Below are 144,179 nucleotides of genomic sequence, written 5' to 3'. Positions count from 1 at the left end.
TCAGTCATCAACTGTGCTCTCAAACATCTGGATGTGGACAGTCTTTCCCTCAGGACAAGAGCACTTTTCAGTTTTCGCATAGACCCTCACCCTGAGGGGGGCTCTTCTACCCGGCCCAGCCTTGGCCGCTCAGTCTATTTTACCACCAGAGGATCCACTGAGGAATCTCCCTCAACTACATCCCCTCTCCATTTCTTTATTTCTCCGTCTATCTCTCCCTGCGTTGGAGCTCCTCCACAATAACCTACCTCCCATGGGTTGTTTTTTTTTTCCCTCGCCCGCCTCTTCAATAGTTTGCTGTCTTCACCTACACACACTGACAGTAACAAAAATGTCACCATAAAAGTACACCTCTTCAAAAAGGTGCTGTTTGTCATACATGATCTATTTACAGGCGCATCTTCAGCCTGAGGCACGTTATGTACGACCTCCCGTAAGAATTCCTAAAGTGTAATAATGCAACCTGGTATCAGGGAAAGCGTGAGATAGCCACGCTTTGCGCTGGCGAGGCGTACAACGTACACGTTTTCCCGTAGTGGGCGAAAATAAAAACCTACTGCATACTTAGAGATGTGATTTACAGGAAAATGAAACTTTGACCAAAAACACATGGTTGTGGTTACACAATAAGCACATGGTTGGGGTTAGGAAAAATTTAAAACATGATTTGGGTTCGGGGAAAAAGAACATGGTTGGGGTTTGGAAACAAAAAACAATTCAAGAAAAACATTGTCACCTCCTGGATATGAACCTTGTCCCGCATGGCAGTGTGTGACTAACGCCACCAAACAACCAACCAATCAACCAACCCCTCCTCCCTCCTAATACCACCAAAATATGTCCTTTGTACTTGGTCTCAAAACCTCTGTTGTGAGACCTTGGTGACATGATTCCTCGTCACATGACATTTACTTGCGTGTAAGTTTCACGCTTACAAAATGTGTAACTTTCATGCCTAGCCAGCGCAAAGCGTGGCAATGTCACATTTTCCTGTGTCTATTTTCCGCTTTGCCGTGATACTGGGTTGAATACTGCCGCGATGCTACCGTAGCCCTGCTGTCCCCAGCATGGCCTTCACCCTCTGCAGAGCACAACCTTTAAGAATCCCCCTACAGCCAGCACCTCCTTGTTAGTGCACATTCACCATCTGAGGGCTGCTTTATTAGTTATCCTAATGCATGTCTTGTTATCCATATAGATGAGAGATGGAATAGACCAACAGATGGCCAGGGAGAGAGGCAGTCGCAAAAAAAAAAAAAAAAAAAAAAAAGTGATTCCCCTCCAGGAATGTGCGGATCACATTCATTGCCTGCCTGCACACACCTAGAGACTCACAGACAACAACTCTCCACCACCAAACGTTTCAGCACTCTCCATTTCTGCTCAATTCTTTGCGACATCTTGGCGACGGGCCAGTCAGCCGATTGTGTGTAAAAGTTGCACGGGGACTGTCAGCCCAGACTGAATCTCTGGCTCTCTTTCCAGGATTTTCCTGCCGGATACGTTATCTCCACGCGTGAGAGATATTAAAAAGAGTACCAACAATACGGTTATTTCACGGATACAAATCTTCCAAAAATTTGAATTTGTACGTGAGTATGCCCTGCAGGCTTTTAAAACCATGGTACATTTCATGAACTATTGGCAAACACAGCTATAGCTGCCATCTCTGGAGGAATTCCACATCCGATTTCAGAGCATTTATCTTCTAATAGAAAAAACCTGCTGAGCTAATTGCTGATATGTTTGTAAATGGGACACCACTTGGTGATTCACATCTGAGTAACAAGATAGATATGCGCACAAATGAAATTCTTGTTAGATAATGGAACACAACTGGAAAGGAATTGCAAACATTTATAGACATATTTAGCCTCTTACACATACAAATAGATTTTCATGATTTTATCCAAGGCCAAACACACACACACACACACACAAAGAAGACATTTCTGCGCTCACATCCTGTACAAAAACCTGCCTATCACTTTTTTTTTTTTTTTTTTTTAAGACTGATAGTCATAAATAGTTTATTAATCCTGTATAGGACATTAGGTAGGATATGCTCTTAGCTGGAAAATAGACCCATTAGTGTGTGGCTGCATGCAAAGAGAAAGAGAGTCAGGGAGACAGAGATACAGAGGAGTAAAAAAAAGCCTTAAAAGGTTTTTCTATTGCATCGGATAGCTTATATTTGTCAGAGCTGCCTGGCGAGAGAGGCATGACAACAGCAAGAACAAACAAGACGGCTTTACTGTTGGTAAAATCTGGGCTGTATATACATTATTCTTTAGATTTTTCTTTTCTCTCTGTTGTCCACATGACCCCTGCTCCATGTTTGTGCCGTGGCCCGGTGGCCTGCTCTTCCCATCTGACACAATGAAGACAGACGAGCTGCTGTGAGATGTGCTCTCTGTGCTCTGGTTTGTCCATTTTTTCCTCTCTCCGAGGGTTTCTTGTGACTGACGCACACCTGCATGGGCTACATTATGTTTCGGTTCCAGGGCACTCTCTTATGCGTCCCTGCATCACCGTGCATGTAAAGATAGATAAATACAACCACGCACTGTAATGCATGTAAAGAAGAATTCAACCATGCACTACCGTGAATGTCAAGACAAATACATCCAGTCATCCGCATGGTCAACATGCATGAACAGTAGTTGATCAAGTTATGCGCACAACTGCAATTAATTCCTTTTGGTCCATCTGCATGAATGAATCAAACAGTTCCAATCATAAGAATGCCATTTTAATATTTGTGTGTGAAGAGCAAATTATGAGGAATAACTGGTTTCTCATGCTTGATCAATCATATTTAACTTGGATCAAGCTCCATGTGTTATTAATGCCTCAGATAATCAACCTGTAATGTAGGCTACATAATGAATGAATGTAACTTATTGGTTTTGAGTAATGAAGTGAGGATGTACTTCAGACTCCGGGGGAGTAGCCGGGCACCAAGTATAGCGTTTGATTCATGTGTTTGGCCTACTCCAAACCCATCGGGACTGACTACGGAGGACCATTAGTTCTGTTGTCATTGCTAACTGCATCACACAGGAGACTATGCTACATAGTGAGAATATTGCTTTTCCAATTTCATTCTCTTTTAGATGTATAGACTCCTGATGTACAATGAGTTTATTGATTTTCACTCAAACCTTTAAAATAATCCGGAAAACCCTGCAAGTAGGGACAAATTTCAAACAGAGCATCAACGGATGTTTAGTTTTCTCTCGCTGCTCCTCCACGTCTGCCCATCAGTGGCTCATTTCACCCACTCCATCTCATCACTTGTCAAAACATTTTGCTGACTCCAGTGGTCCAAGTAATAACCATTGTGGTGTGATGCAGTTAATAATATCAAGTGGACTTGAGAAGTCCTGCCACCCCCTCTTCATCTGCACTGCACGTATTGAAAATCAATGTCTACAATAATGAAAACCTATTGCAAGGCTGCTCCTAGTGGATTCTGTATAGAGCAGAATAAATGAACTGACCCAGTGTCAAACATATCAGTAATTCTTTGTGACACCTGATGGGACTTTTACACTCATTTATTGTTTACTGAAGCTTTGGAAAAAAGGATCAACAACACAAATTCTGCAAATATGAAAGCAGCGCTCACTTTTTTTTTTTTTTTTTTTAAAATTTAAATCTGAAAGAGTTTTCAAGTTTCAGTGAAGTCTCAACTTTTAAAATAGGGGGAAAAAAATAAAAACATTAAACTTGCACGCAAACATACTTTTATTAACAAGAGTGCTGAATTTTTTTTTTAAATTTCAACTTCCTTGTCACGTAAGGCCAAGTTTCACAGGCTCTTGAACAGCAAAATCTTTGTAGCAAATTTTGTGACATAAAACTGGAATAAAATCACTATCCAAGTGAAAATTAGAGATGGCAGTACTCTCTGACTGGCTTATAATAGGGATTTTATGTGCAGCAGCATAAAAAAGAAACGTAGTGATCTGTGAAAAAGGGAAGAAAAATTACAAAGTGCCTCCAAGGGCCTGTCTCGTTATTATTAGTTTTAGATGAAAAACACAAGCGCTACCCGAGAGGCAGCGCCATGCAGCAGGCAGACATTCTCTGACATTTGAAGGGGTGGCGAATTTGGAGTAAGAGAGCTGGAGAAGTAGAAAAAAAAAAAACTGAAGCACCCCATGAATGACAGAAGTTTGGAAATCATGGCTGAGGTAACATTTTCTCATGCAAGAGACTGACCCAGTGACCAGAACTTTTCCTAAAGTCACTGCTTTCAATTTGTAAACCACAGTGAATACACAGTAATATGTACTCATTCTGTAAGGAACTTTACTTTTCTATTTTTCTAAATACAAACAAATCTCAATTAAGCAATATTACACGAGAGCGTGTGCTTCAATCTTGTGTACCTCTCGTGTACTGTTGCAATTATACAACAAGATACCAATTAAATGAAATATGTAATCAAAGTGTTTTCACATTGTGGGGCAATTCGCTCTTAAAATATAAAACTTTTAGTTAGTGTGATCTCCGTTTCCGTGGCAATACATGGTATATGACTAGTAACTGGAAAACAATCAGTCACGTCAGTAGACTTTTTTGTAATGTATGCAATGTTAAGTATTGCAGGAAGTAGGCCGAGCCTTGGCAACGCCCCCAGCAACAGAGGCGAGTTCCAGTCGGTCTTAATGGTCTCTAGAGATCGTTTCTCAAACTGAATCACTACATCACAAAGAAACACAAAACTGCTTGTTGTAAGTAAGATATCCGCTGAAAAATTATAGGGAAGGACTTATGTATTTTTAAGATTTTAGCACCGTGTCATGTGTTAAAACCAAACTGGTCAAGCTCGCTGCCGCTAGGATTTTAAGTGCGTGACTATCCGTGGCGTTACGATACGGGTGCGCGGAGAGACAAAAAGGACCAAAAGAGACCCTATTTTGCCAAATAGGTCACATTTAATAGGCCTTACATTATATTGCATATTATACGAAATTCAACTCGAATTAATATATCGCCATTGAGAAGGCGGAGCGATGTTTTCTCGTGATGAGCAGAGTGTGCTGTCATTCTGATTTGAGCACCTTCCAAATGTACAGCTGACCAATCAGATCTCCGGGATCGGAACTACCTGTTCCGGAATTCTGAATCAGACACGTGCATCGAATCCATCCACAAGAGCTTGCATATGCATCTTATGCAGCACACTGTACATGTGATTGGTTTTTTGTGTGTGTGTTTTTTTTTTTAAGTTTCACAAAGTTCACAGGAGGTATTCAAAAGTTAACTGCTGAAAAAAAAAGAAAAGAAATATCTGCAGTCCTGAAAACTGAATGGCAAAAAGAGATGATGGAGGCTTGTGATATCTTGCCTGGAGACATACTTTGCCAAAGTCTGGAGAAGGCAGTTGCATCAGTCTTAACTCTACGTGGACCGGTGAAGAGAAGGAGTGCAGGTGGGTGAGAAACAGCTAGAAGGGTAGAAGAAGAGGTGGAAAAAGAAAAACAGTGCCAGGCTCGGTTGTCAACAATTTCACAAACAGAGGTCAGATATTTCAAAGCAGAGAAAACAGAAACTCCTTAACTGCAGTCAGTAAGGTTCTAGCTGTCAGTCAGCAGAGTTAATAACACAGAATTAGTCATGTACTTGATTTCACAGATATCCACAGTGTATTCACTAAAAAAAAACAGCACACAGTCCACTTACTCAGATCCCCGGTAGGTTGTTATGCTGAGTCCTGTGCAGCAAGCAGCTCCTCCTGCATGCTAAGTGGTCAGCAGATTGTTTTGGTAAGCACATATTGTTCCATCAGAATATCAGACAATCATAAAAGGCAGAGAAACGTCAAACTAATAGTTTGACTCTGCAAGACTGACAGCATTATACCCGCGCTTATCTGTACATGACAGTTATGTCGATAAGTGTTAAAACACAGCAGAGTGGGTAGCAGTGACTGTTGGCTGTCAGTCATTTTAACTGGCGACTAGCTTAAAAATAACACTTAACCATGGTAGAAAAGAGAGAAAAGAGAGTTACATTTTACGTTGATGGTAATCTTGACTTCACACTGCCACGTTATCATTTGACATGGAAATTATAATGCAGAATCTAACCGGAAGCAGAGGCCTTAAATGACTTAATGTGAAGTTTAGGGTAAATATGCTTATACTGAACTGTTTCACATTTCGACATCATTCGACTGACACGTTCTCCTCAAGCTGTGCTGTGTTAATTGTCTCGGAAGGATATCAGGATTGATCAGCTACCAGGAAATACATGGGAGGCATGAAAGTGCCGTCTTTAGAAAGCTCACATTAGGACATTTGTTTTCCAAGAGAACCAAATAACGAGCTCTCCCATCAAGTGCGGTTAGAAACATCACGGTAAAACTTCTATGTTTTACATTACAGATTGAAAAATAATCTATAAATGCCGGCAGTTTCACACCGAAAGGTCATAACGAAGCTTCAAGCTTTTGTGAGATTCTGTACGTTTGGTCCAGTTCGTTTTAGTTTCTTGTTGCAATTTTGCCAGCGCACTTAAGTAACTTTGCACAACGTGCCTGTGTTCCCATTACTTGACATTGATTGGTTTGTAGGCAGCGTGTTTTGGACGCCTGTGTGATGTCCCTTCAGCTGGTAGCCTTTTCCGTTTGAATGGAGAAAAATGAATGAACTGATCCATTTCATTGCCAAAATTATATTATTATCGTTAAGTTACGATCAGCACTTATTTTCCTCAGAAAATACGTTTCAAGTTGGGGCAGTTTTTAAAGCTGAGTTTTGATTTCTTTGTAGGACCAAGTTACGGTTAAATATTGTTCTACTGTGGCTTATTTTGACATCTTTTCCATATTTTTTCTTCTCTTGTTCAATGCGTGATGATGCGTTGCTTCAATTTCTGTAATTCGTCTGAAACTCCGACCCATCGAGAAAGGGTTTTTGCACTGCAAATGAACTGAACCAAGGTTCAATTTGATCCAGACCAGCACCACCTCTATTGGTTGGACCAAATGTTGGTCCTTTAGTCCGGACCGTGGTCCGAGGCACTTTTCACACGTGCCACTTTGGTTCGGACTGAACGGAAAAGTCCAAAGGTCTGGACCAAACAAAGTATGCACCCAGAGGTTTGTTTATGTCATGAATTCATCTAGTATTATACTGATTTCTAACTAATTCACAGCATGACCACTTTTACTGTATATGTAAATAAGTATTTGCTTGCTGACATTTCCCATGTCAAACCTGAAAGATGACAATATGTCTGTTTTGTGTTTCACCACACATGAGGGGCATGAAAACCAGTTATTACAGGTTTAAAGTGAGGTCAAGAGACAAAGCACCTACAGGCAAGGATTGATTTAACTTCTGTTTTGACAGCTATTGTCAGCTCCCTACAAAAACAAAACATCAGGTTCCATGCATATGTATTGGAAATGCAGATATAGCATCGGCCTTGGTGTTTCAGGATGTACTAACCCCCAGCATTCCCGGGCATTTGGTTCACCTTGTCTTGTGAAGTGAAGCATGCGTTCTTGTTAGGTGCAGAGGTAAAAGCTTTACTTAATTATATTCCATTGGAGAAAAAAAAAAAAAAGGAATAGTAAGTGGGATTGTAATGGGGAAACCCTGTGCTGTGCTGAGTTAGCTGTAGATGGATCAAGAAATGCAAAAGGGGATACAGAAAGCAAATGTTAGTGAAAGACTGGTTCCATAAGGGGCGTCCTGAGGGAATACCATTGTCACAGAGGCACAGATGAGTCAGATCTATATGCTGGAAGTGTGCAGTCACGTTGCACGAATATCATACATCATATTCAGTGAAAGAAGCATAACAAACGCTGCCTTCTTTCCCATTTAAATTCAGCAATAGCACATGTAAATGTAATCAAACAGATATGTGCGTCTTTCTCAGTGGGTCAGTTTAAAGTAGAGAAGCATGTGCTTATATAAGCCAGGCACAGCTCATTCAGAAATTATGTTTTTTTAAAATTGGAAATACAACAAAAGGAATGTTTTTCTTGCATTTAGGTTTAAACAACTATTTATATAATTTGGTTTTCGAAATATAATTTTTTTTAATCAGCCTGTATTTTGTGTTATTTTAGAGATTTATCTGCTTTCTTAGCAACATTATCTGAATCCTTGCTCCATATTTCTACAGTATGATTGCATTCGCGTTTTAGTGATTGAATATGTATGTCGACATTTTCCTTACAGCTGATTTTTCTTTACATTTAGTCTTACATTAATCTTTACATTTACAGAAAAGGTTGCAAGACATTTCTTTGGAAAGCCAATAAGTCAGAGTGACATTAAAATGATTGATGTCTGTATGTCTGATCATGAATTCATGGCTTTTTCTTCCTCCACACCGAAGTTCAGTCTACCTCAGAGATCTTGTACTTTAAATTGACTCTGCTAGTAGATGTTTTTGAAGAAGTAGGATGAATTTCAGCCAACCTGTCTTTGATAATGTGAACACTGGAATTTTGCAACTGTACATACTCATGTACAGTATATGTAAAAAACTAAAAAAAAAAAAAAAGAAAACTTTCTTTGTAGTAATGAAGCCAGAGAGAATTAGTACCTAATTCTGTAATTCCCTCAGGTCTACAGAGGACTTCACCATTTGTCAGCTCATTGTTTGGATATTATGGCCACCCACTTTAGTCTCTTGGACCACACTCGTCATCATTCTCATCAACCTCTTTTCCATCTGCTGAAGAAAGCTGTTTTTAGTGAGAGAGTTCTGATAAACAGGTAGCAACTTGCTGGTGAACATATATTTCGCCAGATATGTTGTATGAATTCCTACAGAAGGTTGCGGAGACCAAAAGAGAGGTAAAAAAAAATAATACATGTTTTGCCATGCAGTCCAGTATCATAGCAAAGTGTAAAATACAGCCACAAGTCCACTAGAGGGCGGTATGTCTTTGTAACGGCTGGCATCGTGAGAAGACCACGAGATGGGTCGTGTAATGGATGTCATGTGTGTTTTGTGTGGCTGGATCTTGTTTTTTTTTTGCTTTTCCAAATGTTGTTGTTGTTGTCCTAAACCACATGGTTTTCGACACCTTTCTTGACAAAGTCATGACACCGACAGGCTGCCCTCTAGTGGACTCTCTGGTGTGTTACACACGTTGTATTGATATCGGGTTCCGCTAAGTGTATGGCTATCCTGAATGCTAATGTTGCACAGTTATTAATTCATTAAGGTGATCAATTAATATGTCAACAAAGTGATTATATGATCAAGTCATGTCTTCAACATTTAAAATAACTATATTTCAGCAAATTGTAAAGGCTTTATTGTGAAGTTCATCTTTGAAATATTGTTTATGAAATCAGAGCTGAGAGTAAAGGTTACTAATGCCTTACTTTTGAAAATTAAACCATGATTTGTTAATTTTTTTTTTATAGTTTTAGATTCAAGCTGAGCTTTTTAATACAGTGGGTTATTGTAGTTAGTTGCATAATGTGATATTGAAAAAATAGGCATGTCGTTTCTCCGCTGACCCCGCAGCAGTTGTACCTTATCAACAGAATTCTGTCTAATTTTGTTGAAGTGGCCTCTTTTCTAAAATCATTTTTTGTGGGTGTAGCAGCGTGCATTGTATTCAATCACTTCAGACACTGCTAATGACAGATGGCTTGCCTGAATCTTTAAATTCCACACACAAGGCCTTTCAATAAATATTCCAATAAGGCAAACTTTTAGCAGCACTAAATCAGAACAAACATGCATTCATCAACATGACACTCTCTCCTGCGTTGGCACTGACTGTTGTTGCTGGTCCATGCGATGCAGAAAGTCCATCATGGATATTTTTTCCTGTCGAAGCAGGGCCGGTTCCTCTGTAACTCTTGGCTTTCTCAGATGTAGCAATGGCTTTGCTACTGAAGAGGAAAAGCAGGCAGCCAAACACCAACTGCCAGACACACAAAGTCTCAACTCTTGTTGTGACACGCTGGGGAATTGAGTTGTGCCAAAACGAGCACTGCTAAAAATTAACACAGTTTCTAATTTAATGGGGAAGCATCAAAAGAGACATGCAAAAATGATGCTCATCTTCATTTGTGCCATGGCACTGAAATTGTCTGGAGCGCCCCTAAAGACAGGAACAGAAGCAGGAGGGGAGAGTACAGCATGAGAAGTGTGAGGAAGAGGGAAAAAAAAGAGTGTAACCACAGAGAACTTGAGGACTTATTTGACTCTTTGCGCTGCTGTGATGCACTACAATGCAATGTGGACTTGTCTGAGAGTTACCTGCGTAGTCAGTTCAGTCTTGTACAAATCCCGTCAAATGAAAGACATTCATTTCTATATATAGAGTTGCATGTCTTCATATGAGAGGCAGAAACGGCAAATTTCTGGAGTGGAATATTCTGAAGTTAAACAAAACGGTGTGAAAGAGTTAGATATCGGGAGTTTATTTTCTCAGTTAGAATACAGCAGTTTAATTAAGACATAACGATACATAAAATGGGGCTATGATTTAAAACCATGAGTGTAGGAATGTGATATGTAAACCAATAAAAGTCGCAAATGGTCATTGGTCAGCTTTGTACCTTGTACAAGCAACGTATTTAAGCGGCATTAATTGTAGCACATTGCATGTTAGGAAAGAGAAAGTTGTGATGGATATGTTGGTGCTTTGTTGTCATTTGCATCTAAAACCTCTCTAGTGTGATGACATTGTAACTAATACAGATTATGGAGTTCACATAAAAACAACTCAAAGTAAAAGTTGAATTCGATTTTTTAAATTTTTTTTATGGGATTAGTGTTTTAACTGCCACTAGAGTTCAGGTTTAACTTCTGAAAAGGTTTAAAAGATCAACTCCTAGAAAAGAGTTACTGTCATTGTGCTTAAGAGTGTATTCAGTGGTCTCATATACAGTTGATTTGAACTCACAGAAAGTTTATTCCAAAGGCTAAGGGTTGTTATAATGTCTTATTGTTCTCACACCAACTCTCTGTGCTTCATATACAAACATGATTAGATGTTGGTGCACTCTGTAGTATATTAAAACACATCTGGGTTCTCCCACTTAGCTGAGTTTAAGTGTGAGAACCCTCCCTGTCATGCGTGTGAAGAAAACACTCGCAGCAGGTTCCTTCAGTGACTTGGATGGGGTGACATTTCTTCATGAGAATGAATCACCGGCATCAAAGCGTCATTTCAGGCTCATGCCTCTTCATTTACACGGCTGTCTATCATGAGCACGGCACACGTACGCGCATAATCAAGAGAGAGAGGCAGATGGAGAAACAGACCGGCAAAGCGTTATCTTTGAGCATTTGCATCTGCGGGAGCGGACATGTAATCCGCCGAGAAAAGATGGATGCCACACGGCAGCCAAAGACATAGATGAGGGAACATGAGTGAGGAAAAAAATAGTGCAACTGTGGAGGCGCACATGACGTGCCCTATCACACACATTGTGTGGGCACATTTAAAATATCTTTTGGGACATATAGTGGCAGACATATTTTGTTTGCGGTATGTTTTTCTGTTTCTAAAACTTAAGTGTATTCCGGTCAGTCGCTGTTTAAATTAATTTGGTTCTAGAGTGTAGATGTAAACACTGATACAAAGACAGACGATATACGCCATATGTGGCCATTTATCATTCTTCTCTGCTCTCAACTTTGATATCTGATTGTAGTCTTTATTTTTATGTAAATAAAAAGATGCCTGGAAATGTGGGAGTTGCCGGGAAGAGATTAAAAGAAAAAAATAGCAGCCTAGAGCTGCACAAAAGAGGCAGTGATTTATTCTCTCTTTTAGTTAAAGCGACTGTTGTAATAAAAATGACGATGTGTACTTTTTTTTGTTTGGACAATATGAAAGGGGTCGCTTGTAATCATGATCCCACAGAGAATTATAATCTCAAACTGCTGTTGCTCTCTGCTTGAAGGAGCTTTACAGAGAGTTTCAGCTCATTGTTCAGCTGTACGGCCTCAAACTGTTCTGTTTTGGTTCACTGTCACTGCTTTTAGAGTGTTGTTTTTCGGCCAAAGCTGACAATTTGCTACTAGCTGGGAAACCTTTCGGAGCATTTAGCAGCTGAAGATTAGCCCGGTGTTCCCAGACCGAAATTCACTGTGTGAATACATAGTTGTACGTCTGGCTACACTTCATAGGGAATTGTTTCCATTCATTGCATTGTACTGGGCGTAGACCTTGTGTTTATCATTGGAGCTAAAGCTATTGGAGCAGCCTTAACCAATTGGTATTGACCACCATGCGCGGTGAAAATCAACCACGGCTACAACCACATTTTGGATAAATGCTTTACTCAACATCATCACACTTCGCCACCGACACCGGTCACTGATTGGACCGCTATTCAGAGTGGCTGTGCCAACGTTAACGCAAACAGGGTTTCCAGACTAAAATCACAGCGAAGAAGACTGAAGCTGTGAGCAATAGTCTGGTAGATAGCTGAAGATATCCTTCAGGTGGTGGTAGGGGCCAAAAACAGACCAAAAAGGAGTAGAACTGCAAATAATTATTACTCAATGGCTGCAGCAGAAATAAACAAAGTTTTTCCAACAACTTTGCCATGTATACTAAAGGTGATGAGATGCGTGTCGTGTTCACTACTGGTTTCCCCTTTTTTTTTTTTTTTTTTTTTTTATATCAAAGTGGCAAAATAAAAAAGAAAGCCCCTGAACCCTATTATTCACACAATGCTACTTGGAGCAGACTTTCTCATGTAAACTTGTCTCTAAACCAAAATAAGCCGACACTGAGGGTTCTTTTCTCAGATTTGATACAGCTCCTCCAGAGCTACGGAAGTGTTCTTATGATTTGTAAACTGATCATCGTGGTGGAATGCTCCTTTTTAAAGCCAAGAAAATGCAGGAGAATCTTTTGTGTAACTACTTGAAATAAATCCAAATTTACATTAGTCCACGAACACTTCTGGATCTTGTCTGCCATCAGCCCTGATATTTGGATTAATACCGTGGAACAATTTAGTTGTGTGAGCTGGACAGATGAGACCGTGTTCGCAATCTTTTTCAGAGTGGCTGAGCAAAACACTATTGATTTCTCCTCTGCAGGTGGATTAAGAAACACGTTTGCTTTCCTCAGGAGAACAGTCTCGGGATGACTTCAGTGTAAATATGGAATACTTTGTGTGTGTGTGTGTGTGTGTGTCACAGACAGACGGACATATTGCAAGCTGAAATTTTGGCACTGACATTTGCGTGTTTTATGTCTGACATTTCTGCAGACAAACAAACAATGTCCAATCTGTCAAGAACAACAGAGCAACACACTGAGATACCTGACTAGATAAAACTAACACAAAAATAATCTATTCTATTCTAGTTGTAAATCGTTTATACTCAGAAAAGTTGGATTTTTAAGATACTGCCAAGTGGCCAATTATGTTAGAGGGTGGCTGACTGAATGTGAAATATTAAGTGTCTGTAAAATTTGATGGAAAGTTCTTCACACTTTCACCAAAGCACATCCAGTAACCTTAATTTTTCTTCTCTTGATTTATCTTTTTATGTTCCATTATTTCTTTCCTCGCTGTCCTTCATAATCAGATCTTGTCTTATACTTGACTGCCTTCACAATCCTTTCCATTCGAACTACTGCTACACCTGTGTAGATAATAATTGTATTCTTGACCTTTAGGTTGGCACATTGTGCAAGTTCACAGGAAATGTTGAAATGTACTAAAAATTGTTGTACAGGAAGGATGGATGGGTGTGTTACCCTCTAACCCCAAATATTGTTTCCACGCTTTGGCAGCAGAAATATTTTTGTTATAAAATATCTCTCCTTTTATGTCGTATAGTCTACACAGCGAGCTCATGACAGTGCAGATAGGTTCTAGTTGTCGGCCCGTATTTTCCTGCCTCTCTAATGCTGTCTTATTACCAGCTCCCAGAGACCCTTTTCTACCTGTGATCTTCCAGCGCTGACACTATCTGCTCAGTGTCTCTGCTGATGCCATGCAAAATGACAGCCCCAAGTCTTCTGTTCCACTGCCAGATAACAGTACAGGGGGGGCCCATATAGAAGAAAATACCAAATCACATACGGCCCTCAGTGGTGACAGACTCCGTCTTTGTGCACTTGAAATTCGCTGCAGCAGAAAAAAAAAAAAAAACAAGGGCTGTCCTACTCTGGTAGCTCTGCAAGTTTGTTGTAAAAAAAAAATATTTTATCGAGTTTGCATTCGGGCGAGCAATGGAACTGCCAAAGAAAGCATCAAAGCTGTAATGAGATACAAGAGGGTTGTATAAGAGGTGGCAGTCATATAGAAGCAGCAACTTTCAAATGTTTTTTGTTGTTGTTTCACTAACTGAAGCAGTTTCTTGTAAATCTGTTAGAGTATCTTTGATACTCAGAAGGAGCTTGGAGCAGAGTTGCAGTTCCTTCATGTTGGACGGAGATAGTTGGGGGTAGTTTGGGCAACTGATCAAGATGCCTAAAGAATGCTTCACCGTGGAGGTTTTTCTGGGAACATTCAACTGAGTGGAGACTCTTTTGGCGCAGGCTTGGAACATGCTGGAGGGATTGCATATCCTCTACGACCTGAGATTGTCTTGGCTTGTCAGTAAAAGAAGAGGAATGGGAATGTGGGTTGGGAGAAGGGATGCATGTCTGGAATCTTTTGATAATGTTGTGGGCCAAAAAGGGTGGAAAATGGATAGATGGGCAGTGGGGGACTTATAGGCTTAACCAATCTTCCTTGCATATCTGCGAGCTGATAATTTCCCATTTGTGTGCCGAGCCATTCGGATAAATCTTGCTCTCTTCCCGCTCAAAGCTTGGTCATCAAGGTTGACCCACACTGGGAGTGTTTCCAGTCAATCATTAGCAACACCGGCCGTCTGGGGGTGGCAAGATGCCAGCAGTGGTGGGAAGATTTCCAGCAATCTCATGTGGTGTGCTGTAATGACAGCGAGGCTGGGTTGTGGGTGGCAGCTTTGCCCTTGTGAAAGTTCCACTGGTCCTACTCCCACTATTTGGAGGACAACAAAGATGCAGCTCTGTGGCCCTGTCTTTGCTTATTGCCAGATCGAAATCACTTTCACTACCATGAAGGCCATTAACACAAACATGTTCTTTCAGTACTGGTTCCTCTTCAGGACTAATCTGATTAAAACGCTGTCAAAAGCAATGACACCACCAGCCACTACCATCTCTGGGTCTTTCCAACGTCCGAATAAATGGTCGGTCGATGGTGTGCAAACACATGCCCCTTGTCTAAAAATAGGTTTCCCCGCTGTCTATGCAATGGCATATCAAGCATACATTTTGGCATGCAAGGACCTGTTGGTGTCAACAGGCTAGTGGAACGTGAAGAGAGGACATATGTGCAGAATTCACCAGACCTGCCTTTGTTGGCTTCACTATCCTTCCACATTCTGCTGTGCAGGAAGGAGAGGTGGGGAGTGGAAATTTATTCCTGACTGTCTGGTGTTGTGCTCAGGTCTCTCAGCAGGTTCATGTTTGGAGCTAAGATGAGACCAGTGGGCATGAGAGACTTATCGTGTAGGAGGCGTACAGAGCTGATGCTTTAAGATCTGCATGTGTTGGCTGTGCTGTCTCTCACCTCCTGCTTAGTAGTTGGATTGGATGGAATGTGCCAGCTCTGTCCCAGACGACCTCGAGTATGATGCCCGCAGTCAGTGTAACACAGCTTTGGCTGCCCATGTATTTAGTTTTAAAAGGATTTGCTAAGCAGAGTAACAGGTTGCCTCACGGAATAGGTTCGTTTTTTGTTGTTGTTTCAAATCAATCTCAAAACACACACCTCAGCTGTGCTGAGTCATTGGTCCCCAGTGTTGGAAAGGTTACTTTTGATATGTAACAGGTTACAGATTATTGTCACCATGTTAAAAATACAATAAAGTCATGGAACTATTTTAGTTACTTCATCAAAGTAACTTAACCAGGTACATTTTACTATATTACTTAACACTACATTTTCATTTATATTGTAACTTTAATCCATTCCGTGTAACTCGTTCCTCCCCAACATAAGGAAAATAAGCTATATGTGTATTATAGTACGTCTGAACACAACTGCCCAGTGAGAAAAGAGTTAATGAATGTTGTGTTCAGCGAGAAACTACAGACTCATTAGAGGATGGACAGCCTACTGCCAACTACACGTGTGAATGCACCAGTTGTCGTGTTGTTGCCCATCAACATTTGTTCCTAATTTGTTTACAGAAAAGTAAACAACTGCGTTCTATATAAAAATAAAAACACCAATTTTGTTTCATTCTATTCCATCGTAACTGATTATTGTCAGTCCCTCAGCAACTGCCTGACTCTTTACCGCTGAGTTAACTACTATAGCTTAGTCAATCGACTGTGTATTGCATAAAGGGTTTCCAGGCTTCTCAAAGCTTTTTTTTTTTTTTTATGGACTTTTCTTTTTAATCACCGTTTCATCGGTGACAAACCACAGAATGTGTATGAATAGCTGCATTGAAAAAAAAAATGATTCGCCGACAATAGACTGTAGATTACAGTCAGTCCCCTCAACTGGAGTGTGTACAATGTGGATGTCAAAACACACAAAGGGATAAAAAAAAAAATTAAAAAAAAAAGATTTAGGGGCACAACCAAGCAGACAAACAAACACTCACACAGGCACAAACAATGCTGCAAATGCTGTCATCTTCACATGAGGACACATTCCGCACACTGTTTGGTATTTCTGGTGCAAAGCTCTCAAGACATTAATGAGTAAAATGTTAGCTCATGTTGGGCGGATGGATTTTCACACTAGGCAAATTCTGCCAGACAGGTTTCACACAGAGACATTGTTTTCTGATTCGCACATGTCAAAGGAATACACACACACACACACACACACACACACACACACACACACACACACACACACACACACACACACACACACACACACACACACACACACACACACACACACAGATTTAGAGGAACACTTTGTTCGCTGGAAGTTGCGTATTTGCAGGCACGGGGCTGCTGCTCTGTATTCAGTGGCTGCCCATGGTTTGGATATAACTCATTTCTGAAAGCGAAAGCCTGACATCCCACTGCGTCTCATATTGGCTTACTTTTGTTTTTGTTTTTCTGCTGCACTAATATTGCATTCCCTGGCTCGCTCGCTCGAGAACAATCTGCCTGAATTTACTGCAGCTGTAAAGCCATTTTCCCCAGGAAAGGTGACCTCCCCTCCAGGTGTGGTGAATCCGTCATGGATTCTCTGCCACCTCAGTTCCTGCTGCTAATGACAGCAATACTTTGCAGCGTATCTTCATGCTTGTTGATGGCTTTTTCTGGCTATAGGGATATTTCAAGCTGAAGTGTGTTACGGATGGGTATAAATACCTGGTTATACGCTGTGGGTTATTTATATTTTCACATCCAATATTTACTTAGTTGACACAATTCTAAAGCAAACATTCCTCAAATGTTCCTTTCTTTCTATTAGCTTTGTCATATCAAGAGGATATTAATGGGATGATAGAGATGAAAAGCCTTTTGCATGCTTATTAATGGGAATTTTTTTTTGAAGGCACTGATAAAAGAGTCTGTATAATCTTTTCATTTGATCACATTACCAAAAAACAAGTGTATCATAGTGTATGTTCTCCAGCAGAGAGGCATGTGGATATCTCATGACCCTGTACACTGAGCGCAGAGCATGTGTATTTATAATTCATGTTTTGTTTTTCTGTAAGACGGCAGAAAGAAAGAAAAAAAGAAGAAGTAATGAACCTGTATATCAAAACAAGACAAGACAGAAACTCATATTTATATTGCATTATAGATCAAAGAGTATGGAGTCTTGACAAAGCTGGGAGATAAAAGCCTCTGAAAATGTGACACATTTGAAAAAAAAAAAAAAAAGTTTTACTCAGTTGTTGTAAATATGTAATTTTTGTCCCAAAGCAACCCATTTTACTGAGAGTACACTATACGTTTTAAAGCCAGTCTTTTCAGCCTGATGAGGACCAACTTATCGTGTTAGCTGCAGGAGGAATGGCATCCGGTTTTGTGACGCTACTTGTCGGGTTGTGCAACTCCAGGTTGGACTGCTAGCATTAGCATCCTAACTACTTTCAGTGCATACAAATAGGGCGCGTTTAAAAAAAAAAATGCTGAAATTCTTGGTCTGGTTGTCATCGGTTTGAGGTCGAGGTTTGTCCGTTGATAGCTTGATTGTTGGCATTTATTGCGCCTTTTTTTTTTTCCAGTCACGTGACGGGTGTAGCTGTCATCAACTCGAGTAAAGCTCGCCTGTGTCCACCTTCTGTTTTGCTGCGTGTCTGTGTGAGCGACACACAGCAGAGCAGAGAAGCACACAAATGAACTTGACTTTTTGTGACAGAAAAATGTATGTGTGACTCTCACACCGAGCCGAAATGAAACGGGTGCGCAGGAAGTAAATAAATAGTAGTTACTGGACGTAACTGCAGTTCTATGAGTACAATCGTATTTTGTTTCTTTCAGAAAAAACAATTGTAGGGGAAACACTAGCAGGATGTGCGTCTTTACTGACTTCAAATCATTAAAAAAAAAAAAAAAAAAAAAAAAGTGTTTAATTAAGACAATCTCTACACTAAGATTATGAAAAAAAGAATTCAACAAATGTGTGAAAGTGGGGCGAGGAAAGGAACACCATTTGGGCTAAGAGGGCACGCCGGTCAAAGGTATTATTAAAACTCCTCGTGCTGCTGTTTACCTCAGCATGCTGTTTTCACACCTCTGCTGAAACACGCTCTCCTTAGTACCTTTCAGTAGTGACAGAAAACTTGAACTCCAGTAAACACAGGTAGGTTACTTTAACATTCCAGGCACAGAGCTGTCATGCACACCCCCTCTTAGATATAATTTACATCTGGAGGCACTGGGTCAGCATTACCATAGTGAGTTCAGAATGAGAATACTGAATAGTAACTCCCACACCCTAGCGACTAACCAGTAATTTGCTGACTAAGGTGCAGAGCACCAATGGAAATACTCCTCAGTCAGAGCCTAGAGATGTGTAATGACCACTGGTTACCATACATCTGATCCAAAAAGGGCTGCGGGGCCGTGCGATAAAAAAAAAAAAAAAAAAAAAAGGCCCACGCCATTAACATCACAGGGGCCGTAAAGCTGTCACTGCCACTCCATGCTCTTCCTACATAAAGCTGATTTGTGACGGCGCCAATCCGCCAGCCTTCAATCTCCCTAATGATGGCCAGATCCATCACACTCATTTAATCAGAGCTGTAAGGAAAGCAAAGGAGATGTATGAGGCCATTGTGCGCCTCAATGGGTGCTTCATAAAGACACTAACATACGCTGTCCCACACTGCCCCCAAATCTAAATGATTATATAATCAGTCATTTAGTGGAGTTGTTTCTTTTCTTTCTCTTCTTTGCACCCACTTGACACTAATGAGAAAGTAGCGCAAACAACTTCAACCCCCTTGAATTGATGGTTTAAGTTGATAGAATGCCCAAAAGCAGTGAAGTCGCCGCGGGAAAGAAAACAGACTGCCAACATAGAGAGACAGAAAATGTGACCAAGGTCCTGCAAAGTCGACAAAAACAAGTTGTTCGTCGCCTCCTTCGCAAACAATTTGGTGTGCTTTTTGATCAAACTCTTATACAATAAAGATCTGTCACCAATATCCCAATAATATAAAAGACAGTTTTAAGAAGCTTTTAAAAACCCACTTGATTCACGAGCTCTTTGCACCCCAGTGAATGCTGGCCTCCTGTGTAGTTTTATTGACTTTGCGTCTGATCCCGTGTTACCTGTTGTGTGTTTTATGGTTTTTATATCATTTGAATATTGTTTTATACTCGCTTGTGTTTTGGCTGTTGTTGTTTTTTACTTGTTGTACAGCACCTTGTAACCTTGGTTTTGAAAGGGGCTTTATAAATAAAGTTCATATTATTATTATCTCAGTAGGATTAGGCAATTAAAACATCTTTGTTATGTTTAGGGATGAAATTAATACAGCAGTTTCTCTTGTCAAAATCAAATTTCAACCTTCGGTACTCAAAATATCTCAGCCTCCATATTTTCCCCACAGACATTATCCATAGACACAAGAGGTTGCTTGTCATGGAAACTTGAAAAAAAAGAAAAAGAGTCTCTATTAAGTGTTTGAATAGAAAACCAATTGGAGAAGGATGGTTTTGACAGACAGACGAATACAAAGACATTAGGCGGAGGAAGAAGTCAAACAAGTAGTCCCTTAATTTGCAGCCAGTCTTTCACAGCTCATCTTTTATATATGTGTCATGAGTACTGCTTCTTTTTTTTTACATCAATGAAAAGGTGTCTGTAATCAACACCACTGTTCGTTCGTCCCCCCCCCCTCCCCCCTCCTCCCCACCTGTCGAGTATGATACCTGCACACAGGACGCATGCGCGGCAGCTGAGTGCCTGAGGAGGTGGTGGACCGGTGTCCCAGGAGTGCCAGGGAGTTCACCGTGCAGTCAGCTGTGCAGGATGAGGAAGTTGGTAGGGAGAGAGCGGGAGTGAAGTCAAGAAATATGGAAATCAGAATGAACAATCTGTCATGGGAACTTTTCTTTGCCCTCAGACACACTATGGTGAGATAGATATGGAGGTAGGCATTGGAATTAAAGAAAATCAAACACCTAAAAAACAACTTTTGACAGACAAGTGGATAAAATAGCTTCGGTTATTTATTCCTTTCAGTGATTTTGAAAAAAAATGTAAGTTATTTCTGTTTCTTTCTTTTGCATTCAGTCATAACTGTGTCAGAGGCTTTGCGGTAATTGTCCTTTACCTGTTCGTGACTGCAGCCAATTCCACAGCATCGGGCGCGACGGCTGGGCTCTTTGTGCAACTCAGCAGAAAGTTGACAATATTATTCTTTTGCCTAAAGCGATTGAACCAGATTGTGTGTGCAAACCATCTGTAGGTGTGTGTGTGTGTGTGTGTGTGTGTGTGTGTGTGTGTGTGCGTGTGCCTGTGCCTGTGCGTGCACTTGGAGGCGGTTGTTGGTTGATATATTGGGAAACAAACTGGTGGACAATTGTGTGGGTGGACGGTGGGGGGAAAAAAAAGAAAGAGGGGTACAGGGGTGTTGGAAGTGTGCAGGCAGCCAAACAAATAGCTGACTCTATACTCCTCCAGGCAAAAATGAGGTTACTTCTCCACCGAAGCTGCCCAATAAACTCTGCAATGACGTTAGGGTCGTAGACAGGACTCAGCTTATCACTTTATGTATGTGTAACGTAACGTGCCGTGTGTGTGTGTGTGTGTGTGTGTGTGTGTGTGTGTGTGTGTGTGTGTGTGTGTGTGTGTGTGTGTGTGTGTGTGTGTGTGTGTGTGTGTGTGTGCGCGTGTGCAAGCTTGCACGAGTGAATGTGTAAGCCCGATGTAAAGAAAAGGAGGGAGGAAGATGAAGATAGTGGAAAAGCAGAATATGAAAGGAGGAAAAAAAGAGGAGAGGCACTCAGAGTGAGACGCCTACCTTTGCTGTTTTAGTGAGCTATGCCCGGTGGGACAGTGCATGACACCATATTAGATCTTCTGCTTATTGCCTTGGCCAAACTTTCCCGCCCCGGGGTCACTTTGCTGTATAAGGGAGACGTGCATTACTCCAATCTCCTGGAAACCTTCCAGATATGTTGATCCAAGGCTTTAATATCAACCAGCTAACCTCTTAAGATCCACCCCAGGTTAATTCAATTCAAACAACTTTAACAGCGAACATGTCAATATTGAAAATATTCACTTCAGGATTACGCATGGGTATATCCAATTTCAACAGCAGTGTTGCTGGAGATCAGTAGGATCCATCTTAATGGGGAGCTGCATCAGCAACTGCATCCGTGCTCATTTAGTTAATAAAAGGTGAGTGCTACTGTGTGTAGCTAGAGACGCCTCCTTCACCTATTTTCTTTTTTTTTTGCGGCCACGGGGTGGACAGAGGCTATGCCAGTTGTGAAGGAGAGAAGCTATAACCTGCAGCTGAGTGATGGGATCTCAGTGCCCAAGGAGCAAGCAGTAAAATATCAATAGGAAAACATTCTGTTTCAAGTCACTTTATCACCGTTGCTATTTCGCTGTCTGCTGAACCTTGAATGATTAATGAAACATAATTCATTTGCACACACACACACACACACACACGCCTACAACCATGAACACGACATACCAAACACTGCGACACCCTTCGGAGCAGTCGCTTTAGATTAGCATCGAGGATAAGACTGACAAATTAAGTCACGGGTGTGAAAAGTAGATCCACCAAGTGCTGCATGCAAATCCTTTCAAGAAAAATATCTCCTCACAGAAACACAATACATTCAGTGGATAAAGCGTGTTCATCGTACACTCAAACTTATTCCTGGGATAACCTTGAACGCCACATTTGCAGGAAATTCTATGGACGAACTCCTGGCATTTATTAACCTTGTACAGTTGGGGGGAGAGGATAATAATTGTTGATGCCTTGGAAACAAATGAGGAAATCATGAACAAATACGTATCTGACTCATCCATCACATGCATCCGTGACATGGCTGAGCATGCCCTGGTGAGTCTCTCCTGCACGCAAATTCATATACTGAGCTGCACATTATTTGCAAAAGCCCGCGCCACATTGTTGTGTCCGTCACGACTTGTCAGTTTTGCTGCGCTAAGCTACCCCCCCCCCCAAAAAAAAGGACTTCCTGTTGTGTTTGAAGTCCATATCCTGAATGTTTACTTCAATGAACTCAAAAGATGACTAGGAAAAACGTACATAAAAAAACCCCACTCGCACAACAAGGTGTTCGAACAGCTGGATAGGCGGTAAAGAACTGGCTGAACTCTGCGTGGCATGATATGAAGAGAGTCTGAGGGGGACAAAGGAGGAGTGTGAAAGAGCGAAACATATTTCTGTTGCAAATTAAATAGATAAGTGCTCCCTCAAAACATAGAAAAGAAAAAGAGGTATTTGCCAGAAAAACTGTGCAGTCACTCCTGGGTCACGCAGAGAGAAGAAAAACAAGATGAGGCTTGCTGCTGAAGTTGTATCTGCTCTATTGTTATCAGTAACAAGCTTTTCCCTCTCATATACGTACAAATGGAGATGTCACTGAAGTCTGAACTCATGAGTGGCGTTTCCAGAAGAATGGCAGCTTTAATGACTTGAGATTCCAGTTTTTAATGAGAAAAGACTAAATTATGTAATTTAATTCTCTCTGCTACATTTAATATCCACTGGCCTTAATCTCAGTGCAGTACAGACAGCCGTCCAAGTTCTGTGACACCAGTCGAGTCCCATTAGTCTCGTGGTAGTTGTGATGGAGGAATGTGCAATAAAAGGACTATGCATCATCAACAAAGGCGATAATATCTCTTAATATTCAGCTGACCCTTGTCTCATATACTGCGGTGTCGCAGTGGCTGTCAGTGTAATCAGCAGAGTATTTAGAGAGGCATTAAAATATAAAGAGAATGTCAGAACATTCAGTGCCACACTTCTATAGTACAAAAAGAAAATAAGATTTGGATGGAATGAAATCTTTATGTAGCCTTAGATAACCATATACAGCAACTGCATGTTTATGGTGCATTCAGGCAGCTGGGAAATGGGAAAGTTCAGATTTGGTAACCTCTGACTTCCCAGTTGAGAACGTTCACATGACAACAACAAAGAGGCAACATGGCAGCCTGTCTGAATACAGAAAGGTAACAAACAACCTCATGTTCACAAAAGTAGACCATCACAGGTACGAAATTGAGTTCAAAAGATCATTAATATTCATAAACTTCATTTCCAAATGTTGTTTTTTAGCAGATAACATTTAAAAGAGCAGGCAAACTACAACGGCAACAAAGAAACAGCCGTGTGGGAGGGCCATTATCAGTATAGTAACTACTATTGTTTAACAGCACAACATCCTGCTCTAACTAGTATGACCTAAATTAAACATAAAGTGAATTATTTTTGCGCTGAGCAAAACATCTTCTTTTCACCACTAACGTTGCCATGTCCAGTGATGTCAGACCGACTTCTCTGAGCTCTCAAAAACCTTGACTTTCCTAGAAGTTCCCAGTTTGACAGGTGTTCAGGTGAATTCTCCCAATCAGAGGTCAGAAGTTTCCCACTTCCCAGTTGCTTATGAAAGAAAACATTATATTATTGATTAATCATTGAAGAAACAGAAATTGACATTATCACACGCTATAGTTACTTTGGCAAGCGATTTAAAAACCTATTACTGAACAAAAGGTAAACTCATCAATTTATCATGATTTTTATTAATTTATAAATTAATTACAGAGGAAATATATTTCCTGTAAATGATGTGTGAATCTCACAAGATTATAAGATATTGGAACTGATTCTTAGATAAAAAAGTTATAGGGCTGTATATATTTTATGGGTTGTTATTTCGGGCATTAATACAAGCAGCAAAGTGTTCCTCCTACTATTGTTTGAATGCACATTTAAAAAAAAAAAAAAAAGGAAAATCGAATCAAATTTTTCAATAATCCAGAAGGTGGCATCAAAAAGGAAAAATCATATTATCACACCTGACTGTGTGTTATTATTGGGCCAAAGACACTAAAGTTGCTTAAAGACACAGCTTTTACACAGCGGCTCCCTCTATGAGCCTCATAAAATCAGCGGGAGGATCTAACATATTTACTCCACACTGGATGCGTGTGCGCAGTAACTTTGGTCCCAGCTCCTCCAGAAACCTCCCTGGTGCTCTGAACCGAAAAGCTCTTAATTATGACAAAACTTGATTGAATTCTGAGTCGTGCTTGGACGGAAGACGTTGAGCTTTGATATATGAACGATGCAAAATAGTGAGGCAACTGCTGTAAACCTCTTCATGTGTAAACGATCCATCAGTGAGGTTCAGGAGACGTTACTTTGGAAGAAATCTAAGTCATTAAGCATATCTTAAACTAAAAGAAGGCTTGTCATTTTACCGAGTATCTTTTGCCTCCAAGCTGAAGAGCAAAATAAGTAAATAACATTCCCAACAACGAGCTTGCAAAGAGTCAACACAAGAAACTATTATTTTCTCTAACCTACTCTGGGTTAACAACAACAACAACAACAACAGAGTCAGCATGACTCTGAACTTCATGGACACCAAACGCTGTGTCAGGCCTGAAAAGCATTTCCCACAATAAACGGTTGAAAGAATTGTTAAAGATAATGCTTGAAAGATTTATTATAGCTTGGCAAAATGTGCAGGCTCTAAAACTGTATGGAAGTTTAATTTTGTAAAAACTCTTTGTCTTTTGTCATTTATGAGATTAAAATGGTCTAATACTGCATAAAAGAGATATATAAGTGTCACCAGCCTCTTGTTTAGATTCTGCTGACTCCAGATTTATGCAACACTTACGGGGTGTATAGAGTCAAGTGAAAAATGAGTCCCCTGTGGGTAACAATGAGACGACTATTAAATACCTCTGAGCTCAAAACCGGTAAAAAGGGGGGCAGTTTCAAATTCTTTTCAGCATTAGTCTGTCAGTAGCCAGCAGGAATATGAATTATAGGTTCATCAAAGATCTGGTAAAGAGGGCAACTACATGAGGACAAAAGACAGAAATCCAGCTGAAAGGGGCCATTGTGATTTTTGTATAACAGGCCAACATTTTTTTGGTGGTGTTAGATCAAATTAAATTTGATTGTATTCTCTTACTAAATGCAGTGTAGGATGCATGAGGCAAATCGTACCAATTTCCCTTTCCCCGCTCTGCACTCGGTGCAATATATGTAATTTCAGATGAGAACGAAGTGAAAGGGATGGGTTTGATTGGGTGCCATGCGTGTGTAGGCAGAGACCTCCCACGCATGACTGCCTCAGTTGTTTCAGCAAAAATCTAAAACTGGCTTTGGTAAAATTACAAAGTGCATGTATGTGCCACGCAAAATCCCTTTTTCGTGCTTCTGTTTTATTTCGCAGGGATGTCTAAATGCTCAGTTGCCTTTGTGAAGTTGACCATGTTATGTACAGTATGTGGAATCAAGTGGTACTTGGAAAGTCAGGCCATGCATGCTCCTGTATTCACAACGGAAGCTCATTCTGCATGTCTTTTGATAAGATATGACAGAACCTGGGTGGTACAAAGACGCACTTTTGCGGATCCATGCTTTTAAACGCGAGCTGCAAGAATTAGACCTTATCTCGTATTTTCCAGCTCCGAATATCTCATGTTTAACTTTTTGGGCTTTTATGAACATTTTGCACAGCTCTTCCAGTGAAAGATGGATGGCAAAAATCAGGAAAATGGACAGTACCTTGAACACTTCAAGATCTGCTGTAATGTTGAGAAATAGAGGGCAATATGCGAGAAGGAGTCTTGATGCTGAGAATCCACTGACAGATCCAAAAGCTTCTAAGGAGTCTAACAAGGGGTTAGCTGCCACCAAAAAAACAGCCATGCATACAGTATATCAGGGGACTCCAACTGAGAGCTACTCATGAACCACAACCCAATAAAGTGTTCTAATATAAGATTTAACAAGAAAAATCCAGTGTTTACCCCTCAATTGGGACCCCCTGTAAGAAACACTTTTCTGGGTGGGTCTAGGAAAATGGAGGGCTTTTAATATGTAAAGTTGCAGCATTCAGCTGAACTGTGGTGTAACTTTGATCTCTCCTTCACCCAGTGACAGACACTCGCTTTATAGCTCTGGCCCCGTTGTTGCGGTCCAGCCAAAAATATTGTATTTATGTCATTTGCCTAATTTATGAGCACCTGTTTTCTTTCGCTAGTTAACGTCCTCCGATCTCTGTGTGTCAGTCACCGTGTCAATGCAGCATAGTGCGAAGCAGACGCAGGTTTAGGAGAACGAGGTTAGGATTGTCGACTCATTAATCGCTCGCGTTGACAGCGTCTTTCTCTCGGACAGGTTAAAAAACAATCTTCCGCCGCGATCTACTCAGAACCGGGTCATGTTCTACTGTGATCTACGTGTTGGAAACCCCTGCAGAATGTACTGTATATAACTGAGAGACAAGAAAACCTCTCTTAACTGTTCTGAATGATTTGTTTTAGTTACCATTTTTTAAAAGTCTATAGATCATTTTTCCTCCCATTCAACAACATAACAATCAATTTTATCCTTATGCAACTGTCTCTTTGTTCACACATACATGCACACACAGCACTGACAGTACAAAGAGTAACCATAGGTCTGAGTGGAGAAAAAAAAAAAAAGCTCTTTAATTACTGCACATTGTTTTTGGTCCCATTTGTGTTTTTTGTCTTTCAGCAGGATATTTCAAAAACTACTGAATACATTTGAATGGAATTTTTTAAGGAAGTCTTTATAAAAAGTTGCATGAAATTAAAGACATTAAAAAAAGGTAGTTACATAATTTTGAAGATGTCTGCTGCAGAGCTACACAGCTGTCACTTTTTATTTGACTTCATTTTGTATTATGTAACAACTGCAAGAGGTAAATGTAAACTATCTTAGTTCTCTGACAAAATACAAGGATGTTGTAGTCAGATGTAGCCTCAAGCGTTTGCCCTTCCTTTCTGTACGCCATATGAAGGGAAATTTTGATAAAGGTAAAATCCTTCAAGATTTCAATGGGTTTTTATATAACCTCTGTAGAACTATTTGGCAGTAAAATTAAATCATTCTTCATCTTTACCTGTTGTCATAGAAGCAGTATGATGTTAGTTTTCTGTCTTTTTAATGGAAGCATAAAAGTGGTGTAGCATAAACAACATTTTTGAGGAAGCAAACCAAGGCAAGACCTCTAATCTGGTTTTTTTTTTTCCAGAAAAAAAAATCTGTTGCTTCTTTTTCAGCCAATACAATTCAACCAAATGATCACCTAGTAACAAGGTATAAGTCTGTAACAATGAGTCTCATCACCATATCAAGGTGTTTTTTGACCTGCTCATTGTGCTTCTTTGCACTAATGCTTCTTGCCAAGTCCAGAGCCCATCAATCTTGACACATCCCCCAAAAAAATTACATTTCATGGAACAGTCTATGTGACTTTTTGATCTACCGTGCCTCTTATCTGCCAGTGACAGGTTGGCCAAGTCAATAAATCCTGGTTCACGGGTTGTTAAATAAGCATGAATCCTTGTCAAAAAGAAGACCTGACCAGCAAAATAGCCACTGCAGACATAACTTTCCACATTAGAAGCCTAAATCTCTTTTTTTTTCCCTCTCTGTGCGCTGCTTTAGTTATGTTGTTGGCCTGTCGTCAGATACAATTTTAAATTGCTGTTCTAATGTTAGTTTAGTAAAACAGTTTAACGGCTAATGCTTATCTTCCGTCATACAGTGACGTTGATGACATGCTATGATTTGACTGGTGTGATGGGCACCTGGCTTCCCTTGACATAGTCCTGACGAATCACAGTTGGGCAGTGGCACGATGGTAGCCTCAAATATCCCTTACAGTTTTGTTGGTTTCAGTCAGACTGGATATAAAGCCCCTTTACTGTGTCATAAAAGGTTCTCATTGTGAATCAGGCCTCTTTCATTGCAATGAAATGTTTGCTTGCCACTAGAGATCGACCTGCCGCTGACTTGTATACTGATGACAATGACAACATGAAATATAAATGATAGAAACCATTACATAGAGAAAATGATCCTATTCTACAATCTAAAGGCATTTCAGAAGTAAAGAGTAATATAATGTCAAACTGACCTCCGTATAGCTCAACGCACAATCCTCTATTGTTGAGTGGTTGCAGAGGGAGCGAGGGAATTGTGTGTGTATAGCCAAGTCAAACCCACCATTAGAAACTATGGTCTCCTCCATCAGTGTGGGAAATTTGCTCTGAAAATGCTCGCATAAATAAAAAAAAAAATAATAAAAAAATAATAAAAAAAAAAATAACTTCACAATATTGTTCTCGCTCTTTTTTTAATTTTTTTTAAATTTTTAAATTTTATTTTTTTACCTTTCGATCATCACCAAAACCTGTTTGTGCATCTTTCAATCCACTTATCTGAGTTCTGACTCAGTGGCAGCCAACTAGTCAGAGCACATCAGGCATCCTTTTGCCAATCTATGTGCTCCAAGCTTCTTCGAGGGGAACCTGAGGCATTTCTAGACCAGTTGGAATACATAATCTCTCTTGAGTCTTCTGGGCTTCCTCCCAGTCAAACGTGCCCAGAATACCTCTACAGGGAGGTTTCAGGGAGACATCCTAATCAGATGCCCCCACCACCTCAGCAGGCTCCATTCAACATAAAATAGCAACTGTTGCGAGAAGAGGTTAGGAGCTTAGATAGGGTATCAGAGAATCTGAGCTCCCATTGCCATTCCTGCAAAGAAAAACTAATTTCAGCAACTTGTATCTGCAGTTTCATCCTTTTGGTCATGACCTAAAGCTTGTGACTAAAGGTGAGAGTTGGAACATAGATCGGCCGGTAAATCCCCGAGCCTTAAGCTTCAGGCTCCAAGGAAGGCCTGAAGATGGAACCTGTACAGGAAATTGAATACATGGAAAAAGAGAATCACTGAATTAGATGCATGCATACTGTTTAAACAGAAATACAGACCAAGCAAGAAAACATATCTGGGAGAGACAATGGCGATGGCATTAATGTCTCATTTAATATGGGCTGTAACACCGGTAAATGTTTCTCACTATCAATTGAGCACAATGTTAATCTGCAGTGCTGAATCTCTAATTAATCGTTTTATAGAGGCCTGAACTTATAATCGCTGTGAGTATAAATGAGACCGGCCATGCCGAGAGGAGAGACATTTTACTTACCAAACTGTGAACTAATTGAATTGTTCCGAGGGTTGCCAAAGTCACGCATTAGAGAAACTTGAAGTAGTCGTTGCAAAAAGAATCCGAAGAATAAACCTGCCGACAGCTGTGGTAAATGCCAGCAAAATGGGAGATTTTTCTATTTAAAAAAGAAAAGACATATAGTTGAGTATAATACTAAGTCAAGCACTTACAATATGTAACAAAGAGACCATCCAATAAACAAAGAAAAAGAAAATGTTCACATCCTCATTGTGTATTTGTATTTGGCTGCAAAAAAGAAGCTGGAAAGCTCACATCTAATTGTTTTAATTCTGTGAAGTAACAGCAGTGCGAAATACTTGAGAATAACACCTCGAAATATAAACTTGGTTGCTGCAGTGTGATTCTCTGCAGTATAAAAAAGAAGATCCCACCTCGGGTTTTCAGTCATTACGCCAACCAAGTGTTTCTGTGTTTGCACAGCGTGTCTGTGTGTCCGAGGACGTGTGAAAGAGGAAAAAGGTTGTGAATAAGAGACAAGAAGTGTGGGAAAAGTTGACAAAGGGACAGTTTAAATCGGATAATATGAGGTTAGAGTCCACAGAGGGTGAATCTGGTGAAATGTTATGCATATAACTTTCCATTTAATGGATAGGAACCATGTCATATATCTTATATGTGCTGTATATTCCATATATTAGGATACACTGAGGAGATAATCTTATGGCGGCAGACCACTTGAGAATGAGTAAAAGGGTTACGAGGTGCTGATGTACAGACTGAACAGCTTTTTTCTTTAAGCGTCGCCAAACATGGATATCTGTGCTGGGTTGCCAGCTCAGTTTTCTCCTTTTGTAATTCAGTCCAAACTGAAGTCGAGTCCCACGATCAATCTGTAATCAAAGGATGCAGAAACCTCTTATGTCAGGGGCCACATAACGAGTAAAGACAAAAAAAAAGGATAGTTGACACACTTTGTGCTGTATATTTAAATCTGGACCAAGCGATAATAAAAGGCTGGCTCACATGTAGAGCCAAGTAAACTGAACTTCCTTTTGGCACGGCACCTCATCTGGGGAAGTCTGGACCAATTCCAAGTCCGTGTAGAACTCTGACTGGAAGCTGCTGGCAGCAACTTCACAGAGTATCATAACATAGCTTTTCAATCGGCCCAAAAAGCATATCGTCCTGCAATTCTTCCACATCAACAGAGATTGGGAGCAGGTCACTGTCCTTTTCAAAGGCAGCAAAATCTGAAAAAGCGCTCGTTTAAATTCTGTGATCAGTGATGTGAAGACAGTCATATATCTCCCCATTTTCACAGAATTGTTTTGGGCATTTGGAAAAACTCGACATGAACTGTTACTGTTACTGTAACAACATGAAGACTTTCACAGTTAAATCAATCAACGCCACCATGTCTTAATTATCACACTGGATTTGGCCCTACTCATCAAAACTCAGTTCACTTTACCACAAACTGTACTGTGCTCTTCAAACTGGTTTCAGCGACTCTTCAGTTTGAACTTTATTTCAGGGAACAGAAAGAAGTTTCAGGGAGTCTAATTAGGTGAGCAGGGGTGATGATTATGTTGTTTCAAGTGACAAACTGTGAACACATTGTGTTGTCAGGTGCGAGAACCCAACTGCCATCGTGCCAAATGTTTTCCCTCAGACACCTCAGTATGTCACAGCAGAACTCAACGCTGACAGTCTGGCCCTGGGGGGACAAATTCACGGTGCACAACCCTGCAAATGTCAAAGAAAATCATCAGCATGCTGTTGGTTGCACTCCTGACCTGATGTGCCTTCTTCGGTCTTGAACAGCGACGTTCTTCCCCTCTTGAAACATAAATACCACGGAAAATACCTTGCTTGGCTCAATGCTCCTTTGCCGTAGGTTTTCCAAAGCATTTCTAGGGACTGCGTTGACGATTTCCTAAATTTCAGAGAAAAGTTGATGTACGCTCACTCTGCTTTGGTTTAAGGTCTGTGATGAAATTCCAAATGTTCACATCCCACTGGTAAAAAAAAAAAAACACATTTAAGACAGGTGCTACTGTTGATTTAGTGAAATAACTTGTAATGCTTACATATGAAAGTTATTGCTTCCCCTTGCACCATGCAGGTGCTGTTTGTGTTTTGGCTTTTCAAAATTCAAAACATTCTTCTGAATGTAATTAGGGCCCGAGCACCGAATGGTGCGAAAGCCCTATTGTAAAGGAGTTATTATTAGGGCCCGAGCACCGAATGGTACGTGAGAAGCCTTTGTGTAATTTGAATAAAAGCCTGTTAGCTGAAACCTCACATTCCTCCCACCAGCATCCTTCCATCAAAAGGTTCTCATGGGGTTTGCTTAGTTATTAGCCAGTGCTCCATATTTGTTAGGTGTCACCAGTAATAAGCAGGTTACAGGTTACCTCTGCCTGTTTCTGTCAGGCACAATATTGGATCCACAGCTCCCACAAGGCCCCAGTGGGACCTTCTTCCTGCCAGCACCATCAATTAGCCTATAACGTCACCTGCCACAGGGAAATTGGGACTAAGTAGAAGCTTGGAGACACGACTACCGGACTAGAATATTTTCACATATTCTAGAAGTCTGTAAGAGAAGAAGTGGAGCTGCATTATATAATTATTGCGTACATATGGAGCATGGCTGAATACATGCAGGGACAATTATTTCATACACAATGTATTGAATTTGAATCTTTGGCTTGAAAAAAACCTAACTCTGCACCATGGTGCGAGAAACAAAACAACCCTTAGAAGAAATGCAAAACAAACTCAAATGCAATGATTTTCAAAAATGAACTACAGAAGAAAGAAAGTATGTTGCAACTCTATGCAATTTGAACATTTCTCTAATTGAGTCAATAGAAAAATGTAAGATTTTAAGGATAAAACAAAACTTTCAAAGGGCTTGAAAACATATTTTCTCAATAAGCGTCTTATTATTAGATTTGTGGCATCCTACTTGAACACCAAAATTTATATCAAGGTTACAAAAGAGATTTCTGTGGGTGGATTTCTTTTTTCTTTTTCTTTTTTCAATCCTCTTCTCACTATAGGTCTGTAGCTGGCAGGGCTCATTTAGAAGAAGGGGATTCATGTTGTTTTGTGCACCAGTCAGGATTTAGGAACATCTGATGGAAAACGAAATGAAATAGAAGGCCTTTTTTGTCATGGCAACAAAATTAGGTGTGCTACTGCAGATGGATGGTGTTTTTTTTTTGTTTTTTTGCCTGTCACAAAAATCTGAAAAGACTCCTCCAATTCATTCCCAAAGATGCAAATTGAGAGTTTTTGAGAAGTAAACTCCTCATAGATAATACCTAAATATTTTTTTGATATGATCTTTTAATTATGTTTAGTGGGTCTACTGTAAAACCAGGAAAACAAAGTCAACAGTGACATTTTAAGTTGTTGCTTAGATTACAAATGACTTTGATAAATTGCAGTATTTCTGAAAGTGATTGCATATTTAAATTGACAACTTGCCATTTCATAGATAATACTTTTTATTCTTTTCAGTATCAGTGCATTAGAAGAAAACTCAGTTGTAAAACCTACTCATAGATATAGAAGGCAAAGACCTTTCCCAGTAGCACACCTTTGCTTCATTCGGCTGTCACTACACCGAGTCGCTCCTTAACTGAATCAAACTGAACTCAGCTCAACTTTCTGTCCTTCAAAAAAATGCTGAGATTCCTCCTTTTGCCATTGCCGTGTTCTTTTCTGTTGGTGTTCAGCTCTGAGCGCTCATTTGAAATGAATGACTACTGTTCAGTTTCTCTCTCTGTGTCACTCCTGGTTCGAGTGCTCAGTTATAGGGATTGTCACCGCTGTTGCTAAAGCTGAACCCTCAAAAAAGGCTTCCAGTTGTGGTTACATGTCTGATTGTCAGAGGCAGGCTCTCTGAGACTCTATTGTTCGGAGGGTTCAGCTGGATGTTGAGCAACTGGGTCAGGATGGCTTGCTCTTTCAGCTGCGGGGGCATTGAATGGACACAGGTGGAATGCACCTTTTGCAGAAAAATAAGTCTCTCATGAAGAAACAGGCTTTTTTCCCCAGAATATATAATGCTAATTTGGGTTAATATAAAAGCCACTTTTTTCTATACATATTTTCAAATGGTATGCAAAAAAACCCAAAAAAACTGAGTAGAACAAAAAAAAGAAAAGAAAAAAAAACAAAAACACATTTTGAAAACAACCCCATAGGTTATTTGAACAAGCAGCTTATCAGCACCCTCTAGTACCCAAATGGCAATTATGATAGGAGGCTTTGAGGTGACTTTTATATATGAAATTTATATAAAAAATACCTAAATCAAAGACTAATACATGGACACAACAGAACTTTTTATTCAATATGTTCAGGAAATGCCTGTACTGAACTGGACTCTAATGAACTGATTATAGTCGATGCATTTCAAGGATAAAATTTCACCTTTTAAATAGAATAGAATCTGCCTTAATTAATTCAATGATAAATTATGAAAATCTTTTGAATTTACTGAAAATCTAATTTCCCCACAAAAAAAAAAATCTTAGTGCTACTTAAAAGCTCAAGAAATGTAAAATAGCCAGTCGCAAAACAAATTCAAGGGTCCTGCTTTTATGATTCCATTTTATAAAGAAAGATGCCAGTCAGGTAAAGCAGCTTAAAACAGCCAGACTCACTATTGCCTCCGTATTTCATCAACCTATTCCTCGCCTTTACTTGCATTATTATTCTAATCAAGGTGCTGATATGTCAAGAGCTTTGCCAAAAAACACAGTGAATTCTGCAAAAGGGGAAAAAAAAAAAAAAAGGATCCGTATCTACAAATCCGAAGACCTGAGCGCTCATCAGAGCCAGCCACAGAAACATCAAGGCTGTGTGAAGAGGCCAAGGAAAGACTGCTATTTTCAAGCTAATCAGTACAGTAAGTCCTTGTCATTGTTCTATCATGCACATCTCCGAAGCGCTTCTTGTGATAATGTGATAAAAAGGCTCAAAAGGACTGCCGAATGATGAAATTTCTCTACTGCACTGTAAAGCAGAAAGTTCATTTATGGCTTGTTTATCATTCACGGGAATTTGGTGTAAGAAAATGACAACAAATTTCAACTGCCCAGTTTTCTTTTTCATTTTGAGTTCACCTTTATATCATATCAGGCAGTCTTATGGAGATTAAAATCTCTTTTCCAGCAAAAAAAAAAAAAAAGCACTAAACAATCAACAAGGAATTATTAAGTAGAATGATACAAACAACTGTCAAATACTAAAGTTTTAATCATCAACAACATGAAAATACATTCTATAGTGATGGTTGCTTGCAAATATGTTCACTTACATTTGCTGACAGCAAAGAAAAAAGGAGAAGGAGGCTTGAGCAGTTGCATTTGAAAAAACCCCGAAACAAATAAATAAACCAAAGGAAAGGGTAAGTTGTTTTTATTGCATTTAGTATTTTAACTAATTAGCTTTGACACATTGACAAAGTTTTGACCTTAAAGCGAAGGGAAAAACAACCATTATCACTTCTCGCATATGACTATACTACTGTTGGCCGACTGCTACCGGTTAGAAAAAGACACTGATGCTGACTAAAATGGTTTATTTTCATCCACGAAGGAAAGTGTGATTAGATCAACAAGTTTATATAAAGTTACCCTGAAGTTACGCTGAAGAACAACACTTTAATAAGTTGAAATAGCTATTCAAACTTACTCGCTTGCTTGGACTGCGAGGACTAGCAGAAAGCTTTAAAGCACAAACAACCACATCCACACTCTCTCTCTCTCTCTCTCTCTCTCTCTCTCTCTCTCTCTCTCTCTCTCTCTCTCTCTCTCTCTCACACACACACACACACACACACACACACACACACACACACACACACACACACACACACACACACACACACACACACACACACACACACACACACAAAAAGAAAATCAAAACATACACACAGTGCCCCCTCAGAAATCCAAAGTGCTCCATAGCCATTAATTGTCATTTGTCAAAAAAAATCAGCATGTTCCCTTTGCGAGGCCTTCTAATAGCGCGAAAGCAACCCCTGAGCGGTCATTACTCACTGTGTTGGCAATTCAGTTACTGATCACACATGAAGCAAAGAAGGAGAGCTGGCATGATGATCTGTCAACACTACATTGTGTTGAAAGTGCTTTGCAGTAAATTCATGGCCGCATGCTGTGGGAAAAATAAAAGAACATTAGTTTAACAGAAAGCATAACAGTTACATTTCTGATTCTAATCCCAAAAATAGTCATACTTTGCAATCATAATAATACAAAGTATGAGGGGAAGAACAGTCGTGCCAGGTTTTTTTTATGAATACCCAAATATGCTTCTTCTTTTTTTTTAACACCCTGTGTATTAATGCTGCAATTATGGACTCACGAGAAGAGTAGAGTGCATATGAATATCCCCCTCGTGGTATTCAAGGTGTCGGAACTCCGCATCTTCTATAAACCTCGAGTTCGCAAGTTGTGTTTGCCGATGTTCACAGAAATGGTCCTCGCGGTTCATTTCTCGTTGGTTGTTTAAGTTAATATATTTAAATTTTAGTCACGTAGAGTTTGTCTTCACAACTTATGTAACAGCCTACGTCTGAGGAAATTGTTGATCTTCCCGACGGCCTCGTCTCTTCCCTCTGCGCCTTTGCATTTCCCGCATTACATTATCCCCGTTAACTTGCTAAATTGTTAGCCTCCGTGGCTTGGAGATGCCGTCCGTGTTGCCGTTGCCGAGCAGCAGCGGTTTCACGCCTTAACCACTTTAACGCCAAGCGTACGGCGCACACGTCTTCCCACGTTGCAACCACGAGCTCGCGCGTTCGATTTGAACACAGCATTACTTCCTGCCCTCGTGTTGTTTCCCCGCTAATTATTTTCGTTATTATTTAGTTCCGCTTCTCCCTTTTTCTGTTGCCACATTTTCTGTGTACTTCATTGTGAGTTTTGTTTCTTGTTTAGCTTTCCTTAAGTATGTCTTTTGCCTGCTCCTGTTTTTTTTTTTTTTTGCACCTTGAGTTTCGGTTTGTTTGCCGACCTGCAGTTCGGCAAATCGCCCTTTTGCTTGGACTACCTGCCTCGGTATCGTTTGTATCCTCGTGACGCTGTGCCAAACGTAACATTATGCCAGAAAACTGAATGTATTGCACGTCATCTGCAAGCGGATATCATGACAGGACCGGCCGGAGACTTTTTCTTTTAGAGCCACGAAGAAGAGATGCCAGACCAGCCTGCTCATGCTGTAGTGATCAAAACCAAAGCCTGTAATTTGTTTTCGTCTTCACAATTTTCTCCGGTTGATAAAGGGAAATTTGATTTTGTTTGGAGGATACTGCCAGCCTCACTGCAGAGTTGTTTTTTTTTTTGGGGGGGGGGTGCACGACATGATACGAGGCACGGACGCTGCTTTCTCCCACCTTATTGCTATGCTTTATTGACCTGACAGCTTTGCATATGTTTCACACCATTGGACAACTATGCAGTTTCCCTATGCAGAGCCACTTGAATATCACCTCCTTATACGCACGAGCGCCAAAATGCAAAGTACCTCAAGTGTCTGTTTTATATATTTAGTCTACATTTCAATATGCAATTTGTTGACTGCAGGATGATTCGTTTTACAGTCAGTTTTTATGTTACGATACACTGTGACTAAAGGTGACCCGCAACTTGCATTTCATTCGGTGAGAAACACAAAGATAAACCCCTTTTATAGCAACAAATGGTAACCGATTTGCATTTGACATTCATTACCCTGCAGTAAGCTACCCCCCCCCCACCTGCCTTTTTTGAGACATGCCGAAGATATAGGTAGGCTGTAATGCAAATCCCCCCATGGGTGTTCAGAGAGTGAAGCCAGGGCAACAACAGCACTGTGTTATGTGTGTCAGAGCCACTGGATAGACTATATCAGATTTAAGGGTTGGGGATGTGGAGGTAAAGCTTTACCTTGCTGCATAATGAGTGCAGGAGCAACAGTCGGCGTACCAGTCATTTAAATACTCTGCTTTTCTTTTTTTTTTAACAATAGATGGAAATTTGTGCTTGTGTGTGTGTAGTGATGAGCTGATAGATTAGCAAAGCATGACATTTGTGCTCTGGCTGAACTAATAACAATGAACAATGCTCTCTTAGTCAAGTGTGCTTGTGTTAGGTTGTTGTTTCATGGCTCTGCAGTAATCTGTGTGTTCAGCCTGCTGGCATGTTAAGAAGAGATACAGGGAAGGAATGCTAATTCCTTCAAAACGTGACGTCGGTGAGTCTTTGAAAGATAGCAACAACTCCTCATCCAGACCGACAAAATTGTACAATTTCAAACCGACCCATGTAGATACATTATTTGGCCTATTGTTACCTGTCCTCTCTTTGCCTGCTTTGACTTTTACTGCTCTCTTGCCTTTTTTTTTTTTTTATGTCAGTCTGCACACTGACTTATATCGCCCTAAGACGATGTCACTGAGTGTTTTCTTCTAGAATCCCACCATGCAGCTCTTTGCAAATAGAATTCTCAATTAAAGCTGATGTGGACAAAAACACGGGCTCATTTAACCCTGTTTAGTTGAATCATTTAGTAAGATTAAAGATGAGACAGGACAACACAATAGTTCCACATGCCACAGTTGTTCAGTGTGACTAAAGCTCTTTGGGAAATGGACAAAAAGCATGCTACATCGACTCCAACTGGAGGAACACATTAAATTGCACAGGATAAGATATTTGCTCAAAATAGTCGACCAATGTTGTGTCAGCCTTCTCTGAGGGACCTCTGAATGAGGAGTTAAAATGGTATTTAAAACAACTTGACACAGCTCCACAAATAGGCAAACAACATTTGTGCTGCCAATTCTGCACTTTGAAGGGACTGAATAGACGGCAGAGCCAGCGAGCACACAGTGTCAAGACCAGACTTGAATGCCTCATGCATCTAGTGGCTCTCCAGAGATAGGAACCGAGTCGTCGACATCGTTTGCTCTCTTTTGAACTATGAATTGAAGAGCTAGATCACACGGCTGGCATCTTTCCTCTGTCTTTGTGCATTAACACACACACACACACACACACACACACACACACACACACACACACACACACACACACACACACACACACACACACACACACACACACACACACACACACACACACCCTTCTTATCATGACTCTCAGTCCTTCAAGGCAATTAGTAGGTGGACCACATTGGCCTCGCTTTTAGCCACACACAGACACTTAAAATTTGATCAGTGACAAGTTGCATTGTGCGGCACGGTTTTTAAAAACACTTGTGGGCTGTAGGAAAGATGCTCAACATTAGACAAATTTACTTTCCCCGCTACATTAATGGCACAAGATGTCGATTTTGCAACAGAACACAAAAGTTTCTTAGAAATCGAATACAGTACAGTGGTGATCCACGTGGATTGTTGGAGCTGCAGAAAGTAATATGTTTCAGTTGGACACAGAATGTAATGACACGACCAAAATATGTAAAGCAATAGACAGTAAACAGAAAGCAGCGAGGCAATAAAATCAGTCAGGCAAGAATAGAAAGCTAACCAGCTGTAGAATTATGGCATTTCATACATATACATAGGCAATACTCTGGATGTGGGTGTGGTAGAGAAATGGAAAACGAACATCATTATTGTTAATAGAGTGCCGATAATATAACATTTTAAAGTAATATTAAAGTTGAGCATCATTGTGGAAAAGCTACTTTCATGAAAACAAAGATGTATAGAAAAGAGCAGCTACCTTGAAAAACCTGCTAATTGAAAAAAAAAACGAGTGCTAACTGACGCCATGTGGACATACAGACATTATGGCACAGTAAATATACTACTTATACTCTAAAGTGTGATCTTATTCATATATTTTTATTTCAAAGTCTACATCGCTCTCCCATTTGGCTTCGTGTGAACTAATCACTGCTGGGAATTGTGAAGGAAGTGCAATTAACGTCCAACAGTTCATTTCATTTAACACGGTATCAATTATTGACATGCTGAGCTGTTTGGAATCCCTGTTTAAAGCTGAAAGGAGCAGGATTTGAAGTGTCTATTGCCTCAGATACGTTAGAGAAATTATCGAATGTAGAGATGCTCTGTCATTCAGAGTATGTCACGTTCCCAGCAGGTCCTCTTGCTGTTATTTCAGTTGTAGATCACAGTTCCTTAGGAGCTTTGATTCTGTTTAGATGGTATCTTGTAATACCATAAAGCATAACTCATCCCAGTTTTTTATTAACAACGGGTTAAATTAAAACACTGAGCCAAATTATATTTTAGCATCTTTCAGCTCATTGTTTTGGTTTGTCTCCTAAAACTTTTCTGTTCTGGTCTCAGCAAACTCGTTTTACAGCTGTTTTTGTTAAAAAAAACAAAACAACAACAACTAAACTTCCACGAAATGTTAACTGCACAATACCAGATAGGATAAGGGAAATGTAAAAAAACATTAGATTAAGAGTCAGATATTTTCCCTTAGGAGGTCGTGAAAACCAAACCAGCAAACAAGCAACTCCCTGCTATTGGTCACTATAATAACTGATCAAACCAAGTTAAAAAGAGGTTTAAGTGGCCGATCTGCTAAGCCGTGTTCAGACTGCCAGCCCAAATCCGTTTTTTTGTCATAATCAGATTGAATCCAGATTGATTTTTGAAAGTGGGAACAGCAAAAACCCACATGAAATGTAATTTTTGCAAACAGATCCAAACAGATCAGTCCGGATGCTCTGGTGACTCAGATTGGGTTTTCTGCATCACTCGCACCATGACACAAAGTGACGTCATTTTCAGAGGGAAAATACCAATGACCCCATTTTTAAATGCCTTCCCTTAGACTCACTTTTACTCAGACCGTTAATATGTTTAAGCTACATATAAATATGACTTGAAGCTTGGTCTCAAAAAAGCAGGAAACCACCCACATTTTATACGTCAGCTGAGCCAAAGCCAGTTATCTATGGAAATATTAAGATGGTACATAATTAAAGAGAAAACGAATTAAAAGCTAATTAATGTTCTCTGATATCTTCACTTGCCAACTTGTTTTTATTTTCATTCAAATCTTTTTACCAATTTCCAGGCATGTGATTATACAGTATAATCTTGTTCTGGGTGATAACTGCTCCACACAGGCAGACAGTGCTAAATCCTTTTAGTTGTCTTTAGAAACTTTTTGCAGTTCTGAGGAATATCTAGAATAACTGGGACATCATCTCAGAGCTCCACAAACAGAATTTAATTTACCTCCATTGCAATGAGTTTGCAGCAAAACTTATGTTATCCCAAACTCCAGCAAACAAAGGTAAAGCTATCTGGATGGCCCCAAAAGACCTATAGCTTTATTACATTCTGTGCCTGCTTCGGCTGCTTTTCAAAGCCAAGCGCATTCTGCATGCTACTTTATATTGCGGTTGATGTTCCAAAACATTAACGGGTTTCTTTTGATAGGTGGAAGTTCACTAAATGTTCACCGCTTGTTTCTATTCAGCTCGAACAAATCAGCATTTTTTTCAGATTAAAATAACAAACTCAAGAAATACCAGCCACACTCCTTATTAAGCATGCATGAAGGCGCTGAGTGTGTATGTGTGTGTGTGTGTGAGTGAGAAAACACACATTTCAAGGTGTTTCCCATTTATAAAATGTGAATGTTTATTAAATGTCGACAAGAACATTAAAACACAGTATCAAGATCCAGCAAAACAATCTATAGTACTTCACCAAAAAATTAAAGGAACGGAAAACAAAGTTAGTTCTGCGCTGGGTATGATGGAATGAGAGTACAGAGGGGAGAGGAGAGTGGGAACAGGAGTGGAGGGGGGGGGGAAAAAACAGAGCAATAAAGAGGATGGGAGTAAGGAGGCAGAAAGAGAAGAGAGGAGAATTTTGGAGCAGGGGACGGGGGAGGACAGGAGGGGGGTGGTGGCAGCAGAGGTTAAGGCAATTAAGGAGGTACACGGTAAGAAAGATAGAAGGTTTTGGAGACCTGGGGGATCGATCGGGAAGGTGCTGATGCTCTGTAATGAGCGGGATAACTGGGAACGATGAGAGCCTCTGATTTCACTCTTTTGTCATCTCTTCCATCAGGAGATGTCGCAAGCTGCAGCAGAGAGAGTGACTAGAAAAGGCATTCACTCATCAGAAAACACAGCGAGGGGGTTATGGCAAATAATACATGTCTCTACACTGAAAATAAAAGTGTGTGGGGGGGAGGGGGGGTGAGGTGGAGGGGGGGGGGGCAACATAGCATTAACAAATACAGTGAGCACAACGTTGTGTCGAGGTGAACGCAGAATTTGGGAGTGGGTTCTCAAGGTTCGAGGGTACAAGCGCAGTTCAACACAGTACCAGAGGGTGGTGTCCACTCTAATGGGTTTCACAATCACAATAAGTAATAGTTCATTATAATTATGTAAATCTCTCCGTTATCAACACAAATAGCAGGGGGGCGGGGGAGGCAAGTTGTACATAAGCATCACATGACTTCAAAAACACACTCAGCGTCCCGTCCTCTGGTCTGGCTCATGCACATGGGCATGTACACACACCAAAGCGTGTGCATATACGTGTACACACATAGACACTGTAGATGCACACTTGTGTACACACATACATATGCTCTGTCTGGCACAGAGACACAGAGAGAGACACGCACGCACGCACGCACGCACACACACACACACACACACACACACACACACACACACACACACACACACACACACACACACACACACACACACACACACGCACACACACACAGATTCCTTCTCTTTCATACAATTCGATTATTTCCAATGGGTCGCCATCCTCCGAGGTTGTCACACCTCATACTCTGTGCCGTAATAAACATCTGCAAGTGTTTGTAACACGTGTCTGTGCTTTGATGAGAAGAGGTGGCAGTGGTCCACCAGGACATGACATATGTACACGGCTGAGGTGCTGCAGAAACACACACACACACACAGCAAACTGGGGAGATCCTTTTTTTTTTTTTTTCCGAGCACCGGTGATGACAGGAAAAACTCACAGCTGTTCCAGTGTCAGAGGTATTCAGTGCAACATTGCTCGGCGCTACACATTAACTCACTGTCAGCTGGGGAGACACTCTTCAGCCCACATTCACAAACTGTTCCCCAAGTGCCGCAGGACTTCCCGAAAGCCAAGGAGTCAGAAAGATCGCGTATGTCCACGAAGGCAGCTCACGTGCCAAGAGGTTTCGAAATCCCTGTCATTATTGTGCCTCAGAAAAAAAATTTGTGCTGCGGATTTGAACGAGCATGTGCTTGAGGGATAATCACGCTCCTCCTCTTCACTCATCATTCAACCGTCGGAGCAGCTCAGGCCGCTCCCACCTGTCGGTCAGGTAGAGGAGAGGAAAGAGTTCTGTGAATACATATCGCTTCACGTCATTTCTTTTTTTTTTTTTTAAACCGGTGGATTTTTGTTAAGTCCATGTGCTTAAGTTCTCTTTGTGTTTAGCATAGTAAGAAACAGATTCACATGCTCTAAAATTCATACACACTGTACAATAAAATCTACAGATATTTTAAAGCTTTTATTACATCCCCCCAAAAAAAGTTGATTCACTGACTTTAAAAAAAGAAAGAAAAAAAGACGGAAAATCTGGAATTTTCCGCCCGTGTGTTGTCGTTGTGGTTTTTCTTAACATATTTCATTTTTTCCTCTCAGTTTTTTTTCGTTCTTTCTTTTTTATTTTTTTTTTGCTTGCTCTAGGCAATTTTGTCTTTGCCGTAACACACTGTAGAATTTCTACTCAAAAGAAAAAAAGACGGTAGTTGAGAGCGTCAAGTCTCTATTTTACAGCAACTTTTACTCTCTTTGCATGACAAGAGAAACTGTATCACACAAACAAATCCCATAATAATCACCCAGAAAGGAGAGAAGAATTACAAAACAGAGGACAAACAAGAGAGGCGGGAATGGGGGGGGGGGATGTAGCATTTCCTTGACGGGTCACACTGGACGGTTCCAACGGTCTATTTTAAAATGGTTGACTGTGGCTTTTCCTTTCTAAAACAGCACATACCCTTCTGGCTTTGTTTCAACTACTTAGATGGAGAGAGTGAAGGCATGCCAACCATGCATCATGTTTAGTCTGTCTGTGCTAAACATTGTAGTCAATCGAGAAGCTCAGTTGAACTCGAGACAGGAAATTGATAGTGTTGGAGAACTCTATCTGTCTGTCTGTCTGTCTGTCTGTCTGTCTGTCTCTCTCTGTCTGTAGACACACACACACACACACACACACACACACACACACACACACACACACACACACACACACACACACACACACACACACACACACACACACATATGCACATTCACACGTGCGCACCTACACACACACAAAGTGCTGGGTTACCATCTGCGAGTGCTCCATCAGTTGGCCAGTACTCAGCTGGCAGGCAGATCAGACAAAGTGCCCAATATGCTCCCTAATGGTCCAAGTCAGATGAATGAGATCCTCCATTGTCTCTTTTTCTTTTTTTCTTTTTTTTCCAATCTTTTCTGCACCTCCTCTTCTTCCACTTCCTCTCTCGCCTTTGAGTCACTCTGTCCCCCCCACCCCCTTTTTCCTTTCAACCAATTTAACTCTTGTCAAATTGTTTCCTCCGTCTCCATCTCATTACCTACGGGCCCGGCACTTCTTGCCCACTGCCCTGCTGGGTCTCATTCACACAGATCAAGGATGTAAATGTGACATAGTGCACCACTGCGCTGTCTCTTCTCACAGGTGAAACTTCCTTTGTACGGGGAGGGAGGGGGGTCTCCTGTTCATGTTTTCTGAAGGGTTTGTCTTTTTATATTATAAGCGGAGCAAACCCTCTCCAATTCATAGATTATACAGCAATGGGCAGTGAGACTGAACCCCAGTCTAAGTGCCGTGTCAGCACAGATGGGAGGTCAGAGTTTCATGTCGAGAGAAAATCACTGGTGTGTGATTCTGCAGGGGATGGTCGGACCACCATGTCAGACTGAATAAAGCTAGCGCAGTGGGCTCAGGGCTCTGGTATGCTGTTTTTGTGAAGTGAATGATACAAAAAAAAAAAAAAGATAAGGGCATCACGGTAACAGAATGGGACCACAGGACGGATTGTATTGGCCAGCATGACGGTGTATCTGAGTGATGGAGGAATAGGGGTGAAGAGGAAGAGAGACATCACGAGGCGAACAGCAGAGTCAACTAAACTCAAAGAGGTATGTTTTTTTTTTAGTGAACAAACAATGTCAAGACATGGAACTCCATTTAGCTGTCAGAAAATTGTGGTTTTGTAATGTTTCAAAAAATGTCTTCCTTTCCCTGTTTTGTCAGTTTCATTTATTCTCGGGGTCACGGGTGGGGCGGATCTTTATCTCGGAGAACTTGAGGGAATACTGCCAGCCAGTCCAGGAGGACCACTCGATGCCATCGGCGTAGGAGGTGTGCTGACCACGCAGGTACTGGCCGTTGAGGTTGGAGGTGTGGCAGTTTCGGTACCACCAGGCGCCATGGTAGAAGGAGGCGCAGTTATTCTCCGAGTGGTCATTATCCCGATCTTTGGTGGTGAACTTCATTCCATTGTGCTTGAGCAGAGAGTCACCTAAAATTTGGAAGGAAATATAAACGTGTCAGTACGTACAAAAAGTAGGATATATGCCAACCTGGTATGACACTAAAGCGTGTAAAACACTCACAAGTCCACTAGAGAGCAGCGAATCAGTGTCACTGCTTTAAGACAACAAAACCACGTGGAAAACCAAATCACATGTGGTTAGGGTTACGCACCAAAGTTACCTTGTTTTAAAGAAATCCATGTCGCCTTCTACCAGACACTAATACTGCGTTCATGGGGTCGTATTCGCTGTATACGTGTGAAGAATCCATAGAAACGGCGCCCTCTTGTGGTATTCACGAAGTCGGAACTAAACATTTTCCATAAGCCTCGAGTTAGCAAGTTGTGACGTCTTTGCTAACATTTACGGAAAGGGCAGACACCAAGGAAATTCATTATCTTTGGATGTTAAGCTAATATATTGTAATTTGTAAAGTTCATCTTCGTAACTTCGATATTAGCCTTCTCAAGAATCTTCCCAACGGCCTCATCTCTTCCCTCTGTGCCTTTGCATTTCCTGCATTACATGACCGCCCCCCTCGTTAGCTTGCAAAATTTTTAGCCTCTCTGGCTTCTAGACTCCGTCCACATTGCCGTTGCCTAGCAACAATGATATTACGACTCAAACACTTAAACGCCAAGCATACGGTGCACACAACTTCCCACGTTGTAACCACGAGCTCTCGAGTTCCATCTGAATGCAGCATTAGCCTGACCTCCGGGGTGACAGTCCGCAACGGATGCCAGTAGCCTGCCCCTCCTACGTCCTCGAAAGGACTGCACTGCTTTTCTACTTCGCTAGATAACCTCTGTCACATGACCTGTCTGATGTGACTTGTGTCTACTTTTCACGTCGCGGCGACAAATAGGCTACCTTCAAATAGACACACTGCCTTCGAGTGGACTGGCCGGTGTATTGCATACTTTGCTGTGATACTGGGATGTATATGGATGTCTGTTTATGATGTGTATTTGGCCATTAATTGAATGAAACAGGCTCTCATAAACAAGAGCAGCTGGAAGATTAAAAGAAAAAAATATATAAACAACAGCTTTTGCATTTCCTTTACATCGTCCACCAGAATAGCCTTAGATCTGAAAAGAGAAACCAGTTATCAGACATACTCACAAGTGATTAGCTTTAAAATAGCCCACAGCTTTTTAATTAATCATTTGAATAAACAAAGAGATGAAAGACAAAAAAAAAAAAAATTAAGCACCGCAGTTCTCCAGGGTATTTCTTTTCATTATCTTAAGCGGGACGTCAGATGGCTTTGTGGGCAATTCATCACAGGTTCTGTGGTGACCTTTTATACTTTACACTTTTCAATAACACCCATCAAAGATTTCATTAGGATGTCTATCAGCGAATGGACAAAAAAAAAAGTTTTAAGTATTTTTGTAACCGGCACAAAAAGCATTCAAAGTAATCCGTAATAACCAATGTGAGTGGAATTCTTTCCTGCGACCTGCGGTTGTGGATATGACAATGATGTAAGACCACTGCAGGGATGCGGCACAGCCAAGTTGCATCACCTAAGTGCTCTTAATCACGGCCTGGGCGGCAAGTCTGATCCCCACAATCAAACTGCTGAGCTGAAAATATCTCTGACTACATAAAGATTTCTCACTGGCAAATTCTCTCCCATCGATAACTGCTTTGCAAGCCTCCGCTCTAAGAGGCTCACGAGTAAAATGAAAGCAGTGTTTTGCAGATACTGCGGTAGACCCAAAGATTTTTTTTTAGCAAATGGATGTTCAAAGAGTGCATAATGTTCAATATACTCCCCATACCTTCCCTTCACTCTCTGCCCCTTCCTTTCTTTTTTTTAAATCAGGCTTCACACTGTGACCAGAGGTGGATAGAAGAAGAAAGCTGTGAGCTGAATGAGAGACTGCTCACCAGCCGTCAGGTGATGGCTATCAGCTCGTCGGGGCATCAAACAGCCTGTAATTGCCCAGGATGAGGCCGCCCAGCTCCTTACTCTCACTCTGTCCTACTCTACTCTCTATTTGGCACAACTGTGGTAACCACTCAGTGGGAAAAAATAATTTGACAGGCACGTCTGGTATTCATGTTGTGTGCCGCTTGACGTTAGGAGAAAATAAATAGCGGGGGAGGAGAAAGGGAAAGAAAAGAAAAAAAGAAACAGCTCAATGGTGTCAACAATGGGATGATGTCCAGAGGGTGTATAGAAAGGCAAGGGGGGGAAAAAAAACAAAAACAAGAGGCACTTAAAGGCTCATTTACAAGGCTCTGGATGTCACCTTGGTGGCTGGGGGCCGGCAGCCTCCTCTGATGCCCATTAAGATCCAGCTGCTCCCGGCCCAAATGAGCACCTGTCAGCTGATCGGAAAGCGGCCGCAGCAGAGCAAAAATACTACTAATAATAGTACCTGGAGGGAAGCTGACGTGGGAGCGTGAGCATCCTGAGAGAGTTTGAATACCCTTAATTTGACTGGGTTCAATACCCCAAGAGGCAAAATGAGTTCAAGGTCAGGCCACGAAGAGGACAGGCCAGGAGCATTACGGTTTTTTTTTTAGCAGACACCATATCTGGGCAAAAAAAGCTGTTATACACACAACACATTTTTCTTTCCCTGTTTATTTTTTTATTTTTATTTTTTTACTCTCTTTACCGCTGTGCCTCCTGTGTCCCTTAGATATCTCTATCCTCATTTTTATTTACCTCTCCCTCTCTCGCACCTGTCCCCTTCGTTCCTCCATCCTAGTTTCTTTCACCTCTCCTCCTTCCTCTCCGCATGTCTTCCACCGCTGCATCTCTCATATCTGTCCCCATTCTCTCCGTGTTCTCGACGCCACGCTCCCCAAAGGTTCTGTAAAGTGCTTCTTCATTTCAACGTCAGGTTTTATGTTTATGCTGCAGGTCAAGCAGTGCAATTAATTGGCAGTAATTTAATCAAGGTGACGGGTAGCTGGGTCGGATCTGATGGTTGGTGGGGTGGTGGTGGTGGTGGTGGGAGGGGGGGAGACGCACAGACGCAGACACTAGTAGTCCCTCACTGTCTGCACGGATTAACAAGTGGACACACCTACTGCACTGTAAAAATAACGCACTATTATTCTACTCAGCGGGCAGAATGCAGGAGGAAGGTGGCTCGAGGTTCACACGCTGCTGTTCGCAATTAGGTAGGATGAAAAATATGTGCAAAACCAAAATAGATACTAATCAAGAGTGCAAGCACAGTACGTCTTGCAAGAAAAGTCTAACGAGTTCCTTTTGTGCAAAGTACATACCTGCATTGCCGGAATAGTCTCCCACAGTCAAAGGGTATCCATCATCATCAGGGTCCACGGAAAAGAGGCCAACTCCAAAGGTACCGTACTGAGCAAATGCTGTGCTATTTTCAAAGTCCTCCAAGTCGATACGCATCTCATAGTTCCCCTGGATGGACAGGGCATGGATCTGCTTCAGCCCTGCAGGGGGGGAAAAAAAGAGCAAGATGAGGACCAAAACAATCCATTACGAAGTACTACCGTCGTTCTCAGCAAACAATATGAAGCTATTTCAGCAACCTCTCAACGCCTCACATTTTCCTGGAAGTAAAATGTAACATGGTTTTTGTCCCACTTAGAGTCTCCCCCCTCACCCTCCTACTGCTTATGTGGGGATTCTTTCCAGAACAAGATTAAGAGTTTCTTTTCAAGTGTGCAGAGTGCATTACTGCTCCCAAAGCTGGAGAGACCAGCTGAATGAATCCATCAACGTATGTGATCTTAAATTAAGTAATTACACTCACTACTAACGATTCTTCACAACGGCATGCAGCTGAAACACAAAGCCTCACTTCAAGCAGCAGTGACGTCACCAGTTGGTTTGTGAACGGCCGTTATGAAGCCTCGAGTTCGGAATTTGGCCGTCGCCATCTTGCTAGCGTGGAGCGGTTTGGAGAAATTTTATTGACTGAGAATTTTATGAGACGTTGAATGGGAGTCTATGGAGCCGGAGGCTTTTTGGAGCCAAGCTCTAGTGGCACCCGGTGGTATTACAGCTTAAGGCACTTCCGCATTGGCCTCATTTTTCAGAGCTACGTCCATTTTTATATAGTCTACGGTTGAACCATATAGTTGGCCTCATCAATGCAACATACTCTATTAGAACTCTATTGACCATCAATGTTCACTTCCCAATACTAAACACATAAGGTACCAGTTTATGTTCAGTACCAATTTTCAACACCGGTTTTCAGCCATAGATGGTGGGAATACTTTTGGGCAACCAAATCGTGTTACAAAATGTTGGCGCTGGATCGGATCAGTTGGAGGGACGGTAGCACCAAACATAACCAAATTCCATTGAATACCCTGACGTAACGATCGTCTGTTTGTCTTTAATTGCTTTGAACTCTTCATGACATGGTGGAGTGTCCTGGATTTTTTTAAACAGAAGCTGAATTGTGGATTTATAACCAAATGATTATCATTCTTCCAAAGGAGGAGGTATTTATACCTCGTAAAAACTCAACTTAAAAGTTATAATTTTATTATCCAATAAAAAAAAAAAAAAAAAGGTCAACAACATCTCTGGCCTCCTCACAATAGAATTATACAAAATTATAAATTCTGCGCTCCAATTAGTTAGAAGTGTTTGAAATTGACTTCATTCAAAACACCCCGATAAAGGATGAATATTTAAGCTCTCACTGCAGCACTAAAGTAATCATTCCAATTCCCTTCAATTCTGATCTATGATGAGAAAAAAAAAAATCCTGCTCTACTCTCAGGGTATATTTATGAAAATTGTGATATAAAGGCTGAAAGGGGTAATTTGATGTTCTGCTGGAGGAAGACAGGTGTAACGTGACTTCATTAGTGCAATTATTCTAAAGCAGGAACACATAAATACATGTAATTGCACATGCTGTGCAGTTTTTTCGGGTCAAAACTACTTTGAGGAAATTCGCTTGTTACCCATCTGTAACTCCCCTTTTGATTACATGCATGTGTTTTGGTCCCAGCTCGTTAATGTCCAAAATTTCATGGGCGATATACCCTTGATTAAAATGTATTTGCATATCAAAGTACATGTCATTACTGTATCCTCAATTCATTTTTTGCTTTTGAGAAAAAAAAAACCTCTTTGCCGCCTCAGTTTGTGATAAGATCATGTTTGTGTCACTGTACGTTTTCATAAATACTTGAAAACATGTTTCCGCTCGCAGTCATGACTTAAGACAAACTTTTTCTGAAGACCACTTCATAGACTTGCAGTACACATCCACACGTCTCAACTATTTCAGACTCGAGTCTGCCATCACTTCATCGGATGCCCCGAACTGATCTTTTAATTATTGCTTAATCCTTTAGAGAGAGTGTGTAAGACAGAAAAGTGCCAGAGGGAAAACAGGGTTTCCATCCCTTCTTCCTTGCCCCCTCCTGCTCTATGTGTCTCCCCCGCTGTGTCGGAGTGATGCCGCTTCCCAGGGCAGGTTTTTGTCTCCCCGGTTGATCAAAGGTACAAGAAGAACCGTATGTCGGGCAAGAGAGAAGCAGGAAAGACTCTACCTGGGTCCGTGGAACAGAAAACACAAGGCAGGAAGACAAACAAAAGTGAACAATATCTTCAAAACTCTGTTGAACGTCCTCCCTTATGCCTTCAAATGCACCCTATAGCATTACGATGCATATTTGAGAGAATAAAACTGGAGGAGAATGAATTTAAAGCGTGCGCCGATGGAGAAGCTTCAAAGGCTTCACAGGTAGGAGTGAAGGTTGGCTTTGGAAATACAGAGAGCGAGCTGTTGTTTTACCGAGTCTTGTAACGTGACTCAGAATCACCATGAAAGCAGCCGCGCTAGAGGAAGGAAGGTGTTTTTATGAAGCCGAACACTGTCATTTTACCTCCTACGGCAATCATCACCTTCGCAAATGAACCTCATTCACTTTTTTAAAGCTTACAAACCTCAAACTGACTTTCGCCTAATTTGAATTCCACCGTTGTAGAGAATTGCACTCTGAGAGTGCCTCGTCTGAAGTAGAGGGCTAATTTGATGACAAACACAGCTGAAAGAACCCATTATTATTCCGAGACAGAAGCTCGCAGTCTGGACCCAGGCAGTTAGTTTGGATTTAATCTAGCCCAACGGGAGGTTGATCCCGGTCTTTTCATTTTCACAGTGGATCAGCGAATTTGAGGTGGAGAATCAGTCATTAACACATTCATCGGCAGGTAACTTTATGCATTTCAGTTCCCCTGTTAATTTTTTATATGAAGAGCATAATATGCAGAGAAAGAGACACTTGGAAATGCACACAAAACGCAACACATTTGCACACCCGCCTTCAGAGAAACAAAAATGGCTCATTTGCAGAAATAGTTTTCGTGTCATAGCCCTTTGAGAAAAAGTATCAATCCACACAAACACCTCAGGGAAAAGTACCCCGGAGTGATTTGATAAACTTCAAAAGACAGACTTAGGATGTTTTCTCTTTCAGGAAAAAAAACATAAATAATAAAAATAAAGTAACAGATGCAACACAACTCTATTTAAAGACTCTAAGGCTTCCAACTGTATTTACATAACTTTATTTCAGTCTCTAATTAAAGCCCCAGAGAATCTCAGCACGACTCCAATTCAGAATAATTAAAGAGGAAGACAAGTGAAATAACAACAGAGACTTCTTTGGTTAAAATCTAAATGCTCAGGTGTAACTCTCTGTTAATTAAATGCGATTGTTAGGTTATTTAAAATGGGTTCTGATACAAAGGAGAATTTTGAGGTGTTTTGCTTCAGTATTAAAATGCTGATTGCTCCGTTGGGGAGAGAAATCTTCTCTCTTCTCGCTGATTTGCCATTTAAAAGAAGCTAAGCGCAGATTCTAAAAAAAAAAAAAACTTCTGTCCTCCTACGTGCTTTATATTGGCAGTTAGGCTACGCTTTCTTTATTCCCTTTATTTTGACGAGTTTTATATCATTGTGTGTTTTCATGTGCTGTCTGCAGTATAGTATAGTATGTCACAGTCAGAGAATAATTAGATGTACACTACTTTAATTACAAACACGTAGTGCTGCTGTGTAAATTTCTGAAACAACTACAGATAAAAACGAAGGGATGTGACAGTGCCAAAGGAATACAATAATAGTGTGAACTTCTGTTTAACCGAAATACTCGATTTCAAATTCACTTGAGTTTAGTGCAGAGGCGTATTGTTGCCATGACAACAAAAGAAAAACATATCAGTGGGCCTATCACATTACAATGTAAAATGTTTATTCTTCTAAAATATAAAATGTATTTCATGTTAGAACATGCTTTTAATGTTGTAACAAGGTATTTGCCTGTTATTGCGACATACTAAGGTATGCAAGTTACAGTAAACAACGTTTCATTCAATCGTGGCTTTTACGTTATAAAAATGAAAGTTTTACGTGAAGATGAAATGTTCATTTTATAACAATATCAGTTATCTAGTTATAACGTGAAACATTTTTTTATAACAATAATCCATAATATAGATAACGTATATTATAAATAGTATTTTGTTATAACAAGATTTAGTTTTAAGTTTTTGCGAAGTAATAACCTGAAAATATAACAAAACATTATTATATTATTATATCATTATAAAAAAATGTATAACAAAAAATGAAATTAACCGTTTTTTTGTTTTTTTTTCTATTGTCACAGCAATGCACTTCCATATATTAGTAGTTGTTAAAGGAACAAGTTAGCAGCTCTGTGAGGTCAAGGTTGATGAGGCTGTGTATGGGCATCGCAGCACCTTGATCTAATACTAACATCAGCATGCTATCCCGCTTACCATGCTAGTTTGGGGTAAAATATATATTTGTTACTTAACTGTAAACATGAAGTACGGCTAAGGCTGAGAGGAATGTTTTTAGTTTTGTAATATTTCATAAACCACAGTACCAAATGTCTCCGTACCAAATTTCATGCATGGCAACCCATCTAACAGTTGTTGAGAGATTACAGTTTGGTCCAAAAGTAGTGGACCGACAGGCTGACATAACCAAGAGACAAAACATTTAAATCTACCAATAGAAGCCAAACTTTCTGTTTGTACACTCCGGTTCAAGCTGTTTGGCTCATTTAAAGATAGTTGGCTAAAGCTACAGATTTGAAATATCTGATCAGTGAAGAAACGACGAGAATAAATGCATTGTGGGAAAAATGCTATTAGGATAACTCTGAAAAAAGTATAACGATGATCATTCCGATACCTTAAAATGACTAGTTTGTTTATTTAAATAAAACGTTCTTATTTATGTTTAAGGTTCGAGCTATTCATCTATTAATTTGGATTCAATATAAACTGGCAGCGTGATGTACATTGAGACAAGGTCAAGTATTTAGTGTGATCAATTACTTCAATCCTTTTCAGTAACCCAAATGTTTTTTTTTATTTTGTTTTGGTTGTTTTTTTTGGTGTGGGTGTGATGTAGTCATGACACAGGCTAGGGAAATTATTTCGTTTTCATACAGTATAATAAGACCAGCAAACACTAACAATGTATGGTATTGAGCTTTCCATGAACCTTGGTTCAAAATTTGATAAAAAAATTAAAAAAAAAAAAAAAAAAAAAAAAGAGACCCTCACAGGCATTGAGCGCATCATGTTATCTGAGTTGCAATAACTATAATGGTGAAGCCTGTAGCGGGTTAATGTGTTTAAATCTAGTTTTAATACTTTTTAAGTATTTCAACATTAAAATTTAATGTCTCCTACATGCATAAACCAATGTGTGTTTAGTCAAATTATCACAAACTAACATGGAGCAAACCCGGGGCACAAAATACCCGTTTCTGTGACTCTGGGCGAAATTGTGTGGGAATGTAATTCGTTGTTGTCCTGAGGGCTCTTGGCGCGCTAAACCACCCCTGGCTTGACTTACAATCTTTTCTCGAGCAATTTCCTGCCCCTCTGATAGCACCATCCAACTCTTCAAATGACAGATTCAAAAATCGGTAGCAATCTTCTTTCAACTTTTATTCTCCCGATGAATCACTGCATTACACGAGTGTACCACAGTGCAATAATTACTCAGTGTCATCCAAGAAGAAGATAAATAATACTGCCACAATCAGCATCTCATTTTTAAACAATCAATGTGTTTACTGATAAGGAATCTCATTTAGAGTGACCGTGATTGCACGATGATGGAGCAAAAAAACTTTTAACGTTCTTTTGCCGAAGTTTTTTCCTTCAGAATGCCAGAAAAGTACAGAGCCTTCCACGGAGTTCAAACAGCGACTGCAAGCTAAACCATGAATTATGAATATTAGCACATCAGGTGGATATAAGAGTACCATATATATGCTGCAAGTAAAGAAGCAGGCCAATGTTAAACTATGAACATTAATACGACGATTGGTTCAATTTGGGAATAAATCAATGAAAAATGACAACAGAAATTATATATACCTGAAATGACATCACTAAACTAGGTCATGATAATCCATAATTCATTTTCACAGCTCTAAGGTTTATAGGAACAGATTTAGCTTATTTAGAACATGAAGACAGCCATTTGTCTTTTAAAAAAAATAAAAAATCTTTTATTCATTCTGAGGGGGGGGGGGGGTATTGTGTTTCTCCAAAACACAAAAGGAAACAAAGCTGAAGTCTTCCTGACATTGATTAAACCATTACCACCAGGGATTGTTGCTCCTTAAAATGTGATTTTTACAGCTAATGAGACTGACATCAATGGCTGGATTAAAAATGTAGAGGACGTCTAAAATATGCCTCTGTGATACTGCTAAAAGGCCCTAATATTAATGATTTATTTGCTTTTATTTGAAAAGTATGTAGAGGGATGTATTAGATGCTTTTAGGGGACGGGTTTCACAGCGTATCGCATGCAGCACTATGGGGCAAAGAGGAAAAAAAACACAAAAAAAACCCATCTCTAAACCCAACAGAGAAATGATTACAGTTCTCTGCCGTTTGTGACATTTCTCAAAGTTAATTATTCATCATGCTTTTCTCCTTGTGTTGCTGGGGGGCAGCTCCTGAGACTGTTTCAGCAGAAAAAGGAGAAAAGGAGCAGCACTCTTCCACCCCCCCACTGCCTTCCCACCATAACTCAACCCCCCCCCCTCCCCACACCTCCACATGTTGTCTTTCTACTTCTCCTTCCCCCCCTTTCCATCGTTCCCTCTTGCTTAATCTTCGTGTCATGCTATTTTATTCTACGGAGATAGCGGAGGACGAGGATGCGCTCTTTCCGCATAGCCACAAGGACAGTTCCCGTACCCTTTGCCATCGGGGGGCGAAGCTGGTCGAGGGGGTCTGTGAACACGCGTCTGCTGAAAAGCTTGCTGTCGTCTCCTCTTAGGGAATACAAAAGGCCCGCTATCTGCAGTTCTGCGCGCCCCCCCCCCTCTCCACAACCCTGTCATCAAAAGATAGGAGTGCAGGGAGAAAAACAGAGACAGGTGTGTGCAAGAACTCTCCGGCTTGCCGCTCCCTCGGAGCCAACTGTGACATTTGGTGGGACAAAAAGCAAAAGAATTCCGTGATTAACTGTCACACCTCTGACATTGCAATGCCATTTTTTTTTTGCAACTTTTCCCTTTGCAAAATACCAAGTCAAGGCTGTCAGTTTATTTTATTTTTTAGAAACTATGCTATTTATCATAAAGAGGAGGACACTGTATTTGTTTTTAATCCCTAGTGAGGGACTTCGATTTCTTTTTTAAATTTTTTTTATAAGGCTGGCTATTGGAGAGGATAGTCTAGTTAATACATGCTTTTTTCTACTGTATCCTTTGAAGCTTATGAGCTCTTGATCCCCCCAGTTACAAAAATACAGATCGTGCAAAGTTCAAATGCTTTACCCATACCAGCTCACCTCTCACTATGAGTGGTGAATGTTCAGACAAGCTGTAGATCAAATAAGATATGGCCCCTTCTCTTGCTGAGGATCAGAAAAGAGAGAGGGGCACTTCATGCATGTACTTTGACTGATAGAACAAGTGCATAAGAGGCTGATTTCACAATATTCAAAAGCATTTCAAGACTGAATAGAGAATATTCTTTAGCTGAATGAACACTTCAATGGCACTATTTGTTCAGCGGCAGACACACTGCGCCGTTCCCCGGGCTGCGTCTAACTTGGGAATAATGATCTTGGGAATGTTTGTTCACTTTGCCCACAGCGCCCTCATTACTGCTCTCAGGAGTCACTCGCTTCATCTTTGAAGATAGGTACATTTTGCAATTATATTATTGATACATATTGTTTCTTTTTCGATCTTAATGGGTTTCTGCGTAGACAATCGCTCGCCGAGCTGCATATTTCTGACCCCCAGCGCTTGCAACCGAATTAAATCTGGTCCGGATTTAATGGGAGCTGTCTCACAGTGCCGGAGACGGGGGTGGTTCGACATGACTGCAGGTGATTGGTGTGTAGGATGACAGTAAGGGAAAACAAAAAAGATAATACATGCCTTTTAACACAGACATGACAGTCCAATAATCACAAGACAATTAGGATATTTCTAAATCACTAAACCTGGGCGTCGTTCATTATTATCTCAAGGTCAGGGGTCATATTTAATTGGACAGTGTGAACATACAGAGCAACAGATCACAGCAGTTGAAAGCAAAGCTGTTTTGGTTGCAGCCCAATGGAGCTATCAAGTGTTAGAGAAACATAGAAAGAAAAAAAAATCACATGTACTTCAACCAAGGGCAATGAAAGAGCTTTAAGTGGAAGGAGGTATTTTGGTGGTTCTTATCTGCTTAAAGTGGCAAAATACAATATGTTAGCAGCCTTTAATGCATTGAGTGAAGATAGTATGAATCAGCTTGTGTTTGCTAGTGGCATAGATCAGTACCAGCTGCTTAATTATTACATAAAAGATCTGTTAGATAGTCCTTTTAATTCTGGTGGGTATAGGTTCTTATAGGAAAACTCCACATGGGTGTAAAACCACAAGGTTTCATACAAGACTTAACTTAATTTAGAATGCGTTCCCATAAGTCAAAAAGATGCACTTGTATAACAAGCAATTACTGAGGCACACAAAATAAATTATAGCATAATGAATGGAGAGACACTAAATGAAGGCTTAATTGTGCAGTAATTAAAAAAACAAAACAACAACTTTAAAATACACAAATAAACATTGGTGTGGCAGTGCATATACAGTAAACAACACATACTCGGAAGCTAAAATTATGCAGCATTGAGGCTGAATAATCAATACACAGGTAAACAACCGACAGTATGTTGGACTCTGTCACTGCGAAGGCCCGAAGGCTATAGATACAACACAACAAGAATTAATTGGCTTCATATTTAATAAGACATCTAGTCTTTCTATTTAATGAATAAAACTAAAACCGTGATGTCATGCTCAAATATATTCATTTGAACTGGACCCTTTTAAACTTTTTAGTTATATAAAGGTTCATTTAATTGTATTTATATGGCGCCAAATCACAACAGAGGTCATCTCAGGGTGCTTAAAATAGTAAGGTCGAGACCTTACACTATTAGAGAGAGAAAATGAACAATTCAACAATTCCCACATGAGCAGCAGTGGGGAGGAAAAACTCCCTTTTAACAAGGAGAAACATCCGACAGAACCAGACTCAGAGGTGGGCGGCCATCTGCCTCCACTGGTTGGTGGAGTGTAGCATGAAATTAGATATTCTTACAATGTTTTGTTCATACAGTGGAACTGTCAATATTTACTGTAGCTCGATGTGGGCAACATTACATTACATTTATGTTAATCTCGCTAATTAGAAATTTTTTAAACTATTTACCCATATTATTATTTGAGCTTTTCACAACATAATATTTAAACTGTCAACTCTTTATCCATCACTGTTACGTATTCTAACTATTTAGCTGATACTTTTAGCCATATAAACTGTTTGTCCATTAGTCATCTTCATCAACCATGTTTCCATTCCTTCTAGTTAACTATTTTAAACATTAATTCATGACATTTACCTCATTATCTGAATTGGTAATTTGTGAATTCGTTTTTTTTTACTTACTCTGTTTTTTTCAGTAACAAACTTAGCGTACCCTCTCTGGTGCAACACGCAGCCTAATTCATGTCAGGAGCTATTTTTCTGGGTGCTTATATATCTGCTATCTCACAGGTGACAGTGCTTAATATACATCTAACCATAGAACTATTTAGTTGCTGGAAATTCATTTTTGATGCTAATTTTAATAATAGCTTTACAAATGCATCCATCATGCAGCTGCTCTGAGGTGTCCGTGACTACCACCACGTTTCTGCTGTTTTAAAGTGGAGCTCTGCTCGACTTTTCGTACGCCAGCTGTCACTCCCTTCCCCGTTGCACCACATCTCCCAGCACTCATTTAAAATCAGAGCATACCGGTTGCTTTGTCTCTCGTTGCTGCTGCCAGTGTGGGCTCACAGTAAGACGTAGAAGGACGGTCATGTTGCTGATAATGTAGCCAGAGCAATTTAATTGCATGTTTGTACGGTTCAGCTGCTGCTGTGAGTGAGTTCTTTCCATGGAGGCTGTCGTCTGTTTTGAAAACCTCTTCATCCTCTCTGTATTTTTTAATCATGACTATTATTAATGAGTGGGTACATTATTCTAATAGATGAAGAGTAGGCAAGGGGTTGGTGTAACATGCATGATGCAAAGCTAATTGACAGGTCACAATGATGTAAAGGGATGGAGCCACAAGTCTTGATTAAAACTAATGTGGTTTTCCTTTCCGACTCACATTTCTGCCACAGTTCAACCGAACAACGCAGAGTGTTTTCAGTAGACATGCCTGATATACTGTTACTGCCTGATATAGAAAACATACAGGTTTATGTATTTAATAACTATTTCACTTCATCACAGACTCGCTCCATGTTTATTTCCTTATCATCACAGCGTTTCACCCGTAACGTCCATGTGGGATTTCCTTGTTTTATTGACGTCCTGTTTAGATATATTATGCAGGAAACATTGCACCCGCTCGAGGAATAATTCATGCAGACATAACTGAGCACAGAAGAGCATGTCAACATGTCAGTGCAGTGATTACTGACAATGAGCTTCATGCACATTCAGTTTGGTTGTTGACACATGTTCTGGTATATGTGAATAGTGCCTTTGATGGCATGAGTGTAAAATAACATGGTAGTCATGTATAAACTCACTATAAAGGCTAATCCCCCCCACCCCAACATTTTCCACCATGCGAGCATGTTTAACAGTTTTCAAGGAGTTCAGTTACGCATTTCATTCGTGTTTTTTTTTTTTTTTTTAAGTGTATTCGACTGACGCACAGCTTCAGTTTTCTTCGCTGTGATTAACAGTCTGGTAGCTCGGCTCGTATTAGTGTTTACACAACCTCTGAAGGACGGACCAATCAGCAAGCAGCGTCTGTGGTTAAGTGCGTCTGTCCCGCCCCTCCTTCACTCTGATTGGACGGCTGGTGACAGTGACTAGCGCTAATATTTTTCCACCTGTCATTGACCGGAAAAAAAAAATCACCGCACGTTAAGTGTTCAGCGCAGAATAAACACTCAGCACGTCATCAAGCTGCTGCAGTGTTCATTTAAACAATTAAAAAAATATGCTATACTGTAAAAAAACGTTTTGGTTCACACAGGATGTAGGTAGTTGCAGCGGTGGCAGAGTGTCGGCCGGTTTCGGCGCATGCTGATTGGTTAAAATTAACCTGCCAAGTCTACGCCAAGTTGGATGGATCAACTGCAATTGATTCCCAATGGAGGGTGACCAGAACCATATATTCACGGACTGAAATTGGCTCTGGTTCGCACCAGGCTATGAATATAATCCTTTTTGTACATTTCAGCAATCTGCCAACAGAAATCCCTAACATCACTGCTCAGGTCCCTACCCAAGCCAAGCCAGCTAGCTTGTTTATCACACTCAAACTAGACTAAACCCTTTTTACTGATCAGGAGGGCAGGTGACACACGGCGACACAAATTTGAACCTCTAAAGTTATCACCATGCCAGTGTTGGCCAGCATCACCTAAGATTAATTTATCCAATGCTCGATAGCGCAGATAGATGTCAGTATTAGATTTCAGGTTTGCTTTCAACCTCACGCCTTTGTGAAACTAAATGCTTCCAAATGCCATCCACCAGGCAAAATAAAGGAGGCTATTTTGCTCAAGTGGCAGGATTACAGTCATAAAATCATGAGAGAGAAGAATGAGAGCCAACAACCCATCACATTTGATATCATCAGAAATTAACCTTCGGGGTGGAAAGACGGAGCCAAGTGTGGTGAAGGGAGACACAGAGGGGAAGGTGGAGACGGGAGGGGGGCCAGTAGACAACTGCTGAGAGATTTGGCAGGCCTTCAAGGCTGTAATTCAGGGAGAGGACCACATTAATATTTAGAGGTGCTCTCAGGTAAAACAAAATGAGCAGAGCAGTCCCAGTTTGACGAGGAGGACTGGCAACAGACGGCATAGAGATCCACTGGGTGTGCACGAAGCTTCAAGGTTCAGCAGCATAAGACGCAATTATGTTGGAAGGTGAAAAGAAAATTAAATAAATTTATCACAGCATACATACATACAGTGTAACACAGTTATTCATGCTTCCACAAGAAGTCACAAATTCTAACAACAGACCTGTCAAAACCTATGCTTGAATCCAGCATGCATAAATACTGTTTAAAGAAATCCATGAGAACTGAGATCATTAAAATATACTAGTAGATGCAGAATGCACCATTTAACTCACAAACAGTTGCGGAAAATCATCATTTTTAGCGATAACAGAAGTACCTTTTGATGGATTAGTTTAAATTATACAAACATGAATGGTCCCAAGAGGATGAATCTAACTTGAATAAACTGTAATGATTTTGGTAATCCCTTAACCAGCTCAAGTTACTAATAATAATACAAATATGTGAACAGCTGAATCATTTGCCATCACTCTGTGTTTATTGCTGATTAATAAATGCCATGGCATTCCTGTTCTAGCTGCAACTCACAGTTGACACTCTTAAAATTTGCCCTGATTTGCAATGATTACATGAAAAGATCAATTAGCATATATCCATTTGAATCCACTTGGGTATTAAATATATTTACAAATGGACCTGACACGTACGGGATTAAATTTGGACGCAGTCTAGAAAAAAATGGTAATGATTTGGGGGCTTGTGAGGAGCAAAGAGGACACACAAAAAAAAGCCAAACACGTCTTAAGCCGCCCCTATAGGTTGAGTCCTTATGGGTGGGAAAATGGGAAAATACATAAAGAAATTTGCTGAGCTGCAAATCTAACTTAACAAAGAGAATGTGTTAGATGAGAAGGAAAACTACGGAGAGAGAGATGACATGGAGCGAAGCTTGATAAGCACCGAGTAGAACACTGAAATGCCAGGAAGACTTTGATCACAGATGCGTGACACCATTACGGGCCGGGCAAGGGCAGCTCGATGGCCCTCCAAAGCCTCTCTCTGATTCCAGGGTCAAAGTAATGAGGGGCTTGAGAGGTACAGTGTCTGACGGGGCCGACACTTCTTCAGACCCTCCAGCGCTATTTGCTTGTAATGAGGTTGCTAAAAGTTCAGCCTTAATTAAGCACCAGGCGTCATTAGAATTCAATGACTTTTTAAGAAGTCGTGACACTCTCCTTCAAATATTAATTTTGTCAACAGAGAGGCTTTTTCTCACCATTTAGAGGATTAGAAAAAAAACACAACGCACTGATTAATAGGAAAATAAGGCTGAAATGAGACCAGATTGCAGCATTTAAAACGAAGAATAGACAGTTTTATAATGGCTTATAATGACCGGTTAAATGTACTTTGGTTGCAGAATCGTTGCCAGGATTGAGCTCATGAGTTAATGATGAGATGAAGTCAATTGAGAGATTCTCAGAGAGGCAGCAACCCTTACAGTGTAAAGTAGCTCTAGGGTGTCAGATGTATATTTAATTCAGTGAGAGAAGCATGCTTTTCACAGTTAGCGTCACTCCTTATTTAGAGTTTTATTCCCAATGCAGGAGAACGCAGCCCGGACATCAACTATGCGCTCATTATAGCCCATAACAGTGGAGGTAACCCTAGGATTTATGAATTGTTAATCTACATGTTGTTTCCGATGTCTGTCATCTGACCAGGCATGAAGAACGAAGCACTGAAAAAGAGCTGTGTGATTTTAAATTGAAAACCGACAAATGATGAATTAAATTATTACAAGAAACAAAATAGAAAGAGAATTATATGGCGAGAAACTGGGGCCTTTTTCTGTCAGTCATCAGGAGATCTACTCAATCATTCCTCAATCAAATGTTCAATCATCCCATCTGTGCTCATTCAACATTCCTTTACGAGCAGATTTTGCACATAACGTTTTACATCTCCTGGAAGATCAAATACCCCCCCCCCCCAAAAAAAAAAGAGCTTCGTGTGCAGCATGGGCCCAACCAGGCTTTCGGTGGCAGCATAACTAGAGAGGTGGAAGAACATACCGTTAGGCTGGTGATGAGAGGCTTCAAATAAAGTACCTGGGTCTTGTGGAGAGGGCCACGAATTGCTCTCATTCTCATACATATCGAAATTACTGGGAGAAATTGCTGCAAATTGCAGCTATCTCTACTCCAGCACCGCAATCTAGTGCAGATGGAGTCTCCGCCAGGGTACAGCCGCACCAATCAGAGACAGCATACCCTCCTGAAAGAAGCCGAGGGAGAGCTGGAGGCCAAGGCATCATTGTGTCAGCATCACGGCTGATTGGCAAGGCCTCAGCTGGCTGGCTGGCTGTCTGTCTGTCTGTCTGGATCCCCGGACAGCCAGCATCAGTGTGTCAGATTCACTGAGGAGGAATCACACTCTTGAATAATTGATTGAATATGAATGCAGTATTGGAGGAGCTTTAACTGAAAACACTTACATGTGCTCTAAATAATAAATTGCAGGGGATTGTAGTTTAAGATTTCTCTTTGTCATGTGGGATATGGTATCATATGATACAATACTGTCTTTCCAGGCAACTGGGTTGAACACCGAGCTAAATCAGTTGCCCCGGGTTGGCCTGCACTCTGGAGCCTGTGCTGGCACATTAATCAACACATTTAATTTAATTCAGTGTACATGTACACACCTGAAATGCCACCAAATATAGTAGTAGTAGAGAAGATTCCCAGTCAAGTGAGACATCTCTGGTGCTTTTGCTCCAGAGATGCAGTAAAAGACGAGTAAATACGCTTACGGTCACATGAAACACATCCTCATGCATATATGAATATGCGTATGAAATATCCATCTGCGTTTATCTGCACAGGGTGTGCAAAGAGAGTATGAATTAAGTGATTTGTAAGTATAAATTGTAAAGGACAAACTGTTCGAGAGAGATGTAACGCTTTTAATGCTGAGAGAAAAAGCATTCTGAATGTAAGATTCTGTTTAAAAGATATTAATGTATCTGAGTTCAATGAGCAGGCGGAAGGTTACGAAGGAGACAATACGTAGCACCCACACACCCAAGGTGAGAGGCACTAGTCAATGACCTTAGACAGACATCATTTATCAAGTGCAGTATATGAATTTAAAGTGCGTAGTATTGGGCCGTTCCAAGGATTTCGCTTGTATTTCCAAGTATTTCGTGAATAGTCGAGTACCAAAGTATTACCTAAGCTTCATAAAGCCCCTTTCATGTGAATCCAATTACTATGGCAGCAATTGTGTGAAGTACAGTTGCAGAAACATGCTTAAAGTTGTACACTGCGTCATGATGAGGAATTAAGTGTAATGTTAGCAAACTGCTGTGGTTGTACTAAGGCATGAAATGGTTTTCTGGTTTATAATTATCAGTGGGCAAAGCTGGATGGAGGAAATCTGCCGGGTAGAAAGCCAATAGGCAGTATGAGCAATGCTTGTGGGCAGATACTGACTGTAAAGAGCTGCACAAGGCCTTAAAGAAATGCTACTTTCCCTGATATTGGGGTCATCGCTGAATGAATAAAATAAGCATTGCTTTGCTTTAGGTCAATGTGTTGTCATTTTGTTGTGAAAGGTTAGAATTACAGTATTACTATCACTATTCATTATTTCTGGTGACTGTGAGTTGTATTCTAGATATAGATGTAAATCCACACTGAGCAGGGAAATCACAATGAATACATTATGATCATGTATGATTTAGTTGTAAAAATAAAATCACAGCCTGTTCAGTCGATAACAAACATTTGAAAGTTATTTTATCAATAATTGTAAAAGAATGCACAATACATGTAAAACAGATCAATTTCTACGCTCACTTGTTAAGATTTGCACTTATAGGCAAAATGCAAGGCAGTCCCCAAGTCAAGGGCAAGATTTAATGATGCACTTGTTATTTGGCTGAATGATGACGGTTTTATAAATGTAAAAAAAAAAAAAAAAAAAAAATGAAGTTATGGCTTTCTGCTCTGTTAATCGCTAATTAATATCAGTGTCATTATATTCAATATGCCACCAAGGGTCTTTTACAGTGCAAGACGGACCGATATAATGAAAGAACACCATGTTAATCAGGGGCGGCAACCACCTTAAGGAGGCAGTAGGTACAGCTAATGGATGGACCGTGCCTGACATTGTTTAACAGCCTGCTTTTAAAACAAACCATTGTTACTTTATGAAAAGAAAAGAAAAAATGAAAACGTTAAAGGCTTAGTCACTTTTCATTTAAATTGTCAACCAAGTATGAAGATGATGAAATATTCCGAGACTGCTTCTGTTTCGCGCGAGCGGAGCACAGTAAAGTTTTTGTCACTAATGATACGTGTACATGTGATGGCACCATGGACCTGAGCAGAGAGCGCACATCACATTTTTTTTTGTCAAACTCTAAAAATCGGTGACGGAGACCCTTGATATGCTCCACAAAGCCTGGACCAATGAAGCAATGAGCAAAGGGAGGTGTTCCGAGAGGCATTTATGTGTCAAGAGGGTCAGAAGACTGAAGAAGGTGCCGCAGATTAGAAGTACAACCAAGTGGATGTTCGTTTATGTTCGCAGGGAAGGTCAGTGTGGATTCAAATGTGAAATAGCAGAATAAACATTGCCAGATTTTTACTTCTTCTACAAGAAAATGTGTACATCAAAAGTAATCCTGTCAGTGCTAAGTGAATAGAGCGGTGGCATAGGGATGCAAATGACTAATGAGCAGTAAAAAGGTTATGAGCTAACTGCCTCATAGTTGTGTTAAAAGAGCACACTGACATGTTCTAAGATATGTAAACTGACAACTTGTTTCTCAGTGGAGTCTGGGGGATTAAATGTCACCTGCTGTAAACAACACACAGGCTTTTGAATTTAATATTTGTTTCCGCAGGCAAAACAAATCATCCGGTGACTCATTCTACGTTATTCAATAGACAAATAGCAAATTATAATGTATGGAAAATTTTTAATGTCCAATAATTCTTACAGTATGGTCCTGGGGACAGAGGGAATGAAGAGGCTTCACGGCAATGTGATAGGAGTTTTTTTTTTTTTTTTTTTTTTAAACAATGGAAGCGACACACGGGGATGGATGACGAGTGCCTTGCGGAATAATGAGGCTATTTATTCCCTCTAACGGGAACAGAGAGAGTTCAGGGGTAGACGCTGTAGAGCTTTCTGGAGAGTTTCTCTGAGCTGTGACCTTCCTGTAAGGTTGCATCCTTTATTGACTCCGACACCACTTTCAAATCAGCTTCGTATGCACATTGTGTATGTGCATATATATATAAGGCTTTGTGGGTCTTTTTTTTGGAATTCATATCGATGTACACAGTTATACATGTATTCCTGCAATTTTGGAAGTAATCCATTACCTATATATATATTATGAAGAAAAATAACTTTTCTTAATTTCTTCCATCTCTTTCTTTTTGACAACTCACTGGCTTTTTTACTTGCTTAACCACCGCTCTCCTCTTCTCCATCGCCAGTGTGCGCTGGCCTAATTGCTAACAAATCCTCGCTAATGTCAGTCATCTGTTTCCTCCAGCTGCCTTACCAATTTTCCTGTACTAATCACCTCTCCATTTTTTTTTCTTTTTTTTCTGGACCTATCCTTTCTGTCTAACTCTGTTAATGTCTCAATATATGATTCACAAACTGTGCCGTATGAGCACGGAAGCCTCCGTTTAAATGAGGCAGAGGCATCAACTATCTTATTAAGGCCTGGAGTAATAAATCGAGTACAATCGATCGGCGAACCATCCTCACACTGTCCACTAACCTCTGAGTCAAAAGAGGTACTGACCCTTGACCTTGCTGCTCTCAGAGGTAACACTGACAAGCTGAGAGAAGATGCAGCACTACATGATTGGAGTGTTGGCAGAACTTCACAGATGAACCGTTTATCGGGTCAAGGCACGTCTACTGCAATTGTTTTAGCTGCATTTTTCTTCCACTCCTCTGTCTCTCAGAGCAGTTTTACTTGCAGTCTACCACAGACGTTTTGAACTCCATCTTTGGCTTCAGGATTATGCAAAGTAAAGGTGGTGAAGAGGGCAAGGTTTATGAATAGTTTCCATAAGTACGATCAAATGTTTATTCAAACCCTTAGCCCTTCCTTTCTCAACCAATAGAAACTTTCCCTGACGTCCAACTGCAGCGTCTAAAGGCAAAACAAAAATTGAAAAAAAGAAAGGCAAAATGAGCCGTCGTCCTCACGGGAATTGTGATGTTCTTTGATTTTCGCTCTCTTTTGTAGATACTGTCCTCTTTAGATTTTCTACTGGGTGACAGGAATATAAATACAAGCCTCGGGATGCTGCATTGTGATAACGGCAAGCTGTGGCGGATAAATGTATATGAAGATGTGTTTATGCATGGGTGTGTGGGAAAGAAAAAGATTAGGAGGTAGGAAAAAATACTGAGAAACAGCTGCATAGGGTGAAGATATGGGCTGACTATGGACAATATGGTCGCATTACTACATATTTTTAACAGCGTGAATCAGGAGACGTTTCATTACGTTCATGCTGGTGAGCAAAGGTCTTGTTCTGTTCTTTTTGGCATTTGCCTTTAAAGAGAGATTGTGGTTGTGCACCATGCAGCGTGGTAGAAATCAAACAACAACCAACTTCCTTGAAACTAAAAGGCTCAAAGAGTTTCAAACAATGGCAGCTAAATCACTGCATTGATAGGATCTTTGTTTTCACTGGTTCTTGTAGTTCAGTAGCCTGTGGCCCGTTTCATGTATTTTGCAACATGACAGCTGTGACTTCACTTTTACACTTTTAACTGATCAAAAGACGCACGGTACTTTGGAGGCAACAGAAACTCACTAAAGTTTCTCCAATTCCCAAGTGACAAACATTTGTGAAACAGGATGCTCGCAAATCACAATAATATGTTAATTGATCATTTAAATTTACATATCACATCCACGCAGACAACTGCCAAAACAAAAAGGCTCTGTTAAAGCTGTTGCTGTTGCTGTTGTATGTGCGTGTCTGGACATGGGCAAAAATAGGTCATTAGAAACTCGTAATTCAAATTCAGTTCTTGCAATTCTTCTTCTTGCAATTCAATATCCCACCCGGCTTCGGGCGAATTCAGGGTACACCCCGGACAGATCGCCCGTCCATCACAGGGACAAAACAGAAAGACAGACAACCATCCACACTCACATTCACACCCAATTTAGAGTTGTCAATTAACCTTGCACCCATGTCGTTGGATGGTGGGAGGAAGCCGGAGCACCTGGAGAAAACCCATGCAGGTACCGGGAGGACATGCAAACTGCACACAGAAAGGCCTCAGCCCACCAGCAGGTTCGAACCCAGAACTTTCCTATTGTGAGGGGACGGTAGTGCTAACCCCGGCACCACACTGCTTGAAATTGGGCAAATATTACCTTCAATTTGCTGGACGTGATACTCCGAGCTGAACAACACCAGTTTTCAACATGTCAAGCCCTGTATCACGACGAAGCGTGAAATAGAGACGCCTGTCCACTACAGCAAAGCATGCGATAGCTATGCTTGGCACTATGTAGGCGTGAAAGTTACACGTTTTCCTGGCATAACTTTATCTGGTATTTGATTAATCTGGTAAAGTTTCAATCAATATGATAAGGCATAGCTATAACAACAACAAAAAAATTCCCTTGGCTATTCAAAAACTTGAAAAGGAGTTCTATGAATCTGCATTCGATTGCTCTTCCTCAGCAATCAGCTGTGTCCCAATAAACAGAAGTGAATTGGACAAACTGAATTTGAGTCACAGTTTCAAAGCAGATTACTTCAATTTCAAAACATTACATTGAGTTTCAAATTGATTAAGAATTCAGTTCCAATTAATTTCAAACGATGTACTCCAGATTTAGTGTGTCGATGCAATTTATTCAAGTTGAATAATACCAATTTATATGATGAGATTCAAGTTCAGTTTTTTAATGAAATGAATAAAGGAATTTGAATTAAACTATAAAGGATTCTAGTTCAGTTTCTAATGACATTTATTTCTGCCCATATGTCGTCTGCCGAGACTCAGGATGAATAGACCCCCCTGCTGTGTGTGGATATCCACTGCTTTTAGAAACTCTGAGTAGTTCTACAGGCTGGGAGTTAATTGCCACCGACTCTGTGCCTATTTCACATTGATCTAAGGAACATGGGAAGGAATCCTGCCACAGAAAAAAAAAAAGGAAAAAAGATAAGACAGAAAGGACATGAAGGGAATAAAACAGCAAAAGAAAGACAGCACGCATGCTTGGCATTTACACAGTATGCCTACTGGCTAAGCATGTGTATTTGCGTGAGCGCAGATAGGCATGGGTGTCTTTGTCACTGTGTTTCCCTTCTTCCTTCATTGTCACTGTGAAGACTAGTTACATTTAAAAAAAATTTTTTTTTATTGAACACTTTGCTTTAAAAAAAAAAAAAAAATGCTGCCTCTGCCTCTATACACAGTTGTCTCTCCTCATTCTTTTCAAGCTGACCTTTCCGTGTCGAGTGGCTGTCACTCGCTTAGCTGACACAGACAGTCGAGTCTGTAAAAAACGCCCTCTCCAAGTTGTAGTCATTCCCCTGCCTGGTATTCATCTGCACTCTCACCTCTGTATAAACACACACAAACACGGAAATGTCTAATTCTTTGTGCCTCGCCTCCCTGTAATCACATGAGCTTACAGTACTCAGGGTGGTCACAAGCTTGATTATAGCCCTTGCTTATGGCCCCTATTGTTAAAGGTAAGCAGTATGTAAAGTGGTTAACGCTGCATTTTTCCTGCAGGAATTGTGCAATTTCAGTGTCAGGATTGGCGTTTATATTTCTTATCGGCGGCAGATGTAAGCGTATCTTTAATGAGGCAGTCGGCCGAGGAATGTAAGATCACAACAAGGCACTCGTCACATAGAGGACAACTTCCAGGCAGAGCAGTCAAGACACATGGGTCTTATTACACTGTTCCCCCACTGTGGGGGACCATCAGAAAAATATGATGATGTGGCATGCTCTAGGCATCCTTAGTAAAAAAAAAAAAAAAAAAAAAAAAATTGAGAATAATCAGTTACCTGGAGGGACAAATTAAAATGTTGCATGTTATTTGGCTGTGCTGAAATGTAATAATAGAGAAATGATGTCATTTGTTTTGTCTGTTTTGTCTTTTGGGAGTAAAATTCTTCCTATATTAAATCTATATGCTAGTGACCACACGTAAGCTTATTGGTGCTTTCATGCTCGGACACGACGCTTGCATGCTCTCTATGTGTCTAACGCAGTGAAAAATACAACTACACAAATATAATTCAGTCTAAGGAATAAGAAATATATACAGTATGAAGGTAAAGTACACTGTAAGTACAGGGATCGTGTCTCGCTATATACTGTAAATACCATTATGCATGACAAAAAGGGAAAAAGGGTCTCAATAAATTAAGTTGAACAAATATTATTTTGAAACATAATGCGGCTGAGTTATCTGTTAATCTTTTTGATGACGAGCAAAAAAAATAATATATATATATATATTGTATATATATTTTGGTTCATAGTGATGGAATTTAAAGGGTGTAATAGAAAATACAAGCAGCTCCATTTACTGCCTCAGCATCACAAGATGAGTGCAGGGTGAAAGTTTATATATGAAAACATGACAGCCTTCCAATGAGTTTAAGTTTGGAGTCCCTTTCTCTTTGTACACTTTAAAGTGTGCATTTTGTATACCTACAATCTGTTTAATCAGTTGCATTTAGCTAAAACTGCAATCCGTAAGCCAAATCTGATGTGAAACAATAACACTTAGCTATTACTTCAGCTCTGAAATCTAACTTTACGGGCTGATTTGCATCTCCTGCGATGGGAAATGACATAAACTGTCAGAGAAACAAGGACAAAAAAACAACATTTTCACCCTCTTTCATTGCCTCAGGCTGAAACTGTTTTCTTTTTTTTGTTTTTAAAGGAATTTAATACATCTTATTTTCAGCTCACGTCTTCTACAGCTGGCTTATTAAACAGTTGAGTAACTGTATTAGCATTTTTGTCTGAGATTAAAACAATCCATAAGGGCTACACGTGTCTTACTTTCCCTGTGGGATTGAGCAGATTGCTTTTCCCTGGAAAATGGTTTTGTGACAGTGGTGACAGTGAAAAGAGTCTACAGAGGAAAAAAGCAGGAGCAACATAGGGCTTCTGGAGACGTGGGCGGTTAGATGGTTAGAAATCCTACAGGAGAAGGCTGATGTAGTGGTGCATAAACAGGCCCTTGCAGGCTTTTATGCTGAAGGAAGCTGAATAGTTCAAGGCCGACCAGGTTTAAAGGGGTCTGCAACCATGTTTCCTGACTCAGGCGGTGCACAAGTCCTAGCAGGTTGGTGTCACTGATCTTGTCATCGGTCTGTTGTTGTTTGTTCCCGCCCTCTTTTGTAGCCAAATCTGGATGGAATAAATCTAATTAGAGTTTAAGTTCCTCTGCTGGCACGTCCTCTTTGGCCTTTTTACAAAGCTTGGTCTGAACCCAAACATTTTCATGGCAGCCGGTGTGTTGTGACTATAAAGGATCTGGCATTGGGACCTGAATCTCCGATCAGACCAGTGTGCCCATGGTTGCGATCTTTTAGGAAGAGAGCAGTGGGGAAATCATTCAGGAAGTTAGTGGAAGTGGAAGTCTGTTTTTAAGTTTTGGAAATTGAGTTTTGAGCAGTGAGGTCCTGGGATCTTTGCATGTAGTTATGGGATAGAGCACAGTTTTATAAAGATTTTCTTGATTACCCAAAACACTTTTGGCCCAGAAGGAAAACTGCAGTGGATCCAGCAAGGGGGCCTGTGATGTGCTTTCGGTGGGCACAGTAGTTTTTTTTTTTTTTTTAAGAATTTGTGACGATTGATAAAACAGGAAACAGGCCTGTGGTGATCGTGAAACAGTTGAAGCAGGAGAGAATTTCACACAAACTGAGTGATTTCTTGAAAGATCTGTGTGAAGACAGGAGCCAACTGGTCACCACAGGCCCGGGGCTTTCCTTGTGATGGGTGATAGGAAATCAGCTGCAATTGTAAAGTGGGTGGCTTGAATCCAGGGAGAAGTTTAAGCTTTGTTTTTTGAGCTTCTGAGTGTAGCTTCTTTTGCCTTTTGAGCGTCATCACTGGGCTGATAAAGCTGCCTCACTTTGGCTATAAATCAGTTTTTATGGCCGTATTTTGAATTAGTCTTTGTAAGAACATATATTGCTCACCTGAAATGACACTTCACAAGTCAGTCACAGTGTCAGTAAGCTCAATAAGGCCCATTTTCCCACGGTGTTTACTACAGGGTTAGCGGATTTATTTTTTTTGCCTGTAAGCTTAAAAAAAAAAAAAGATGAGTTATCAGACGGTCTAAAAGTGGCATGAAGGACGGAGCAGTAAGCTTCCTTTAATGTGACAGTGTGTTTCCCAGCGGAATACTTAACATACTGTATGGACACGGCAGTTCCCGGCTGAGATTTGTTCTGTTAAAAATTCCCTGGAATAATAAAAAAGAGGCTGCTCTTTGCTCCACGCCAGCTATCGGGGCAGCCAAGCGCTGCAGAAGCCTCGCTCACACAGGCTCGAGGCACGATGTAAACACCAGCTGGAATAAAGGAGAAAACCTCCTGTGGAGGATAAAATGGGTTAGTGTTAATGGAAAGAGCTTGAAGGTGAGGGCAACGTATTTGATTTCACACCGTTATATCAATACACCAACTTTCCCTGAGATAAAAGCTGATTCTGTCTCCCCAAATTTCCCTTAGAAAACCAGCCCCGATACGCCGTCCACTCTGAAAGTCAAGCAGATATCATTTATGTCCATGCAGGGTGGATTCATCTTGGCATATTTCCGTGACTCAAACTGCAACAGAGAGGTAGGAACAGTGTGTCTGTTTTTTTTTTGTTGTTTGTTTTTTTTTGCCCAGAGAGCCAAGATTTATCTGGTGCACACAAGTGAGCAGACTCTGCAACCCCCCACTGGTGGAGTTTTAGCAGTGTTATTTTCTCTGTTGGTTCTCATGCAGAGGAGAGCTGCTCCTCAAACTGAAAAATCTATCAAGTTCCCTGTGTATTTTAAATATAGGTCCAAAGTGATAACAACTTCCTGCATGCTTAAAAAAAAAAAAACAGAGGTAAATGATCTCTAAAAATGTGAAGATTGTGATTATCGAAGGATTAATGGCTTTTTATACTTTCGAATTTGGTGTTTTGTTAGGGACTACTCAGATTATTCTGGCAGTTGAAGTAACATTGAAATGGGTATTGATTCCGGAATAAAAATAAAAATAAAAAAAATAGATGGCAAATTGACTGCAGTATAAAAGAGATGGGAAAAAAAACTAAACAAAAACAAATGCCAATGATTTTACAGCAAAAACAAATGTCTGTTCTAAATAAGTAGATGGATGACAGAAATACAATCCAGCAGTTGTTGAACAATATTAGGAGTTACCAAAAAACTAGAATTCCATTTAGAGTTATCGATTGAGCTGTTTATGAAACACTGATAAATACAATTTAGTACAGCTCAAGAATGTTAAGTGTTTCTGTTTTCTTTAAATAGAAAAAGGTAAAACAAAACATGTTTTTGCTTCTTTCAACAAATAATACGTATAACTGTAATACATAAAAACCCGTATGTTATTATAATCTGATTTCAAACACATTTATTCAGGGTTTACCTGCAGTCATACTTTCATAAACCTGACAATGTGAGCTAAAATGACCTTCTAAACTAAGAACAACATTTTTTTTTTTATCAAAAAACAGTTGTGAAACATTTGTTTTGAATGTCACTCCCTTGATGATACAGAAGGTTTCACAAACAGAAAGGACAAAATGTCACTGGAAATTGGTTGTGTCAACTTTAGAGTGATATTCCACAATTCTACAACTCGCACCAGCTAAAGTGCCACCTTTTTACGCTTTTGTTCGAATACATTGTTTGTACATAATAATAAATCAGAGCTGCAGTCTTCAGACTTATATGAACATGACAACAGACAGTTTGTCTATCCCTTCTCTGCTGGATTTAAGTGCAGCTTTCAACACTGCAATCCAAGGTCTGTTATTGTAATAGGCCATCTGGAAAAACTAGGTTAGTCTCTTTGGGACCACATTAAACTGTTTCAGGACCTATATTACAGGTAGACAAGTCTACATCAGCCTCGACGACCAGGTGTCGAATAGATTTGATGGTAACAATCGAATTGCGTTGACCCAGTTTTATGTTCTTTATAATTTCTCCTTTGGGAGAGTTTATTCAGTAATAAGTTAGTTTTTTTTTTTACAGTTATACACACAGCATGCATAAACTATGCTTCTGTTGTGCTATAGGGCACAGATTTGATTTGCTATCTCTGTAACTACAAATGTACAATGTTAGTTTATAGAGGGAAAAAAAAGAAGAAACAAAATAAGAATACGAATACTTTAGGACAAAACGAGCAACCTATCAAATTTAGAATTACCAATACAGTGTAAAAATATAATATAAAACTACACATTTTTTATTAAACAGTAACATCAGATTGTCTTAAATCACTACCAGTGAGTGACAGTTTGACGATGAATAGAAGAACAAATTCTTTTCCAAGTGGAAAACATTATTGCAATTCCTCTAAAGAGAATTGACCCGAAATTAATTAAAATCTATAGGCACTTCAACTAATTGACGTCTAAGCTGCAACAATGTAAAGATATCCTAATTGGTTTTCCCGGAAGTGGGCCTTTTTCTGAAATTGAATTTAGATAAGTTACTCAATGCATGCAGCAGAAAATGTGCTCACAGTTTTGACGTCTCATACTGCAAACTTGTTGCTGAGGACATTTTTATTGCAGTGGAGATTTCAGAAAGCAGGATCTGTTAACTCCTGTTAAATCCTTCTTTCTCATTATCACTGTTTTTCTTATAACTATTAACTATCCTCATACTACTATAAATTAAATACATCTAATAAAAATCAGAATTAGCAGCATCGTAAGATAATGAGAAATGTACATAACTTCAAAGGTGGTGGATGGCAGAAGAGAGCACTACTGGTCTGGAGGAAGTAGCTGCAATGCATTTCTTTCTGAGCTACAGGCAAGCATGAATCCATTTTTCATTTTTGCCCTGAGGGTAATCGATGATGGGGGGTGACGAGACAACAGCACAACCTGAATGAGCAAGGGTTCTCTGAAACGTTCAAAGTAGCCTGCTGGCTCATTTAAATTCAGTCTGCTAAATCCTGAGCTTTCCATATTCCCACCCCTGCTTCTACAGCAAACCACAGGGACATCTACCTGGCACTCTAACCACATTTTTTTTATTATGGGCTGCACTCTGTAATGGCCTCAGGTCAGCAAAGAGACCTAGATTTCCATTAATTCACATAAACACCGCAAATGCTATAAACCATATGCAAGCATGCCTACATCTCACAAGGACACAGAGTGGGGGTGGTGAAGCGCCTACAACCATGCAGACCCACATTATGTTCTGGATCTGCAGTCCAGTCTATTTACATACTGTGAAATATTAATTACTGAGACTCATGCCTGATGGATGATGTTATGCCCACATTACAAATGTGAAACAGAAGTAAATGAAACATTCATTTAAAGAATAAAGGCAAACATTTACTTTAGTTCATTATTTAAAATCAACTGAAATTTCTTTGGCACATATATTCAATTTGATCATTATTTTACTTTAACTCGCAGGTGTTTCAATTGTAAAATATTTAAGCTCAATAAAAACATTAAACAGCAGCTACATAAATGAAAAGCAAAAGTGCACCTGTACCATTAATTAGCTGCAGACGCCACTAGTATCAAAATGGCAGCATCAATTGCAGCCCGCGAGCAGCAAGCAGCTCCAAACTATCCGACCCAAATTTTCTGCGTGAACAGACGGCTTTGGCCATGCTCTGTTTGGGATTGTAGCGAGCCGTTGCATCCTAGTGGGCGTGAACCTCGGGATAATTTTGGAAATATTGAAGCAGCCTTTAACCAATCAGCATCGACCATATGCGGTATATTTTGTGCTAAAACTCGCCAAACTACAAACGACAGACAACCTTCCCCAATTTACTTGGTTACCTTGCTGAGGAGTTGTAGGTGTGCAGCAGGTCACCAGAAACTCTTCAACAAGTAATTTGAGTGACTCAGTTCTGCTTCTGTCTTCAGTATTTACAACTGACTCACTGCTAATTAAATACAAATTTAAAGCAGTCAGACACCGAATTAATCAAATCCTATACCATGTGCTGCAATAAATTGACGCCTAAGCTATGACTGAGAGCCGAGCTGCCCACAGATACTTTGAATGTCCTCAGTTTTGCTCCAAAAGAGTCTAGTGTGTTTGAAGGAGGAGCTTTAATCCAGAGTGCTCATGGGAGAGTATCTCAGTTGTTGAATGGCACGTCCATGACCTTGACCAGAACCAAAACTTTGTTTTTACAGAAATAAACTTCTTCAAGCCTCACTTACTTTAGCAGTCTGAACTTGAGCAAACCATCAGCAGAGGACAGAAAGGTACACAGAGTTATCCGCGGTGATAGCTCATTAGCACTCAGCTGTTCAATACAAATTTTCTCATTTCTACAAATGTGTGTCTTTTATGGGACTTCCTTAGGACTGGTGTGTAAGTAGACCAGATTAGTAGTGCACTCATAAGAGTATGAAACAGCTTATTAAACAAACATTTTTCTCCTTAACGCTGAACAAACTTTCCTGTTTGAAACGACAGGTGTTAGAAAGGTCATAGGCTACGCTGTTTTCACAGCAACTTTTGTTTGACGTTGTGAGTCATGTCACCAGCTTCAGAGTGCTGTCACCATCACAATTTGACTGTGTCAGTTAGCCATCAATTACACTGCTGTCACAGTAATATACAGCATGTGGTGAGTGGGAGTATCCCTGAACAATTTGGGATCAGAACTACAAAAGAGAGTGCTTGAATGGTGGCAACTATTACATGTGGTCATATTTTGGGGATAGTAAATATCATTTTCAAAGCGGTTAGGTTTGGTCAAACGGTGAGTCCGCAGTGTTATTCAATATCTTCCTGTAATTTGTACTGTATGCACAACATTTTTCTCTTTCCCCGAACATTTGATCAAACTTCCCCAACACCACAAAGCACCACCATGCCGCCAACTTCATCACAATACACCCGACATTACCGGAAGGATATGCGATTGTAAAACCTTTCTATCAAGTTACTAGACGGCTGTGCAAATGCATGTCTACCCGGTTGCTTGTTTGTGTACTTTAATGTGTTACATGTTAAAAAAAAAAAAAAAAAAAATTTAAAAAAAAAACATAGTAGTGATACCTATTACTGGAGATGTTTGAGTATACAGGGGTAATAGTTTAGATTTACTGATATCCCATAAAGTTAGTTATTATGAAATGTTAATTAGATGTGGCTACAGAGTTCAACTCCTCACCTGGAGTTTGTTTCTATTTGAGTTAGCTATCATGGATTCACCGGGATATGTGCTTCTTCAGTTGCCCGTTTTCAGACTGAACACCTGATGTGAAAAACTTGCTGTCAGACTCGGCCTCATGCTCTCCCTGCTCCCTGAACAACTACCAGGTTATTTACAAAAAGCACACAAGGCCACTCTATAATGAAGCTGTGTTTCTATGCCCTTTGACAGCTCACTTTAAGCCACAAGAATGACCACGATGGACACGAATCTTCCCTGAGAAGAAATATTTTGCTACATTTAATGAGAACTGGTGTGAGGATGAAGAATTTGGCTTCAGAGAAGTTGATAATTTGACAGTCAAATTGGCTTTATTTTGCCTGTCAAATTTGAGTGGAGGCACGGACCAATGTGTCATGCTGCCAGCTAGAAATACAAGGATTTGGACAAGCGCTCTCTTAAAAAGTACTAATTTATAGCCGACGGCGATCATTGAGAAGCTGAGGTCAAAGAAAGAAAGAAAGAAAGAAAGAAAGAAAGAAAGAAAGAAAGAAAGAAAGAAAGAAAGAAAGAAAGAAAGAAAGAAAGAAAGAAAGAAAGAAAGAAAGAAAGAAACCAATTATACTCTTGTGTGTTTGTCATGTGAAAAATAAAAAAAGTAATTTTTTTTTTCATCACTGGTCTTTTGGCTTGTGCAATGTTTTTGTTGTGCTGAACAAACATCTTACAGCATAATGCGTACTTTACAGACAGCTTGAACTGAATTTGCTGCGATATTTTTTGTCCCTGTTGCTGCAGTGGTTTCCATTGTCACAGTAGTATAGCTATTACTGAATTCTTGATGGAACAAAGGGTCAGTCTGTTTGTGTGTTTCTTTATCTTGCTCCATCCCTTCCCACAACTAAGTGTTTTACCCTTAGCAATAGTGGCTGTAATTATCTCGTTGATTGGATGGTAGTTTTATAATTTCTCTTCATTCAGGCATATACAGCTACTTGGCCACAATTTGCATACTTCGTGTAATCTACTTTCCACGGTTTGGCTTGGCGTGGATTTGCAAGCCTCAATACACCATACAGTCATACATTGCCAAACACTCTCGTTCACCTGAGCCACTTACCGAGCCAGTGTTCACCAGTAATCTTGCCAAATCCCTCGCGATAGGACTCCCATCCTCTGAAGAAGTTGACCGAGCCGTCCTCCCTCCGCTGAATCACCTATGCAGTCAACATGGCAAGACAAGAGATCAGGGGTCAGACGAGATTCATGTCTCCCAATGTGTTTCATCGTCCTTTGTGATGAGTCATTCCCAGAGACCCACTGTTGGTCGCTGAGCTCATCTAGAACTAAACTAAATGAACTCATAAACGCTTACTCTTTTGCAAATGAATAATGCAAACGCTCTTCCCACTAAAAAGGCAATTTGTCAGAAGCTAATAAAAGGAATCCATTAAATCGTGACTGACTTTGAATCAAATTGCCATGGAATCTGCATTGTTAATTGAAATACCAGAAAAGAGATGATATTCATAAAACAATAATCCTAAACACACACAGAGAGATGAAATTTCTTTTGTACTATGTGTCATAAAATTCTCTAAAGCAATGGTGTGGAGAAATTATTTGGCTTTTTATAGCAACCCTTTCAGTATGAAAAACAAGAGAAATATTAGAAAACAGTTGATACTAAGCAACTTAGCATGTGCGAGGGTGCTGTATTTGTATCACCCGATGAAACACTCTATCCATTAAAAGTGCTGACGTGCCAAGCATCAGGCTGAGGATGAAGGGAAATTGGAAATGTGCTCCTGAGGAAGAAATGCATGCAGATGGAAAATAGTCTAGGAGTCAGTGTTGGAAGGCTGTGTTAATGTTGAAATGACAAAGGAAATTCCCCAAGACAGTTTATATTCAGCATGACTAATCCCCTCACATACCACAAGGTACCAGATGGCACCAACAGCCATATTCGCCTTTAACATCTGCACAGACAAAGAAATCCTGCAGTGCAACCGCAGACTTTTACAGAATCATTTTCATCCTCGTAATTGTCTTCGTCACGATCATCTTAATCATCATTACTGTATGATCATCTCTTATCAATATCATCTAGGGATTGTAGAGGGATTTTTTTTCTCCTCATTCTCCAAGAAGCATTGATTTCTTCTCTTATTCTAGGGAGGATCATCTTCACACCCCATATATTTCAGACTCATGCTGCACTTTTAAAGCCAATAACATCGTCGGTATTTATTTTTATTTGTTGGTCGACATAGATACACAGATCTTGTGTGATGAGCTAAGATAGAATTAAAGGAAATCTTTACAAATATTTTTTATAATTTTTTCATTAATTTTGTTCCGTTTCCTTTTACAAGGCTAAACACATTTCTAAAAACAGCAGGGAACTTTTGTTGTTCGCAAATGATACTGAATCAGAAGCAAATGGTGCATTTGGCACTTCTTGACATTTTAAATTGTCTTTCGACAAGAATGGAGCTCTATAGAAGAGAGAAATAACGGTCGGTTATTGGCTACACATACAAGTCCTGTTCATTGGCCCAATTTATAGTTTTCTCTTCTTTTCATGGGATTCATTGACAAATGGAACGATAGAGAATATCACACGCCATATCCTTTAATCTCTTTAAGCTGTCTTTTGTAGTTTAAGCTAAACAGCTGGCTGCTGTTTCTTTTGCTTCTCACTCATCTCTTATATATCCCTAGAAATGTGAAATGTGATCTGGGATTCCAGCTGGATTTTAGACATAAACATTGCGGCGTTAAGTCACTTGAATCTATGGCTTAGAATTTACACATATGAAAAAATAAAACAGTCACAGCCCACTATGGCACACTAAGAAATCTATAGTGTTGAATATCTCAGTTCAGCGATAACAAACATCAGGATGACATCAGTTCAAGTTGGTCTTGACTATTTGGTACAGAAATTTCAATGATTTTACATGTCTATGCTACATTTATTAAACTAGCATATATAAAAAAAATAACTGTAAAAAGACGTGGATTCATAAAGCAGCTTTACCTCTTTAAAATGATTTCTTAGTGATATTAAAATTATCTTATATATGACTCAATAGGGCTAATAATTTGTTCATAACATTATTACGGCAATGAATATAACGCTGTCCTGATTCAACTCATCAAAAGACCTTGAAAAAAAAAAGGTTGTGGGATTTGACACTGCAATCAATCCATCACCAATTTACTGATATGATAGCAGGACATTCAAGGACTGTAAGGGAGAATGATTACTTTGGTTAACTGGTAAGATTTACTCGAAAGATTCACGCCAAAAACAACTCCCTCATAAAGGCACTGAAAGCGTTGTGACAACATAATGGAGAAAGCGACTTCAGGTTGAATGAATGATGCCACCGTTTCTCCTTGAAATGACAATCTTCCAGCCTACTTATCTCACTCTCCGCTTCCTCTTACGCCATATTTTCCCTACAAATGAGCTAAAACAGAGAACACTACAAATTGATAATGCTTTCTTAAAAACGAGGTAGAGGTTTTCCTTTTAATCTGCCCCGAATTGTTTTTTTTCTCTCTCCCCTCTGGCACTCTGTGTATTAACACAAGTTTAGGCGGTAGGGACATTTCGAAAAGGTGCCCCCTTTAAGTCAAAAACCGTCATTTACAGCGAGGAAAGTCAAACAGATTCGTCAGACTACAGTCAGTCTTTACGAAATGATTTTTAGATAATTATACCTCAAGCCTTTAATTGCCATTTAGACTATCTGTGGCCTTTCAGAACAATGAATCACTCACATTATCACAGCTCTGAAAAAGGCTGCAGTGTCTGGCTGCACTGTAGAGCCACCTGACATATGACCAAGATCTTGACAGATGATGGAAATTAAAGAATGAATAACGGTCTGCTCTCACACCAACACTGTTCCATTAAGTAGATAGATCCTACTTTATCTACAACAAACAGGACTCATGTAAAATGTAAGAATCATTCTCGTCTTTATTTTCATGGATTAAAGGTCAGGAGACTTACTTGAAGCTGTCTTTGCTAACCTTTATCACAAGTGTAGTAATCTGAGGGGCTGTTTTCCGACAGAAAAGCTGAGACGCCAGCAGAAGCTACCTGCTACTTTGAATCACTTCTGCACCAAGAAACTGGCCACTGGTCACATGAAGCAGTCCTCCACAGCAGCAGGTTAACCAACAAGCAGTTCAGTTCATATCAGGGTTAACACTCTTGTCTTGCTGGCCGTGCCTCCCTCCATGTCGAGCATCCTTGTGAGACTGGAGAGCCCCTCTGAGGTTTAATTGCAAGTTGACCCCGAAGGTTAGAATCTGCTTGTGTATGTTTGTGTGTGTGTGTGTGTGTTCCCTGGAGACATGGAGCTTACAGAGTCACCAATCATTTTCTTTCACATGTTTCAAGAGGAAAGGGCAGTGATCAACGCTGACAGGTGTAAGACAGCGTGGGGTTTTGGACTGAGTCATGCCGTTGATGGGACAGTATATAGACCTTAATGTGTATGCTTGTGTTTATGCTGAATGTGTGCTTGTATGTGTGTGTGAAAAAAAAATTCTGTTTTATGTGGTGCTGTATTGTTTTCTAATTGTTGTCGCGGTGTGTATGTGTGTGTGTGTGTGTGTGTGTGTGTGTGTGTGTGTGTGTGTGTGTGCGTGTGTGCGTGTGTGTGTGTTTGGGGGGGATTCTGGGTTTGACTGCTTGCTTACTAACATTAGCATCCTCACAACTTTCTTTTTCTTATTCTGGTCTGGTTTTCAGCAGTTTGAGGTCGAGGTTTGTCCATTGATAGCTTAACTTTAGGCTTTCATTGGGCTTTTTTTGTTGTTTTTATAGTCACTAAACAAGTGCAGCCGTTATCAACTCGAGTAACGTTCACCTGTGTCCACCTTCTGCTCAGCTGCGCTGCGTGTCTGAGGCGCAGCACCGCCTTTCATGAAACGCAGACGGGCAGAGAAACAGGCAAATTAGCGTGACTTTCAAGTGATGGAAAAATGCATCAGCAACTCTCACACTGATCTGAAATGAAACGGGGGCACAGGGACGAAGTAAACAAATACTAGTTACTGGATGTAACTGCAGTTCTATGAGTACATTCGTGTTTTGTTTCTTTCTTCCGAAGACAATCGTAGGGGAAACTGGTGTTAATGATGACGTTAGTGGGTACCGTAGAATTTTCTCCTTCTGGCCTGTCTCATCGCTGGCACATATAAGTGAAGAACGTGCAGAAATTTTCAGCCAAGAGGCAGATAAGTTGTAATAATGGCCTGCTTGCTTGTTTACTATGTAGCTTTCTTTAATGCAATAAGGGTCGGCAGCGACTTTCACAGTAATTGGAGGAGCCTGGGCCCCGTGCTATAAATCGGTGCCCTTTTTCAGTCTAAACAGAGCTTTTCTCTCCTATGAATCTTCAGCCACACACACAAACACACGCACCTTTGCCACTGAATATACAGATTTCTCCCTGTCATCTACTTCACAATGCTTTGAGTGAGCATTGTACTTTGCATTAGAATAAATTTGTTATTTACAATATCAGCCTTCACCTTCAATCTCCCTCTCTTCCGTTGTGGCTTCAGCATCAGGCTGGGCCCACGGACTACCATCTGCAGTGACTCTTGCTTTCTGATTATTCATGAAGAGCTTTCTCCAAACGCGGGTCAGCGCAGTGCAGAAAAAGGATTTTTAAAAGAATCAAAACAGCAGCTCTTCAGCTTCACCTCTTGCATGCATGCACTTTTTACGTTTGTACTGTTTACCGTTGCTCAAGCGCTTGTGTTTCATCACGACTCGGCTGCTGTATCACCTCGCCGCAGCCCCACACGCAGACACAAACGCAGTTTCCACTGGGATGCAGCTTAACATCCCAACTGACAAATCCTCACACACAATGTCTGGCTAGAGGGCTGTACCTGACATCAAAGTTGTTTCTGTCAAGGTCAGAAGCTGGCTTGTTCTATGTGGGTGTGGGGCAAGCGAGGCTCGAGCCATACACATACCGAGAGCTGCAGTTGTGACACAGCAGCCATTTTATCAAAGGGGCGAGCGAGGATTTAGTGGTTCACAGATGCGATATAAAGAACATAACCTTCAAAAAACTAAGCTGTGAAATCCATAGTGATTACAGCCTGTCTGCATATTGGTAGCAAAGTCAGTATTAGTGGAAGCCAGCAGTGACATGCTTCGGCTTCTACATTTGGCAAATGTTTCAAAAAATATTCAACATTTAAATCCTATCTTGAGTCTCCTGGGTTACAAAAAAACAGAGAGAGACACTTAACAAAATGTATAAAAACACTCAAATTTAGTTAATGTTGATTAAAGTGCAACATTTTTACATTTGAAGCTTCTGAAATCCACAGTTTTATTCATTGCTATTGCTGTTGAAGATATTTTTTGGTGCACGGCATCTGTACAAAAAAAACAATCATTTTAGGACCGTTATTCTTTCCGCCTCTTTTCATTTTCTAGCTCTTGCACTCTCCATCCGTCTTTCCCCATACTGCTGTTTGACATCCCACTTTATATTTGGAGCTCTTTAGGTACTTAAATCTTTTGACAAGTTGTTTTATATGCTTCAAAAGCCAAAACAACTCATCTTTAAATGGCAACTTTTTTTTGTATTTGTATTTGTGCAACTGCAAATATTTACTGTAAGAAAACACATCCAAGAAAACTGTCAATACAGGAAATTGGATGTCGTTCACAAAATGGTGAATGCCGTCAGTGTGTGTTAAGATATCTACTTATTTCATTATTGATATCTCAGGACATCAGGACAGCGGAAACTCTGTACATCTTCCGCCGCAAACTAAAAACACACCTCTTCCCACTTTACCTTGAACAGTAGAACTTTAGTAGCGCTTAAAATGGCACTTACTGATAGAACTTTGTAGTTTGGCTTTCTTAAGACATTTTATTTTCTTGATTCCTGTTGTTCTGGGTTTTGTACCCTCATGGTTAAAATGCACTTATTGTAAGTCACTTTGGATAAAAGCGTCAGCTAAATGAAATGTAATGTAATGTAATTGATATAAAGTATTGGCTTCTACTCATCTTTCAGTTCATGAGCTCCTTTTCTTCAATAATGCACAACTACTACACTGTGTAAACATTATCCTAGAATTTGTTTTCTGAAGATGTTAAAGGAACAAAGTGGCACCGCTTAAATCGATCCATTCAATAACTTGTGTGCTTGTTTTTTTTTTGTGTTTTAAAAAAGGGTGTGTGTGTTGACTAATAGACTACTACTTTAGCCCAATACTGTCATTGTGAACATAGCTAGTATACCTTGATTAAATACAATTTGCTAATAAGAAAAAAATGTCCTGTATGCAGCATCATATACTGATTAAAGTGGCATTTCGTGTTTGATTTTGCACTGATTATTAATATTCTTTGAACTGCGAGTGCACCTCAGCGGAGATGACTTGCTCAAAGCACTTGTTGTTAAATAGAGTTCAAAAGGATGTTTTTATTTTTGTTATCTTTTTTGGTTTAAGCTATTATATAGTATATTTTTGTTACTTTATTTAGTCTGGGATGTGTTTTGTTTTTTGAGGCACAGAAAAGACAAGCACAAAAGCAGAAAGACCATAGGGATGAAGGAAAGTACCTTTGAGGAGGACAGTGGTAGCTGTAACATGTTTTGTCAGAGTGTGTGTGTCAGCAAGTCACCATAAACTAAGTATTAGACTGTTAAAAGTCTCTTGTGCTCGTCCTCCCCAGCCAAGGGAACACTGTGACAGTTCTTCAGAAAAGCGGTCCCCGTGTTGAAGGACTGCAACCGTTCGCAGCTTGTCCAAAACAGAAATAAAAAAACCTCCACAGAAGTAAAGTTGGAAAACAAACCAACATCTAAATGTGCCTTAAGTACACACAGATAAATACACTACAAAGGGCACGCGGCAAGTCAGACTTTCAGGTGAACTGTTTTTTTTACACACACAGATAGAGGTCTAGTCAAATGGGCAAACAGTGTTAACAAGCAAATCTCCAATCCTTAACGACCATCTCACCCAACACTTGCTCAGGGGCGATTGCACTGGCATGATCACATTAAGCTCCCTGTAATCTCTGCAGTAGATGAAGGCTACTTAACAAGCTGCCTTAAGCTCTTCAGCAGGCTCTCTGTCAACCACTGAGAGCCCACAGCGTGCGCAGACGGACATCCTGACTGACAGACCAGAACACAGGAAAGAATCAACACAAGCACTCCAAAGCTGATTCTGGGAGATTTAAAATTTGGCATGTGACCGAGTGGAAAATAGAGGATGTGCCAATAGCTTATTAGCTCCTGGCATATGCACGCTGTGAGCACACTATGTTTATATGTTTGGTGCTTTGGCAACATATGTCCCTCGTTGATGCTCTATACCGACTTACCAACTACCTGGAGATAATTGCTAACATCTTCAGAGAGTGATCAATACATCAGCCATAAGAAGCAGATGGAAGAGATATTCAAGGCAAGACATAAATGCAGAGTAGAGTAACAAAAAAGTTAAAATAAATGAATTAATGAAGCAAGCTTTGAGGCTAATAAAATCAGCTCCAAAAGCTGCCTCATACCTCCTTTCATTGGCTCACGATGGATCAAAACCGAGTGCTGGAGGAATTGCTAACAATTTGATTACATTGTTAAGAATATTGATGATATGGTGACAAATTCAACAGTCTGATGAAAGCACTCATAAATCCACAGCAGTCTGCACAATTGCTATCTTCAAAGAGGACTGAAAACATCTGTTGGTGCATGTTTTATAATCCTATCAGAAAGACAGATGTGCTCTGAACACAGCAGCAGCAAATAAGAACAGAAGGAGAGACACGCACAATCCACAAACACTCTTTCTGTCTCCCTCCATGTACCACTCGCACACACACACACACACACACACACACATGCAAACATAATTTCTGCATTTACATATAGGCTACTTAAGCAAAAAGATTATTCTTGGCTTTCAGCAGTAACCTAATTCCTATAACATTGTATAAACACAAAATCTGGTTTTCGTTTTTTTTGGGTTAAAGGATTAAGAAAAACTGGGTTAACACAGGTAGATTTCAGCTAAGACTTGTAAACATTCTTTTAAAATCTGTGCGTGGGCAAAGACCCTGGGCAGTACAAGACTTTTGGACTTATAGCATCACTGGCAGCAGGGTGCCGAAATAAAAGAAGATTAACTGATTCATTCTCTACGTCAAAAATAACTAAACAAATAAAATAGGGTCCTTTTTTTTTTTTTTTTTTTTTAACAGAATAGGACTACTTCACAATTAATAGTAGGTTACTCGTAAACAATAAAAAAAAAAAAAAAAAGTCTACAGGCAGGTTAGCGGCTATACGATAACGTTAGCATGCTAACATTTATCAGTTAAGTACCAAGGACAGTGGAGGCCAGTGCAGAAGTCTTTAACTTTGCAGATTTGATTTTTCGCTTGTAAGAAACTGAGGATAATCTGGGGACACAATTTTGTATATAGCTAACAGCGGATTTTTGACCTGCTGCCTGTGCTGGAGGAAATGTCCGGAAATCACCAAAGTCGTTCACGTGAGCCCTAATTTTTGTACAAAACTCAATAGAAATCCTTATTCAGATATTTGGTCAGGGCCAAAGTGGTGAACTGACAGATTGGCCTCGCTGTCCCTGTAAGGCATGCTGCATGACTAAAAAAAAATGCATTTAAATTCTTGGGTTTGAAAATGTGACAAGGGGCAGATTATAAATTTGATGATTTATGAAAACTAGACTCCTTTAGCCCATGTGCTGTGTTGTAAAAAAGCAAAAAGGAGTTTTCACAGTAACATATTTCTGAAGTGAAAGTAATGAATTTCACTGATTAAGGTTTTACTCAGTATAAAACATCCAAACATATACAGGGCCATCAGCAGCAATGCTGGGAGTCCTATTTATGTGCCTGCTCATGTAACAGAAAGGAAATCTAAAATCGGTGACTGTTACTGCAGCAATCCTCCTACAGCTGTCTCACCTTTCCCCACAAAGCCTGCACCCAGCCCCAGCTAATGGCACTAATATCCTAGAGGACGTCTGACACTGCCTGCGATAATGCTACCGGTAGACAGCTCACACTCTCTCTCGGCACCACAATAATACCTCCTCATTGCAGTTACTGAAGGTACAATTAAATGTATGCATCCTTATTAAGAAAAGTAAATAGCAAATACATTAACATCTGATTAGTTGCAGTCAAATACACTGAATCTAAACATTAGAAAAAGCAATGATTGAATCTCATTTATTTGGAATATACAGCGCGTTTAAATAATCACAGGTGACTAAAGTGCTGTACAAATTATAGGTGAAGGCAAAACAACAGCAAATGTAATGATGGCCATTAAAAAGGAAAAAAATAATACTAAAAGACACAAAAATACAAATGCAATGCCATATCAAAATATGTGTCTAAATGTAAAACCGAAAACAGAACAAAACTTAAGATTAATTTACAAATATAATAAATCATATAATACTAAGAGCACTAAGTAACCAAAGACAATTGAAAACATGTACATCTTAAATTATGTGAATGAAAGCTTAATAAGATTATTGTAAAAGCTTTAGAGCCGGCACCTCAAAGGCATATATCCTTTACCCACTAGCCTAGATTTTGGAACCATTAAACACACATGTTCTAAACGGACTAAAGACGGAGTAGCATCAGTGAAGTTCTGTAATGTACTGGGGTGCCAACCAACACATGATGTTATAAACGAATGAAAGAAAATTTGATTCGATACTGTTTTTACAGGTAGCCATTAAAGAGATGCCAGCACTCTCGTAATCTTTTAAGTTCATAGGTGCATTCTGCACCGGCTGCAGGCGAGACACAGAGGTTTGGCCGCTCCCCAGGTACGCTGATTTGCAATAATCCAGCCTCGAAGAGATTAATGAAGTAACACTCTTCTTATAATTAAGGAAGAGGAGGGAGGGGATCAGTCTAGTGGTGTTTCTCATCTGAAAATAGCAACCTTTTTCAGTGGAGTTAATCTGTTTGCCAAAAATCTGAACCAAGACGACCTCAAGATTACTGATGTAGGCGTGAAAGTTCAGTGTCCCTGAGCAGCTCACTGTGTAGCCCTGTCTTGTTGTCCTTCAGCTGAATATATCTATTTTTTTTTTTGCCAACCAGCATTTCACATACTGAAAACAATTAAGGATGGGTGTATAAGAGTTAGACTCCCCCGGATTCAATGGAAGGTATATTTACGTGTCATCGGCGTATCGGTGAATCATGTTCTGAACAAAAGTAAGACTGTACTCTGAAGTTTTCAATTTTCCGGCCTTACAAAATATGCAGAGATAAGACACAACTGCAGAAACATCCTTCCTGGATTTTCTTTTTTTTTTTTTGGTCAAACCAATAAACTAACATATGAAATATTGAAGAACCTCTGAACCAGATAGAGATATGGAAAAGCCTATAACCGTACATTTTGAAATGCTCAAAAGGCACTCCAAGCCTCTAAAGGAGTGATACAACATGCACACAATCCTACATTCAATCTGAAACTTTTACATTTCAGTTCTTAGCTGAATTGAATATTTGAGAGTGATTGCAGTGCTTCTGATAAAAGCCCCATTTGATAATGCAGCCCCACACTGCACTCTGATATATCTACTCTCATTCATTATTTATGCCGTGGTCATTTTTAGTCCCTTCCTTTTAACAAATAAAATAGTAATAATAGAAGACATTACCCTAAGCCGCGAGGTGGTATTTAAATGGTATTTGAAATCTCCCTTTTGCTGAAACAGGTAGACCACTTGCCCAGAGGATTACTTTAGTCAGGGGCTTGTGTACATATTTGAGTATTTGTGTCTCACATGAAAACACATTTACTGCATGTAAACATGTATGTTTTGTTTGATTCTCTGTACATGTTGTTTTGTCGCGATACTGTAGCTCATTGTTATCGCCCGATTCAGTTTCTAACGGTAGGTACAATGTGTGTTTTGTGTGTGTTTGTATGTGCGTGTTTCGGGGCTTTGGAGCCTAGTAATGACAACTCTTTTCTTTTATGTCCTATCTGACATCATTCCGCCTACCTTTGTGGTCCAACAGTCTCCAGGGCATGAGTTATGCCTGTGGAGAAATACTGACCAATTTCCTTTGACAACCATTCGCATCGACCTGTATTCATGTCTCTGTCTCTTTCTCTTTCTCTTTCTCTTTCTCTTTCTCTTTCTCTTTCTCTTTCTCTTTCTCTTTCTCTTTCTCTTTCTCTTTCTCTTTCTCTTTCTCTTTCCTCTCAAACAGACACTAATAACTTGCAAATACATATTTGTATGCATACACATACTGTATCTACACAGCATACAGGTATATATGTGGGATTGTTTTGTTTGCTGACAGGATGGTGTCTCAGTCTATTTTAAGTAGCTGCTGCAATTAGGCTACCATTTACTCCACCCACCCCGGCCCTACCCAAGATGCACAGCTTGACACACATTTTAATTTCATGACTCTAACAGCTGACAAAACAGTTGCGAGTTTAAAACTAATCACCATATTTTACAGCATTTTTTTTTAGTATGCATCGTCTTAATGTTGGCATAATGGGTTTCTCCCTGAAACAAACACTCTTAAATAGATGTGGTCTGGCTCATGGGTCTGTCACAAACACCTCACATTGTGTTATTGGTAGCATTACTCCAGCGTAAGATCGTTCTGTAGGCTTCTTGACTTAAGAAAAATACAACCTCATATACTATGTAATCTGAGTCATTATGCCATAGAGAATGTTCTGTGCACTCACTGCAAGAACCTCATATTCTACATTACCATCCTATCCTTACTGTCAAGAAAAATGCAATACTTATTACTTCAGATTTGTCTTTCTTATCCTTCCACCCCACTAATAAATTTACATTATGTCCCTGCCCTTTTCTGCCTCGATCTCTGAACGAACTCGATAGGTGTGGTAGATCGTCATCTTCTTTTTTCCGAAACCCCAGGGGGAAACAGCTCCACGTTAACACTTAAACCATTCAGCGAAAACTAATGATGAGGCAACACTGTAAGGGAATCTGGCATTGATTGATTTATAGTTGGGATGGTTGCGTGGAAAAACGACTCCGTGGGTTTTTATTATGCGGTGCATAGTATCTTAACCGAGCTACTCGGATTTTAAAAGCTCATCTCTCATTCATGAAGTTGGAAACAGTGGCATCTGTGGGTGGCTGTGTTGGGTTTGGTTTGGTTTGGACTGTTTGACTGTGAGTCATGCACGACATTATGGAAAATAAATTCTTTGATCATGCTGCCTTTTTGCCATTTTTTTGTGCCATTTTCTTAAGAAATGCAGCCAACCTTATGGGGCATTATGACAGCGAGGCGTAACCCTCCACATCTACCCATACATTAACACGCCCACACGTTGGTGATCTTCGGTGAACTTAGATACATGAAAACATGAAAAAAATATTCTCCTTAAGGTCATCATTGGTTGATTGATGCTACATCTAAATCTAGATTACTTAAAACAGCTCTATTATCTCCAAGTCTCCCTGAGGCCCATCGTTTTACTGCAAATACAACAGAACTGAATGTTTTTTGCAGGCCTCATCTGAATTAAGGCATTTCCTAGTGTGTGTGGGGAAACATTTTATTGCTGTTCAACTATTATGTGTCTCGCTTTCACTCTCGCTCTCCTTATCAGATTCTGATGTTTTCATCAAGCCCTCTTTCTTCTTGGTCTCTTCTGAGTCCCGTCGCTCCCTCCCTTCCTTCATCCAAGTAACCTGCTCATCTCGCAGTCTGTCTGCTGCAGTCTCCGCAACAGTGCTTCGGTATGTCAAAGTATGCTAATGAGGTGGCAGCATAAGGCTCATTCCTTATTTAAGATCAGCCGTCAGACAGACAGTAAGCTACTCAACGCACCGAGCTTCCTGTCCTACCTGCCGCTGTTGGATCGCACCACGGTGATCTCTTAATGAGTCTCAAGCGTTATCACAATCAGCTCAACACACCATGCAGGATCAGCAAGGGCTGTATCATCACTTCAATCTCCGCAGCGTATGTAAATCCTTTTATAGGACAATATGTAAACACCACATGCTTAACACTTGCAATTTTTGGAAAACTCCAACATGAAAAGCAGACTCACCAGTTATCCCTCTGCGTTGGTGTCCCCCTTTTTTTTTTTTTTTTTTTTTTTTTACCCCAAACGCTAATTCATGCATAGACAGACAGACAGACAGACACACACACACACACACACACACACACACACACACACACACACACACACACACACACACACACACACACACACACACACACACACACACACACACACACACACACACACACACACACACACACGTTTACCCACTGACAGGCTGGTATGTAGCTCTATTCCATCATGCTGTGCTAAGCACTCTGTCACTCTGGCACTCTTGGTTTATTTGATGATAAGGGCACGACCTTGCCTATCTCACACGGTTAGTCACCAATTTAAAAGTGCGCACACACACACACACACACACACACACACACACACACACACACACACACACACACACACACACACACACACACACACACACACACACACACACACAATTCACTGTTATACTGATTAAACAGTGACTTAAGCTGAAATTGGATCTGTGTTGCAAGTGTTTGAAGTAGATGTGCAAAGTAAACTAAGGCAGGGATAATCTCTTTATAGAATACATACTTAAAGTGATACTTGTTTTTACTCTACTTCTTATTTCTATTATGAGGCTTGACGTTATGTGTAATTATTGAAGAAGTCCTTAAAGCATGTGGAAAACTTTTCATGCAGCTTGCACCATTTCACGTGACCTAAAAGTAACAGAAATGATTTTCCAAACAGTTTGTTGTTCAGAATTTTTCCAATTCGTCCCTGAATAGTTTCCGACATTGGCCCCTAGATTATGCATAATTAAAATGCATCACAACCTACAAAAAAAACAAAAGTTGTAATGGATTTGTGTAGCTGAAATTTCAAACTCTTTACAAGGTGTTAGTTCTCTATTTGTATCTGCTCTGCTTTCCCAGAAGACTTTTACACTATATTGCAGAATAAAGGGGAATGAAGGGCTCTAACCAGCGAGATGCTGCGTCTGTGTGTGTGTGTGTGTGTGTGTGTGTGTGTGTGTGTGTGTGTGTGTGTGTGTGTGTGTGTGTGTGTGTGTGTGTGTGTGTGTGTGTGTGTGTGTGTGTGCACGGTGAAATACAGCTAAACTTCCGTTCCAAATATAACTTCAAACAGCTCTGTGTCAATGTTTGTTCACCTCGCTGTCTCTCATTCCCAAAAGACACAGCGCTTCCAGTATACAGTCTCACTTAAACAGTGATGTTTACTTTAGCGAGGCCAGACGACTGACAGATGTTTGATCAAGGAAGAACAGAAACGAGCTTGGAGAAACTCTAAATATCTTTCCCCGTGTTTCCTTCTTAGAATACATAATCCCTTAAAAATATTGTCGCACAAAGAGAGCAATGCAACATTTACAAACGCAAAACATAAAGAGGTCAGGACAATTTTTTCGACTAACGGAAACCGTTTCTTTTTGTGAGTTTGAAGCGTAGTGACAAATTGGTTTGCACATAAAAGCGGCAGCTGTATTTCAATACGCTGGCTATGCATTTTGTCTTTCCTATATTTCCTGCATGCAATCTGGAGAGACATCTCAGCATCAGCAGATAAATTCAATTATAGTCAGTTTTTAAATCTCCTCCCTGGCTATAATTGCACAGTTTACTTCGTCGATACAAAAAGTGTCACCAGGATTCATTGTATATTTTGTTGTACTGTTTTAGTGGCTTTCTTTGTCTTGCTCCTCACTCTACCTGTTGACTTTATTGCTCGAAATATGACCAATATTTATTCTGTATTTTGAATGAAAAGCAAAAAATAATACAGTTTTCAAACAAGTCCACTTGAGTGTAAGATCTCCTAAGATCTCCGATGAGACGGTTTTAGATTGACAAACAAGGCAGTACAAATGTAATGAGAATAAAAACAGTGTATAACCTAATGCATTAGATAACTGACTTGAATGGAAGTAATGTTACAGGGACAAAGGCTCATGCTCAGTGAATCATTTATATTTTGGGGCTATTTAGAACATAAAAGCAGATTCGTACAACTAGACACGGTGGGAAAAAAAACAAAGGCCTTCAATTCTCTTACATTTTCCTGTTTTCATCTTGATTATAACCTCTCATACGGATGTAGAGGCTGAGTGAATGCTCCCACTTTAGGGAGATGCCCAGCTTAAGAGCTTTACGTGTGCTTGAGTGTGTGTGTCAACTGTAATGCGTGTGTGTGTTTTTCCTCTGACTCACCGTCCAGCCTCCTCCATCTGTGGTCATGTCACAGTAGACCTGGAAGCCTGCAGGGTGGTGAACGGGGAACACGGAGTAGATGCCATCTTCCCTCTGACCACTGGCGTACAGATCACCGCAGTCGCGGGGACGCGAGCCTGGGGATAGGTGAAAGTAGTGAGACGTTAGATAAATTAGGAACAATATGGACTGCAAAGGGGGAGAGAGTGCTCTTGTGCGCTCGTCACACTTTGTCCTCTGTTTGCAGCCAAACACTCGCGAGGCATATAGATACAAGGAAAACATGAAGGAACAGTTGCAGCCTTGTGTTACAAAAGTTTTTTTTACTGTCAGAATTAACCAAATTTTTCTGTTTGGAAAAAGAAAAGAAAACTCTTGTTAAGCAGAACAAAAAGGCAATGACAAAGAAGGGAATGGTTGTGTTGAGAGGAAAGACAGATGATGAGATGGATGGGCGGGCGATAGATGAGAGTGGGACAGCAGAGGAAGTGTGGCAAAGAGAAAAAAAAGACGTGACGCAAGTAGGTCAAAGTGAAGATAGAAAGGCACGAGGGTTGGAGCAGAGAGAGAAGAAGCAGATATACGGCACTGAAAAATTAGTTTATACAAGTTGTATGAGGGAATCAAAGATGAAAAAAAGACAGAAGGAAGTTGGAGAAGAAGTGTATCTTTGTGAGGAGATGCTGTGTATACATTTGAGAGATAGAAAACAAAGAGACAGAAAGAGGGAAGAGTGTATAACAGAATTCAAGAGGAGTCAGTGAAGAGAGGAGGTGACAGACAGAGCTTGTAAGCTACAGCAGAGCAGAACAGTAGCACCCTTGTCTGCAACTTAGAAGCTCGACTTACACGAGGGATACAAAAATCTATTCCCCAGGAAGCTGGAGAGGAACTCTGTGATGAGGACAGCGTCGTAGATTATGCATGCCAGCTTTCACCGGGTCAAACCCCGGAATTTAAAACAGCCAGGAGAGTTCTTAAAAAGGCCATACAAGATTATTTCTTTCTTTTACAGTCCCTGCACGATACCAAATGTTTGCTCTCCCTGAAGCTTTTCCGTTCCTCCACGTAAGCTTCGACTAATAAGCTCCAACTTCCATCGTCACACATAAACGGTAACACTTCCCACTTCTTCTTTTCATTACAAGAAAGTGAAGCTGTCTAGGTTCCATGGGACATAAAAAAAAAAGAGACTATCATAGTTATTTGAGAATTTGGTCTTTTATAACAAGGGCTTTCATAGTTTTTCAGTTTAATGATCCCTTACAGCAGGAAAAATGTTCTTCCAACGAGCCCCTTCATTGATCATACTAATGCTTCACGTCCACTTTTGCTTGGTCCGGCTTCATAACGATGTCTGCAAGCAATTTCACACAATGGCATTCAATAGAAGCAATGCCGTGGATGGGAGTCATTAATTCTTCAATCACTTGTGCGAGGGAGAACTTGCTACTGACTGGTAAACCATTGTACTTTCTACCAAGCTTGCCAAAGCTTGCAGAGAGGGGCAGAGTTTACATTCAGACCTGTAGATGCAGCCCGTTCACATCCGCAACGTGTCATATACCAATCCAGTATCACGGCAAAGTGTGAAACAGGCACGCCGGTCCAGCAAAACGTGAAATAGCCCTGTTTTGGCGTGTCCAGGCGTGAAACTTACACGTTTCAAAAGCGTGAAACTTACACACATAAATGTCATGTGATGATATGACCGTGGTCCTGCAACAGCAGCAACAAGGGACATTTTTTGGTAGTATCAGGAGACAGGATTAGTGGCTTGGTGGGATTAGTCATAGACTGCCGTATAGGTTTGAATCCCGGAGGTGACAACATTTTTGTAGAGTTGTTTTTTTCTCCTAAACGCAACCATGTTGTTATTTTTCCCTAACTCAAACCCCCATGTGTTTTATCTATAAGTTGCATTTTCCTGTAAATCACATGGTTCTATGCATGCAGTAGGTTTCATTTTTGTCCACTACAGGAGAACGTGTAACTTTCACTCCTAGACAAGCCAAAGCATGGCTATTTCACATTTTGCGGTAGTGGGCCAGCGTGTCTATTTCACGTTTTGATGTGATACCAGGTCGCAAACCATGATCTTTACCCCAAATCTAACCATGTGGTTTTTGGTGCCATATGAACTTGTACATATTCATTCTCTTCCTTGCAGATCACTTACACATACTTGATATTAGATCATGTTCAAGTCTGGGGACTGTAAAGGCCATTCCAAAAGCTTTAACTTGTGTTCCTTGAAGTAAATAATCTTGGACTTTAAGTTAAACTTTGGATCCTCGTCGTGTTATAGTAGCGAGCCTACTTTTAATTTCAGTTTTTTTTTCAATCACTGCATTTTATGCATCCATTTATACTTTCCTGTGGCACAGACTACGACACAATTCCAAAGCAGAACATTTACATTTCCACCCCATCCTTTACAGCTGAACAGTTTTTTTTTTTTTTTTCCATCAAATGCAGCTCCCGTTAGTCTCTAAAAAAAAATCTTTGGTGATTGCGTTCAAAGAACATTATTTGAAATTCATGTATCCACAGCAACGTATGGCTCATCCAGATGTCGCTTTGCATACTTGAAACATCTGCGATGAAGTCAAAGGTTTGATTTTCTTCTGATGACTCTTCCATGTTGACCATGTTGGTGCATCAACACTGAAAAGGGAAATGGTGGACCACTACTGCAGTGTCAGCTAAACCTTCCTGCAGGTCTTCTGCAGTCATAAGGGGCGTTCAGTTTTATCTAAAAGTTGTCTTACTCTTAATCTTTAGCATTCCCCTACTTTGTAGGCATAAATTATGTTCATTTTTGAAATTTTCAGTCAGTGTCTTAAAGAAGCCCATGGTCATTGATTGTTACATAAAGCTTGAAGTCCTAAAAAAATCTGTTAAAAATCAACACGTTTTCATGTGCTGAAACTTTAAAGGTTACAATGTCACAATTACTTTTTTTGTTGTTTTTAGGTTGATGAAATAAAACTTAACAGTGTACTAAAAATCATTTATCATTTATCTGATAGCAAAAATAATATCAATAAAGAAATCATTGCAATTCTGCTCAAGGAAATGAACTTTGGCTTATTATGCGTTAGATCCACTCCGCAAACAGAAGAGCAAAGTCAAGCAGTCCACAAACTAAAAAAAGTGGGGCTTTTATAGTGGTTTCATCCAACTTAGAAACCCTGCTGCAGTCTGAGTGGAGAGGGGCTCCAGCGGTGACAGGTTTGGATTCATATAACTTTGAAAATCAAATTCGTTCTTTTGGGAATCCAAAGCAAACAGTAAAGAGACGAATTCTTCAAATATTCACAGGCACAGTGGGAGAGACAGGCAGTCAAAGATATTCATGGTTAGACCCATTGACAGTGTGTAAATAGCTCCTATAAACATTTATACACACATGCAAAAAGATTGCTATAGTTTGTGTGCATATATTTTTTTAAATTATTTTTGCCTTAGTGCGACCTGTTACTGTATTAAATAGTGAGTACCTGGTACACTGACCCGATGTCAGATTTAACATTGAATTAAAAATAGACACGTGTTATTGACGTGTCAATAGATGTAAAACTTTTCACAATATTTGTCATTCTTTTGCTTGTTTAGCTTAATGCTAAAATACTAATTGTAGGAGCTGTAATTTCTGAGCAAATACACAAAATCAAGCTCACTGACACAAGAATGCCGTAATAATAAAAAAAAACAAAAAATGAAGGTTATACTTCATAATTAAAACAAAGTATGGAAAATTAGAGAAAATATATATGTTCAATATTATTTAGGCTGTAGATCATAAAAACACTGACTTGCTGCCGGCTGCTTTGTTGTAGTTTGCCCTGACCGTAGCTCTGAGGAGTAAAAGGAGTGGTAACCTGCGTCAATTGTATTCAAGGACTTAATGTCGAGCCTATACAATATATATACATACACATAACATGCCACTAATTCTAAACCTACTGGTTAAGTAGTTTACGTCATACGGGTGCTGGTGCAAAGCGGGTGCAGCTGGGTGCAACTTCTAAAAGACCACATTGAATAGATTATCAGTAGAAGGAATACCAAATCAGCAGACAGAGTCAAGGTGAGCTTCAGTAATGACCATTCCCAAGTGCTCCTCTCTAACCCTTCAAAAGGAGCAATAGATCAAACGCTGCCGGAGACGCTGAGGTCCACAATAAACATAAACTTAAAGTATACATGCAAAATATTAACTCTAATTTATCCAACAGAATAAGGAAAAAAATAACCCAAAATAGGGCATCACCCGCATGCGGTTTTATTTTTCCTTTGTTTTTTCTTTATTATCACTGGAGTGCACCAACATATAATTTGCCCCAGGCTTTTCTCTTCACTTCCCAGCATGCTACTCTGAGCCTGTATTAAAGTATGGGTCAGGTCACATCTAACATTAAGGACTTGAGTCCAGTATTGATTCACAGACAGTTGTGGGTAACAGATCGGTTTGTGTTAAGTGTTGCTGTTGCAGCGTGGACACAGATTTGTTGGATCTTTGCAGAACTCCGTTCTGGATGTAACAGACAGCCGCACGTGTGCATTTTTACTAACATGCGTTGTGGTGTTACTGTAGTAGAGGACTATATGGGTTGTCTATCCTTTGGCCTGTTCTTTACTCTGCCACGTTATACGCACAATAGCGCTTTAGGTTCTGATTTTCAGTGAAAAAAATTCTTCTTAAAAAGGCCAAAAACAGAAAATCTACACGAGTTGTCATTAATGAAATTACAAATACCACAGTTCAAAGAACAGATAAATAATGGATACAAGTAGACACATCAAATAAACAGTTAAAATAAGCAACAGATATAATAATGAATAAAAAGCCAGTCAGTCAAAGTAAGTCTTGACAGATGATTTAAGCAGAGAGGGCAGTGATTTTTTTTCATCTAAGTTCCTCAGGCAAAATATTCCAAAAGGTTGGAGCACAAAGAGCCAAAGCCCTGTCACCCCTTGGACTTCAAAATTAATAGGGGAATAGTTAACAGGGCATAACAACTAATTACACACAGGCACTCTGAAATCAGCAGCTGTATACCACCAGTGATAACTAACGATATATAACTATTAAATGTGAAGAAAAATTATGTTGTATGGCTGCCTAATCATTAACCACAATATCAGGACTTGGAACAGAATAGTTCTCAATCACAACTTCACACAACACTTAATTACATTTTTATGCAACTACATAAAGACACTCGATATAAATGAAGGGTATTGTTTAATGTTGAACAGCTTTCTGCAATGACACTATCAAATAGCAATATGCCTGCAGAAAGTGGCATAAAAACGTTGTTACAATAAGGGAGCCTCATGTGTAAAAGATGTTTTCCCAAAAACCCAATGCAGCTGGACAGAGACTATGTGAAGCTCTGTCCATGGTGCTGAACCCTCGATCAAACTCACTGAATACAGCACAGTTTAACTCCTAACATTTAAATAGCTGTAAGATGTCAGTGGTTACAATCAGTGACTGTGGGGTATTGTGTGGCTTTTTACATGAAACCATGCCAGAGTTTCAAGTGGTTATGAATCAAAACTAACAGAGAAAATGTTTTTTAGGTTTGAACATTATTCAAATTTAAAGATTCATTTTAATTATCTGTGTCCTGGCTCTATGTAAAAGGTCAAAGATACAAATTGAGCCACAAAGAGGAGACTGTCATACATTACAAATTATAGGTATTTTTGGTTTAAGATTAGGCTATTGCCGCCCACAATCGCTTGCCTGTATGTAGCCGGAAACATTATAATGACATTTGAGTTAAGTTGTTTCAGGCGTAAGGCAGGTACAATTTCTGCTGTTTTAAGAGTATTAAAAAAGTACTAGTCCAGAGGAAGGTGTACAATCCTTGTCAACATCTGCAGCATGGAGAGCTTTACTATTGAGAGCAAATGCTCCTTTCTATGTGTTGTCTTCCCATGCTGATAACATACAGAAATATACACATAAAGAATTCTCCAGAATGCTCATATAGAATTATAGATAAGGTAAACAAGAATAAATTTACTCTGTCACATCAGTGTCACAAAGAATGCTAAATTCAAGCCACCAGCATGAGGCGTATCCCTCAGTCCAGCGCGTTTTATTCGTATGGTAACTTGTGAAACGGCCTGCATATTTCAAAAAGCCCATATCTCCCAAAATACAAACAATCTTTTTTCATCTAAACTTCAAGAGCAAAACACACAGTGGAATTGCTCATGTAGGAAAGTAATATTAGTAAGCCATAATCCTTGACAGACATTCGATTGAACGCGACACCTTTTTCCAGGAGGCTCGGAATAACATAATGAGAACAGGAGCAGTCTCTGAGCCATACTGCAGCAGCCACAACAGGGCTGATGTAATCATCACAATAAACTGAAGGCTGACGTGCTGAACAGGTATCATACCAGAACATATGCTCATACAAAATGATCCCTTGTATGAACAAAATAAACATTAAAACAAACAAATCTACAATCTAGTATTATGAAAATGTTTAGCCCTCGGATTAGAGTTTTTCAAAGTAGTATGGTTTCCTCAAATTTATAGGGTTTCAACTATGCAGCTCATAAATTGACAAATAATTTCCTTAGCAATGGTGAACAATATTGTTTCTGTCTCTGTTGCTGTTTCCATTAATATAAAGGCAGGAGATAATAAATTAAAATAACGCTTGAAGAAATTATTTCACAACAGAACTATGATACCTACTGTGAGGTAACAATTCTGCTAAGATCTAAGGGATAATTTCTGTTAACTGTTTTATAATGTATCGCCACTTGAAATTATGCTGCGTTTCAAGTAACTATTTACTGATTGCTTCGGAAAATCTGGTTAAGGCAAGAACACCCTCAGAGGTTTCGTGAGACTTAAACTGTGTGAAACACATGAATGGCCCAGTTAGTGCAAATGTTCAGCACCATGGACAGAGGTGCAACCAGTCTATCCAAGCTGTCCTCCTCGAAATCATGCATTTCCTTCATGTCAACTGTATGCAAAGTTGTTTTTTTTTAGATAATTAAATATCATGTACATTATGTTTTTAAATGGTGTAATTTATGTAATGAGATGTTTTCAGCTCATTCAGGTACCTTTTTGTCAGTTTATTTGATTGTTTTTGTTCAATAAAAATTGGAGAGACATATGGTTTTTAATCAGACAGCAATGCAACGTTACGTCTTTGTATAAAAGTTTAAGTAGTTTTTAAATAAAATAGTATATTTGAATTAATTAGTATAGTTATAGTAATGGTATTATATAGAATTGTTACATTAGATACATCTTAATTCAAAACATTTTAAAACAGGAGGCTCCAGCTTCCTCTCTCAATCCAGAGCAATGCATGAATTAATTGCAGGTTAATTGGTCATTCAAAATTGGCCATCGGTGTGAATGTGAGCATGAACTGTTGTCTGCCTTTCTGTGTTGGTCCTGTGATGGTCAGGTGTCCTTTCAAGGGTGTTCCCCGCCTTCATCTAAAGTCAGGTGTGATAGGCACCAGCCACCCCGTGACTCTGTTTAGGATAAAGCGGTATATAGAGAATTGGTGGATGGATGGATGGACGGATCAGTGGATGAAAACAGGAGACCCAATGACGTTTAGAACAGAATTTTTCCATAAAAAGACACATTTACCTTCAACTTTGACACCATCATCAGGAGCCAGTAGAAATCTTAAGGAACAACGGCTGATAGCAGATAATCAATCAGCTGTGTCAATTAGTCTGAAGATGTCACAGGCCTAAACCTCAGTACTGTAGAGCAGAAGTAAAACCGAAAATCTGGAAATACACCTTTCCATCTACCTCTACTCATATATCTAATACATGCCTGCGCCTTTATGTTTGTACATTCGCAAGACATCTCCCCCATTCTCAAGTCATGCCTCTCACACAAAAGCTCTTGCTCTCGTAGTGTGTCATTGTATGCCGTATGCTACACACGAGCAGCCTTCACTCTGTGCTCCTTGGCTACCTATGCAAGACGAACCCAACAGGGGAATGCCATCGGGTATACTACGCCTACTTAAAAGCCTTCCAATGGGATGATGCCCGAGGCCCTTCTCTGCTTCTCAGCTACACAGCCCAGCGGACGTGCAAGTTATTTCTCATGTGCAGTAAAAAAAAAAAAAAAAAAAAAATTCGCATCTCTGCCAAGGCCACTGGATAATGTGGATGGGATGTAGCCCAGAGAAACATACTGATATTGCCAGGAGAGGCTGGAGTGAATGCATATGTGGGTAAGATGGATGACAGACGGACCACACTGGAATATAATTTTACAGAATAATAGAGTTGGGATAAACAGAAGGAGGATCATGACATTGAGCACGACAGCTTGGCGAAAAAGATCAAACGTGAACAGTCGGTAGCTAAAGATGTTACATTTAAAGAGACAGATGGGAAAACAAAGAAAGAGAAACAAAGAAGGAACTCAACACTGTCAGACAGGTACATGTGGGTAGATGGTGCCACATTTCTCTTACCATTGGAGCAGCCTTTGAGGCGGGCTCCTCTGACTGGTGCCCTTTGTAAGTCGGCCTTGACACGCGCCTTCAGACCCACGTTCTCCTTCTGCATGGCATTGAGAGCATCACTAACCGAGTTCACTACCTTCACCATGTTGATCTGGCTGTCGGACAGGAGCTGCAACACACACACACACACACAGGCACGTGGGAGAGAAGAACATAGAGTTAAAGTTACGCTTATGAATAGTGTAATTACACCAAAAAAAAGTCATTTTTCTAGGTGTTTTTTTATTTTCTGCACACTTTACATTAATTCAGACCTTTTTTGAAGTGCCCCAAAGGCTTTTTATTACCTCCCAGAAAGTCAGCGGTTTCATTTTTTTTCCCCACCACATTATCAACACCGCCTTTTAGACATGTACAGTAAAACTGAATTGTGATTCTTTAGAGACTGTGATTCTTAAGATTTTCACAATAACAAACCCATTTTTCACTCTCCTAAGGGCTGGAATTTATTCTGTGATGTCCGTTTAAATACATTTACACTCTGGTGTTGCATTGTCGGTGGATCCTGCTTCTGATTTAAACGATCTTTTCAGTGGAACTGAAGCACTTACTGGACGAAATTTGGAAGACAGATGCACATTGATTGTAACTTGGCCATTTGTCAAGTCATTAAACGATGTCCTAAACATTTTCCAGAAAACATTCATCATAGTCAAAGGTCTCAAGTGAAACTGTTGGTATTGTGTTTTAAAGACCCCCTCCAGTGAAAATCAAGTTTTTAACCTTGTTAAGACGTTCGTGTTTTGTTTTCTATATGTTGCAAGACATATCATGAGAGAAATACAGTCAACACCATGACTGATCATTTCTATTTTGAAACTGCAGTAACAGTCGGATAGCCTTAAAAATATGGCTTCATGTGTCACATAATTAAGAACAAATTCCATCAAACGTGTGGGGCTTTCCATATCGTTGAGCTGTGAGATTAAGTTGAAGGTAAAAGGCGTGGATATTTGCATATTTACAGATCTGCACATACTGAATAATGGCAAAGGTGTAGAGTTACATTAAAGCCACCTGAAGGCATTAGGGGATTTTTTTTAAATTATTTTTTATGGTGAAATAATAACCAGGAATGACTTTCTGGGGGTTTAATCACTGCCAGGAGATGGATTTCATTATTTCATTCTTAGCATTATCAGCAATGTGGGTACATAAACCACAACAAAAATGTGTGTTGCCTTTGAACTTTTCAAACTTACATCAAAATTAAATGGAGGGTGTTTGAAAATTCACCTTTTATTCCATCGCTCAAGAATGCTCTACATTTGACAGTTTAGAATATGCAGCCTGATTTATAGAATGGAAGATTTCAATTGATCTATTTTACACTGTCCATGTGAACTTGATGTGTCTTCGAGGTTTGACTTATAGCTGTGGTTACAATGCTTTCCAGCAACCAACTCAGCTGCCTGATCACCTGAGCATGCCCTGAGGACACCAGCAAGGACAGAAGTCGGAACTTCATCACCATGTGGTGACAATGTGACTGGGAAAAAAAAAAAAAAGTTTTGTAGGTGGAAAAGGGAGATCAAACGCTGCCTTTCAGGTGGGAAAGTCTATCTAAAAAATGTTACTGTCGTTCGGAAAATGGCACTTATGTAAATTATACTAAATTCGTAGTTAATGGGCTAAATCATACAGTATATAACCACTGGTACAGTAAAGTCCTCTGGGGGCTTTAGAAACAGGTGCAAAGGCTGCCCTGTTTAGCACAGGCACCACATGGTCCTCTGTTCCATAATGCACTCTGGTGAATGCTGTGAAACACTGAGAACCCTGTGGGAAGGCTGTTGATGAATGTGGGTGTGTTAGGACTAGCGGAGAGCAGGGTAACCTCTCGGATCTTCCGTGGTCACTTTCTTACCTGCAGCACTTTATGTACTGTTCGTTGTACAAAGGTCATTTTCGATTTTGCCCTAGTTGGCCAGTGCGTATGCACAGCCAGGTGCATACATGTATATATATATATATATATACACACACACACACTTTTGGAGATGTGAGAAATATCCTTGCTGTTTCATAAAACTCACGTATATGCACAAGCCGCCTCTCATTCCTTTCCTGTACTCTTCCTCCTCCCTCCAACATTGACATATACTCAAAAAAACCACATAAAGACCCACAGTGTTCAAAGTCATGTATCGAGAGTTTCAGAGTCTTCGATCAAAGGTTTAAAACTGCATTAGACAGAAACTCCAGTGGCCATTCTCTGGCCTCAATAACTATGCAACACACCAATGAGGCACAGCAAGCTACAGTGAAATAAGTTTACATTGGCACCGGGAGTTTAACTCACACACACGGACACGAACAACAAGACACGTTTCCGTTCATGTACAAAGAAAACCACGCCGCATGCATACATTACAGAAATGACCCTCTCCACTTTGCACCTACGAATAAAATAAGGTGTTTTTCGTAAGGCACAATCTTTAAAAGGTTTCAACATTATCTAAAAGAGGAGTTCGTAGTACTTTATTCCATGCAAAATATTTCCATTGTTGTAGGTTGTAAAGTAAGTATTCACTGCATGTCTATTTCTGTTTGTTTTCAAAGGGAAATACAGAAGCAGAGGAGTCTCTGCAGCCCCACTGCTCAGTCCTAACTGACACATCAATTAAGATCACGATGTAATTAGCTCTCATCAGGCAGCCTTTGCTTTGGCTTACAAAATCAGTTACACCACAGCACTTAACACAAGGAGTGTGATTTTGTTTTTTTTTGGGGGGGGGAGTCAAGTTTAAACACAGGCAAATTTGGAGGCTTCTTTGCACATCTTAAGCAGACTCATTAAGGGAGTTGGAGTCAAAGTTTTAAGGAGTTCCCTTTAAAAGCTCAACAAGATTTGCACAATAATGTGCAGAACACTTGCACTCAAAATAAAGCTCTTTGGTTATTATTGCGCTGAATCCAGTTTATTTTGACATTTTGTCTTTTAACTGTAAATTTAAGTGCATACACATGACATAATTATTTGTTGAAGCACACAGCAGGGTGTTTGCTTTTTGTTCGCCTGATTCAGATGATTCATGGGGTGCTGACATCATTCCTGTGGGCTACAGTCACAGAACAGAATAGAGCTGGAAGGCTGGAAAGGGCAAGCACAAAAACGTCATTCAGTCACCATTTGCCGAATATGACATCTTCACTTCACAGACAGTGGCTGTCCAGTCAACTTGAGCCTGCGAGTGCAAATCAAAGAAGTCACCCTATTTTTCCTTTTGACTGCTGGAGACCTTAGAAGTTGAACATAATTTAAATACGTAGCCCTTTTTATACAATTCCATGACTTCAATTTTAAATCCTGAATAATTAACAAAGTTCGAATATAATGACAAAGTCTTCACATAACTCTACATTTCTGTAACCCTGCCTCGTGGTATTTACAATGTCGGGACTTGACATTTTTTCTCTTAAGCCTAAGGTTCACGAGTTGTGACGTCACAACAATGGCAGAGGTCATAGAAGTAAATGTTTCGTTGGATGTTAAGCTAATATATTGTAATTTTAGCTATGTCGAGTTTTTCTTCATAACTTTTATAACGGCCTACATATAAGGAAAATGATGATCTTCCCAACGGCCTCATCTTTTCCCTCTGTGTCTTTACATTTCCTGCATTATATATATATATATATATATATAAAACACACTTTTTCTCGTAACATTTTTACTTACAGTATTATAAACTCAATTCTCCAATTTGGCTGCGTGGCCTTGAAGCTGAAACCATTCAGTGATTTTTGATCAATTAATTGATTTGAATTAAAAAAAAATTTAATGTCATTTTGATAATTGTTTGAGCACTAAAGGTACAATAGATGCCATAGCTCGTGGAGAATCTGGACAGTAACAACAACCGGTAGAATGGCTGTCAAGTGCAGGTGCAGCAACAGGTCCACTGTGACTTGTGAGAAAAAAAAAAACATGAAAATACACCTCCAGTCGTGTATGAAGATATTTTGCATTTCAGCTGGATGGTCAAAGACAAGTTAGTTTAGTGAACCATTGTTTGGGTTTTCTGTCCCTTTTTTGTTTTGTTTTTGGCTTTCTTGTAGCTGTTTGTGTTTCCGGTTTTATTTTGAAGAGCTCCCTTGTCGCGTCAGTTCCTGTCATCGTGCGTTTCCAGCTCCTTTGATCGCTCACACCTGTTTCCACTTTGGCATCTCTTCCTACTGCTTCGCCACCTCTCCGCTCACCTGTTTCCACTTCTCCGTCAGCCTCCTCTGATTCCAGACCTCCTGTTCTCCTTCAGTGAAGTCAGTTTGTTTTTGTTGTTTCCATGTTTGTTTCTGTTTCTGTTACCAGTGATCCGCCTGTTTTTGTACCCTGAATGGACCATAAACTCTGCCGAGACTGCTTTTGTCCATCTGTCTAGTTTGACGATATGGAACCGTTTGTTCCCGCTCACAGAGGGGTTCTTTAATTGTTTTTTTTGTCTATCTTTGTCCCTGAAAACTTTTATCATTTTTAATTAACTTTTGATTTAACCACCTTTTCCCTTGCGTGTTTGGATCCTCCCTGTCTTTGGTTTTCTTATGTAATGTTTTATGATACTGTCACAATCCAAAGACTTTATATTAACAACACATTGTACACATCTTTAAATGTCATCATTTTTATTTACAAATTGTGACGGCTGGCATCTGCTGTAGCAACGCTCCGCACCAAATTACTCGGATAACGGGACAGAGTTTACGCATTCTCCGTCCATGCACTCGCATGCTAGCAATCCAGCTGTGTTTAAGCCGCCTATCAACAAGTGCTTGGCTTGATTTACTGTATTAAAGTGATGCACAGATGTCGGGTCGACCTCTGCCTCGCTTACTGTATCCATTTGATTAAACAGTCATAGATCCTAGACACACCAGAGGCCTCTGAAGCAAAGAAACAATGAATAAAAGATTACCCCGGTGATGGACAGAACCTTCATAAAGGGAATGTTTTCATAGCAAATCGGATTCATATCACACACACACACACTCTGTGATCTTTGATTAGGCTTTTGATCTGGTCCATGTGTGGTTTAATATAAGGGTGGGGTGCAAAGAGTCCAGCTGTACAATTAAATCATTATTAATGACACAGTATGGCAGAATGCCCTTCAATGTTTCTCAGCTATATCGGCCTTATGTCTCACTTAAGCCATAGTGCCTCTCACACACATCAATAACTACTGTATTCCATTTCTCTCTGATCATTTCTTGGTACAGTTTTGACATGTTTATATAATTGTATCAATTGAAATAACACATTCTTTTGTTTCCATAATATTCTATTTAACAAAAACAGTCTTCAATTCTGCAAATATAAATTGAACTGACTCATCAGCAATTCTTAAAAAGATGTTCTTTTATGTTTGACAAAAATGGCTTATTATTGTTTTTCTTTAATTAAATGTTGAATAAAAATGTTTATTTACTATATACTATTTATATTTCCATTGTTCTAATAACAGTGATTTGGACCCCCGGAAACGCAGACATCCTTTGAACTGCTGCTGCTGTATCTTTGAAGCTATACCCGTTTGCTTAAACGATAACGCTGGAATTAAGTTTCCATATTTAATGTGACTTATTTAAAAAAAAAAATTGTTATCATTATCTGTTCTGACTAATGTTTTGAAGTTGTTTGTATCACATCCTTTGCTGAAACACTGCAACAAGCACAACATTACTTTCCTAAGCACTAAAAGGACTCGGGGCGACTCAAATGAACATCTTGAGTCGATACGGTTTTCTATTCTGTGGCAGCAGCATTTGCCCCTAGATCCTTAGCAGAGGTTGTGGGTGTCACTTGTCCAAAGCATTAATATTCCACTGGCACATGATTCGGTTTAAAGCGTGACCTGCAGTTCAAGGAAATCAGTAAGCCATTCTCTTCCTTGCGGTCTTGTTGCAGACATTGTGAGAAACTGGACGTCAGGACAGTAGAATATATGAAACAGTTTTTTCTTGTGAGTTGCACTTCTGCTACTGGAGTATTGACGTTTCATTTTTTTCCCCCACTCTTCACGCTGAAGGGTTGCATCAGTACCAGTCTTGATTGCCTATACACGGGGCTCTCATTTTTGGGAAAAAACATTAATACTTTTTTAATGTAATTCATCCGACTGACAGGTTTGAGCTCATTACCAAGAAAGATTGATGGAGACAGCAACCTGTGAGTCACCGACGGTAAGAAGAGAACTTCATAAGATCTAAATATTAAGTGTGTTTGACTGCAAGCCCTTTGGGACTCGGGTAATTTAAACATTGTGTTTAAAACTTAACATAATTTACATCAGCTGTTCTGCTGAACCTGTAGTCCTTAAGTAAATCTATAAGAATATTGCGTGACTGTCAACAGCAAAGCAAATATCACACTTTATTTTTTTAGACTTTTACACACAACTATTGTATGAGACTGGGGAAAAGCAAATACCAGTGAGTTGTGATTTTTTGGAGGTGGTGTCTGGGTATTAATGTCTGTTTTTGCTGAAATCTTCAGACTTTTGGTTGAATGGTGCTTCAAAACAATCTGGTACCGTTTTCAGTAATGTGAAGTTTTAACAAAAAAAATTCTGGGTTATAATGTAGCTACTGATTTGTGAATCTGATCCGATCGAGCAAACCAGAGACCCACAGGGTTCTTTAAGTGGGCTTCTAATATTTAGGGATAACTAAAAGAAGAGGAAAAACCCATCCACATAGTGGCATTTAAAGAGCAAATAACCTGTTAAAATAGTGAAAGAATTCGACGGTAGCATACATTCACATGTATAAAGTCAACGTATTTCAAGAAGCTCCCATATTTGGACACGAGTGCTCTGTACAGGACTGATGTCAGGAAAAGAAGAATTCTGGAATGAGGGATGCTCTCTCAAGTCTACGGTATTTTAGTTTTCAAATTAAGAAAAGGAAATTGAACCACTGACAAACACTGCCACTAATAGATACATGTTTTGTCTTAGAGCAACATGCTGCACGTTGTCCATCACTCTGAAACCTGACCATCAGCTAGATTCCTAAAATTTTACCAGTCCTTCCCATCGGCGTGATTTATTTGAATGCAAATGTGTTGGGCCCTTATATTTGAGGCTGCGAGCACTCACTGTGAAAAATGAATATGTCGGCCTTTGAATAATCAAAACAGATTGGTCCTAAACCTAGTGCAATCAAATTCTCCTGCACATTACCACAGGGGGAATGTGGAAGGGTTTCTCCCTATGGGGCAGAGTGAAACTGTTCTTCAGGGGGCTGCAGTGCACACAGAGCCATTATTAACACTGGCACAGTCAGCTCTGTGTCATCGTATAAATCAGAAGTCCTGGCCACAGGTGTCCCATAGATCACACAGTCACACCACGGTGTCAGGCAGAAACAGCAGATGCACGCCACATGCCTTGCCTTCAAAGTGGAAATCAATCACCTGGTGTATCTAAGCTGCTGGTACCACCTCCACTTAGCCCTCAGTGCTCAGTGCTCCACGCCACCGACACTACACCTTAACAGTGGCAAAGGAAACGGACCACTTTCCCGCTTTGAGTGCGCCGCCAATCAGCACCCATCGTTTTTGTGCCCACGGAGGCAGAGCAAACCCATCCAGGTTTTTTTTTGTGTGATTTCTAAACAATGTTGAACCGTGAACTAAAGAGGTCTGGCTCAAAGAAAAGACTGACAGAAGCAGAATGCATTCAGTTGTTTGAGCTGTATGGCTGGCAGCTATGAAATCTATTTACTGCGATATAGAGCGTCTGAGCCTGATGGGCCAAAATTAAAAGAGCATGGAGTGTGAAGATTTTACACACATTTCGGAAATGTATCATCAATAAATCAATGTGGACAGTGTGAAACTAAAGGGGGTCTAATTATGTTTTCATTCAGTGTGGAGTCTGACTTGCACATCGAGAGAAACGTTACATTATCTTGCTGAATTAATGTGCACGTCGTTCCGTTTCTTCCATCCTGATGGGCATTTCTTCCCCCGTGACCTCATCTTCAAACACCACACTGAGTGAGTAATACTCAGTGGAACACAAGCCCCATTTGCACTTTAATTCAGCCATAACTGGCTTGTGCAGTGTAAAAAAAAGGAACGGACACGCTCGAGTTGGTGTTGGATGAGTGAATGGTGCAGCTTTGATTTCACAGTCAGGGAAAGGAAGGAGCTAAATAACACCAATGAGCTGTCAAACGTCTTAAGGTGGCTTCGCGATCAATACGTATTGATAGATGTTCCACAATCCAGTCCTGGAGAGGTGAAGTCATGACTTTAATTACTGTACAGGTTGTACAGTACTTAAAGTCAAGACTTCAGTTCTAAATCTGGTACTTTGGCTTCAGTTCAGTTGTTTTAACTGTTCAGCCGATCGCTATGAAAACCAAAGAAAAAAAAAAAGAAGCTGTTTCCTTGTTTTTCTAGTGAAGCTGAAAAAAAAACTATCTACAAATTGTTGGTGCATGACTTTTTCTTTCTGTGTTAAGAAACAAACTAACACCTACTAGCCAAGTGAGCACCGTTCACAGCTAACTGCCAATATGGTGCCCACCATTGCAGATTGTTTCATGTATTACTGGCAAATAGGATCAATGAGATAATGATTATTAAACCACACTACAGTATAAGGAATAAATAGGGCAATATTGCATTAATGTAATATTGTCATATTTTTTTTGGTGTAATATAGTTCCTTTGTAAGCCCTCTAGAACATCTCACAATGTATGTCGGGCATGTATGTGTGTTTAGTTCTCTTACCTGTATGAGGCGTCCCTGCTCCGTCTGTAGCGTGTTAAGATCTTGCCCCAGGCTACCCTGCCCCCTGCGTAGAGATTCATAGTCCATTTTCAGTTGCCCCGCGTGGGCTGACAGCTTGGCCACCTCCTCCGCCAGACTGACGAGCAGAGCCCGGTCCTGGCCTTTCACCGACTTCAGGTCGGAGTCGTGGTCGGTTAGCGAGTGCAGCAGCGAGGTCTGCACACCCTCCAGGCGCAAAAAGTTACTGTTGTAGTCGGGACAGTTGGGGTCAATGAAGATGTTAATGCGAGAGCCGTCGCCTCTCTCGACAGTGACCAGAGCGTTGGCTTCATCCTGATTGGTAGAGATGTGGGGTAGGCCGTCGGACATGGGCGGGGCCTGGTAGTGATTCATAAAAAGGATGGTGCCAGTTACCGTGACAGCCAGCAATACAGCCACGAAGAGCAGGATAGTGCAGAGCAGGTAGCTGCAGCTCATCTTCTGGAAGTAGCAAAAGAAGGGAGGGAGGAAGTAAGAAGAAGAGAAAAGGTACGAGTTAGGATCACAGTTGCTTTACCACCAAAAATGACATCAAAACACCTGCCTTATTCAAAAAGAAATTCCTTTCATCCATCACTGGGGATATTTTGAATGTCAGTTCAAATGCTCATAGCTAAATGATACAACCACATTCGCATCTGTCAAAATGCAGCTGAATGATTTATGTAGCAACAGGATGCAGATTCCTTCAACTGACAGTATCATTGAAAAACAACCTTCTCTCAAACTCAGGAAGGAGACGATTTTCTGTCCGAACGCAGCTGCATGTCATTAAAGTTGTAGGTGGCGCAATGTGGAATAAAATCCGAGTTTAAGGCATGTCGGGGAAACACTTAGTCAAAGACCTGAGGTTCAGTCTTTCCATTTCTGACACAGGAAGAAAGTAATACAAATCTGAAATAAAATAGTAGCCAGTAAAAGAAAGTGAAGCAAAGACAGCCAATAGGATGTAAATGAATGAGCAGAGAGTAGAATCCTCTTAGAGGAAAAAGGGAGAACTCTACTGGCAACACCGTCTCCATTCACCGGACTATAAAAATGCTTGTATGGCCCTTTAGGATCCAGCTCCATTTTTCCACTCCGGTCAAGAGAACTAGCAATGAATAGGAGAGAGAAATATGGTCCACCTATGCATGATTAACAGCGCCTAGCTCCCTCATACCTTCCTCCAAATGAATCAGCAATTGATCTCTTACCGTTTTTTTGTTTGTTTTTTTTCTACACTAGAGAATCTCTATGAGCATATTGTGGGCTGATATATTTGGTGTGTGTTTGTTTTCCGTTTTAAATGTGGAAGTGAGAGCAAGGACATTAATATGTAAATTGGCTGTACCAGCACAGTGAAGCACACTAATAGACAGCTAATGGTCTGCTTTACGAGAGAGGTTTATGGCTCCTTTAATGTGGGGAAAATCAATTGTCTCATCCAGGAAGTACTCCTGTCAACTTTGTTTACCCACTGCCTTTTGGAAAGAGGACATAAACAGTTGTAAGTGCCCAGGCATTTGGCGCTCTATATGGGAAACGCCATGTGGGACCCATATGGGTTCCCAAATATTAGCCTACAGTGTTGGTCTGTTGACACAAAAAGGGTCCTTTCCGAGGTCTGAGGATTATTTGTCACGCAGGCCTCGGTTGGAGCCCTCCCCGGTCCAATCATGAAGCAGGGATAATACACACACACGGGTTCATAAGGGGCCGGAGGATGGTTTTCTTACATGAGCTCTATTTGTACCCTCGTGGCTTCATTCACAAACCACATGGCCAGACAAATATGAGGCCTGGAGCCAGACAAACACATTTTTATGAGTACCTGCTGGATGACTATGTTTTTTATGCGCGACATTTACAAAAACAAAAAAGACTGGCTGCAATATTGGACCTACAAGACAAATGACAGTTGTTGTTGTTTTTTTTTTTTTTATCATATTATGATTATTTTGTTGTTTATGACAAAAGCTTTCAGTAAAATTTTATTGAATTTGTGCGTTATTGTTTTTTTTTCCAAAGCACTTTACCGTGGCTGTTGTTTTCTGGACAACGATCACAAGCAAGGTCACCACAAACGGCCTCCGGGCTCTGTTTGTCCAAATGGTACATGCACACATATACATATTAAATGCATACACACAAACACGCATTTGCTATGCTTCACACATAGATACACAGCACACACTGCAATTTAAATGTCTGATGCATACACACGCGCACACACATAATGTGAACACACAATACTTGCAACAGACAGGCAGGCACATGTTCACATTGCACACGAAAAAAAACCTGAAGCATTACTTTGTCAGAACCTTCTCACTTCTTCCTGTTTTTCACCGTAATACATCATCACAGAACTCGAGCTCCAGGGGAGTGTTGCGGCACGCAACATTTTTTTCGTCTCCTTGCTCTAACTTAACGTGTAGAACCTGACTGCAGTATGAAGTCTTTCCTTGCATGTCAAACAGTGCTTTTCTTCTTCTTTTTCCCCCCGCGTGTATGAGTTCAGGCGCAGCTCAGTGATTTTGACTGTGACACTGGGCTCGGTTGTACATGTGAACATATGTGTAGCAGGGTGTCTGGGCTGTACATAATGTTTATAACGGCCTCATGCTGCAGAATGGCAGCAGCGTAACATTAGAAGTGTTTCCCTGAGCTCTGTTGCCCACAGGCCAAGACATCAGTGGAAGCCATCATTGGCAGCGCACTAAATATCCATTGCTAGCATACTGCCGGTTAAGTTAACATGAAAAAGATATACAATGGCCTCAGTTGTGCTGACAATGAGACACACACCAAACTGACAGACATTTACACACTTGAAAACACAGGGACAGTGCATTTTTGTAATGAAGCTTTTGCACATATGTAACAAAACAGTAACATAGAGATGATCCTATATATTAACCTTTTAAGCCACAGGGTTGTGCGTAGGTCGTCGTTCAAAAACGAAAAAACAACCACGACACTTGGTTGGAAATTGGATGTGAACAACGGTGTCCTATTTTTAGGTGCAATGTTTATTGACCCATCCATCCACCCGGACTTCCTCCTCCTCCTCCCTTCAACTTATGACCCTATAACGTATAATCTTTTAATGATATTATTTACCGTAGATGATTAAATCCCCAAATTCTTTGCAGTTTTACATTGAGGAACATTATTCTTACTGCTTAGAGTGTCTTCCTCTCTGGAATGATCTATTTATACCCAATCATGTAACACATCAGTTGACAATTGACCTAATAAGTTGTAAGATGTTCCAACAGCTGTTATTTATTTTTACTTTTTTTGCATTATACAAGTCTTCTGTTGTCCTTGTTCCAACTTTTTTGAAATTTGTAGGTGCCATCAAATTCAAATTGAGCATATATATATATATATATTATTTTTTTATTCAATTTCTCAGTTTTAACATTTGATAAGTTGTCTTTGTTCTATTGTCAATTAAATATCGGTTTACATGATTTGCAAATCAACACATTCTGTGTTTTTTTTTTTTTTTTTTTTAACATTTTACACAACCTCCCAAATTTGGGTGAAATTAGGTTGTACGTTTGTGTCACTTGAGAAACAAAATTATATAAATGGTACAGTAGGGATACAAAAATTGACTTACATGAAAGGTACCATATTGCAACTGTATGAAGCCCAGCGACAGAGCGCTCTATTTCACTTCTGATGTCAGACTGACATGAAGTCTGGTAAGGAAATTGGGGGGGGGGGGGGTGTGCAGGTTTTGCTGCAGTCTTATTTGTTTGATGGTCAGTAAAAATAAAGTACAACAGGAACCTGCTTCATGTCCCAATGGAATATGATTTCTCCACTCGGCTCAAGCGTTGTAGAAGGATAATGACACTGACAATGGGATGCAAGTGTCCTCTTAACACAGTTTTTTTCTCAATCTCACAGCAGGAGTCTACTTTGTAATTAGTGTCTGACTTTCAGATCGTCTCATGTCTCTACTCATGCCACACCATGGGATTTGAGTGGACAACAGGGGAATTCTGATCTGGTAGAATAGGGGCAGCACCGAATCAGAGAGAATTCCTCTTTATTGAAATGTTGTCCTCCCACGCAGGAGAACTGGAAGACAGTTCTTGGACGAGAGGCTTTGTCTGTTCATTAGATAAGCGGGGAATCAGCACAATTCTTACAAGCTCTCCGTCTCTCATCTCTCTCAAACACAAATACGCACACGCACATATGCTGACACAAACTGATATATACACAGAAGACGTTTATGTTGCTGCTGCCCAACTAATGCGCATAGAAAGGCATCAATATGTCTGAAAGTTAAATTGGCAAACAAATCATGCACAAACCATTTCAAAAAGAGTGATTTTCACCAAGTCCACTTTCATTCCATCTCCCTGCAGCTTGAATAACCACCTTCACATCAGCATTCAATGCAGGTTCTTCACAAATTCTGCCATGCAATCAAGCTCTTTTTTCCCTTGATGCGGCCATGATCACACTACTCAGTTTAGAGAATCCGCGGGGCCTAATCCATCTAATTCATGTATGTCTGGGTACTCGAGCTGAGGTTGTGCCATTGCTGCTGCTCAGTGGTAAAATGTTAAGTGTAATATGCAATAATCCTTCGCAGTGCCAATACTGAAGCTGTGAGAAAGCGGATTGTGATGAAAATCATTGTCATTGATACCTAATCTCCTCCGCAGGTGAGGGAGTCACTTTCAATGTGTGCCCCTGTTTTTACTGAAAGGAAGATGGTGGAATATATACAACAGTATATAGAGGTGGGTGAAGCAATTCAGGGACTCGATATACATAATGCTGCATTTTATCCGTTTGGATATTTGCCAGCCATCTAGCCACTCACCCATATCTTGTTCAATGTTTGCTGGAAACAATTTCCACATACCAGTTGTTCCAGGAACATCTAATTCACACTCTAAAACAATTAAGGTCATAATCAATTAGTCAAATGAGTCAGCAAATATTTTAATAATTAATTTACCCTTGTGTACAGAAATATGTCAAATATTCTCTGGTTGCAGCTTCTAAAATATCAATGTATTGCTATTTTTTATTCTTTTTTTTTTTAATGATATTGAATTTAATATCTTGAGGTACTGTTGGTTAGACTGAAAAAGCAATTTGAAGATGTCACACAATGGACCCCCCCCCCCTATTTTCTGTTATTTTAGAGATTACAAAATTCACCAGAGAAAATAATTAGCAAATGCATTAGTAATAAAAGTAATTGGTAGCTACAGCACTTCTCTGATTTAAGCAGTAGTGGGAAACCAATCACAAAAAAACCTCGATTAGTATGATGTGTGTCTGTATTTGCCCGAGTGTGCATGAAGGTACGGGTCGTGGCGAGCGGGCCTTACCTTGGCCGGGGTCTCCCGGGCAGTTTCTGAGTCTGACCAGCGATGTTTGAGTTGGGAGGAGCTGGGCACACATTCACAGAACGTCTGCATGGGACAAACAGACAGGGCCACCAGTGTTGGCGTTTGTTCAAGTCACATGTGCAATCAAGCATGCAAGCACATGCGCACAAACACGCTTGCATACGATCACGGTACACACACAGAGAGACGCGGGTTTTGGATCTGCATGTAAAGGAAAATTGAAGTGTCGTGTGCATTTTCCAAGCTAAACCCTCAAATCTAATATAAACTCATTGTTAAGACACAAATTGTGCTGGAGCTGATAAACTACAACCACCCACTCATAAAAATGCCCACTGACATAGACAGATTTGAACAGGCACCTGTACATCTCAAAGGTTTCACTGAATTCAATAGCTTATGACAGGCTCAATGCATCTTTCCAGTGATGGCTTTGCAAATCGACAGTACACAGAGTTTCCTCTTGCTTCAAATAAAATGAAATTAAAAAAAAAAGACTGAAAAGAAACATTTAATTCAGTGTGAGAGGCTAAGCAATGTGTGTGCATGCAAGCATTCAGTCATGCAGGTGAATGTGGGTGTTTGTGTACAATATCTAAACATTACACGCTTCACAATCCTGTTTGTGCTTATGTGTGCACTAGTCGAGGAGTAGTTCTAGGTGCTGTACAGATAAAAGTGGAGTAATTATGAAAGTGGAAGCTCTTTCTAACTGCTCCAGGAGAGCACGTCATTCTGTGACCTTAAACACCGACGCTCCCACTGTGGAATTGCTCAATTAGTCTGGGACAATAACACCAACACAAAAGCAGGCAGGCACTTACACACACACACACACACACACACACACACACACACACACACACACACACACACACACACACACACACACACACACACACACACACACACACACACACACACACACACACACACACACACACAAAACAGCTGCCTATTTAAGAAAGGATGCAGTAAACATTAGCAATTAATGTATCGAATGTGTTTTCTATCCAAGCGTGGTGTCACAAAGCCTTTATGTATGTGAACGTACGTGAGACTACAGTATGCTCCTTACACTTGTTATGTGACACTGTGCGTTTTAACATCAGCAGCGGTGTAACAAGATTACGTTAAAGCTACATTAATTTTCAACCACTATGGAGCAGAAAAAGATAAAAACGCTCTGGCGGGCGCTCACGTTGGTTTGGCAGAGGTGTCGGTAAACAACTGCCTACTTACACATCGAGCAAACATGTAATGTTGATTTCAATCTGACGAAATGCACGTTCAAAATTCACTCCCTTTTCTTTTTTTTTTTTTTTTACCTCTGTTTTGGCCTCCTGCAGCCCCTGACAACTCTATAGATGCTAACTGCTCAGTTCTCTTCACCAAGTTAGACCGTTTTGCCTGACTACTGTGGTGTTAACTAGGACATTATGCTGACCACAAATTCAATACTATTGTGATTCTATATGTATTGCAATTCCATGTTACAATTTGTGTTAACTTTTTTAACACGAGACCATGAAAAAAACATGAATCATACACTTCTAGACACTATGTACAGTATATCACATGACTGTCAGTCCGTCTCTGTTTCACGTCAGCAGCAGTATTGCTATAGGCCCCCTTGGCTCTGTCTTAAAGCCATGCTAACAAAAAAAAACACCAGATTGATGAAGGCTGCACTGTAAAGCTTTCACAGTATATTGGGAAATACAAAGATATTTATCTGGAGGTGATAGGCTTAATCAGCATCGTGGGAACGGATTTGGCAACGGCTTGGGTGTACCGGATGTTTATTTTAATGGAAAAGTCGCGCACTGTATGCTTTAATAGAGCACTGTTATTATATTAAGGTAAATACTGTTACAATGAAATTAATTAAAGCAGAACCGTTTGGTGCTTTTATTCTAAAGCGTCTCAGGCTGGAAATGCTGATGCAAGTCTGAAGCTTTCGGTCAACCGACAGCAGGACGACAATAGTTAGCAGTTCGCTGTTAGCACTTAGTGAAAAGTTAAAACCATTACTGGTTAGCGGTGCTTTTTACGGACGACAAGAAACTGGCGACTTACAGCTGCCGTTAGAATGAACTAACTGGTTCATGTTACAATGCTAAAACGCTGACTGGATCCTCGGCGAGCTGGAGCTGCTATCTGTTATTAATCAAGAAATCTTTATACAGGTAGTATACAATACGTTGTATTTGTGTGGGCTTTAACAAAAAAGTAAGAGTTCAAAGGCTCCTAAAAGAGTCTTGGATCTGTATAGTTGGATATCAGTTGGCCATATCACGTTTCAGTCTTTTTCATTCAATATTGATATAAAACAATTTCAGCTTTCACTGCGTGAAACGGCACACGGTGAGGGAGAGTTTCTGCGTATGCAGTTCACACCGTCGTCGTTATGATGGCTGACCAATACTTCACCCCGTCGCTCTAAGCATTCTCTTCCAATGTGCAACACGGCAGAGGAATAAAAGAAGGCAGCAAGAGAAAGAGAGACGGGAAAAAAATAAGTTAAGGGTGGTGGGTGGTTAGCGGGAAGGGGAGGGGCGGGGGTGTGTGCGTGGGAGGGGGGGGCAGTTCAGAGAGGTGTGCTGAATTCTAATGAGCAGCCTTAGGGTCAGCGATAGAAACCTATGTCTGTTCTGCCTAAAACATTGCAGCTGTCTGCGCTCTCAGTACACAGAGGAGCTACACAGCTACGTCGCTAAATAAACACAGACTCCACAGTGATGCGGCTAAACAAACTAACAAGTCAATGACACCCTGGAGTAAACTGGAATGAATTTGTACATCTTAAAAACCCAGTAATAGAAAAATGTTTTTATGCTGCTACACGAGGACACAAATTTGCATGCGCACCAACACAGATCTGGACACAGAGTATACTCCCGCTTTGTTGCAAGAAGGCAAACACACTGAAGAAAAACACCCCCCAAAAAATAAGTCCCCATACTCGTGTGTGAACACATGCACACAGAACAAAGGTCGCGTGGGGTTGCAGCTGCAGATCCCTGACACTCTGCCTTCCCATTACACTGAACAGCATGTATCAGAGCTTTAGTTTGTTCATCCCCCTGCCTGCTAATGCTCACATTGGGGTTCTTTGCTGCCTTCGCACACAAACACAGACACACACACGCACGACTGCGACACACCAATATCTGTGGGGCTTCTTGTTGGCAGTGGTCCCGGTGTGGGCATGACTGCTTGGCAGTGTTTGTCTAGTCCTAATCTGACTCCACAAGCTCCACCAGTGGAGAGGATTTACACTTAATAGGATATTTGGCCTTTTTATTGGTTGGACCTTACACACAAAATCCTATCTGATGAGGCGCGTCTGAAACGACAGGAAGGGCTCAGACTTATCCGGGGTGTGACTGACTGTGTGCGTGCGCGCATTTGGAATGAGTGTACTCAGGTGTTTTCACGAGTGCTCAGGTGTTTTCACGAGTGCATGTGCGGAAATAAATATTTAAGGCAAGAATAGCAGGTCCATCAAAGAATATTTGGATTGTTCGAATGTGTTGTTCTTGGCTCACTTTGCAGAATGCTTCTACGTGAGATTGTGTGTGTGTGTGTGTGTGTGTGTGTGTGTGTGTGTGTGTGTGTGTGTGTGTGTGTGTGTGTGTGTGTGTGTGTGTGTGTGTGTGTGTGTGTGTGTGTGTGTGTGTGTGTGTGTGTGTGTGTGTCAGACAGGGACTTTAGCAAGGTGTGTTTAAGCCTACTACTCGCTAAGCCGACGGAGTGGAAGAGGCTTTGCATATATTCACTTGTGGGCTTACTAATCATTTAACGGGACTTGCAGACTGCTAAATGAGGGGACTGAGATTGACAGAATCGTGGAAAACGGAAAGGAAAAGGTTGTGTGCAAAGTAGTATAAAAAAGTGCAAGGATATTTTGTCATAGGTGTGAAGGCCCTTACAGTTCGTCAGTGTTTCATACAGGATATTATCTTGTTAAGTGTGCATCGATACAGCTATGCCCTCTAAAAGCCCCAACAGAATAGAAGGTTTAACAGCGAGTAAATGAGTTAATAAAGCCGTTCAGATTAAAAGTAAATCATGTTTAAATTCACAAGTCAAGGGAACATTTTTCGGAACCTGGTATTGCATTAACTAAATTATATTAACCAAATCAAGTATGTTAATGAGTAATTTTCCAAACCCAAGAGAAACCTCACATTAAAAAGGGATAATTAGCATACAGTACAATCATTCTACATGTGTAGTGATATCATTTAGATGGAAATGCATGAACAAAATTTCAAGTTGGGAAAACTGCAGTGGAGGACTTCAAAGCAAACAAAAATATCATGGCTATTTGAAAGTGAGTGCTAATGATAATGTTCGTTGAATTTTACAAATCACACTGGATCGCACAGACAAAATTATAACCTTCACAACCTCCATCATGAAACAAAATAAGACAACCAGTGACAAAGATTGTGCATGGACTGCTGAATATGATGAGAGAGTTGTTTACTTGTGCCTATATTCTGTTCTGCAGACCACTGAGATTTGAGTCTGGATATTTTAGAGGACACTGCCATTGTGGATGCGCTGGCCGGCACAGCAGCTTTTACAGACTTCAAAGGAAATATTCTCCTTATAGCTGATGGCTGTTAACAGTGCTGGACAATTTTTTTTGTTTGTTTGTTTTTTTGTTTTTTTTTTATTACTTGGCCACTGGCACAAAAATAATGATTTGTACAGGCCACCAAGAGGGACACTGTGTTTTGGTAACAGTACTTTAAGTACATGCGGTAATGGGGCAAATAACGGCAAGATCCATACTGGTCTATTTTTCTTGCCTTCAGTCCAAGTTATATTTACTCAAATCATCAGTTGCTTTATGTCTTACCAGAGTGAATACCTCGAAAAATGCTGTCCACAAGTGTTTTCATGAGGCTGTTTTGTCGGTTTGCACTTCCAAAAAGCATTTCCTCTCCTTTGCTGATTGGTTGCATCTGCTCTGAGATTAGCTATTTCAGACAAAACAACAGCATTCTTCTGACACCTTATGGAGATTGCCCTCTGGCCAGAGAAAAACAAAACACATCTATACACGTCACAATTAGAGCAGACAGGAAGTTCGGAGATGTACATCGGAGAGGAAAGCAAGTCGGTTGACGCTTGCTACCTTTTGTGCTGTGTACTTCAGTGTACTACTGTTCTAAATACAGAATTCTATGTTGGTGTATAATAATGTAAACAAATTAAGAGAATTGATGCATGAAGTGTCACTATATTTGTATTACACCTGGGGCTCCACTGGCTGAAAATAGTCAGGGAAAAGAACACATGCCATCCCACTTATTTTAACCTAAAGCACCTGTGTGTGTATCTGAATGCCCTACGTGGAGGTGTGTCCTTGTGCAACTATAATGCACAAACTATCCTTTCAGGAAACACAAATCAGCTGCATCAGCTAGAAATGAATGCATGCAAACGTCGAGAGAGAACTGCTCTTCACCTTCAAAATAAGATAGCACGCAGAGAAAAGGAGGAGGGAGGAGAGGCCTGCAGCAGACCAAGGGGGGGGATGAGTTCAATCCTAAGAGACAAATCACCCGCTCTACCCTCCACTGCTTGTCCTTGGAGTTCACACTGCAATCGGCCACACACAGATAGTGAATCTGTCACCGACTGTCCTGGGAAGCACGCACGCGCTGGAATGCAAAAAAACATATCGCCGCAGCAGCTATTATAAAGCACACAATCGCTGTGAGGTCAGGCCGCCTTCTTTGTAAGCATGAAGTGAAACGGCAAGATTGAGCGAGGGCTTTGAATTTCATACGGCTTGTATTGTTACCTCTTTTCACCCAGGACACGGACGGTTGGAGACCACGCTTGCTTGTGCTCTCCTACTTGTGAATGTTCATTTATTAGTCCATGTCGACATTTTAAAAGTCCAACCTACAATCCTTAGAACTTTAAAAAAAAAAAAAAAAAACTTTAATTTCCCTTTTCTGCTCTTTCATCCCCAGCCATCTGCAGACAGAAGTCTCTGTTCTTTCTTAATTTCCTGTTCCATTTTACTGATTCTTTTTCTCATTCCTCACATATTTAGAAACATATAAATAGAGTTTTTTTTTTCCTATTCTGCCTTCTTAGTAAATTGGGCTAAGAGAGGAACTGGTGTTCCCATGGTGGTATAGGGGCCCATTGAGAACATTGAGACCACAAAAAAAAAAACGCCAATTTGTCTCGAGTTGAAATTAAACTTTAATGCCCTTGATGCGGGTCAAATAAGGAGGATTTGAATATGACTGCATACAACGTCAAAGACAGAACACTCAGGAGCATATACATGAATACACGTCTAGTGGGGGTTATTCTAATGGAGATTATAAATGCAAAAACAACACTTCTGTGACAGCGAAAACATTCTTATTGTACTGCAAGTGTCCTTAAGAACAGAGTGGCCACCTTGCTCGTTCTGCTTTCATGTCTTTAAAGACTGCCTATGAATGCAAATATAGCCGATGGCTTCTCAGACTAGATTCTGCTTCGACACACACAAACAAGAGTCTTTCAAAATCAAAATCATTGTCTGAGGATCCCCTCATTCTTCCATAAAATAATGAGGTGGTAATTATGATGCTATTCGCTTTACCTTTGTCAGGAATAATCAAGATGACTCTTATCAAGGACTCCTCACATCTTATCTCACAGGCATAGATGTCTTTCTACCTCCTTTGGAGCCCCACTTCAATTTTTCTTTTTTGAAATAGCAGGCCACTTACGGTCGTGATTGCAGCTGCAACCACAGTTAAGTGCACTCGCACAATCACGCCAGCACCGGATTTACACATACCTCGACACGCGAGACACATTTCCACACACCTTCATGTGCTGCGCACACACACACACACACACACACACACACACACACACACACACACACACACACACACACACACACACACACACACACACACACACGCACGCACGCACGTACGCACACACACACAAACCCACCATTAAGAGGTAAGATGGATCTCCGCCCAACAGCCTTGCTATTTTAATAGCGGCGTGATGAGAAGGCAGACACCAAATGAAGAGCTGCCGCTCCCTTAATGTATACATTTGCATACATCGTGCGCAAACCATACCGGGGCTCATAAATAATACATCCATGTTATGGATACTGGTGTCTGGACTTGACGGTACAGCTAGAATGACTTATGGCTGGAGCTCAAATGGCTCTTCAGGGTGCCTGAACATGTGTGTGTTTGCATCTCTATCTGTCGCTTTGTGTCCATCTATCTCTTTGGGTATGTCTGTTTCTGCGACTGTGTTTGTATGCAGGGGGATATCCTACATCTTGATGATTTGACCTTGGCAAAGAGATCAAATTTTGATGCTGATGGTGCGAGACAAATGTGGCGTTTGCTGCTTTACTCACTGTGTTTGCGGATATGCGAGTGCATGCATGTGTGTGGGTTTGACTGTGTAGTGCTTCATTTGTATAAAAAAACGGTATGTATTTGTATCTACGTGTGTATGTGCGTGCACATGTGTGGCACTGCGTGAGAAAAGAATGTGTTGGTTGAGTGCTATCGGGTGGAAAGTGCTGCCTGTTCTCTCTTTCCCTGAGGGGAGGTTAGTGCTGCAGTAGATATTGGGCTTCTAAGGTCACAGGTTTCTATATGAACTGAACTTTTCCTCTCATACACCCAAGTTGTTCCACCAAAAACATACCAAACAGTTCCTTTCACCTATCGAGTTTAATATTTCACCTCTCTATATTTTCTATTTCGAGATTATACAACAAGTAGTTCCGACCCAGAGATCTGATTGGTCAATTGTACATTTGGAACGTGCTCAAATCAGCATAACAGCACAACCTGCTCATCACTAGACAATTTCACACAATGGAAATATATTATTGGAATTGAATTGCATATAATATGCAATATAATATTTTTACTTGTTAAAGGTCTTTTAAATGTGACCTATTTGGCTAAATGGGGTCTCTTTTGGTCCTTTTTTTGTCTCTCCGAGCACCCGTATTGTAACACCATGGATAGTCGTGCACTTAAAATCCTAGCGGCAGCTAGCTTGACCAGTTTGTTTTTTAAACGACACGGTACTTAAATCTTAAAAATACATGAGTCCATCGCTGTCTTTTTTCAGCAGATATCTTACTTATGACTAGATTGAGCTAGCTGAGCAGTTTTATGTTTCTATGTGATGTATTTATTCAGTTTGAGAAACGATTTCTAGATTGCAATAAAACGGACTACAAATCACCTCCGTTGCTAAGTCGTTGCTAAGGGTCAGCCTACTTCCTGGAGTATTGAAAATTGCATATATTACATAAGAGTCTGCTGATGCGACTGATTGTTTTCCATGTTCTTAATCACATGCCCAGATATTGCAGTGGAAACGGAGATCGCACCATCAAAAAGTTTTTTTTATTTATGTCGGTAACTTGTTGTAAAATCACAATATTACACAAGAGGGTGTGCTTTAACGTCATTATGGGCACGCTTACAGGCACCTCGGTCCTGACCGAGTCACTGTCGTGCCCATAATGACGTTAAAGCACACAACAGGGTGAGGACATTACAGCAAGGCCTGTTCAGGAAGGTCAATGCCAAACTATTATTTCTTAAATTCTTAAACAGACTTTTTCTCCTTAAAAGTGACTGTGGGACTACTTTTCCAACCACAGTGAAAGTTAGGAGTTAGAAAGGAACGCAGGATGCCAACAGTGTAGTACTACTACTGGCACCTCTCATAAATACAAAAGCAATTTTCTCAATAGGGCCTTCACTTTAATGGAAGCATTCTAAATTTCTGTGCACAATAACCCTTCAGAAGCTCTGGGCAATGAGTGCAGCACATACTGCAAAAGGGGGGATATGCGTGCATCATGAAGGGGCCTCTTGATGTAGAGTGTGGGGGTTTTGATCGCTGAATTTTCAAGGATGAGTATCAGTCACAGGGAAATGTTTGTATAATTGTGTAACTTGTTGAGAATGACACCGTTTCAATCCCACTGAGGCTGGATGTTTTGAAATCATGAAAGGACAGCGTTGAAGGATATTGTTCTTTCCTTCCATATAATCTATTTTTCATCTTCAAGATGTGCCTATTATAGTGAAGGCTACTGTGTTACTTCCATAACCGAAATGTGCGTTCATGTAGAATGAGAAAAAGAAAACATTAATGTATCATGGTCAGAAAGCAAAGCCTTTGTCCCTGTGGGAAACAAGGTTATTTTGCTGTGCGAACGTGGACACCCTCTACCTCAATGAGAAACATTGAAAACCTTCTTCCCAGGAGCTGTATCTTATAAGCCTGGTTCCTCCCTTCTTCAGAAGTCTATATTAACACAGAGAGCATCATTAGGACCGAGAGGTGTCGACTGTCTCTTATCACATAGCCTCTGGATACAGATGCGTTCAGTTTTGATGATTGCCCAATCGGGAATATGAGAAGGTGTAGCATGAGGGATGTTTTTGTCCAACACCCAACATATTTCAAATTTGTTCTTTACTTCTCTGCAATTCAAAGACAAAATCTGCTTTGTGAATTATGAGTTTTGGTATTCTGTGTATCGATGTTTAGTTCCAACAAGCCTGAAAGTTGTAGTTATTTAACTGAATGAATCATCTGCTATTTTCAGGGTCATTTCACTACCTTTACTTTAAAGCGCATAACTTGGTCATTGTCAGGGCAAACCATTCATGCCATATCTTGTTTTTTTCAAGACAGTTTTGGCTATCTAAATCTTTCATCATTGGATTTGATAATACTGACAGATTTTTCATTTTAGCCTTAAAATTAAGGGGGGGGGGGGGGAATATTCTTATGAAATTCTTGTGCTTTTGCATTTATCTCACCAGATAATATTGTCAATAGAAATTACTTTGAATAATTGTGTGGAGGAGATTGTCTAGAATCTGGCAATATCTGAGCCTTGTTTGTGGTACAATATGCATGTATCGGGTTCTAAGGGTTTACGTTATTGATGGCTGATTCAAGAAGAAAAGAAACCACTTCAACAACAGAAATATGTAAAAGAGTGGTCCAAATACTGCAACAACACTGACTAACTACCATGTAAAAACTTCACATGGTAGAAGCATGCATGAGCAATTAGTCAAAACAACAAGATGAGTACAAAATCTAATGTGGCTGGACCATATATAAAACACTCGAGGGCTTTTCCTTTAAAATGGACACCGGAAATTGCCATATTTGGTCAAATGATAGTGTAAGTTTATGACTCAGTCATTCAGTCACACAATCAGTGATAGACATTCACATTTATAGGACTGGCCCTGCTGTTGCAGTCCATACAAAAACAGATAGGACATTATGCATAAAACACTGCTACCACCACTGCAACAAATAAATAAATAAACGATAGCTGCAAGCACCTAGAGTATGCAGTGCTTTCCATTCCGTGAGGAAAGCTATGAAATCATCTCAGTGGAAATCATTACTGTCGAAAAGAGTGTGAAATGAAGTACCTGGTAAGATACGAGAGTCATGTTTGATTTAAAAAGTATTTTACAGTCCTTTCTTTATCTTTCTTTTTGGCTTACACAAACTGACAACAAAGTGTTAATAAACTATTGATAATATGCTGCCCATATGTGATGAAAACAACAAAGCTTTTCATAAACTAAACAAACATCTAATTGATATACCTGCCAATTTTGGTATCATCCCGACCTTTAGATCATGAGATGATTTCCCCTAAAGGTGAATTTGAACAGTTTTAGTGGCTAAAACTTCCCCTTGTTTGGATGCATGGTTCACATTTGCTCAACATGGGCTGAAATACCATTATACTCTCATACAGTTACATTATCCAGAAGTACTTTCATGCTTCATACACCAGAACTTATTTTTCATTTAATGGACAAGGAGAAAATCTGTAACTTATTTTGAAAAGCTGTCACATTAATAGTTGCTGAAGGGAGCGTTTATGCAATCCACATTGTAACCAAGTATAAAGCTCTGTGCTTTACTTTCACGACTATAGTCCAAATCAGAAAAGAGTTGTGATAGCTTTAGCTGGTGGAGAACAAGAGAAGTGCACCAGACACGTGTAAAATGGAGGAACACTTTGTTCTGAAAGATCTAAAGTCGCCAGTCTGAATGTTTGGGACTCAGGAGCTGACAAATATTAGAAAAAAAAAAAAAAACTGTGGCTTGGTTTGTCAACTGTCTTATTTTACCTTGAATGAAATATGACTATGTCAAAAAAGAAAGTAATCTAAATGAACACTCAGGAGAAGGTGAAGGCTAAATTAAAGTCGAGTGACTGCATAACGGTAACAAATGACTGTGGTTAGCTAGTGCTAAACATCAGTCATTCACTTTTACTGAACTAGAAATATATAATCACTCAAACTCATCTGATCTCTGACAGGTTTTTCTTTGTCACAGTGGTTCTTAAGTGAGAGGATAAAAATAGATATATATTACCTAATTGACTCACATCAGAAAAACATCAGTTGAGCAGCAACGCAATATGAATCCTAATTTGACTTTCTATAGATTACACTGGTCTGCAACCAGTAGCTTGCAGCTTCCCACTCATTTCTGAGTAAATCGCCACCCGTTACGAGCAGCTAGTGGAAGGGGGTCCCAATCGATGATGAAACACTGGATTTTCCTGGTTAAACCTAATATTAGCTTTACTTGACCCTTTACAAACCAGCTGGGCCACACAGGAGTTGCGTGCACTGCAGTATGCATTTAGGGAACATCTGTGTAACTGCAGATACAGAAAATAACCCCCCGCCCCCTCCTTCAATTCAAAACTTAAAGAAATGCATACAGAAAAAAAAGCACTCAAATGCTGTTGAATTCAAGATGTTGTGATACAAAATATGTGTGAAGAGTATCAGCTGGTTTGGGTGGAGCTCAGCTATGCGTATAAATGTTACTGAACATGAGTAGCTCTCGGGCACTTTCATTTTGTCAAAGTAGCTCTCAGAGAGAAAAAAGTTGGACATCCCCAGATTACACAACAATAACACAATAATAGAATCAAGATGGAAACAGACATGATTTGTGTTGTTCCACTGAGTTAGGTTTCTGATTGGAAATCAATGTGCTGTCAAACTTTTCAGATCATAAAACTGCATTCGTTTTATTTTGACTAATTTAATCAACACATTTCCCTCAAAGCACAAGCAAATCCGTACCTTGTCATTTCTGAGTCACAAAGCAGCGGCGAGCAGCGATGGCATGCTTGTATGTTTTTGGCCCTTTACTTGAAACGTGTGTAAACTTTAAAAACTAACACACACAGGAATTTAATTAATGCGGTTCTCTGCCGACAATTCCTCTGGAGTTACGAGATTAAACCACTTCATTAGCGTCTGGGGAGACAACAGGCGAGAGATGAGACCGGCAGAGCTCGGGGAGAAAGGAATGGGGAGACGGAGAAAAGAGTAAGAGTCTGCTTTGAGAGTGTTTGAAAGAGCCACTTTCAAGGCAGTAATTATGACGCAGAAAGAATGTAATTATTTTCCCAGAATGCCAGAGGGTTCCAAGTGCCTTCCTAATAGTGATGGGTGACAATCTAATAGACCACAGATATAAGTAGCGCACGAGGCTTAATTGGTGTTTAAACGTAAGTGGCTTGTCTGAACACATCCCGGCTCTTTCCTAAACGTGTCAGCTGCGCCTCCACCTTATGATCCCGCCTGGCATGATGTGACAAATTTGATCAGAGAAGAGCAGTGTCACTGTGCATCTCATGCAGTTTGACAGCTCGCAGTAATAAACCCGAGGTAATGTGGGATGTTTTAAAAACGGATTAGCCCACTGTCACGTTTCGCGCTTCCCCAGAGATCTTCAAACTTTTTTTTTTTTTATACCAGATTCACAATTAGATGCAGAGACTCCGTGTTTTGTTGCAGATGGCGGCACGTGTGTACAGTATGAAAATAAGTCAAACTTGGTAGAAGGATCACGGTAAATGGCAAGAATCACAGCAGTTTTACTTGATAGTATTCGGATGAATACAAAACAGTGATTTTTAGTATTCCTGCTTTAAATGGAGCAAAACGGAAGGCGATATCACCCTAAATGACTTTTCTCACGGGGGGTTAAAGTGACAAAACAAATGACTTACTATAATGGATAAACCACTTTGCACCTTGTTGCTGCTTTTTCCAGTGTACTGGTGTGAACAGGGCTTATGGGAAATGAAGCATTCTCTGTATGACTCCCGCGAGATAACTTGCAACGATGAGTTAAAATGTCTGGACTCCTAATGGAAGGATTGGAATAATGGGAACAAACCACAAAAGTTTTTTCTTCTTGAGCCTCTGTCAGCTCACATTTACACTCTCCACTTGCATAGTCATTTCTGTTCCCCACTACTCTGCAAAAAAAAAAAAAATCGATTCGAGAAGCTTAGTAGTCTGATTGAAATCATAAATCTATTTGATTCATTCTCAGATTTTTATTTTGTAGGATCCATTTTTGAAAAAATAGAAGCTCAATACCCTCGCTGCAGAATGACATTCAGCATAAGCCACTGCAACAAAGTGGTGTGTAGCTGGTAGCATCAGATCTCGAAGAAAATCTGCTTAGAGGCGGGTTGAGTGACTGCGGCCCATGTGACAAGCGGGCTGAACTTTATTCGAATAAATGGTGTAGGCATGTTGCAATTCCTCCCCCCGCCTCTCCCCCAACCCCAACCCCCTCCCTCTCCAATACTCTGATCAGCATTTGACCCGGGGCCCGGCTCACAGCCAACTTCTAATTGTGACAAGGCACATATGGTAGATAATTATTCTGAATAATCTGTTGCCATGGTGATGCCTGACCCCGATAGCTGTTGATGCACCCTCTTCATGTCCGGCTCTGTGGTTAGAGGCAGTTTTCGCCTCTTTACCCTCCTAAAGTGCTGGGGATTAGAGATGTACATTATCACTTTAATCTCCTCTTTAACCCCTTCCATCAGCCTCGCAGCCTCCGCGCGTAGAGAGTGCGGGGGGCTAAAGGGGGGTGGCAGCATATGGTCACAAACACACGTATGTTTTCCAGCTCTCATGTAATTTATGAAAGCCCAATATAAACATGATATTTCATTCTCGTCATAGTGCAGCCCTATCTCAGTAATCCACTTCAATCCTCATCTCCATCAGATCCCTTTCGTGTCTCTAAGTGTATGCCCGTGATATAAATACACCAAGCCCACTATTGAGCTCTGACTTACTCTGTCTCTCCCTCAGACAGCCATATTTCATAAAATGGATAAACAAGCCTTTCACTCCGGAGGTGCATAAAATAGCAAACAAAACTTAACACGATGATGCATCCCCTCCAGATTACCCACCGCCCCTCCCCCCAACACACACACACACGCACGCACACACAAACACCCCTAACTCAGCTGTGCGAGCATGAAATATGAAATTGCTCTGAGTCATAATTGAGTAGCAACCGCAGGATAATTTGTTTTGAGTTTTAAAAAAATATCGAGATTGAATGTGACTCAAATCAGTAACAACGGTTACAAAGCCTTTACTAAATGTGTTACGTTGATATTACGACTTTAATATTGCTATAATTTTGTTGAGAAAACTGGAAAGACTTTTTTTTTTTAAAAAGACAGATTTTAAAGAGTCTAATTAAGTTTTAAATGGATTATACACACAAACACTATACGAGACAGGAATGTTCCAAAGAAAAAAAAATACCGAGGAGACGTTTTAAGCTCGTTCGTTTATTGATAGCGTCTGGTATGGATCTAATCCACCGCCCTCTCCGTGACCTCTGACCCGTCTCACTACGGGCTGACAGCAGCTGTCACGTCCCACATAACGCAGCAAACACATCACAGTCATCTAAAAATATAAAACACGCTATCATCATTTTTTTCTCTCTGGCCGGGTGACTGACAGCGTTTGACCCCCCGAGGTGAACGACGTGAGACTAACACAACAAAGGTCAGCACGCCAAAACCCCTCCTCTTCGCTCGCTCCTCCCTCTAACCTCTCATCCCGAACCTGTCACCGTCCCGTCACCCCTCCTCCCCCCCCTCCCACGTCCACTCCCCCTCCACCTCCTGCCCCTCAATGCGAAAGAGTTTCTCTCTTCATCTTCAACACATTTGCAATAAATCAATGTGAGCCGAGGGGCTGCAGAAATAGTGTGAGTCTGATTGATTTCTTATGTTCGCACATTACAGACGCCTATGAGGAGCCTGCCAGATTCCATTCTCCAAGTGAGGGAGGCGGCGGGAGACAGAAAATAAGTTTAACGTGTGGCGCAGATTAGAGAGACGCTGTATGTGCCAAAACAAAGCTGCGGAACAATTTCCAAGATTTGTCGGCGATTATGTGACAATTACTGTTTCCATCGAGTCACAAATTCTGTGTTGTCAAAAACAAAACAAGAGACAGCATCAGTTTTAGTCGTCACTTCTCCTGCTTGTTTTTTTTTCAAATCGTACTAAAATCACTGGACATCAAACTGTTTTCTTTGGTTGTTTTTTTTTGGTCAAATAAAATCTCATCCTCTGTAGTCCATCTCTTGCAAACTCCATCTATTAGTCATTGCATCTGTAAGGAAGATTTGACGACATGTGGCAGACAAATGGGCTCAGACACTGTGCTGTGCTAACAGGCTTTATAAAGGCTTTTTACAATACGAGGCTAACTTATTCTTGAAGTACATGTACTTGATTGTCTGACAGCTTAGCCAGAAAAATGTCCATTTAAGATTTCCAAAGCAAAGTACAGATGAAAGTGGGGGGTCTCTTGTAAAAAAAGAAACTTTACTAAGCTGTGGTTTAACTAATCCTCTTACATATCATCCGTGATATTCAATATTTAATTTAACCCAAATGAAACAATAACCCCAGAAGTCACAGATGGAGAAGAGATAATGTGTCTGAAAGAGAACACAAAGATAGTTGGCCTGTTTTCCATATTGATCATTTTTTCAATTTTCTTTTTTTAAATCAAGAATTGGGCTCCATTTGACCTTTAAGGTGTTTTCACATGGTCCTCTTTAAACGAGCCAAACTCAGTCCCCTTTAAGTGAACCGACAGAAAAGGGAGTCAGTTCTTTTTGAGTTGACATTGTGAGGTCATTTAAAAGAGGACTCATTTCTCTTTCTGGTCCACTTCAGCTCTGATGGGGCCCCCGGTGTTCAACAGCACCACAAATTGTAGTATCAAAAATAACAACAAAAATATATCACCACCCCCGACCGAACTCCCTAGAGGGATAAAGTATGACGATAAAAGGCAAAGTGAGCCCGGGCTAGACTAAAGACCGAAAAGCCAGTTGCTCCGAGTTCAGTTCACTTCAGAGTGGTCTGACTTTGCTTGGAGTGTTCACATATGCGCAAAAAATGCTGACTAATTGGTCCGAGTTTGTTTCCAGGGCTGAAAGGGACCAAGTCTGAAAACACCCTGAGTGACTGAACACTGTTTTGTTTGGGCCATACATAGAGCGAGTCCTTAGATAAAATAACAATCAGTCAAATACAACAACATATCGTACGTTCAGGCAGCCAGCAATTGGGAAAGTTACCGTTTTTTTAACGCTCTCAACAAGGAGGCGGAACTGACAAAAAGTTCCCAAACTGACAACATGGCAGGCCCGAGAAAAATTTGCTCTATTTCTTCTGTCAGAGTACAGGAAAGTGAAAAACATCATCATCTATATAAACCAACACATGGATGAAATGGAGCTCAAGAAAGTCAATATTATAAAACGTCTACACGTTTTGTTTTATCGCCGCTGTTAACATGTCAACTATTTCTAGTTCGACGGCATTCAGGTGTAATTTCCCAACAAGGAGGTTGGGATTTTTCAACTTCCTAGTTGCATATTAACGCATGTTATTAAACATACCTCTGACTCTGATGTAAAAAAAGAAAAAAGAAAAAAAAGAAGGATATATTCATACTGTTTGATGACCAAGTAGTTTTTACATAACTGACACGTTCAACTGTCGCGACCAAACTTCAGATGTGTACACTTTGCGGTCGCTTTTTCGGTAATGTACCACATTAACTGAGGAGCGAGCGCATGTGTGTCTGGTTTCATGTGTCTGCTCGCACAGAGGTGTCTGTAGGAGAGAGTGTTTGTTTCTCTGAGGAATATGTCCCGTTCTCCACGCTGCCAAGTTCCACGACATCAGCAGAAACTACTGGTATGCAGTACTCAACATTTCCATATCCAATCTCATTCAGACTTATGTATTGCAGAGAGGTGCAGAATTTCACCAGAGGAAACAAGACAGACTGAGTTATAGTAAATATGAGCTTATCTATACCGCAGCCATCGCACGGGGTAAGAAACTGCCCCTGAATGAGATGCGGGTTGAAACATGGAGAAAACATTATGTTTTCCTTTTCTGCTAATGAAAGCCAAAAGCAAGATGATGTATGACAGAGCCTCTTCCTACAGCTTTGAGGGCTAACAACAATAAAATGTTTCCTCCCGAAAATATAGTAAATCCAGCTTTCAGAGCTGTGTTGGTATTTTTTTTTTTTTTTTTTTTCCAACGATGATCATTCTCTTACATTTTTTGACTGATTTAATGTTTGAATCATTTAAAGGGGGGGAGGTTGGAATAACAACAAGCCATGGGAGTGAGACCTACAATCCCCATTTATTCAAATGCGCCACTTTCCCCCAGCACATCTGAATAATGGCACACAGTCTGCCAGATTGAATTTTTGATGATGAATAAATAATGGATGTTAGTGGATAAGTCTGTTAATATATTAGCCATGAGTTTGTCATAACGGTTTAATAGGATAGCGGCAATAAATACATCTCTGCATCTCTTTCTGTCCGTGTAGTTCTGAATATCTTTTATGCATCGTTTTATTTTTTTTTTATCTCTTTGTTAAAACTATTCTTAATTCGTTTTTGTTTGTCATTCTTATATCGCTCTTTTTCAAGCTTTTCTTTTGGAATTCTTCTCATTCGGCTGATCACAGATGTAAAAAACGAACCAATTTTTTGGTTTAAACTGACTGAACATATTGTCAGTGGGAACTGTTTTACAATGCACGAGTGATATAAACAGCTGAGATTTTTGGGCCCCATGACAAGATATCCAATTGCGCGGCAACCACCTCACCCATCACAGACTACACCACTACAACAAATATAACACTGTGCAAACATGCATGCCACTTTTTGCATAAAGGGGAAGTCAATATTTGATACATAACTGAAACCCTCTTTAAGAAATGTGCCACGGGGCATCTTCTTTCTAAAAATTGTATGGGAAATTCTCTTAACATTAATTACTAACTTAAATTTAAGCTAACCACTTCCATTAAAGTACTCAAACTTCACCATTTACATAATGATATACGTAAGTGGTTGAGGAGTATAAAGTGGAAGTGAAGATGACAAGGCCTAACTTGAAGGTGTTATTTTCACACTCGCTGTCACTTTCATACAGACTGAGTCACTCAACAATTCAAACTGTCCATCCGGTCCAGACTGTAGACTGCGTTTACGTCTCCGCCAGACGTGGCCAGCGGCATTTTGTTTTCGAGTTGTCCCTCTGTGTGTTCCGACATGATATCGTAGGATCGCCTTGAGGGAATTTCAACAACACAACACCACTCACCTCCTTTCTCAACTGAGAGTCGGGCTTGGTCATCGGTCGGTGTTTGGGGAGACAGAAACAAGCCTGCTGAGCCTGAAGCTATGCTCCCCAAACTAATCCATAGATCAAGAATACCACCTAATAAGAACAACAGGGTTTGTCCCAGCCTTCATCCTTGAAGTCAATTAATGTCGCTATTAACCTTGAGACATCTGATGGTACGTGGCAAATAATGACGCTATTATGTTTCCTCCGTTTGCCTCGGCAAGTCATCAGCAGGCAAATATATGGATCCAGTTTGCTGTGGAAATGACTCCATTTAACTCAGAGGAGAACCAATAATGTGATTTTGGAGAGACTGCCAGGTAAGAGAGAGGTAGCGAGCAAAGCAGCTCAATCAAACGTGCTTCAGCGGTTCAACACGAGATAAAAAAGAGCCCCTCGTGCACTGGCAGCGGAGCAGATGCAACACTCCAGCGTCACTATTTTAGAAATTAGCTGTGGCTCGCTGCCAGATATTCTTCGCATTCCCGCAGTTCTTTGGTGCGATTGTTGGTTTAACTGGTTTATGTTGGGATATGTTGACTCATCCGCCGCCCCCTCTCCTATAATGTTCATCTGCTCCAGATCCAGTGGCCAGGGTAGCGTGATTAAACTTCTCTATTTATTTATAAATTATTGACTGTCTAATTAATCCCCTTATTATTTACTGCTCGCTCTTGCATTCTTAGTCCGATGCGTAACCCGTCACAAAAGGGAACTGCGCTTGTGTGTATGTGTTGTTGTTGTTTTTTTGTCCTTGCATGCATGAGTATTTACAACCTCTGATTAATGACGAGCCCAGGAACAAAAAGAAAAAAAAAGTCCATTATGTTATGGGAGGGATGTTCCCTTTTAAAAGCACGCCCACTAATCTCTGTTTGATCAAGACTTCGGCATCACATGAACAGAGCTCTTTAACGCTTAGATTGAAGTCGCCAGGAGGAAATTGGACACTTATCACCGCCGATATGGAGATAGAGCCCGATCTGTCAGCGGAATGGGCTCGGCTCGTTGTCCATCAAGATGACTGAACTAAGTAACACATGCACACCACTGCGTCCCTCTCATCCCTCACTCCACCACTCTATCTCATTTTCCAGCCTACACTTTTCCCCTTCCCTCTCATCTGCCTCTCACAGGTGATTTCCAATGCATTTTTTTTTTAATGATGATTTAGCTGGAAGGTGAATGATAAATTGCAGAGTAGTGTTATTACAGTCTTCCAGAGGAAAATTAAAAATGTTCTTTCTTTTAGAGTGAGTTTTTTTTCTTTTTTTTTTTCTTCACCACCTTCATGATACTTTCTTCACCACCTTCATGATACTTTCTTCCTGAGCAGATGCAGCACACACACGCAGGATGGGCTGAGTCCCGCAGATGGAAATCTAATGCCTTTAACCTGCCTTGTTTCCCTCTCTGTGACTCACTCTCTCACACTTTTAGCACTTCTATAGTGAAACCCTGCCCATCGGGTCAGTTTGCTGACACATCTGTCAATACATTGCCTCGGGGAGGTAGAGTATAACCTTCCCCTGCGGTACCTTCCTAATGTTCCCTACTCAGCTTTGCTTTTCTTCATATCTATTCAAAAAAAACACAGAAGACGGCAGTGTCATCGTGTGCATTATGCTCGCCCACACACACACACACCTATAAGGACAAGTAAATGTGCAGAATCACACGCACCTTTTGTAATGCACTTAAAATGCACAAAATCAACACGATCACCGGAATCACCAATCGAATTAGGTACAAATACTTTCCATTGCGGCTGTAGGTCTGGATGCAAGCGTGCCCTCTGGAGCATTTAAGGCTTCTGTGATGAGCCTTGCAAACGATCCAACTGTCGACTGTGGAAAAAGACTGTCTTTTCCTTCAAGAGCAGTGTGTGGTATATCTGATAACAAGCCTTTGTTGGAGGTATGTGGGATTTCAAGCAGCTGGAATATATCTGCGTCATCTCGCAAAAGGTACATGTGCCCCCAGCTAGCCTGCCGTCTGCTCAGCACTCATCTGGGACCTTCTGTGATTCATACTCTCCAACCCTCCCATGTCCTTTCTACTCTACTTTGGGTTACTCTTTTCTTTCTCTACTCTGGCCCCTACTTTTTTTTTTTATATTATTATTCTTCAGCTATTATCGAATCCTGTTTTCATTCTTGTCCTTCCATGCCTCTCCCTCTCACTATTTTTTTCTTTTCTTTTCCTCTCAAGGCCCCCTGACCACCTTGCAGCACCAGAAATCTGATATTGAAATGCCCTGTCCCTTCATGTCAGCAAGAGATATTGAAAGAGAGAAAATGAGGAAAAAAAAGACGTAGAATGGCACTAGGGTCAGATAACAAAGGCAAACAGAGGATGAGCAAGGCCAAGAGCACAACGGACAGCTGCTGTCGTGTATAACCTTCAGACCAGTAAAGCCTCAGCTTTCCAGTGCTGCTGCGGCATCTGCATGTTACCCTAAAAACAAATCTCTCTGCAGCAGAAACCTATAAACAAAATCGCATGCTGCTACATTAAAGCACTAAATCACTTTCTATGAAAAAGAAAAGCAGCACTCTTCACTTATGTAACAACTTGACAGTAATGGCTCATTACCACTTTGATCCACCAACACACAGACTCCTCTCACACATTCATACCTTCACTCTAACAATAGGCCCACACTCCTGTGAGCCACTTAGGTTTTGATCCCACAATTCAACGTTACTAAAGCAATGGGTTTCAACACAAAGCGTATATAGATGTGTTCAAAGCTAGTTGGAGGATGATATTGTACCGATAGAAAAAAAAAATATGTCAGAGGAGAGAGGTGATTAGAAACACATTTCTGTGTGTGAAGAGCCATGCGCACTGGAAGATGAAAACTACAAGGGAACATTAAGGCTTTGAAAGTCATTAGAATGCATGCCAATTTAAATGTGGTGCTGTTATGAAGAGCAGCGAAATCAGTGACACTGAGCGATTCCTTTTTTTATTTTCTTGATAAATCGAAAAACTCTCCCATCTACACCCGCCAGCCCCCCTCCCCCATGGTATTTAAAAAAAGGAACAATGGATTGATAGAAGTGCAAGATCACATGAGCAAAGCATGCAGAGACCCGCACAGATACATCAAACTGTGCTTTTATATGAAGCACAACTCTCAAACACATGTAGCTGACACGGTCTAATTTGATCATCCTCTCCTTTAAGATGGTTGACGTCCCTCAGCAGTGATCTACGCGTGATAAAACGCACAAATAAAACAATATTTACAAGAACATACAACACATGGAAACACAAAAATACATTCAAAAAAATGTTCTCACTGATTTTTTTTTTTTGTTAGAGACTACAATCTGTACAAATGAAAACAATCACACGCTGTAAACTCAAGGTAGGAAAGATGCAACACTTCCATTTATCTCATTAATTTGTACGTGTTGAACTCGTCTTTGTGTTGGCATTTGTGCATATCATCATAATCTGCCAGCTGTATATGAGAAATGTGTGATGTGAGACATGAATAAAGGACTTTTGGTAGGCTGTAAAAACTTCTGCCATCAGGTGCCACCCCAGAGCAAGGCAGGGGGAGACTGAAAGCTGGGGTTGTTAGAGTTGCACTGCCGTCACAGCAAGACCCCCCCACAGGGAAATCACAAGCCCAGTGAACCAGGGAAGTCTCTCTGCTCTGTTTTGCTCCAGTCCACACTGCCTCCTCTACCTCCGGCCAGCTCAGCAGGTTCATTAGTTCGACAAGGGTACCCGCAAAAACCAGCCAGTCCACATCTATCTCTCTCTCTCTCTCTCTCTCTCTCACACACACACACACACACACACACACACACACACACACACACACACACACACACACACACACACACACACACACACACACACACACACACACACACACACACACAGTACACAGCTATAATCTCCACCTCTCAACATGTTATAAACTCTTACTGCAAGGCCGTTTCACATGTTGGTGGTGTCTAGCAAAAAAAAGAAACAGGTCTTACAGTATCATGGTACGACTCTCAGAAAGATACAGCACTCAAGATGTATCAGTTTATAGTGGAGCATTATTATTAGAGCTGAACGATGAATTAAGATTGTGATTTGAAAGGTTTCATATTGCAAGTGCAGCCTTATTAAATGTAATTTAAAGAACAATGTCTCAACAAGCCACAGCTAGTGTAAAGTTTAAGCTGGCAGCTGTTTATTCCTCCCGGGACGATGACAACGACAGTTCATTGCCCATCATCTGGACAATTTGCTCTCTGTAGGCATGTCAATGCTTTTAATTTAATCATTATTTAGAATTACCAAATGTACAGGAAGTAAAACCATGACCCTCTTTTTGCTCTGTTTTTGGTCTCCACCAACTCTTGATGTCACACAAAAAACTATAAATCTGGACCTTAGAGATTCAGAGCTGTGAAGCAGTTTGTTCTGTCATTCTGTGAAGCTAATGATAGCTTAAACAGAGAGTAGTACTGCAACATTTAGCACATCTTCAGAATACTAATGTCAACTACTGTCAATGGAAGGATCCTTGTGCAGCCACCAGCAGAAATTTGTACAGCATTAGTGGAATTTCTTGTAGTGTTTACAATGCATAGCTATTTCACATATTTTCCAGGAAAACTAAGCTATTTTTTTAAAAGTGTTTTAAAACGCAAACTTGGTATTGATTCTATTCTTGTAGAAGTAAGATTACATCCTGATTACGCTCGGTTTGGTACAATTTTGGGCCTGTAAGTGTAATTTACAGAAAATAATCACACTATTTGTCCGAAAAATATTGCCACGGTAAGTGTGTTTTGTGCTGTGAAGGCAAATCGTCCTTCCTTCTTACAGCTTTGTGTCTAAAGTTAAGGAAACATAAACATCTTATCTATTGTTAAGATTATTTGTTAATTTAGCGATTGGGTTCCTCTTCGACTTTGATCTGTTTGCGTTCGCCCGAGGTTCTAAAGTGAAGCTTTGGAGTTGGCAAATTGTCAGATACCACGCCTCTTTAGTTCAGTGTGAGCTGGCGAGGCACAGCTGTATTCTATTGGTTTTCTAGACATACACAAACAGTCCTTTCAGTGCTTTGGAAACTTTGGAGTTCCCAGAGTGTTATTGATTACTACCTCCAATCCAAGTGGGAAACCCCATTGGGCCTCACTGCCTTCTCAGCTGTACTGTGTGTGTGTGTGTGTGTGTGTGTGTGTGTGTGTGTGTGTGTGTGTGCGTGCGTGCGTGCGTGTGTGTGTGTGTGTGTGTGTGTGTGAGTGTGCGTGTGTGCGTGTGAGTGTGTGTGCTGAAGAAGAGAAACACATCCACATGTACAGTATAGCCATATACTGTCTACTGTATGTGTGTACAGACATTATGATATTAAATTGCGACAAGAGTTGTTGCTTTAGTTGCGTTCATGGTCGATTGAAGTGATTATGGAAACAGATATAGAAATTTAGCTCGCATTCCCAAAAATCAATGTTGGTGTTTTTACAGGACAATATTATATCTTTAGCTGTTTGTGTTTTTTTTTCTTTTCTGTCCTGAGCAGTCATAGAAAAAAGAAGGCAAGTATATTGACTATTTTTATTATTAACCTTTTTTTTTTTCACCAGTCAGTTTTTATTCCCCTCAAATCTAAAAAAAAAAAAAGCAGTAATGGCAAACAGCAAGCCTTGACTTTTTTCAGGTCTTTCTTTTTCTATCAGAAACTCTATATGGACATTTCACGGTAGAGTTCACTCGCAATACTGTAAGTTAAGACCATATCTGACCACATAACCTCAGTCTCAGTGGCTCCTTATCTCCTGACTTAGCTGACAAAGCTGACTTTAAGTTGCACTCGAATCCCCGTTTTACTCTAACTGCCTCCCATTCTGTTATAGAAAAGGGCATGGGGGTGACAGCGCACCTACAGCAACAAATCAAATATGCAGAGTAACCAGACAAATGCCAGGCCATGTTTTGTAATATCAAAACCAACAGAGGGGCCACTAAAGATCTCTATTACATGGTCCCTCCCCACTGGGTCTGAAATGACTGTGTCAATAGCGCAAGACTGGAGATAAAGGTTTTGGTGTTACTGCTCGAGGTTGCAGAGTCAGAAAGAGTATTTATGTGTGTCTGCGTGTGATAGCAAAATAACAAGAGCACGAGAAGGAGACGGATTGATGTGGGGAGGAGTGAGACAGATAGGAGCATTAGCCCTCCCCATTTCCCGAAACAACCTCTCATCTCATCCAACATCCTCCGATGCCGTCTGATCCGGAGTGAGCATTGAAGTTGTGTGACATATTTTTGCCTTTTCATCCTTCAGGCTTACCACTCAGCATGTTACAGCTCAATCGAGTCATTTAGATTTTTATTTTTTTTTTTTTTATTTTTTTACAAGTGCTCAGACATGAAAAAAAAAAAATCTAAATAAATCTCATGGCATAGCATTCCCTATTTGCAGATTCTTTTTTTCTGGTATTACAGGACACACAATCGTCAACCCAGGGCAGACACATTTAGTATTCACGTGACCTTCACGTGGTTATGAAAGAGGCAAAGCTTGTAGGCAGCAAGGCAAAAATGTTGGCCTCAGCTCCATCTCATGAGCACTGAGGTTACATGACAACCTGCCATGTGTAATATAAGAAAAATTAACTACAGCCTCGGACAAATCAATACAAATATAATGATGACTCAAACTCAGTCCCAGTTCATGGAGTGCCACCATGCAATTGACTTAGACTCCAGTCCAGAAGAGCAGAAGAAAGCGAGCCACATATCTCACAAGCTGTTTTAAGTTGCAGGAAATGAGCCACAGGCGTGTTTTCTTCCAACGGTGGCATGCTGAATGATACAATCCACATACTTCAGAGTTTATAGAACAGCGAAGAGCAAACATTTATTTATGAGAGCTTTCTTGCTGTAGTCAAAGTGGTGATGAAAGAGGCTATCAGGGGAAGAAAATTGATCATTCTTCAAGTAGCCCATTAGGCAATTTATACTATACACTGCTGTTACCTTTTTCATGAGAAGCTATTTGGTTGGGCGAAACCAAATTAAAGCTGCAGCCCATAATTAGAAATATGTAGCACCATAGTTTCTCCAGTAGAGCATTTCTAAATGTCTCTCAGGAACTTTTCAGCACCTTTACATTACTTTTCATCAATGTGTCATAACAATTAAACCCATCTTCAGCCTTATTAAGCAAAAGAAAGGTAATTCCCTCTGTTATTTGTAATGCTTCAACGGTGACCCCCGAAATCCGATTTGGTGTTCCAGAGGAGCCCTCCTCTCCCTTATGGGCTGTCAATAACCCTCTACTGACCTTGTGAAAACACATTGACTATTCCCCAAAGTGAGCTCGCCTGGCTGCAACACAACGCACGTCCGCTCCTGTCTCAATTCATCCGAGCAGGAGACAGCTCTAAAGAGCTGTGGAGTGTTAATAGCTATTGGAAGATGTCTGTGCCTGCCAAGTTTCTACACTCCTAACAACATAAATGCGTTTTTCCAGACATTCAAGTACAGCCTTGGTCTAATATGGGGAGGAAATGTGGGGAAGATGTAACCGAGATGCGCAAACAATGATCTCCTGCAGTGATTTAAAAAAAAAAAAAAAAATTTACCATTATCCTCTTCAATTAATCTATTTTCCAATAATTCTAACAAGCACATTCACGGGTTGAGACACGTTAAACAGAAGTAGCCATGCTGGTGTGATCTGCGGGTGGGTTATAGACAATAGCTATGACAAGAAGAGAAGTAGAGCTCAGGGAGTCGGTGGGGGGAAAAAAAGCTCATCTGCAGCTACACTGTCTCCACAGTGCAGTGGATTCGCCCGAGAGGCACATCACCAAATACACCGTGGCACACTGCACCAAGCAGATGCACCACTCCTCATAAAACCCACAGCGCAGTTCTGCAGGTTGTGCGAACGTACCTGGTTTTTATGCCGAGTTCCATCTTCGAGTTCAGAAGAGCTGTTCATGATTCCCCATCGGTCATTTACCATCCTACGAAGAAGCTGCGCATTGGATCCGCCTGTTTGTTCCAGGCGGCAGAGAATAATAAGCCCACACTTTTCAAGTCTTTTACCTGTGATTAAGACTACTCCATGGAAAACAATGGGGTACTGATCGTTAAAAAAAAAAAAAAAAAGAAAGAAAGAGAGGAACGAGGCACAACTACTTTAGCGGCTGAGCACCCGCACGAATTACGCACCAAAATGGAACTTGAATCCCTCCCGAGAGTTTCCTGATTGTCTATCCGTTATTCCAATCAAAAACGATTAAAAAAAAATACGTTTTTTTCTTACAGGCTCCAGGGTTTTTAACTGGACTCAAAAATGCATGACGATTATAGTGGGTTTAACAAAAAACAAGAAATAACCCCAAAATGATCCCGGGCACGGAGGGCAGTCCTTTTTTTTAATTTTTTTTTTTTACTCCAAAAGAAGGAATCGCCAAAATCTTCTTTAACTCAGATTGCAAAGAGCAACCTGACCGTTTAGTCCATCCACTCCGGTTACCAGGACAGTCTGAGACGCCAGGATGACCAGGACTGTGTCCACTTCTGACTGAGCAGGTAAAGGCAGGATGGGATAGGGTCCCACAGCCTCCGAGTCCTTTTTTTTTTTTTTTTTTTTTTACTTGTTTATCTCCCAGAAACCTCCGCTATCAAACCCACGGGACGGAGCCTCCTTCATTTGCGCCAGTTCTGATCTGGCTGGTATTTCATAAAGATGCCTTTGACAAGACGGCTGCGTGGAGATTATCGTGCTCCTGCTTGTGAGCCGCACGGGGCGCTCCGTGCCTCCGTCTGTCAATCAGCGTGTCCCTTCGGTACGCGCGGCGCGCTCCACGGAACCGTTCCCTTCCCTGTACCGCCCTGCCCCCGAATGCTGTGCCACTGCCTCACCGCCTGCTGCCTCGATCACTTCCACCACACCGCGGACCCTCCTATTCCGCTGCAGCCCAAACAATAGCAGATAATAGAAAACATATGTGAAGACTGCAGACGGGGGTTAAACATTATCCCCGGATTAGATGGCTGATAAAATCTTCCTGCAGGAAAGGTTGCATCACATTAGAAAGATTATCACTCCGCAGTTACTTCATTATGTTTTTTTTTGTAATTAAATGTTAATGACTGGCTGTGAGATCACCCATGACTTCTAATTTGAGTGCCAGCCTTTTAGAAGTAGGGGTGCTTGTTTGGTAATTTAAAGCAAAAAAGAACCTCACTATGGTAGAAATAATAATATATTAAAAAAAAAAAAGATGAAACAGAATATTCAACTGGAGCAACTGCCTCAT

At 40.3% G+C, this 144,179-nt stretch overlaps 1 protein-coding gene across 2 annotated transcripts; it reads right to left on the bottom strand.

Annotated features, from left to right (window-relative positions):
- Positions 1-41,360: 41,360 nt before the first annotated feature.
- fibcd1b (fibrinogen C domain containing 1b) lies at positions 41,361-143,746 on the bottom strand. 2 transcript variants are annotated; one of them, XM_069700862.1, is made up of 8 exons: positions 142,805-143,746; positions 116,229-116,312; positions 110,836-111,315; positions 102,044-102,203; positions 93,540-93,676; positions 78,297-78,393; positions 48,613-48,792; positions 41,361-45,341 (listed from the first exon to the last, which is right to left on the bottom strand). In XM_069700862.1, the coding sequence occupies exons 1-8, from the start codon at positions 142,874-142,876 to the stop codon at positions 45,076-45,078; spliced, it is 1,476 nt and encodes a 491-aa protein (XP_069556963.1). In that variant the 5' UTR covers positions 142,877-143,746; the 3' UTR covers positions 41,361-45,075. The 2 variants fall into 2 exon arrangements, with proteins under 2 accessions (XP_069556963.1, XP_069556964.1); XM_069700863.1 differs by lacking the exon at positions 116,229-116,312.
- Positions 143,747-144,179: the final 433 nt, after the last annotated feature.

This window comes from Brachyistius frenatus, unplaced genomic scaffold (genome assembly GCF_029030835.1).
Source record: "Brachyistius frenatus isolate BFR_SWC_R1_liver_20210118 unplaced genomic scaffold, ASM2903083v1 Contig_35, whole genome shotgun sequence".
NCBI classification, from domain to species: Eukaryota; Metazoa; Chordata; class Actinopteri; family Embiotocidae; genus Brachyistius; species Brachyistius frenatus.
The sequence above is the reverse complement of the archived record's forward strand: the minus strand, read 5'-3'. Positions and strand labels throughout refer to the sequence as shown.

What these genes read in the sequence shown, in the direction of transcription:
- fibcd1b (XM_069700862.1), bottom strand. Translation starts at nt 142,876, where the DNA reads ATGGTAAATGACCGATGGGGAATCATGAACAGCTCTTCTGAACTCGAA. An exon ending in CCCGGGAGACCCCGGCCAAG is followed by an intron (nt 111,316 to 116,228) that starts GTAAGGCCCGCT and finishes TGCTACTTCCAG; the next exon opens with AAGATGAGCTGCAGCTACCT. An exon ending in CAGATGGAGGAGGCTGGACG is followed by an intron (nt 78,394 to 93,539) that starts GTGAGTCAGAGG and finishes TTGACTGCATAG; the next exon opens with GTGATTCAGCGGAGGGAGGA.